Source organism: Mustela nivalis (assembly GCF_964662115.1).
Source record: "Mustela nivalis genome assembly, chromosome: 10".
Lineage (NCBI taxonomy): Eukaryota > Metazoa > Chordata > Mammalia > Carnivora > Mustelidae > Mustela > Mustela nivalis.
Genome location: NC_139029.1, coordinates 90,866,767 through 91,010,945, shown reverse-complemented (window position 1 = coordinate 91,010,945; position 144,179 = coordinate 90,866,767).

The following is a 144,179-nucleotide window of genomic DNA, read 5'->3' as shown; positions in this document are numbered from 1 at the left end:
TAAATAATTTTGTCAGTCATGTTAAAAACATGATCCAGGGCATTCAAGAAAAGAAACCTCTGTAGGTCTTTGAATTGTTGAATTATAGACACAAAAACTTTTTTTCAGGGGACATAGAACCTTACCCATGACCACAATTAAAAATTATTAGTAGTAGTCTTTGCCCTTCCTCTCCACCTCCCCCTCTTCCTCCTCTTCCTCCTCATCCCACTATTGGTGATGATGTAATGCTGTCAATACATAAATTACACAACCTTCCTGGAGGGCACTTGCTTAGTAGAAACTGAAGCTTTAACAGTATGACTGTGACCTAACCACTCATACATACAAAGTCTACCTCTAAAAATGTATTACTAAGAAAGTATAAGAATATCATAAAAATGTATTCAAGAATAGGATAACTCATGGCCAAGATTGAGGAAATATATCAATTAAGTTACACTTAGGTGTGAGTAACCAGTGAAAAGTTCCTGAATTCATAGAGTGACTTATTTCAAATTAAATATATTAAAATGGGCAGATTCGGCATCAGTTAATTCAGTGGCTTATACATATCATTAAAAAAGTTGGCTTCATTTCTCGTGTTGGTCTGTGCTATTTGTCTATAAATAAACTGGCAATAATTATGCTATTATAGTAATTATTAGACTAAACAAGACTGAGACTAATTTCTGAAAAAGTTGTCGAGATTATGCTGATAATTAGCATGGTGGTCACGCTTGCCACTGGAGTTGATTTATTAAAGTTTTGGAATTTTGTATGACCATACAGGAATGGATCTCACAAAGGTCTAAATCTAGCACACACTGACCTTTGTTTTGGGGTGACTAACATTAACTTTATTGAATCTCAAAGAGAGTTCATAATAGTTGGTTTGTGCTTAGGACCTAGTGTAATAGGGGCTCAGGTTATGATCTCAGGGTCCAGGGATCAAGCCCTGTTTTGGACTCCCTGCTCAGCAGAGAGTCAGCTTCTTCCTCTACCTTTGCTCCCCACCACTGCTTGTGCTCTCTCTCTTTCTCTCTCTCTTAAATAAAATCTCTAAAAAATAAAAAATAATAAAATTTTACTACTTGAAACAATTGTGGATGGACCCAAAGGTATCAGGTTAAGTGAAATAAACAGAGAAAGACAAGTAATGTATGCTCTCCACGTGTATGCAGTACCTTAAAACATCAAGAAAAAGAGATCAGAGCCCTGTTACCAAAGAGAGGGTAGAGACAGGGGCAATTGGAGGAAGAAGGGCAAAAGGTATCAACTTCAGTTATGAGATAAATAAGTACTGGGAAGTAATGTACAGCATGATGATTACAGCTAACACTGATGTACAATATGTAGGAAAGTTTTTTTAAAAAAATATTTTATTTATTTATTTGACAGAGAGAGAGAGAAAGAGAGAGAGAGAGAGAGAGATCACAAGTAGGCAGAGAGGCAGGCAGAGAGAGAGGGGGAAGCAGGCTCCCCGCTGAGCAGAGAGCCCCATGCGGGGCTTGATCCCAGGACCCTGAGATCATGAACCGAGCCGAAGGCAGAGGCTTAACCCACTGAGCCACCCAGGCACCCCATGTAGGAAAGTTTTTATGAGTAAATTCTAAAAGATCTAATCACAAGGAGAATTTTTTCCCTTTCCTCTTTTATTTTATCCATAGGAGAAGATGGATGTTAACTGAACTTACGGCAATCATCTCATAATTCATGTAAATCAAATCATTGTGCTATATGCTTTAAATTTATATAGTGATGTATGTCAATTCTTAATAAAACTGGAAAAAGGTTTAATAATATTGATGCATCATTAAAGGTGGACATAAGAACAATGATTTATTTGGAAAATATAAAGATAGAGGCTAGGAAAATTATTATTGAGATTTAGGTACATATATTATTTATCTTGTTATTGGAAATTCAGAATTTGAAAAACGTTGTTCTAGGTTCTGGAACAAAAACAAACAAACAAGGAACAACAACAACAAAAAAGTCTTCCTATGTGGAACTTACATTCTAAACAAAAGAATTTTTTAAAAGAAAAATGTATAAAAACATAGCATGTCAGATGTCTTTAAGTGCCTCAAGAAAACACAATATTGATAAAAGGGTAAGTAGTTAATGCACATTACGGAGGGACTTCTTTCATATTGGGTGGTTGGGAACACCTGACTTTTTAATTAGGTAAAATTTAATCAAACATAAATAAAGGCAATCCATTGAATTTTTTTTAACCACTGAAAGTGAAGCTTACTGTATATATAATTAAAATAAAGTTTTAAAAAGTAGAAAATGAGACAGTCAGGTTCAAAAATATACCTGATAACTTGAACATAAAATAATATAGCAAAAATGTAGGCATATGTTGGATTTTTCTCTTCAGGATAATCAAGGACCCCAGTGTACTGAGTAAGAGTGAATAAAGAAAAAGTAGTAAAAATGAAGACAAAGAAGTCATAGGAAGACCAATCATGCAAGGTTAATGTAGGTAATTGAAAGGAATTTTCATTTTACTCAGACTTGTGTAGAAAATCTTTGGTAATTTTGAACTAAGGGATGATATTATTTGAACTATTTTTTATTTAAAAAAATTTTTAATTTAAATTCCAGTTAGTTAATGTAGTATTGGTTTCAGGAATAGAATTTAATAATGCACCACTTAAATATAATACCCAGTGTTTATTCCAACAAGTACCCCTCCTTAATGCTCATCATCTTCCTAGCCCATCCCCCACACAACATCCCCCCATCAACCTCCAGTTTGTTCTCTGTATGGTTTGCTTCTTTCTCTTTATTTTTCCTTCACCTATCTTCATCTGTTTTATTTCTTCAATTCCACATATTAGTGAAATCATAGGATATTTGTCTTTCTCTGACTGACTTCAAATTCACTTAGCATATAATACACTCAAGCTCCAAATAGCCATCATCTCATGAATGGATAAAGAAGATGTGGGATATATATTACACACACACACACACACACACACACACACACACAAATTAAATTGTGCCATTTGCAAAAACATGAATGGAGCTTGAGTTATGTTTTAAAACGTTCACCTTGGTCACAAAGTTGTATATAGATCAAAGAGAAGAGCAAGGCCAGAAGAACCAAGATAACTGAGTAATTAATTAGATCAGGTAAATAAAAATAGACCTGGGGTTTGGCATTGGAGGTAGCATGACAAGGTCAGATTGAAGATGTACTTTGAAGACAGAGCCAAGAGGACCATCTGAGGGAATGGATTTGGGGTGTGAGAAGAGGAGAGCAACTAAGGATTCCAACATTTTTGGCATACACAGCTTAAAAGACAGTTGTTATTACCTGTAATGTTAATGGAAAAGATAGAGTGAGTTTGAAGAGAAAGATGAAATTTTTTTATTTTGGGTATATGGATTTGAGTCTTCTGTTGGACCCCCAAGATATGGTTAATTGATCAAGTATGCAAGTCAGTGAATGATTCTGGCTAAAAAGAGGTAATATAGTTTCTCTGGGGTGATGTAAGAGTCTCATATCCCTGTTATAGTGGTGATATGACTCTTTTTTTTTTTTTAAGAAAGATCTCCCACATTTTTATTTACTTATTTATTTGACACAGAGAGAGAGCGATCACAAGTAGGCAGAGAGGCAGGTAGAGAGACAGAGGGAAGCAGGCTTCCCGCTGAGCAGAAAGCTGATGCAGGGCTTGATCCCAGGACCCCAAGATCCTAACCTGAGCTGAAGGCAGAGGCTTAACCCACTGAGCCACCCAGGCGCCCCAATATGACTCTTTATATAGGATAAAATATCACAGCATTATGTGACATTCAAAACAAAGAATGTTTTGGTTGAGTGCATTTAAAACTGATGAAACCCCAATAAGACCAGTAGTTTTGTTAATAGGATTGCTGTCAGTGAAAAACCCTGGTTTTGTGAATCATACTCCATACAGACAACATTATTGGGGAAACTAGTTTTGTACCTGCTAATAGTTTTGTACCTATACTAATTTTGTACCTGCTAAGTGAGTCTAAAGTAATTTCACAATAAAAAACCTGAAAATATAAAGTAAGATGAGAATGGACAATGGAGTCTGAGTTCTAGCAGCACACCAGCTTTCCAGGGGCTGCTTGGATGGAGAGGCTCTTTCAGCGCCTCAATGACAAGTGAAGATGTATAGTGGTTCTAGAGGGAAAGCCCTGCTCAAACCAGTTTGAGAAAAACTGAGGATGAATACTGGAAAAAACTAAGTAAACATAAGAAATTTCAGGAATTTTGCTATGCAGGGAAAATGAGTGTGAAATGAAGAATTAAGGATCAGGTCACTTTTTTAATCTAGAAAAAATTATATAGTCCTATATACTCATGGGAATGATTCAGTAGAAGGTCTAGAAACTTAGATTCAGGAGAGAGAGCACAATTGCTGGGACTTTATCTTTAAGGAGGAGAGAAGGAATGCGATCTAATGCACAGGTGTTGGCTTAGGCTTCCGGTAGATCACAGGCAAATGTATCTCTAGTATCTATCTTTTTTTGGGGGGGAGGGGAGTAAGAGTTGAAAAAGTGAGTTATCTTGTTGTAGAATTGTAGGAGACCATTAAGTTCTCACCTGAAACTAGCGACCGTGAATTTTCAGAGCAGTAGTTCTTCTTAGTTGTTACTTCCTGTCGTCATTCAGTTGTGAGAATTTACTATGACTGAGGTTTTCCTCAAGGAGCTCATAAAAACAGGAATGGGTGAGGTAGTTAAGGGTATTTTTCCAGAGTGAATCTGATGACAGATGTTGGAGTCAAGCTGGACAGAAGGAAATTAAGGACTTTTGGGCAACTCTTACACGATAAAGCTTTGTCACTGTTTGCATTGTGGTGTCTTTTCTACTAGATGTGTGTGGGTGTGTATGTGTGCACATGTGCACACGTGTGTGTGTGTGTGTGCACACGTGTATTTGTCACATTCAGAACTTTGAAAAAATAAAATACTTTGTTGTATATGTAAACCAATAGTCTTATAAACAGCACTTTTTACTGCCTCCATGGCAAGTGAAAATTTCTGATGGTACAAGAGTAATTTGTACTTGGTATGAATCCATACCCTGCAGAAGAACACACTAATTTTTAGATATGTATGAGCAATGCTAGATACATTTTTTATTATTTAAAATATATGAGCATTTTTTTCTTATTGGAATTATGTTCTCAACTGCTTTATTTCATATGGTTCCAGTGATTTTTCTTTAAGCTTTGTTAATCGGTCAAGAGGAATTTATTGTGTCTATTACATGTTCCAGCAACATATTTATATACTGGAAAGAAAATAGAGCTAATAGCAAATAACATTTATTTAACACTTATTAATAATTTCAGAGGCACATATTTGGTACTTTTTAAAAGATTTTATTTATTTATTTGACAGAGAGAGAGAGATCACAAGTAGGCAGAGAAGCAGGAAGAGGGGGAAGGGGGAAGTAGCTTCCCTGCTCAGCAGAGAGCCTTATGTGGGGCTCGATCCCAGGACCCTGGGATCATGACCTGAGCTGAAGGCAGAGGCTTAACCCACTGAGCCACCCAGGCGTCCTACATATTTGGTACATTATGAATCTCTAGTAGTATAAAAGATAGTCAGATCATATACATTAATATCTTTCTTTTTGTGGCTTTTTGGAGGTTTAGTGGAAAGCAAACTGTCTGTACCCAGACCTCCACTTCAGAGAGAAACCTCAGACTGCTCTCCTCTGGATGGTCCAGAACACACAGACTCCCTCTGCAAACTCCAGTGAACACCACAGCCTCCCACAGGCGGTGCGCACCCCCAGCCACCATCACAGAGGTCACCTGAGGTTCCCACTGTCTCTGCACCCCCTATGCCACTAAAGCCATGAGCGATAATTGGCCCAGGCAAGCCTGAACCTGGGTGACTACGGCTGCCAGAACTGCTGTCTGTGGTCCACGCCCATGCCTGTGCGCTCACATCCTGTGGTGGCACAGGTGGTGGAAGGCTACAGGCCACGCCTGAGCGTGGCTACCCACGCCTGAGCCAGGTTCTCTCAGGCGCCAGGCTAGGTGGGCTCACACCCGGCGGCAGTGCAGGTGGTGCAAGGCTGTGGTCCTAGAGACCCCCAGCAGGCGCCCACACTAAGCTCCCCCAGGTGAGGGTGGAAGTGCGCCCAGCCCCAGCGGTGGTGCAAGCAGAGGAAAGTCTAGGGCTCAGGGATCATGGCCTGGAGCCCCACTAGGTTCTCTCTGCCACAGATGGTCGCCAGTGGTAACTGTCCTGGGGCCTTGGTCTTACACCCATGCCCATCTGATTCTACCAGTTGCCCCTTAAGATCTTTTGCTCTTTTGGAATGCTTTTAACTGGTCTCCAATATAATGCTGGTCCCCGGTCACAGGGCACTTTCATATTGATATATTACTTTCAAATGGGTCACTTCTGGTTGTCCCCTCCCCCTTCTGTTTATCCTCAGATATCAGTCTGAGGGATCCCACTCTGTGTTACCTCTCCACTGATGTCTTCAACCCCCATAGAGATCCAGAAGTGTATAATCTTACATCTCAGTCTGATTTCATGGGTGTTCAGAGTGTTCTGGTAGATATTCAGCTCACTTTAGGGGACCAGTTGAAACAGGGTCTCCTACTTCTCTGCCATCTTGCCCTTCCCTCCAGTTTCAGTATCTTTCTTTTTAATTAGAGTTTGTTTCATGGAACCAAAGATAATTGCTTTCCTTATTGATCAAATAAAGCTTAAGTGTCAAAATCACCTCAGCAGTTTCTTTGTGCATTGTCATGTGTTACACATTTACTTTCCACTGACCAACTGCTGCCTTAGAATTTGCATCCTGACCAAAAAGAGTCTAAACATAGGCATCAAGTTTGTGCTTGCCATATCATCATGTCTGCAAATTCCATGTATGCTGTTGAAGTTTAGTGATGATATGGTATTTGCTACCTCACTAGAGACCAAAGAGCAATCCTTATCTGAAAAGCACAGTAAATCATGTTTTGATATAGTAGCTCTTAATACAGTCAGGTCTCTAATTATTGTCTGCCAATCTGCCTACCTACAGAGACAACTTTTATCTAGGTCAGTATGAATTATTTTTAGTAGAAGATAAAACTGCAATGCAAAAATAACCAAGAGAAAAGAAATAAAAAAACAAAAACAAAAATAACAAAGACAGCTTACATCTCAAAATTCAAGCTCAGAGAAGAATTTTTTTTTCTTAGAAAACTTCCCTAACTTGGGGGCACCAGGAAATGGCCCATTATCAAAATAAGTGGTTTGGCTAATTATACTTTCAATGAAAGAAAAATGATACAGTCAAATGGATGTCTTGAATTTAAATCCAAGCCCTTCATGTCTTACTACAACTCTGGGAACACTGGCCATGGATTCCTAGCACACCAAAAAAAAAAAAAAAAAAAAAAATTAACATTTCCAGAAAAGGCATTCCCTATTTCTTCACACCATTTATATCTGAGGCTGGGACACAGATTTGACACTCAGGCTATGTGATCTTGACTGGTTACTTGATTTCTCTGAACCTGATTTTACCCAGTTATGGGAGTAAGGCATGTTAACAAATACTAAGATGTGCTAACTCCTTGAAAATATGCATATTAGGACCAATGGATTAATAATCATCACAGCTAACACCTAACATATTGCTCCCATGTGCCCCAGACTCTTAGGAGTGCTCTACACATGTTTACTTACTTAATCCTTGGAACAACCATACAAACAGGTCCGGTTTTCAGATAAGAAAACTGAGTTCTAGAAAGAAAAAATAACTTGCCTGAGATCATTAGCAGAGTTGACTTTCAAGCCTGTGTTCATCTGGCTTCAGAATTGCAGAAATTAATTTATACATCACAAAGATCTAGGCAAACACTAATTATTTTTTAATTGCATAACATCACAACAATTGTTATTTTGACCAAAATTATATCAACCACAAAGACCACCGTTCTGAGTCACTAAAAGAAATTAGACTTAAGAGAGGATTGTGGAATGATGCTGCAACAGTATTCTGATATTCTTGTGGCATCAAGCAAGTGACGGGGGAAAGATCTGTATTCTAGGTCATCTGATGCCTTGAACAATTTTGCAAGCAGGAAATTTTTGACAAAAACTGAACTCAAATTGCCCCAACAATTTTTACCCATAGTCATGTAAAGTGTATGTATTTCTAGGGAACTAAAATCTCCACTTGTCTAATTCAACTTGTCAAAATGTTTCTAACGGCTCTGTGCTATTGTAGAATATTTATGATTCTTTGAGAAAATGAAAATGTGTTGACTATAAGAACTAAAATGACATAAGTTGGTTTAAATGCCATTTTATAGAAAATCTTTATCTTTTGCAACTCAGTCTGGCATCTTAAATTAGTTATGTTTCATTCTTCAGACATTTACTGAATAAGAACTATGCTATCAACAATGGCCATTATTTATGGAATGCTGATTATGGATACATACTAAGATGAATTGTAAGATTCTGAAGCCCCTGATTCAGAATATTCTCTGATTCACAAGTCTTGTAGATGACCTCGACTTGTCTAGAGTCAAAAAATTAGCTAGAAATTTTTCACCTAAAAGTGTGAGAATCTAATACAAGTTGATGTTAGCTAAATAGAAAATGTAATGGTTCCTATAAATGAAAAGGCCAGTGATTTATCACATCTGGTCAGCTGGCTCAAGGGACTGAGAGCAATTTTGATTATCAAATATTTCTCATCTCTTTGCTCTCCTTCCTTCTTTATTGTTTTTGTTTATTTTTTATTGCATAGTCTCTATTTTGGCAGCAGCTAGGTTATATTCTAACAGCTTTCAAGCACCTAGGAAAAATGGCTTCTGTTGTTAGTAGTTTCAGCAAAGGTTGGTTGTTACATTTTGACCTGGTTTGGAGGGTAACCTCGTTCCATGACTCCATCTTACTGGAACTATAGAAGAAGAAAATCAGTACTTACTAAAGGGTTTGAAAGCTGTTAGTCTATTGCATAAGTCTGTTTGGGAAGTTCTTGGGATGTGTTTATACTGAAAAAAATCATTATTTATGTGAAATTATAATTTCAATAGATATTCTATAATTTATTTGCTAAATCTGGCAGCTTTACTCAAGGGATTTTTAACCCCTCTGCTAAATTAATCTTTCCAAATGTGATAATATGCATGTCCTAAAGGCACACTCATAAGCAAAATGATAATGGACCAATAAATCAAACAATACATATCAAGAATGACATTTTTCTGGTGTCAAGAATTATACATAACTCTTTTCTATTCAATAACTCATGTAGTCTTATAAAAAAACTCTGTGAGATAATTTAATTATTCTTGTTTTATAGATAAAGAAATTAGTTCACAACAATGTTAAATATCCTGAATGTGAAGCAGTCAGAGGTGCTGAGAGCCAGTGTTGTGTGGCACCAGAGATGTCTTACAGGTAATCTTTTCAATAGTTTCATGGGCAGGATTAACAGGCTACTCTGGTAAGAATCAAACTTTCCTTTTTCTGTTGATCTCTTCATAGTCACCTTCCTTGGGCTACATTTGCAAAGAATGTAAACTGTTTCATATACTTGAATTCCAAATGCACTATTATTACTTGGTAAATTAAGAGACCCATTTGCCCTATTAGACTGATATCCAGTTATCTATCATATTCCCAAGTAATCTGCTGAAAGAGAGAAACCAAGCTTCACATCTAGAGAAGTTGTCTTACTAAACTGCACAGCATTTTCTTCTTGCTGTCACCCTATGTCCTATGAAGAGCAGTCCTTAGCCATGGGGTTGATGATGTTTTCTGCTCTTACATGGCCAACTGTTGTGGCTCTGTGTTCATACACAGAACTCAGTGCTTGCACAAGACCGTTCAAATGAGCCATGGGTTCTCCAGGCTTGGGACCTCAAACCTCAGTATCCAAATATCATTATACACTTGGAAAACAGAACAATCCCCAGTGCAACCTTCCACCTTATGGACCAGAATTCCCTTAATCCCTTTAATTCATTCAGGAGGAAAGAGAAGAAAACATAAAGTCTGGCAACCCTTTTCGGTTGATCAACCCAATATATAAATTAGGCTTTCTTCCTGCCATTCTTCCAAATCTAATATCCTATAAATGTTTCAGGTGAGAATTTTTCAAGTAAATTTCACTGTAACAACTAGATTCCAATTCTCAGCTCTCAGAGGAACCTATTCAACCAAAGCTGCTGAAGGTTAATTGTCAACACTATTCGAGTTAGAGGTTTGAAACCAGATTTATAAAGATATCAAATTTCCCAAATAGAGGTTGACTTTTATTTTGAATGCTTAAATCCTACCAAAATAAGCATAACTTCATGACTGCCAGCCTGTCTACTGAAAAATAAGTCATTTTAACATAATTCTATGGTTAAAATTATCTGGTTAAGACGTGCAAACTAGGGAGTTTTTAAGGATCAGTTTAGATGCCAGTTCCGTACACATGTATACAAAAACAAAGGTACTTTTTAAATCCATTTAAAAATTTTTATTTGTATTACTTAGCCAAAAAAATGGAGAAAAATTCATTTACTGCAATATGTCATGTATCTTCAATTTCCCTGCTTTTTGCTAGACATCAATACTACTTTCCCAATACAGAGAGCAAATACTTTTTTGTTACATGGGAACACTTCTGTGTTCAGGGTAAGCATAAGGCATTGTGCCTGACACAACAGGCAAAGTTTTAAAATAAATTTGCCACCAGCCTGAGAAGCAAGAAAGACCCATGGAGCTGGGTCTCAGTGCCATTCGTTCTGTTCCTTTCTTACCACTTCAGCCACCTCTAGGGTCAGATAGGATTTGTCTCAGGATAGAACAGCTTGAATTTTCCTCAACAAGGAAAAGTCAAGATAGGGAACTGAGCTGATACAGAAATAAACTGAAGAAAATCTTCAAGCATATGTTTCTTAAAGTGAGCTCCTAACTCCATGCATTATAACACGACGTTTCTTTGCTGAAAATATTTATTCTTGGGCACCTGGGTGGCTCAGTGGGTTAAGCCGCTGCCTTCGGCTCAGGTCATGATCTCAGGGTGCTGGGATCGAGTCCTGCATCGGGCTCTCTGCTCAGTGGGGATCCTGCTTCCTCCTCTCTCTGTCTGCCTCTCTGCCTACTTGTGATCTCTCTCTGTCAAATAAATAAATAAAATCTTTAAAAAAAATATTTATTCTTTGAGACCACACTGGATCAACTATTCCAGATTCCTCTGGATGGGGCAGAGGGATCAATAATTTCAAGATTATGGCAAGCTTCTAAAAATGAGATAATTATATATGTCTTTTATGGCAGTGACCTCAAGAGTCTGGAAAACTCTAGTATAAAGTTGGCACATTATTCTGAAGAGGGATGCTTAAGAGCATATGGCCTCCAATAGACTGGGTTCAAGTCCTGACCTGTCATGGAGAGTTTTACTTAATCTCTTGGAGTATCTTTGCTGAATTCAGAAAACTAGATAGGAAGATAGGCATGAAGCATTTACACAGCATCTGGCATTTACTGAGCACTCAATAAATAATAGCATTATTATAAAAAAGCACGTCAAATAAATGTGAATTTCTGTTACAAAACAAGAGATTTTCCAGAAATGTTTTATTTGAAGCTGGTCCTTTCAGACTGTGTTTCTGTCTGCTCTGCCTGTATTCAGACTTCCTTGAAAGGTTTAGGAAGCTCTGATCTGAGGAAAGAATGCCTTTTTTTTTTTTTCTTTAAGGCATTGCTATTAACTAGCCCTTTCTTTGTAATCTTGCTGTTATTAGTGTTTACTATTATCTAGCAAACTTTCTTTAAAGACTTTCTTGGAAGACATGCTATTGTAAAGATCCAAGACTGACTGTAGCTGAGAAAATGCCTAATGCTAACTAAAATATACTTTAGACTGAGGTACCAGAATGCTAAATCACTAATTTTTAACTAAAAAAAAAAAAAAAAAAAGTGGAAGGGATTTTCAATACCATATTGGCATGATCAGCATATTCTTTCTCTTAGTCGAGCTATACAGAACCCACATATATTAAAAGGTAACATTTTGGGGGAGGAGTCAAGATGGCAGAGAAGTAGCAGGCTGAGATGACATCAGGTAGCAGGAGATCAGCCAGATAGCTTACTAAACCATTCCAGACACCTACAAATCCAACAGCAGATCAAAGAGAAGAAGAACAGCAATTCTAGAAACAAAAAATCAAACACTTGCTGAAAGGTAGGACAGCAGAAGGGTGAATCCAAAGCAATGGGAAGATAGACCTCGGGGGGAGGGGACAGCTCCTGGCAAGTGGCAGAGCAATGGAGCACAAAATCAGGACTTTTAAAAGTCTGCTCCACTGAGGGACTCTAGAGGCTAAACCAGGGTGAAGCCCACACGGGGACAGCGTGGTCTCAGGTCCCGCGGGGTTACAGAAGGATCTGGGGTGTCTGAGTGTCACAGAGCTTGCAGGTATTAGAGCCGGGAAGCCAGCTATAGAGACAAAGCTGAGGAGTGAGTTCTCAGCTTGGGGTCACCTTTCAAGGAAGTCTGAATACAGGCAGAGCAGACAGAAACACAGTCTGAAAGGACCAGCTTCAAATAAAACATTTCTGGAAAATCTCTTGTTCTGCAACAGAAATTCACATTTATTTGACGTGCTTTTTTATAATAATGCTATTATTTATTGAGTGCTCAGTAAATGCCAGATGCTGTGTAAATGCTTCATGCCTATCTTCCTATCTAGTTTTCTGAAAACACAACAAAACAAACAAACAAACAAACAAAAAATAAAAAAAAAAACATAATCCGTGGCACAGGCCACTTCTCTGTGAGTGGGGGTCCCCACAAGATATGGGGAGACCCCCCTGGAAGAGCTCAGGGATCTGTGGGGTTCAGAAACTCCAGGCACAGCTGTGTGCCAGAGACAGAGACACTTGGTCACGGGCTGGGTGAGCTTGGAGCACAGCCAGAGGCCAGGGAGATGGGAGTGATTGAGTGCTTTTTTCCAAGCTTGGCCAGAGACCATGGAAATGGGAGTGATTGAGCACTTTTCTCTGAGGGTGCACTGAGGAGTGGGGCCCTGAGCTCTCGGCCCCTCCGGGCAGAGACTGGGAGGCCACCATTTTCATTCCCGTCCTCCAGAACTCTACAGAAAGTGTTCAGGGAACAAAAAGCTCCTGAAAGCAAGCAGATTACTTAGCCTGGCCCCTGGCAAGGGTGGTGTAATTCTGTCTTGGGCAAAGACACTTGAGAAGCACTACAACAGGCCCCTCCCCCGGAAGATCAACAAGAAATCCAGCCAAGACCAAGTTCACTTACCGAGGAGAACAGCTGAGTTCCAGAGGAGGAGAAAATAAAGCCTGGTATTCATGGCCGCCTCCCCATGATTTTTTAGTCTTGCAAAGTTAATTAATTTTTAAAATTTTTTTTTCTGCTGCTAAATTTTTTTTAAACTTTTACCCTTTCCTTTTTAACCTTTTTAACGTTTTTAATGCTTTTTACATTTTTTAACAATACCTTTCATTAAAAAAATATTTTTTGAAACTTTATTATTATAGTCATATTTATCTTTCATTCTATCTAACTTTATTTTTTATACACACATAGGGTTTTTTCTTCTAAAAATTTTGGGATACACCTCCTTCTAATAGATCAAAATACATCCTAAATCTACCACTCGGCTTTTTCGAGTGTCCAGCCTGAGCTAATTCTCTCCACTTTCTTTTTCTTGATTCTCCAAACCAACTTATCAATTCCTTTTTTAGAAATTAAAAAAATTTTTTTTTCATATTTATAGTCATATTCTATCCCTTTGTTGTGTTTACCTTTATATATATTTTTCATTCTTTAAAATTTTTGGAGGTAGTTTCTTCTAAGAGACCAAAACACTCACAAAATTAAGTGGGTGACCCTCTTCTAGTCACCAGTCTGATATATATATATATATATATATATATATATATATATATATATTTCTTTTTTATATTTTTTCTTTATTTGTTTTCTTTTTTTATTTTTTTTTCTGAACTTCTTTTCACCCCCATTCTCCCGCCCACAATTTGGGGTCTCATCTGATTTGGTTAAAAGCACATTTTCCTGGGGACTTTGCCACTCTTAGTATTTTATTTGCTCCTTCATATGTTCTTATCTGGACAAAATGACAAGGTGGAAAAACTCAAGACAAAAAAAGAACAAGAGGCAGTACCAAAGGGTAAGGACCTAATCAATATAGGCATTGGTAATATGTCAGATCTAGAGTTCAGAATGATGATTCTCAAGGTTCTAGCTAGGCTCAAAAAAAGCATGGAAGCTATTAGAGAACCCTGTCCAGAAAATAAGAGCCCTTTATGGAGTAAATAAAAGAACTCAAGTTGAAATTAAAAAAGCTATTAATGAGGTGTAATAAAAAATGAGGCTCTTACTGCTAGGATAAATGAGGCAGAAGAAAGAATTAGTGATATAGAAGACCAAATGATAGAGAATAAAGAAGCTGAGCAAAAGAGAGACAAACCAATACTGAACCACAAGGGAAGAATTTGAGAGATAAGTGATAACATAAGATGAAACAACATTAGAATAATTGGGATTCCAGAAGAAGAAGAAAGAGAGAGGGCAGCAGAAAGTATATTGGAGGGAATTATTGTAGAGAATATCCCTAATATCGCAAAGGGAACAAGCATCAAAATCCAGGAGGTGCAGAGAACCCCCCTCAATATCACCAAGAATATGTCCACACCCCGTCATCTAATAGTTAAATTTACAAGTCTTAGTGACAAAGAGAAAATCCTGAAAGCAGCCCAAGATAGGAAGTCTGTAACATACAATGGTAAAAATGTCAGATTGGCAGTGGGCTTATCCACAGAGACCTAGCAGGCCAGAAAGAATTGGCATGATATATTCAGAGCACTAACTGAGAAAAACATGCAGCCAAGAATACTATATCCAGCTAGGCTATCATTGAAAATAGAAGGAGAGATAAAAAGCTTCCAGGACAAACAAAAACCAAAAGAATTTGCAAACACCAAACCAGCTCTACAGGGAATATTGAAAGGGGTCCTCTAAGCAAATAAAGACCCTAAGAGTAGTAGATCAGAAAGAAACAGAGACAATATACAGTAACAGTCACCTTACAGACAATAACAATGGCACTAAATTCATATCTCTTGATAGTTACCCTGAATGTTAATGGGCTAAATGCCACAATCAAGGACACAGGGTACCAGAATGGATAAAAAAACAAAACCCATCAATATGTTGCCTACAAGAAACTCATTTTAGACCTGAAGACACCTCCAGATTTAGAGTGTGTGTGGGGGGGGACAATTTACCATGCTAATAGACATCAGAAGAAGGCTGGGGTGGCAATTCTTACATCAGATCAATTAGATTTTAAGTGAAAGACTATAATAAGAGATGAGAAAGGACACTATATCATACTCAAAGGGTAAGTCCAAAAGAAGATCTAACAATTTTAAATATCTATGCCCCTAACATGGGAGTAGCCAACTATATAAACCAGTTAATAACAAAATCAAAGAAACACATTGACAATGATACAATAATAGTAGGAGACTTTAACACTCCCCTCATTGAAATGGACAGATCATCCAAGCAAAAGGTCAACAAGGAAAAAAGGCCTTAAATGACACACTGGACCAGATGGACATCACAGATATATTCAGAACATTTCATCCCAAAGCAACAGAGTACACATTCTTCTCTAGTGCACATGGAACATTCTCCAGAATAGATCACAGCCTGGGTCATAAATCAGGTGTCAAAAGACTGAGATCATTCCCTGCATATTCTCAGACCACAATGCTCTGAAGCTAGAACTCAATCACAAGAGGAAATTTGGAAAGAACCCAAATACATGGAGACTAAACAGCATCCTTCTAAAGAATGAATGGGTCAACCAGGAAAATAAAGAAGAATTGAAAAAATTCATGGGAACAAATGATAATGAAAACACAACAGTTCAAAATCTGTGGGACACAGCAAAAGCAGTCCCAAGAGGAAAATATATAGTGATACAAGCCTTTCTCAAGAAACAAGAACGGTCTCAAATACAAACCTATCACTACATCTAAAGGAGCTTGAGAGAGAACAACAAAAAAAGCCTAAACCCAGCAGGAGAAGAGAAATAATAAATATTAGAGCAGAAATCAATGAAATAGAAACAAACAAACAAAAAAAAATAGAACAAATCAATGAAACTCAGAGCTGCTTCTTTGAAAGAATTAATAAGGGGCGCCTGGGTGGCTCAGTGGTTTGGGCTGCTGCCTTTGGCTCGGGTCATGGTCTCGGGGTCCTGGGGTCGAGCCCCGCATCGGGCTCCCTGCTCCGCAGGAAGCCTGCTTCCCTCTCTCTCTCTCTCTGCCTGCCTCTCTGCCTACTTGTGATCTCCGTCTTTCAAATAAATAAATAAAATTAAAAAAAAAAAAGAAAAGAAAGAATTAATAAGATTGATAACCCCTGGCCAGACTTATCAAAAATAAAAGAGAAAGGACCCAAATAAATAAAATCATGAATGAAAGAGAAGAGATCACAACCAACACCAAAGATATACAAACAATTATAAGAACAGATTATTAGCAACTCTATGCCAATAATTGATAATCTGGAAGAAATGGATGCATTCCTAGAGACATATAAACTACCACACCTGAACCAGGAAGAGACATATAAACTACCACAGCTGAACCAGGAAGAAATAGAAAACCTGAACAGACCCATAACCAGTAAGGAGTTTGAAACAGTCATCAAAAATCTCCAAACAAACAAAAGCCCATGGCTTCCCAGGGAAATTCTACCAAACATTTAAAGAAGAATTAATTCCTATTCTCATGAAACTGTTCCAAAAAATAGAAATGGAAGGAAAACTTCCAAACTCATTTTATGAGGCCAGCATCACCTTGATCCCAAAACCAGACAAGGATCCCATCAAAAAAGAGAATTACAGAGACCAATATCCTTGATGAACACAGATGCAAAAATTCTCACCAAAATCCTAGCCAATAGGATTCAACAGTACATTAAAAGGATTATTCACCACAACCAAGTGGGATTTATTCCAGGGCTGCAAGTTTGGTTCAACATCCACAAATCAAACAATGTGATAGAATATATTAATAAAAGAAAGAACAAGAACCATATGATACTCTCAATAGATGCTGAAAAAGCATTTGACAAAGTATAGCATCCCTTCCTGATCAAAACTCTTCAAAGTGTAGGGACAGAGGGCACATGCCTCAATATTATCAAAGGCATCTATGAAAAACCCACCGCAATTATCTTTCTCAATGGAGAAAAACTGAAAGCTTTTCCACTAAGGTCAGGAACACGGCAGGGATGTCCATTATAACCACTGCTCTTCAACATAGTACTAGAAGTCCTAGTCTCAGCAATCAGACAACAAGAAGAAATTAAAGGCATCCAAATCGGCAAAGAAGAAGTCAAACTATCACTTTTTGCTGATGATATGATACTATATGTGGAAAACCCAAAAGACTCCACTCCAAATCTGCTAGAACTTGTACAGGAATTCAGTAAAGTGTCAGGATATAAAATCAATGCACAGAAATCAGTTTTATTTCTATATACCAACAACAAGACAGAAGAAATAGAAATTAAGTAGTCAATCCCATTTACAATTACACTAAAAGAGTAAGATACCTTGGAATAAATCTAACCAAAAAGGCAAATAATCTGTACTCAGAAAACTATAAAGTTTTCATGAAAGAAATTGAGGAAGACACAAAGAAGTGGAAAAATGTTCCATGCTCATGGATTGGAAAAACAAATATTGGCAAAATGTCTATGCTACTTCAAGCAATCTACACATTTAATGCAATCCCTATCAAAATCCCATCCATTTTTTTTTCAAAGAAATGGAACAAATAATCCTAAAATTTATAAGGAACCAGAAAAGACCTCGGATAACCAGAGGAATATTGAAAAAGAAAGCCAAAGTTGGTGGCATCACAATTCCGGACTTCAAGCTCTATTACAAAGCTGTCATCATCAAGACAGCATGGTACTGGCACAAAAACAGACACAGGGATCAATGGAACAGAATAGAGAGCCCAGAAATAGACCCTCAACTCTATGGTCAACTAATCTTTGACAAAGCAGGAAAGAATGTCCAATGGAAAAAAGACAGCCTCTTCAACAAATGGTGTTGGGAAAATTGGACAGTCACATGCAGAAAAATGAAATTGGATCATTTCCTTACACCACACATGAAAAAAGACTCAAAATTGATAAAGGACCTCAATGTGAAAAAGGAATCCATCAAAATACTTGAGGAGAACACAGGCAGCAACCTCTTCGACCTCTGCCGCAGCAATGTCTTCCTAGGAACATCGCCAAAGGCAAGGGAAGCAAGGGCAAAAATGAACTACTGGGACTTCATCAAGATCAAAAGCTTTTGTGCAGCAAAGGAAACAGTTAACAAAACCAAATGACAACTGACAGAATGGGAATAGATATTTGCAAACAGCATTTCAGATAAAGGGCTAGTATCCAAAATCTATAAAGAGTTTAGCAAACTCAACAGCCAAAGGACAAATAATCCCATTAAGAAGTGGGCAGAGGACATGAGCAGACTTTTCTGCAAAGAAGACATCCAGATGGCCAACAGACACATGTAAAAGTGCTCCACATAACTTGGCATCAGGGAAATACAAATCAAAACCACAATGAGATACCACCTCACACCAGTAAGAATGGCTAAAATTAACAAGTCAGGAAATGACAGATGCTGGCAAGGATGCAGAGAAAGAGGAACACTCCTACACTGTCGGTGGGAATGCAAGCTGGTGCAACCACTCTGGAAAACAGCATGGAGGGTCCTCAAAAAGTTGAGAATAGAACTACCCTCTGACCCAGCAATTGCACTACTGCATATTTAGCCTAAAGATACAAACGTAGTGATCCGAAGGGACACATGCACCCGAATGTTTATAGAAGCAGTGTTTATAATAGCCAAACTATGGAAATAACCTAGATGTCCATCAACAGATGAATGAATAAAGAAGATGTATATATCTACAATGGAATACTATGCAGCCATAAAAAGAAATGAAATCTTGCCATTTGCAATGACATGGATGGAACTAGAGGGTATGCTTAGTGAAATAAGTCAATTGGAGAAAGACAACTATCATATGATCTCCCTGATATGAGAAAGTGGAGATACAACGTGGGGGTTTTGGGGGGCAGGAAGGGAGGTAGACAAACCATAAGAGCTCTTAATCTCACAAAACAAACTGAGGGTGGCTGGGGGGAGGAGGGTAGGGAGAGGGTGGTGGGATTATGGACAGTGGGGAGGGTATGTTCTATGGTGAATGCTGTGAAGTGTGTAAGCCTGACGATTCACAGACCTGTTCCCTTGGAACTAATAATACATTATATGTTTATTTAAAAAAAAAAAAACCCACAGGGGCAATCCTGGAAATACTGTCTTGAACATCTATGGGAGGAGGGGTCATATACCAATAAAGTCTTGATATAAATGCCAAAAAAAAAAGGCACAATGAGATACCACATCACACCAGTCAGCATGGCTAAAATTAAAAGTCAGGAAATGACAGATGCTGACAAGGATGCGGAGAAAGGGGAACCCTCCTACACTGTTGGTGGGAATGCAAGCTGGTGCAATCACTCTGGAAAACAGCATGGAGGTTCCTCAAAAAGTTGAAAATAGAACTACCTTATGACCCAGGGGTGCCTGGGTGGCTCAGTGGTTTAAGCCGCTGCCTTTGCCTCAGGTCATGATCTCAGGGTCCTGGGATAGAGTCCCACATCGGGCTCTCTGCTCAGCAGGGAGCCTGCTTCCCTCTCTCTCTCTGCCTGCCTCTCCATCTACTTGTGATTTCTCTCTGTCAAATAAATAAAACCTTAAAAAAAAAAAAAAAAAGAACTACCTTATGACCCAGCAATTGCACTACTGGGTATTTACCCTAAAGATACAAACACAGTGATCCAAAGGGGCACGTGCACCTGAATGTTTATAGCAGCAATGTCCATGATGAATGGATAAAGAAGATATGGTATATACATATATACAATGGAATACTATGCAGCCATCAAGAGAAATGAAATCTTGCCATTTGCAATGATGTGGATGGGACTAGAGGGTATTATGCTTAGCAAAATAAGTCAATTGGAGAAAGACAACTACCATATGATCTCCCTGATATGAGGAAGTGGAGCTGCAACATGTGGGGTTTTGGGGGTCGGAAAAGAATAAGTGAAACAAGATGGGATTGGGAGGCAGACAAACCATAAGAGACTCTTAATCTCACAAAATAAACTGAGGGTGGCCGGGGGAGTGGGGTAGCGAGAGAGTGGTGGGGTTATGGACAGTGGGGAGGGTATGTGCTATGGTGAATGCTGTGAAGTGTATAAACCTGGCGATTCACAGACCTGTTCCCCTGGGGCTAATGTTTTATGTTTATTAAAAAATAAAAAATAATTTTTAAGTGAAAAAAAAGGTAATATATTTTTAAAGTGAAAAATTGTATTCACAGAAATAAAGTAAGTGCCAGAAGTTGGAGTCTGTCCTATAATCTGCATGCATAGGCATCAGAAGGTCACTAAAAAAACTGACTCACAACAAAAGGACTTCTGTAAATCAAATGTCCATGGCAATAGATTATGGTATAATTTTGCTGCAAGTTATGGAATCTTCCCAGTCCCTTGTATAAAATTGCCTACAGCCATCTCCACATGGGATTTATGTTTGTCATCAACACTGGCAAATTCAAAATCCATTAGCGAAGATTTCCTTTCCTGTGAACACCAAACTTAAGATCACCTCCAAAGTTGTCTTCTCTAGTGGTGTTTCTTTTCCCTGTCTTTTCTGTTAAGGCTACAGTGTACTTTTTATAGCTTTAACAATAGTTACTTTCTAGTTATGTTAATTCTTTAAAGTATAAAAACCATAACCTGTTGATGAGTCTTTCTATATCTGAAAAAATATTACACTTATATTTATCAGGTATCTGCCTCTCCATCCTTCTAGCCATCCTAATTCTGTTCAAAAATAAATAAATAAATAAATAAGGACAGTCCAGTACCTGTTCCTAAAACTGTGAATTATGAAATGCTACAACAACTGGTACATTTGAAATTGTACCTGACTGATTCCAGGACTGGAATAAGAAATGTTCAGGGTGAGTCTGTGATATTTGTATAAGAAAGCAAAGAAATAATAAAATCTTGATAGTTTTAAATCCAAAGGACTTTGAAATCAAAACAAAGGAACTCCCAGTGAACAAGATGGGGAAACTCATGCAACAAAAATAAGATCAGATTCTATTCATTAATATGAATGGAATATATATTTTAAAAGTGATTTAAGGGAGTTGAGGGAAATTGGAAGGGGAGGTGAACCATGAGAGACTATAAACTCTGAAAAACATTTTGAGAGTTTTGAAGGGGTGGGGGGCGGGAGGTTGGGGGAACCAGGTGGTGGGAATTGGAGAGGGCACGGATTGCATGGAGCACTGGGTGTGGTGCAAAAACAATGAATACTGTTACGCTGAAAAGAAATACATTTTTTTAAGTGAGTTAATAAGGATACTTAAAGAGAAGATTTAGTCAAACAACAACAACAACAAGATAGAACACAAACTGAAACTATTGATTACCACCTGGGTATTTAGAACACTACTTTCTTACTCTAGAATTGGCAATTAAAGGAAAATTTAATATCTTCCTTCCATATCTCTATTAATTGTATTTTAGTGTAATCAAATACTATTAGCTAATGATGAAAAGGGTTTTTTTTTTTTTTTAGAGAAGACTTTAGTAAGTGAGGAAGAAAAAATCAGAACTAGAACATTCCCATTTTACACTTTTTAATAAAATAATTGTTTTAGGCAAAGGAGTAAACAACAAAATAAAAAAAAAATGATGGGGAACTTTATAGAGGAGGAATTGGGCTATTACCACCAGAACATCAATGATCAATCTTACAATTATTGAAAGTGAGACAGCCAGGTATTTTATACCTCTTAGAAGCATTATTCTTAAAGTTGAACCTGAATTTATGCAGACTTTTAGATAATAGTTCCAATTTTTAAGGAAAAATAACTCCTCCAACAATTTAAATAACATCAAAGAAAGGAGACAGATCAATCAAGAATGTAGTTCGTGCCATTGGACAATTTACATGGCTTTTGCAATGTGACAACATTGTGAAACAAGAAAAAGGATTTGAATAAAAGAAATTCTAGGTTAACAAAGACCTCAGAAACAGCAACAAATCCAATGTATGTAATTTGAACAGACTACTTTAAAATACATATTTTGAGACAAACTATAACCTACCACATGAAATGGTATTAGATACAAAAGAATTGACACATTTTTAGATCTGATAATGGGATTTTGCTAAAGAAAAAAAATCCACAATTTTGTGAGATGTACACATCATTATATAGTCCCCCACCTTACTCTTTTAACTTTATTCTTGATATTTTTTTTCCTTGCCCTGAAGTTGGCTTCATCTGAAGTTAATATAGCTATTCCATTTTCTTTTGATTAGTGTTAGCCTGGTATTTGTAGCCTTCTTTAGAGAGAGCCAAGTTTCTGAACTATATAATTTTCCTTTAGCCACCCCACCCCCCGCCAAAAAAGGAAGTGCTTTAAGCTTTTGTTTCTGCAGGGAAGGACTGCTTGAAAAGTATTTCCTCACATTTTGCTTGTCTGAGATTTCTTAATCTCTTTCACTGTTTTTTTGCCTCATTTTTAAAAAATTCCAGTGTAGTTAACACACAGTGTTATATTAATTTCGAGTGTGCAATATAGTGACTCACCATGTCTGTGCATTACTTGGCGCTCATCACAATAATCTACTTTTAATCCCCATCACCTATTTCACCTGTCCTTCCACCCTCCTGCCCTCAGTTTGTTCTCTATAGTGAAGAGTCTGTTTCTTGGTTTGTTTCCCTCTCTTATCTCTCTCTCTTTTTTCCCCTTTGCTCATTTGTTTTGTTTCTTAAATTCCACATGTGAGTGAAATTATATGATATTTGTCTGACTGGCTTATTTTGCTTAGCATTAGACTCTCTAGATCCATCCATGCTGTTACAAATGGGAGGATTTCATTCTTTTTATAGCTAATACTTCATTGTGTATGGATATCACACCTTCTTTATCCACTCCTCTATCAGTGGGCATTTGGGCTGCTTCCCTTGTTTGGCTATTGTAAATAATGCAGTAAACTTTGGGGTGTATATATCCTTTCAAATTTGTGTTTTCATATTCTTGGGTAAACAGCTAGCAGCATGCTTACTGGATCATAGGGTAGTTTTACTTTTAACTTTTTGAGGAACCTCCATATTGTTTTTCACAGTGGCTGCACTACTTTTCATTCCCTCCAACAGTGTAGGAGGGTTTGTTTTTTACCTGTATCCTTTCCAGCACCTGTTCTTGAGTTTTTGATCTTAGCCATTCCAATAAGTATGAGTTGATATATCACTGTAGTTTCTATTTGCATTTCCCTGATGATGAGTGATGTTGAGCATCTTCTAATGTGTCTGTTGATCATCTGTATGTCTTTGGAGAAACATCTGTTCATGTCTTCTGTTGATTTTTTAATTGGATTATTTGTCTTTTGGTGTTGAGTGGTGTAAGTTCTTTTTTTTAAAGATTTTATTTTAATTCCAGTTGGTTAATATACAGAATTATATTAACTTCAGGTATAAAATATAGTGATTCAACAGTTCAAAATACTACCCTGTGCTCATTACAGCAAGGATACTCCTTAATCCCCATCATCTCTTTAACAAATTTCCAAACCCCCTTCCCCTCTGGTAACCATCAGATTGTTCACTATGACGAAGAATCAATGTCTTACTTTTTCTCTCTCTCACTCTCTGTGTCTCTTATTTTTTCCCTTTGCTTGTTTGCTTTGTTTCTTAAGTTCCACATACGAGTGAAATCATATGGTATTTGTCTTTCATGAATTAACTTCTCTTAGCATTATACTTTCCAGCTCAATCCATGTCATTGCAAATGGCAAGATGTCATTCTTTTTTATGGCTGAATAATATTCCACCCCCATTTCTTTATCCATTCATCAATTGATAAACACTTGGGTTGCTTCCATATTTTTTAAATTTTCTTTCAAACTTTTATTTAAATTCTAATTAGTTAACATACAGTCTAATACTGGTTTTATATAATTCTATATAAATAGAATTAATTGATCCATCACCTATATACATCACCCAGTGCTTATCACAAGTGCCTTCTTTAATAACCATCACCCATTTATCCCATCCCCCACCCATCTCCCATCCATCAATACCCTCAGTTTGTTCTCTCAGTGAAGAGTGTCTTATGGTTTTTTTCCCTCTCTACCCCCACCCCTTCCCTATATTCATCTGTTTTGTTTATTAAATTCCACATACAAATGATCATATGGTGTTCGTCTTTCTCTGACTTACTTCATTTGGTATAATACTCTCTAGCTCCATCCATGTTGCTGGAGATGACAAGACTTCAGTCTTTTTGAAGGCTGAGTAATATTCCATTGTATTGTATGTATGTATGTGTGACTATACCACATCGTCATCATTCATTAGTCAATGGACATTTGGGCTCTTTCCATAATTTGTTGATAATGCTTCTGTAAATATCAGGTTGCATATATCCCTTAAAATCATTGTTTTTGTATCCTTTGGGTAAATACCTAGTTTACATGCCAGTACTACCACATTGTTTTGATTACTACAGCCTTGTGATAAAACTTGAAGTTTGGAATTGTGATACCTCCAGCTTTGTTTTTGTTTTTGTTTTTTTCAAGATTGCTTTGACTATTCAACATCTTTTGTAGTTCCAAATTTTAAGATTCTTGTCATGTGGAAAATGCTGTTGGTATTTTAATGGGGATTCCATTAAACCTTTAGATTGTTTTGGGTTTGTATAGACATTTAAAACAATATTTGTTCTTCCAATCCATGAATATGAAATGTCTTTCCATTTCTTTATTTCATGTTTAATTTCTTTCATGATTATTTTATAGTTTTCAGATTATAGTTCTTTCATCTCTTTTGTTAAGTTTTTTTTCCCTGGGTATTTTATTACTTTTGATGCAATTATAAATGGGATTGTTTTCTAAACTTCTCCTGCTGCTTCTTCATTATTAATGTAGACAAGTGCAATGGATTCCTGTACATTGATTTTGTACCCTGTGACTTTACTGAATTCATTTTATCAGTTCTAGTAGGTTTTGTTGATGGAACCTTTTGGGTTTATTATATATAGTATCATGTCATCTGCAAATAATGAAAATTTTATTTCTTCCTTACCAATTTGGATGGGTTTTATTTCTTTTTGTTGTCTCATTACTGTGGCTAGGACTTTCAGTGCTATTTTGAATAAAAATGGTAAGAGTGAATATCCTTATCTTGTTCCTGATTTAAGGTGGACCAGGGCGATGTGCCACCCCGAGCATTGCTCCTCTCTGCTACCACCTCCCAGTCCTGGTCCTCTCATGGCCCCACGTGGGGTGGGGAACGCAGGACAGCCGCTGCCAAGAATGTGAGGGCAGGCGGGGCATCTCTTGGCAGCCCAGGGACTCGGAGCAGCACAGTGCAGTCAGGGGTCTGTGGCCATCTCACCTGGGCTGAGCTTTCGGGCAAGGCACTTGGCCAGCCTGCGTCCCTCAGCCAGTTGCCCTCGCAAGCCCTGCCCTTGGGAATGTTCAGCGCCATCATGGATGAGGAGGGCTTCCAGGTGCTGAATGAGCAGCTGGGAAACCTCTTCCCCTTCCCGCAGCTTCTTATATAAGCGGGTCAGTTCTTTCGCCTGATCTTGCATCAGCAGATGACATACCCTAAGTTGGGAGAACACAGAGAATGTTCTAAAATGCAAAGGTGTGAACAATAGATAAGAGCTTTCATAGAGATTTCTAGCAGAATTTCCCAATGAGCCCTCAAAGCTGGATTCTGGCCTGTGTGGTGACGTGTCTGTGGCAGAGAAAGTAGAAGGTTAATCCAGCCTTCCTCTGGATCAGAGTGTGCTCCTGTTCATGCCCTGGACATCCCGTGTATCTTTCCTCCTGACCTCCAGAGCTCGCTTCAGAGACATGCCCCTTCAGCTGCTCACTCGGGGCACACGCATTTCCCTGGAAAACTCCCTAGGGGGCAGCGTGCCGTGAATGGACACAGTGCCAGACCCAGAAGCGTGGACAGTTTGGCTGGTGTTAACTGGTGTGCCAGGAGAATGGCAGCGTCCAAAAGACAGCATTTGTGGGAAGAGAGGATGGCAGGCTGTCGTCAGCCAGGGCTGACCATGTGAAAGGTAAAGCAAGTGTTGGTCTCGTAAGATTGTTCATGTGCTCGCTGTGCCAAAGGTCACAATGGTCCCTTGCCCCTTGAATTTGGTGATGTTGATATCCTTTTTTAAAAAGTTTTTAATTTTTAATTTATTCTTTAGCCTAACAGTCTTCATTATTTTTTCACCACACCCAGTGCTCCATGCAATCCGTGCCCTCTTTAATACCCACCACCTGGTACCGCAACCTCCCACCCCTTCGCCACTTCAATCCCCTCAGATTGAATTCCTTTTTTAAAAAAAGAGAGAATGAGGCTCTGAGTCACTGGAGTCCATCGTTTACCAATCACTGTGGTCTAAATCGTCTTAGATATGTCTGTATAATGTGCCTGCCATGACGGTTTCTGCCCTTCTCTGGGCCCAGACTTGTTGCTGCCACCAGTCAGAGGGGCCCACGGCATCCCTCCAGCCTCCCACACAGGGCCCTCCTTACCTGAGCTTCTCAGGCAACGTGTCTGCCCGCTTGCCTTTCTCACACAGCACCTTCTCCCCCAGCACGGATTTGATGAGGTCGCTCGACTTTTCACGCTCTGAGAAACAGAGATGCCTGCCTCAGTGGAAAGCTGGACATGCTGCTATGCCCGCTGCTTTCAAGGGAGGAGGCAGGCTGCACCCTAGGACAAATAGAACCTGGCAACCGGGCCGTGTGCTGGGAGCTCCACGCCTCATTGCGGAGTGTCCCAACTGCTAGACACTGGATCGCTCCCCGTTTTTGAGGCCAGGAAAGAGCAGTCCCGAGATAGAGAGAGGAGCTCCACTCCATGATTAACTGGTATTTGGCAGAGTCAGAATTCGTATCCCCCGACAAGCCGCAATCTTGGCCACACTAGCAAGCCTCGCTGCCTCTTCATTGAACACTAAGGAGGGACCTTAAGTAAAGCCCCCAGGATGCCAGGACCAACAGGCATCCCCTGAGCTGGGATTTCTATACTGCACAAGTGTCTCAATGGTAAAGCGTCAGCCAGATACACCAGTGTACACTAGAAGGCAGGAACCCAGAGAGACGTGAAAGGAACTTGGCCAAATCCTAATCACATTTATGGAAGTAGAAGCAGTAGAATTATGAACAGAGTTTACATGCTTCCAGGCTTTGCTATGAGTGCTGTACGAGAATTTCCTCAGTATTCATTGTGACTGAGAGAAGTAGACCGCAGGACGGTAGTAGTCTAAGAGACAGGGAAACTGAGGCACAGGAGGATTAGGCAGCAGGGATTTGAGTCCAGGCGGACTGACCCAGAGCCCATGCTCTTCATCCCTCTGCTGAGTTACCTCCACCCCAAGCCCTTGGGTGGTAACTGTTTTCATCATCTTCACAACTGGCTTCCCTCAGTTAGGTTATCAGTTAGGTTTATCAGGAAAGTTGTAGACAAAACTTGGCTTGTCTTTCCATGAAAGGTCATCATCTCTTCACTTTCCTAAAGAGCAGGTTTCAATTCATTCTTTTTGCCGCCTCAGTTGTTTTCAATTCCCTTCTGTATGGAAGGCAAAGTGTGAGCAAATGGCAAAAATTCAGTCTCAGGACTCCTTCCCGTCATTGGGTTGTGCGCGTGCCCCGATCTCTGGGTTCCTTCTGTCTCTGAAGCCCCGTTCTCATGAACAGGCAGCTGAGCTCCCCAATTCAGCCTGCCTGTGGGAGAGGGCCCTAGCGCACCCAGTGGCTTGGGCGGTGTCTGGGGCTGGTGTCCCCCTCTCACCCTCATTCTCACTTGGCCAAGCATCTGGTGGCCTCGGCCTGGGCCTGCTGACTTTGGCGCGTCACTGAAGGTTCTCCAGCTCAGGGGTAGAGAGAGGAGGTCGCACAGATTGTCTTATGTTCCCCCAAATGCTGCCAGCCTTACCACCGGGCTTCAGATGTCCTGCGTGGGCTTGGAAGGGAAAAGCATAAGCACGGGTTCCCTCTCACCTGGGGAGTCCCTGTGTGGATGGCGTCCCTCATGGATACCGCAGTTTCGGGGAAGGCAGGCCCCACTTCCTTCTCCTTGACAGCACGTAGTGTCACCCGCTGTAGTCCTCCCTCCTCCCCACGACCCCGGTGCCGCCTTGACCATCAGCATATTTCCTCAGTGCAGCCAGCTCGGTGCTTTGCCGGTGGGACACCCGAGAGCCGAGACCTGATGGAGTTCCTTAGTCCTACGGCAACTGAGATGAAGGACTGCTACAGGACAGACAGGGTCCTCACAAGACCAGTCATCTCTGGGTCTGCCCCAGTAGTCAAGAACTGGGATGGAAACTCTAAGCCACCCTATAGGTCACTGCTAACATGGGGAGGATGCTAACATACTTGTCTTTGGTTTTCCCATCCTCAGCTAACAGAGGGCAAATTCCCACTTCACCTTTCACGGACTGTGGTCAGAATGAAATTTGTGTTGTCACTGGAAATGGGGGAGAGAGCATCTGGAGAGGCTTTGCATTTCTCAGAAGGAGAACACAGAGCTATGGCTTTGGGGACCAAGATTGGCAGGACTTACTGTATTTCCGCAGTTGGTTGGCCAGGGAGTAGGCCGTCGCTTCGGATACAAGGAATTTTTCCTTGAGGTCTAGGAAGTCCTGGGTGGATTTTTCCAGCTGTGACCGAAGCTGCCAGTTGACTTCCTGGAGGCTGCTTTCTGCCCCTGCCTCGGACAGAGGGCCAGGATGGGCTGCCATGGCGACCCGTGGCAGTAGAGATAGAACTGGGGACCAAAAAGCAGAAACCCAGACTCACGGTGGGTTAAAAACCAGTGACGCCAAGTTGGTTTAATCAGGACTGAGGGGTGAGGTTACAGGAATCCTTTACTTACTGTTGGGAACAATTGGAGCAACAGCCCACAGTACTTGAGAGACAACCAAGGTTCAAGATGCCAGAGGTGGGAGCCAAAGGCACTGCTCGTATCTCCGACTCCAACCGGAAGGACCGAGGGAGCACCCAGAATGCCAGCTACTGGTCTGCACCAGCACTAACTGAATAGAATGTCCAGGGTGTCAGTGGAACCTGGGGAGCCCCTGCCTTCCAGTTGCCGAGGGGCCATGCTGATACACAAGGCTGCCTGGTCTCCCGTGAAGGTGACCGCTGATGGGGCCCACCCCTCAGTGGTCACTGTCAGTCGTTGTCTACCCTTGTGCTGATTCCACAGTTTCCCTCTCTTTCCAAAACAGTGTCTCAGCATAGTGCTCATTATTCGTTCCCTTATGTGTGTAGAATAATGTCAGGCAGAAATAGCGTCCCACCGAGTTTTCTTTGTTCTTTTTCTTTCTCTTTAATTCTTGGAGAGAGAAGGGGGGCATGGGTAGAGGGAGAGTATGTGATAAGGGGCTCGGTGTCAGAACCCGTGAGACCTTGACCCGATCCTAAACCAAGAGTCAGATGCTCAACCAAAGGAACTACTCAGGCGCCCTTCGCAACAGGTGTTCTTAGGGGCTCTCCTGAACTCATCCCACTTCTCAACAGCGGTTCAACAGATCTTAAGGCTTTTCTAGTGAGGGAAAGGTCTAAAGTCAAAGCCTATCTGGATGTTCTTCTCCAGGTCTTCTCTGGGTTTTTTTCTCTAGCCATTAAAATACAAGAGAAACATGCTAGCAGTTTAGCCATCTTTAGTTGCTTTGTATTTGAAAAGGTTTTCAAAGTATTCGGCCTTCCTCCATTTACAATACTTTCTTAGCATGTATGTAGTAAATAAAGCTTTTTTTTACAGCAAAAACTAAACAAAAGAAAGCAGAAAACAACGATGAAAGAGCCCCAGACAGATGAAAATAAAAAGCCCCCAGGAAAACAGCAAACAGAACCCAGACTTAGTGTATGCAATGAATCTTGCAAACTGTTTCTGGGGCCCCTGGGGGCTCATCTGGTTAAGCGACTGCCTTTGGCTCTGGTGGTGATCCCAGAGGCCCGGGACCAAGTGAGGCATCAGGCTCCCAGCTCCATGGGGAGTCCGCTTCTCCCTCTGGCCTTCTCCCCTCTCGTGCTCTTTCTCACTGTCTGTGGCACGCTCCGCTCCCCTCCAATACATAAATAGATAAAGTCTTACAAAAGGAGGAAAAGAAAGGGAAGAAAACGGTTTCCTGTCCCAAGTCTGTCAGTATTCTTCTTACTGCAAGTCTGTGTTAGGTAGACTTGTTTTCCCATTAGGTGCACATTTCATTTCCGTTTCCTTAGCTATTTACCTAAGATTGGGATTGCTGCGTCATACGGGACCCTGTGTTTAACTTTTTGAGCAACTGCCAGCCTCTTTTCCAAAGCAGAACAGGGACACCCTTTTACATTCCCACCAGGAATATGTAAGAATTCCATTTCTCTACAAGCTTCCCGACACATGTATTGATTGTCTCTTTGCTTGAAGTCATGGTAGTGGGGCTGACGTGGGATCTCACTGTGCTTTAGATGTGTATTTCCCTAGGGACTAATGAAATTGAGCATCTTTTCATGTGTTCATTGTTGCAATGGTATTGTCCTTTTGAGAAAGTCTACTCAAGCTCCGTTCCCCATTCCTATATTGGCTGTCTTTTTACCAACTGCTTAGTTATAGGAGGGTTCTTTACATGCATTGTAGATAGCAGACCCCACTTTTCACTTCACTTCCTCGATAGTGACCCTTGCAACAAAAAGCTTTTAAGATGATGAATTCTAGTTTATCTGTTTATTTTTGGGTTGCTGGTGTGGTTTTGCAACCAGCTTCCAACCCCAAATCATGAAGATGTAGAAGTCTGTGTTCCTCAAAACATGGCTTTTGAAAGAGAGCTTGCTTGCATTTTAGTAGTTGCTGGACATTATTTAGTAATGCCTGTTGAGTGTTGATTGATATTTCTCTCAATGGATAGTCTTGCGCCTGTTTTCCCACCTGTGGAGCGTGCCAAGGCCTGTAACAGAGATTTTGGAAATGATATCTGTGAACATCCTGGCTTAGATTCAGGGGTGAATCCTGGTTCTGCAGTGGAGCTGGTCTTAAACTCAAGCACATTTGTACAAATTGCTCAGGCCGTTTCGAGCTGAGTCGTTGTTGATCTTTCTGAGGAACACTTGTGTGCTAGTCCAGATCGTGTAGGGCCAGAGTGGACTTTCTCAGTGGCCTCCACACGGAGAAGACTGCCAGGATTGGACCTCGTCAAGACTTTCATCTCGGGTCTACTGGAATGGAGAGTAGACCTGCTTCAGGGTTTTGGGAACGTTGTTCCATGCAAGTTGGTTCCTCTCCTTTTTTTTTTTTTTTCTTTAATGTGTACATGATTTCTTTCTGGAAAAGGGGAAAGGATATTTATTTCCAAACAGCCTGTCTGTTCTTTGTCAGTGGTCTGTCTGTGCTTTTGAAAACGTGTCAAGGAGAATTCCAGGTCAACTATCTTCTATGCAAAAAGTATAGTTCCTGTACAGTATCAGGTGATCATACTTAATATTAGGAACTATCTTGTAACTCAGATGGTATCGTTTCCGGATGAGAAAAAAAAATACAAAGAACACCAAGCTTCCCAAGATCTTTGTCACAGGTCCCAGGTCACAGCTGTAGTGAAGTGAGGAGCGAGCATTCGAAACCTTTTCTGGAGGCACCTGTTTGGCTCAGACAGATCAGCATGCAAGTCTTAATCCCTGTTCAAGTCTGGATTTCAGGACTGGAACCCCATGTTGGGTCCTGCTTAAAAAAAAAAAAAAAAAAAGAAAAAAAGAAAAAGAAAAGAAAAGAAAAAAGAAACCAGTGTAGCCGGTATCCCATTGGGTTTTCCTATGCTTATGAAGCAATTACCATATGCTATGGTATCTCGTTGTATACTGATTTCTTTCCCTCACGGCTAAAGAGTTGTGTCTCTTCGTGGGCTAGTATTAGAACCAGTGGTACGTCTTGTTTTGTGAAGTTTCATTTCGAGTCTTTTGGCCATTTCTTTTATTCTTTTGATGATCTTCTCAGACTAGATGATACCCAATTCTGGAAAAAAGTCCTTTGTCAGAGAGAAACATGCTTCTATACTGGGCCTTCCATTTATATTCTCTTGAGGTTGAGATGAAGATAAATAAATTCATTTTCGTATCCCCAGAAATGATGCATTGCCTCTTTTGAGCTTGCAAATCATATGGTTGATTTTGGGGGGAAATATCAAAACCACTTATTGAGTTTCAGGGTATGAAAGGTTGTTTTTGTATTTTAAAGTGTTTCTACAGGGACGCTGAGATATAATTTCCATGCAGTAAAGTGTATGTAATTAAAGTCCTACGTCTATTAAGGTTGAGCATATATATGCATCACCCCGGTAGTGGAGGCATCTATCGCCCCCACAAGTTTCCTTGTCCTTCTAGCATTTCCTCCCTCCCATTTGCACATCAGGAAAGCATTGATTGGCTTTCTGTTACAGTAGAATTATTTGCAATTTCTAAGGTTTTCTCTTAACGCCATCGTATGCTATGTAAATTATTTTGTTTTGATGTTTTCTGGCTCTGAGGTATTATCAGAGCAAAAGAACATGTCTTCCCATAGTATTATGTAAGCGACGAGATTACTCTGCGAAACCGCATAGTATTCCATGAGCTGGATATGTCACAATATGTGGTGGTCATTCCTCTGTGGATGGAGATGAATGACAATTAGAAATAGTCAGTAGCGAGGGGAGGAGTCAAGATGGCGGAGAAGTAGCAAGCTGAGACTGCTTCAGCTAGCCGGAGATCAGCTAGGTAGCTTATCTAAAGATTGCAAACACCTGAAAATCCATCGGCAGATCGAAGAGAAGAAGAACAGCAATTCTGGAAACAGAAAAACAACCACTTTCTGAAAGGTAGGACCAGCGGAGAAGTGAATCCAAAGCGACGGGAAGATAGACCCCGGGGGGAGGGGCCGGCTCCGGCAAGCAGCGGAGCAACCGCGCACAAAATCAGGACTTTTAAAAGTCTGTTCCGCTGAGGGACAATGCTCCAGAGGCTAAACCGGAGCGAAGCCCACGCGGGGTCAGCGTGGCCTCAGGTCCCGCAGGGTCACAGAAGGATCGGGGGTGTCTGAGTGTCGCAGAGCTTGCAGGTATTCGAACGGGAAAGCCGGCTGCAGAGACAGAGCCGACAGTAAGCTCACAGCTCGGGGTGACCTTGAACCGGTCGCAGGCTCGGAGCGCGGCTGGAGGTCAGGCAGACGGGAGTGACTGGGCGCTGTTCTCTGAGGGCGCCCTGAGGAGTGCGGCCCTGGGCTCTCGGCTCCTCCAGGCCGGAGACCAGGAGGCTGCCATTTGTATTCCTGTCCTTTGGAACTCTACGGAAAGCGCTCAGGGAACAAAAGCTCCTGAAAGCAAACCCGAGCGGATTACTCACCCCGGCCCCGGGTAAGGGCGGTGTAATTCCGCCTGGGGCAAAGACACTTGAGAATCACTACAACAGGCCCCTCCCCCAGAAGATCAACAAGAAATCCAGCCAAGACCAAGTTCACCTACCAAGGAGTGCGGTTTCAATACCAAGGAGAGCAGCAGAATTCCAGAGGAGGAGAAAGCCAAGCATGGAACTCATGGCTTTTTTCCTGTGATTTTTTTTAGTCTTGCAGTTAATTTAATTTTTTCTTTTTCATTTTTTTTTTTTTTTCTTCTCGCCTTCGGGTAAATTTTTTTATTTTTATTTTTTTTTAACTGTTACCTTTTTCTTTTTTAACGATTTTTTACTAGTTTATCTAATATATATATTTTTTCTTTTTTACATTTTTCTCAGGTGTTTTCTTTTTTAAAAAATTTTTTTTCTTTTCTTTTTTTTTTTTTCTTTTCTTTGTTCTTTTTTTTTTCTTTCTTCCTTTTTGAACCTTTTTTTATCTCCTTTCTCCCCACTCACGATTTTGGATCTCTTCTAATTTGGTTAAAGCATATTTTCCTGGGGTTGTTGCCACCCTTTTAGTATTTTACTTGCCCCTTCATTTACTCTTATCTGGCCAAAATGTCAAGACGTAAAAATTCAACACAAAAAAAAGAACAACAGGCAGTACCGAAGGCTAGGGACCTAATCAATACAGACATCGGTAATATGTCAGATCTAGAGTTCAGAATGACAATTCTCAAGGTTCTAGCCGGGCTCGAAAAAGGCATGGAAGATATTAGAGAAACCCTCTCGAGAGATATAAAAGCCCTTTCTGGAGAAATAAAAGAACTAAAACCTAACCAAGTTGAAATCAAAAAAGCTATTAATGAGGTGCAATAAAAAATGGAGGCTCTCACTGCTAGGATAAATGAGGCAGAAGAAAGAATTAGTGATATAGAAGACCAAATGACAGAGAATAAAGAAGCTGAGCAAAAGAGGGACAAACAGCTACTGGACCACGAGGGGAGAATTCGAGAGATAAGTGACACCATAAGACGAAAAAACATTAGAATAATTGGGATTCCAGAAGAAGAAGAAAGAGAGAGGGGAGCAGAAGGTATACTGGAGAGAATTATTGGGGAGAATTTCCCCAATATGGCAAAGGGAATGAGCATCAAAATTCAGGAGGTTCAGAGAACGCCCCTCAAAATCAATAAGAATAGGCCCACACCCCGTCACCTAATAGTAAAATTTACAAGTCTCAGTGACAAAGAGAAAATCCTGAAAGCAGCCCGGGAAAAGAAGTCTGTAACATACAATGGTAAAAATATTAGATTGGCAGCTGACTTATCCACAGAGACCTGGCAGGCCAGAAAGAGCTGGCATGATATTTTTAGAGCACTAAACGAGAAAAACATGCAGCCCAGAATACTATATCCAGCTAGGCTATCATTGAAAATAGAAGGAGAGATTAAAAGCTTCCAGGACAAACAACAACTGAAAGAATTTGCAAATACCAAACCAGCTCTACAGGAAATATTGAAAGGGGTCCTCTAAGCAAAGAGAGAGCCTACAAGTGGTAGATCAGAAAGGAACAGAGACCATATACAGTAACAGTCACCTTACAGGCAATACAATGGCACTAAATTCATATCTCTCAATAGTTACCCTGAATGTGAATGGGCTAAATGCCTCTGTCAAAAGACACAGGGTATCAGAATGGATAAAAAAACAAAACCCATCTATATGTTGCCTCCAAGAAACTCATTTTAAGCCCGAAGACACCTCCAGATTTAAAGTGAGGGGGTGGAAAAGAATTTACCATGCTAATGGACATCAGAAGAAAGCAGGAGTGGCAATCCTTATATCAGATCAATTAGATTTTAAGCCAAAGACTATAATAAGAGATGAGGAAGGACACTATATCATACTCAAAGGGTCTGTCCAACAAGAAGATCTAACAATTTTAAATATCTATGCCCCCAACATGGGAGCAGCCAACTATATAAACCAATTAATAACAAAATCAAAGAAACACATCAACAATAATACAATAATAGTAGGGGACTTTAACACTGCCCTCACTGAAATGGACAGATCATCCAAGCAAAAGATCAGCAAGGAAATAAAGGCCTTAAACGACACACTGGACCAGATGGACATCACAGATATATTCAGAATATTTCATCCCAAAGCAACAGAATACACATTCTTCTCTAGTGCACATGGAACATTCTCCAGAATAGATCACATCCTCGGTCCTAAATCAGGACTCAACCGGTATCAAAAGATTGGGATCATTCCCTGCATATTTTCAGACCACAATGCTCTAAAGCTAGAACTCAACCACAAAAGGAAGTTTGGAAAGAACCCAAATACATGGAGACTAAACAGTATCCTTCTAAAGAATGAATGGGTCAACCGGGAAATTAAAGAAGAATTGAAAAAAATCATGGAAACAAATGATAATGAAAATACAACGGTTCAAAATCTGTGGGACACAACAAAGGCAGTCCTGAGAGGAAAATATATAGCGGTACAAGCCTTTCTCAAGAAACAAGAAAGGTCTCAGGTACACAACCTAACCCTACACCTAAAGGAGCTGGAGAAAGAACAAGAAAGAAACCCTAAGCCCAGCAGGAGAAGAGAAATCATAAAGATCAGAGCAGAAATCAATGAAATAGAAACCAAAAAAACAATAGAACAAATCAACAAAACTAGGAGCTGGTGCTTTGAAAGAATTAATAAAATTGATAAACCCCTGGCCCGACTTATCAAAAAGAAAAGAGAAAGGACCCAAATAAATAAAATCATGAATGAAAGAGGAGAGATCACAACTAACACCAAAGAAATACAAACTATTATAAGAACATACTATGAGCAACTTTACGCCAATAAATTTGACAATCTGGAAGAAATGGATGCATTCCTAGAAACATATAAACTACCACAACTGAACCAGGCAGAAATAGAAAGCCTGAACAGACCCATAACCAGTAAGGAGATTGAAACAGTCATTAAAAATCTCCAAACAAACAAAAGCCCAGGGCCAGACGGCTTCCCGGGGGAATTCTACCAAACATTTAAAGAAGAACTAATTCCTATTCTCTTGAAACTGTTCCAAAAAATAGAAATGGAAGGAAAACTTCCGAACTCATTTTATGAGGCCAGCATCACCTTGATCCCAAAACCAGACAAGGATCCCACCAAAAAAGAGAGCTATAGACTGATATCCTTGATGAACACAGATGCGAAAATACTCAACAAAATACTAGCCAATAGGATTCAACAGTACATTAAAAAGATTATTCACCACGACCAAGTGGGATTTATTCCAGGGCTGCAAGGTTGGTTCAACATCCGCAAATCAGTCAATGTGATAGAACACATCAATAAAAGAAAGAACAAGAACCATATGATACTCTCAATAGATGCTGAAAAAGCATTTGACAAAGTACAGCATCCCTTACTGATCAAAACTCTTCAAAGTGTAGGGATAGAGGGCACATACCTCAATATCATCAAAGCCATCTATGAAAAACCCACCGCAAATATCATTCTCAATGGAGAAAAACTGAAAGCTTTTCCACTAAGGTCAGGAACACGGCAGGGATGTCCATTATCACCACTGCTATTCAACATAGTACTAGAGGTCCTAGCCTCAGCAATCAGACAACAAAAGGAAATTAAAGGCATCCAAATCGGCAAAGAAGAAGTCAAATTATCACTCTTCGCAGATGATATGATACTATATATGGAAAACCCAAAAGACTCCACTCCAAAACTGCTAGAACTTATACAGAAATTCAGTAAAGTGTCAGGATATAAAATCAATGCACAGAAATCAGTTGCATTTCTCTACACCAACAGCAAGACAGAAGAAAGAGATATTAAGGAGTCAATCCCATTTACAATTGCATCCAAAACCATAAGATACCTAGGAATAAACCTAACCAAAGAGACACAGAATCTATACTCAGAAAACTATAAAGTACTCATGAAAGAAATTGAGGAAGACACAAAGAAATGGAAAAATGTTCCATGCTCCTGGATTGGAAGAATAAATATTGTGAAAATGTCTATGCTACCTAAAGCAATCTACACATTTAATGCAATTCCTATCAAAGTACATCCATCTTTTTCAAAGAAATGGAACAAATAATGCTAAAATTTATATGGAACCAGAAAAGACCTCGAATAGCCAAAGGGATATTGAAAAAGAAAGCCAACGTTAGTGGCATCACAATTCCGGACTTCAAGCTCTATTACAAAGCTGTCATCATCAAGACAGCATGGTACTGGCACAAAAACAGACACATAGATCAATGGAACAGAATAGAGACCCCAGAAATAGACCCTCAAATCTATGGTCAACTCATCTTCGACAAAGCAGGAAAGAATGTCCAATGGAAAAAAGACAGCCTCTTCAATAAATGGTGCTCGGAAAACTGGACAGCCACATGTAGAAAAATGAAATTGGACCATTTCCTTACAGCACACACAAAAATAGACTCAAAATGGATGAAGGACCTCAATGTGCGAAAGGAATCCATCAAAATCCTTGAGGAGAACACAGGCAGCAACCTCTTCGACCTCTGCCGCAGCAACATCTTCCTAGGAACAACGCAAAAGGCAAGGGAAGCAAGGGAAAAAATGAACTATTGGGATTTCATCAAGATCAAAAGCTTTTGCACAGCAAAGGAAACAGTTAACAAAATCAAAAGACAACTGACAGAATGGGAGAAGATATTTGCAAATGACATATCAGATAAAGGACTAGTGTCCAGAATCTATAAAGAACTTAGCAAACTCAACACCCAAAGAACAAATAATCCAATCAAGAAATGGGCAGAGGACATGAACAGACATTTCTGTAAAGAAGACATCCAGATGGCCAACAGACACATGAAAAAGTGCTCCATATCACTCGGCATCAGGGAAATACAAATCAAAACCACAATGAGATATCACCTCACACCAGTCAGAATGGCTAAAATCAACAAGTCAGGAAATGACAGATGCTGGCGAGGATGTGGAGAAAGGGGAACCCTCCTTCATTGTTGGTGGGAATGCAAGCTGGTTCAGCCACTCTGGAAAACAGCATGGAGGTTCCTCAGAATGTTGAAAATAGAACTGCCCTATGACCCAGCAATTGCACTATTGGGTATTTACCCTAAAGATACAAATGTAGTGATCCAAAGGGGCACATGCACCCGAATGTTTATAGCAGCAATGTCCACAATAGCCAAACTATGGAAAGAACCTAGATGTCCATCAACAGATGAATGGATCAAGAAGATGTGGTATATATACACAATGGAATACTATGCAGCCATCAAAAGAAATGAAATCTTGCCATTTGCGACAACATGGATGGAACTAGAACGAATCATGCTTAGCGAAATAAGTCAAGCGGAGAAAGACAACTATCATATGATCTCCCTGATATGAGGAAGTGGTGATGCAACATGGAGGCTTAAGTGGGTAGGAGAAGAATCAATGAAACAAGATGGGATTGGGAGGGAGACAAACCATAAGTGACTCTTAATCTCACAAAACAAACTGAGGGTTGCTGGGGGGAGGGGGTTTGGGAGAAGAGGGTGGGATTATGGACATTGGGGAGGGTATGTGCTTTGGTGAGTGCTGTGAAGTGTGTAAACCTGGTGATTCACAGACCTGTACCCCTGGGGATAAAAATATATGTTTATAAAAAATAAAAATTAAAAAAAAAAAAAGAAATAGTCAGTAGCTTTTTGGGAATGTACCGATTCTTTTTTCATTTGAGTGGAATGGGGGTGGTCTATGGTAGGTGTAGGTTTAATATTTTGAAGAATTTCTGGACTGTTAGGGTGCCTGGGTGACTGAGTGAGTTAAGCATCTGACATTGATTCTGGCTCAAGTCATGATCTTATTGGTGGCGAGACAGAGCCCCAGGTAGGGCTCTATGGTCAGTGGGAGTCTACTTGAGCTTCTGTGCCTCTCCCTCTCTCTCTGCCCTCCCTCCACTCACTTTTAGTTGCTCAGTCTTTAGTAAATCAAAGATACAAAAAAATAAGAATTTCCAAACTATTTCTGCAGTGGTTGTAGAATTTAAAATTCCCATGCGCAGTGTATGAGAAATCATAGCAAGGAGGTGACTTTGCTCCTTGCTATGACTCCTTGCTATGGCTCAGAATGGAGATTCCCTTCATTTTTGCCATTTTCATTGACAGATAGTGGTTTAAATTTCCATTTTCCTAATAACTAATGATGTAGGTCGTGCGCTATTCTTCCATTTCTTCCATGTGTATTCTTTGCTAAAGTGTTTTTACAAATCTTTGAATCCATTTTAGTGTATGTCCTTTTTGAAAGGTTTTATTTATTTATTTGCAAGAGAGGGAAGGGGAGCAAGAGCAGGGCTGTTGGGTAGGGTGAGGAGGCCAGAGGGAGAGGAGAAGCACACACCCTGCTCAGCGGGAAGAGTGATGGAGGGGTCGGGGGTTAGACCCCACGACCCTGAGATGGTGACCTGAGCCAGAGGCAGCCACTTCACCAACTGAGGCACCCAGGCCCTTTTCTTTGACCCGTTTAAAATTGGATTGTTTGTCTTCTTCCTATTGACTTTCTTTTAAAAAAAAAATTAATTAATTTATTTTCAGCATAACCGTATTCATTATTTTTTCACCACACCCAGTGCTCCATGCTATCCGTGCCCTCTGTAATACCCACCATCTTGTACCCCGACCTCCCACGCCCCCTGCCCCTTTAAACCCCTCAGATTGTTTTTTAGAGTCCATAGTCTCTCATGATTCACCTTCCCTTCCAATTTACCCCAACTCCCTTCTCCTCTCTAACTCCCCATGTCCTCCATGCTTTTTGTTATGCTCCACAAATAAGTGAAAAACCATATGATAATTGACTCTCTTTGCTTGACTTTTTTCACTCAGACTTTTGAGCGTTCATTCAGTGTTCTCTTAGGAGACCTTCTGCAGGTATGGAAATTACACCTAGTTTCTCTCTATGTGTGACATGGCTTGGGTTCTCTCACCAATGTCTTCTGAAACACCAATGTTTTAAATTGTGATACAGTCCAGTTGATCAATTTGTTCTTTCATTAGTGAGAAAGAAAGAAAGAAAGAAAGAAAGAAAGAAAGAAAGAAAGAAAGAAAGAAAGAATGGGGAAGCTTGGTCCTTGCAGTTCAAGAGCCATTCTGAGCCTGTGGGGAATCCTAATTATTGGTCTGCATTTCCCAAGAGAAACCCAGAGACCCTACCATTTTAGTATTTGCTGGGTTTTCCATGTGCACTCAGAAGTGCACTGGCTGAATAAAGTTGGCACACTAAGAACAGAAGGAGACCAAGAAACAGAATGTTCCCTGGATGCACCACATTATTGTCTGCCCTCACTGCAGTCTCACTGGAAATGGGAAAGGGCAATTGAAATCCCTGGTATTCAACACAGGTTTGGAAAAAAAAAATGGAAGGTTTGGGTTCACAGTTTAAATTACTGTATTCTCAGTTTGAATCTGAAGGCAAGTGGAAACCCTGTTGAACATTTTCTGACTTCTGTGGTGGAGATAAGGGCTAACACAGAAAACAGCTCTACACATCAGAGTAACTTTGGTAACTTAGTATCTTTCCATTGACATGGTTTTCTTTCAATCTTCTGATCCCATGGTCTCCTGCTTGAGTCTACACATATTTGTGCAACGAAGATGATGTCAATACCATACGTAAAATCTGTACCCCCGAATGTCACAGTGCTCATACCTAATGGTACATCGGGTCCATTTCTAAGTGCCTGTAGCTACGTTATGGCTGACTCCAAAGGCAGCCCATTGTACCATGTGTAGACTTCTCTCTGGCCCCACCTCCAGGGTCAGCAGTACTTCAGAGCTGTCTCCATTCCTGCGGAAGGATGTAGGTCAGGTAGAGAAATGGAGGGTGGTCTAGGCAACAGGAACAGGAAAGTAGGCCCCTAAGCTGGTTGATTCCAGAGAGGACAATGCATTGTTGTTGGTTTTGTTTAGAAGTTTTTATTTATTTTTTCATTTCCTTTCAGTTTTGCAAAATTCATTGTTTATGTACCACACCCGGTGCTTCATGCAATACGTAGCCTCCATAATACCCACCGCCAGGCTCACCCAGTGTTTTTAAAAAGCATGTAATTTCCTTATTTGAGAGAGAGTGCTTGAGAGAGCAGGAGTGGTGGCCAGGGGGAGGGTGAGAAGGACAAGAACTATTTAAGGAACCAAATTTAGAATCCATTGATTAATACGGCCGCATTTCCTAGAAGTGGTCACATCAGCTGTGCAAGCATGGCCATGGGAAATCACCCCCAAAGAGCTTCATGGTGTGCACCTGGGTGGCTCAGTGGTTAAGTGTCTGCTTTGGGTTCAGGTCAGGATCTCAGGGTCCTGGGATCGAGCCCCACATCAGCCTCCCTGCTTAGTGGAATGCCTGCTTCTCCTTCTGCCATGCCTCCTGCTTGTGTTCCCTCTCTCGCTGTGTGTCTTTTTCTGTCAAAAAAATAAACAAAAGTTAAAAGAAGAAAACTCAGAGATAATACATTCTTGTCTGGGTCAGAGCGTGTCATCCTGTGGGAAGCAGGTTCCTGCAGTTAGTGTTGCCGGGATCTCAGGTGCTTTGCTGGTACCTCAGAATTTGACCCTTGAAAATGTGAGTAAACTTGATATTGCGTATGATTTATGATTTGGGGGACCGGTTTAGGAATACACCCCTTTATGTCATTCCCATATTTGTTGGATGTGTTCTTATGGAATGCTCTGAAGTTCTTGCAGTAATTTGCATCGGCCACAGTTAAAGCAGGATAATGTGTGCACAGAGTGACTGGTGGATCATGGATTTTGGGGCCGTGATGGCCAAATCTGTTGCTGAGGTAGCTTCCAAAACCATGTATCATGCCTTTGCATGTGCCTATTTGCAACTCGAAAAGCCCCAAGGCATATTGGCCTGCTCCTTTGTGGACCTTGCCATCAATTCCCTGGAGGTTCAGGAGCATAAGAGCTCTCAATCTCTTCTTTAAGTTTTGATTTATGTAGTTGAGAGTGACCGAGAGAGAGAGAATTGAAGGAGGGGAGCAGCAAGGGAGAGGGAGAAGCAGGCTCCGTGCTGAGCAGGGAGCACAATGCAGGGCTCGATCCCAGGACCCAGGGGTCATGATGTCAGCTGAGGCCAGACGCTTAACTGACTGAGCCGCACAGGCACCCCCTCAGCTCTTACTAAATCCCAAACCTCATCTTTCGTAACTCAGTATCTTGTTTGGTACAATTTCCACAGGCAGGGTCTGCAACTCAGGGGCACTTCTTGGAAAGCAGCAGAGGGAACAGGGTCTGGTGCTCTCACAGGAGAAATGACTCCTAATCAGCAGACAGATCTGTCACCTGAAAATAAGGCAGAGCGCGCACAGATGTGAGAACCACCAGATAAGGAGATGAAACCATTTATTTTAATAGTTTTCCATCACTTGAAAATGAAAAATAGATCAATGGAAAATATGAACAAGGCCCTATGTATCTTTAAGAGAGGAAAACGACGATGTGTGAAAGGCAGTGTACTGCAAGCGATTGACAGCATTAGAAGATGCAGAGTAAGACTATTGATAGGACCGTATTGACTCTGTAGGTCTCTCTGTAGTATTGCAGTAGGAACTACAGTAAATCATCCATACATGCACACAGGGGCTTTTCCCATGAGGTCTTTACTCGCCTACAGCAGTGTTTTATACTTTTCAGCAAACAAGTCTTACTTCTCCTACAAGGAACTGATGCCTGAATATTTTACTATTTTAGGTGCTATTGTAAGTGGCATTGCTTTCTTAATTTCCTGCTCAGTTTGTTCCGTGGTTGTGCATAGAAGCACAAGTGATTTTTGTATAGCTGCTACCCTGCAACCTTATGGAATGTGTGTATGGACTCTAATATGCTTGTGTGTGGATGCTTTGAAAATTTTCTGTATTTAAGCATGTCCTTTGTAAGTAGAGATGCAGGTTGACCCTTGAAGGATTGCAGGGTTAAGGGTGCTGACCCTCAAAGAGAAAAGCTCTGTGTTTAAGTTTTGACATGCCATGACTGAGGTAGTAAGAGTCACCTCTTACTACCTTACTGAAGACGTAAGGAGATGATTACGTGCTCTTGTGCAAGTCTGTGGACTCTAGACTGTATCCATCAAACAAAGTAAGCAAGAGGAAAGAAATGTTATAAGGACAATCATAAGGAAGAGAACACATTTTTAGAGTAGTATGCTTAGTTGAAAAAAAATGCACCTGTACGTGCACCTGTACTTGCGGTTCCAACCTGCGGTGTAAAAGGTCAACTGTGGTTTTGTTCCTTCCTTCCCACAAGTCTTTTTTCTCACTTTCCATTTTGAAAGATATTCTGGCCGAGTCTTGAATTCTGTCCCTCTGCCTGGGGACACGCCTGCATTTTGCCCGCAGGGAAGAGCAGCGACAGATGCGAGGTCCCCTCAGGCCTGGAGTCTTGGATCAGCACTCATAGGGATAGAAAGAGTAGCGGGAGCCCTTGCTCTTTGCACACCGACTCCTACTGGAAGGAACGCAGTGTCCCCAGAGGCCCCTGTACAGAATGCTCAGGGCTTTGGAGCTGCCCCAAGCAAGAGGCCAGAGGCCATCTCTCCCTCTCACTTTCCCAACTTCTCTTCTCTCTTGCCTTCCACACTCCATGTTGCCAAATCATCCCCCCCATCCTCCTGCTCCTTGTCAGCATTCCAAGGACATGCCTCTCCCTGCCACCAGCATCCCAGGCTGAGGCTGTGGAGCTCTTCTGGGTGGGGAGCTCAGTGCTGTTCCAAGACTTGCCCTCTCGCTGTTTCTCCCATGCTTGCTTGAATCTAAATCAGCTGCCTGTCCCAGACTTCTAAACGTTTTTGCCAACAAGAAAATAGTGGATGGGCATCTGGGTGGCTCAGTGGGTTAAGCCTCTGCCTTCGGCTCAGGTCATGATGTCCGGGTCCTGGGATCGAGTACCACATCAGGCTCTGTGCTCGGCAGGGAGCCTACTTCCTCCTCTCTCTCTCTCTCTCTCTCTCTGCCTGCCTCTCTGCCTACTTGTGATCTCTGTCTCTCAAATAAACAAATAAAATCTTTTAAAAAAAGAAGAGTAAAAAGAAAATAGTGGAGGTTGTGTGTGTGCTTGTGCGTGTGTCTGCGTGTTGCCTTGGAAATCATAAGGTGCTGGATCAGGAATCTGGAGTTCCTCCCTCAGGAATGGATAGGGGAATGATCTTGGTCCTTGCAGATCAAGAGCTATTCTGAGCCCTGAGAGAATTCTAAATGTTGGCTGACACTTCCCAAGATCAACCCAGACGGCCTATACTTTGGGCATTTGTTGGGGTTTCTGTGTGTGGTCAGAAGTCCCCTGGCCAACAAAAGGTGGCACACTAAGTACAGAAGTAGACCAAGAAGGAGAATATTCCCTGGAAGACCACATTACTCTCCTCCCTTACGGCAGTCTCTCTCTGAAAATGGGAAGGGGCACTCAAAAGACCTTGCATTCAGTAGAGGATGGGGAGAAAAAAGTGTATCGTTGGGGTAACAGTTCAAGTTACTGTATCCTTAGACTCTATGTGAGGCCATGTGGAAACGCTACTGAACAGTTTCGTGGGCTATGCCCAAGGGTAGGAGGGGTTAATGGAGACTGCGATTACACAACTCAGTGTAATTGAGCACCGTAATATCTTTTCCTCTTCACATGGTTTTTCTTCCATTTTGTCTGAGGCCAGGCATGAATCTAAACATATGTGTAAGAAGTTCATAGCAGAAAAGGTGTACAAAGCCCACAAGCCTTAATTGGGCGGTACTATATCCTCATGGTGCTCTAGGCGGTCTTCAGACTGTACGTAGCCACATCATGGCTGACTGTGAATGCAGTCCCTTTCTGGGTATGTGTGTTCTTGGTGTAGGCTCTCCCCTGCCCCAGCCCACAGGTTAAGCAGTCCCTCTGAGCTGGGTGTGTCTCTGGGGGAAGCATGTTGTTCCAGTAGGTAAGAAGGAGAAATGGGGGGATGGGGATCCAGCAACAAGAAAGCATGCTCATAAGTGGGTGGGTTGTAGAAAGGAGCATGCTATTTCCTCTAACAATATGCATAGCTCTCTGTCAGAAATCTGGCCCTGATGAAAGAGCAATGCTGGGAGAAACCGGTGTACCCTTTGTCAGGAAATACTTGAATTCCTGCTGATCTATTCGCTGTGCCTAAAAACTCCCCCTAGACAACTTGGGGAAGAGAGGAGAAACTGTGTTCCTTTTAGGTGTTATGATTTCCCTTCAGCGGGGTTGGCCAGGGAAAGAAATCTATTCAGGGTGAGAATCTGGGAGAAGATACTTTCAAACGATATATCCGATGAAGGGCTAGTATCCATAATCTAGAAAGAACTTATCAAACTCAACAGCCAAAGGACAAATAATCCCATCAAGGAATGGGCAGAGGATGTGAACAGACTTTTCTCAAAGTGGACATCCAGATGGCCATCAGGCACATGCTTAAGGGCTCCGCGTCACTCAGCATCAGGGAAACTCAAATCCAAGCCAGAATGTGATCCACCTCACACCAGTCAGAATGGCTAAAAAAGAAACAAGTCAGGAAATGATGGATGCTGGCCAGGATGTGGAGAACGGGGCACCCTCCCACGGGTTTGGTGAGAATGCAATCTGGTGCAGCCACTCTGGAAAACAGCATGGAGGTTCTTCAAAAAGTTGAAAATAGAGCTACCCTGTGACCTAGCAATCACACTCCTGGGTATTCACCCTAAAGATAAAAATGTCGTGATCTCAAGGGGCATGTGCACCTGAATGTTTATAGCAGCAGTCCTCACAATAGTGAAACTAGGAAAGAACCTTGATGCCCATCAACAGATGAATGGAAGAGGAAGAGTTGGTATTTGTATGTATATTTGTGTATACACACACACACAGATACACACACACACACACACACACACACACACACATACACATACCCGCACCATGGAATACTATGCAGCCATCAAAAGAAATGAAATCTTGCCATTTGCCAGGACATGGATGGAACTAGACGGTATTATTTTGAGCAAAATAAGTCAGTCAGAGAACGACAGTTATTATATGATCTCCCTGATAGAAGGTTCTTGAGAGGCAGTGTGGGTGGGTTTGGGGAGTAGGGAAGGAAAGAATGAAACAAGATGGGATCAGGAGGGAGTCCAACCATAAGAGACTCTTAATCTCACAAAAGAAACTGAGGGTTGCAGGGATGAGGGTTGCGGGGAGAGGGTGGTTGGGTGATGGACATAGGGGAGGGCATGTGCCATAGTGAGTGCTGTGAAGTCTGTAAACCTGGCGATCAGAGACCTGTACCTCTGGGACTAATACTACATTGTATGTTAAAAAAAAATAAAAAATAAAAAATAAATATTAAAAATGGATAAAGGACCTGAATGGATATCTTTCCACAGGATCATGGAAATGCAAGTCAAAACCACAGTGAAATATTATTATGTCACAGTTAATATTGCTACTATAGGAGAGAAAAAAGAAAACCAGTGTTGGCAAGGTTATGGGGACCATGGAACCCTTGTGCACTGGTAGAAAGGTAAACTGATACAGCCATTTTTTTTTTCTCAAAAAAGGATGAAACTATAATTACCCTGTGATGCAGCAATCCCAGTTTGGGGTGTATATCCAAAGGAAATGAAACAGGATTTCAAAGAGACATCTGCACCCCATGTTCACTTCAGCATTGTGCACTGTTGCCAAGACACTGAAACAACCTAAGTGTTGCATGGGTGAAGATTATGTGGGTCATGGACATGAAAAGTCTAGCGAAAAGAATATAGTCAATGATATTGTAATACCACGGTATAGTGAGAGATGATGATTACACTTACTGTGTAATACTGAGTAGTGTATGTAATTGTCAAAAAACTGTGCCGTACACCTGAAACTAATATAAGATTGTATGTGCATTATACTTTAATGTTAGAGAAAATGTGAATGTTATTTGGTTATGGAAAAGAAGGAAATTCTGCTATTTGTGTCAACATGGATGTAACTGCAGGACATTATATTCAGTGAAAAAAGTCAGAAAGGGAAAGACAAATACTGAGTGCTATCATCTATCCATGGACTTAATAGAAATAAAGAAGTCAACTCACAGAAACAAATAGTAGGATGATGGTTACCAGTGGCTGGGACGTGGGGCACATGTAGAGATATTGGTGTAAGGAGAAGAACATTCAGTTATAAAATGAATAAGTTATGAGGGTCTAAGGTATAGCACGGTGACTGTAGTTATAATACTGTATTATGCTCTCGAAACTTGCTAAGGAAATAGATCTTAAGCTTGCTTACCAAAAAAAAAAAAAAAAAAAAAAAAAAAAAGGAAGGGAAGAAAGAAAAATGTTCAGGTGATTGTGAGGTGATGTGCTCATTAATTTGCTTGCAGTAATCATTTTATAAGGAATATGTACTATAAGTCATCAGATTGTACACTTTCAATATATGTAGTTTTATGTGCTTATTATACCTGAAAAAATCTGGGAAAAATATTTGCAATGGTAAATACGAGGTTATGAGAATTTTGCCACCCTTCACTATAACTAATAAAAGTAATGCTTCTAGTTGGTAAAGCATGCAAGCAACCGACCAGACAGGTGCAATAGGCGGAGCCCTCCCTTGTTACCTTTTCCCTTCTCCAAGCCCTCCTCCAGGCCCACAGCTTGCCCCGCCCATCGCACCCTCCTGGCCAATAGCCAGCCGGCGGCCAGGCCGGAAGTGATGTGGACAGCCGCCAAGGTTTGGGCCTCCTGTGGCTTCTGAGGCCTCACTGGGAGCGGGGCGTGGAAAACTAGCTCTAGAAAATGAAAGCTGTAATAGTAGGAAGAAGAACAACGACCGAAAGCCTGGTGGAATAACGCGAAGGGTAGAAGCTGGGAATCAGAGCCCAAATTGTAAGAGAACAAATGGAGAAGACAGATAGCGCCCGAAGGTGTGTGTGGTAGGTCCAGGTGTGAGGAAGACGGTTTGCAACGGCACAAGAGATGGGATGCAGGTGTCCCGCTCAGCAGGGGGACGGCGTGGGGACCAGCATCCCACGGGGTCGTGGGAAGAGGGAGGGAGCGAAGGGAGGGCCTGAAAGGAGACCCCAAGAGCCCGCGGAGTCCTGGATGCCTTGGCGGCGCCAGGCGCCATGAACCCTGGGAGCTCGGCCTTTGGCCCCGATTCCTGAGGAATGCAGTGGGGGCCCCATACAGTTCAATAGGGCGGGGTGGTGAGCTCTTGAGACTGACTGATCCCTGAAGCAAATACAGCGTTTCCTTCTGCAGCCTGTCCTCTTGCCGCCCACTCAAGCTCCCGGTTCTATGATAGCACGTGGCTGTCGTTTGCCTGATTTGATTTTTGAGCTCAGTGTCTGCTGAGCTGATGCACTTAGACAAGGAGGAGGAGTCCAGCGTGGCAGCTTGGGGCTAGAGACGGCAGAGAGCACCAGTGCCTGCCTCTGGTTGGGTCATCAGAGAGCTCACTCTTCTTTTATGGGGAGGGCTGGAGCTCTCAGCCCAGCTGGGAGCTAATCCCAGGCCTTCTTAAGCTATACTGTGCTACACGTTCTCTCTTAGCTAGCTTCTTTCCTAACTTATCCTCAGTGGCTATTTTGTTTTTATTCTTCTGTCATGTTTAAAAGATTTTCTTCATTTACTTGAGGCAGAGAGCAAGACGGAGCCCCAGAGCAAGCCTGCAAACAGCGGGCATAGGCCAAGGGCAAGGGCAAGGGAGAGAATCTGAAGAGGTCCTTTCACTGGGCCCTGTGGGGACCCCGAGATCATGACCTGAACAGAACCATGAGTAGGAGGCTTAACTGGATCAGCCTGCAGGGGCTGCATATTTTTAAACATTTTGTCAAGATTTTACGTTGAAGTGATCTCTGTACCCAACGTGTGGCTCCAGCTCTCAACCCTGAGATCCAGAGCAGTCTCTGTGTCAGCCAGGGCTGGGGAAATCTGCCCGAACACCGAGGTTCATGTTCGTTACTAATGGCATGGGTAGAAAGGGTCTTTTTATTATTTCATTTTATTTAAATGTATATTATATTATTTATTTTATTTTATCTCAATTTTATTACTTTTATTTTATTTCAGTTTTAATTTGTTTCTGTTTTAGGATTAAAACAACTTCTGTGTTTCCAGAGCCTGGGCATCCCATAGACAGTATCACCTTTATTGCTGATGCTGGGTTTTGAGAGCTGTTCATTCCTGGGACGTGGGTGTTCATTCCTTTCTGTTGAATTTCCAGGAACACATTTCTCATTGACCTCGCTAGCTTTTTTATTCCTTGCGGACAGAAAGTGACACACCCAGTGTGTACACACTCAGAGGCCGTTTCCTAGGATCTGGAGTTTGGGGAGGTGATGTGGGGGGAGCCTGGAAAAGAGGCGGGGTTTGATCTCTACTGAACACTATTAGCACTGGCAATTCTATGATTGTAGTCAAGACGTCGTAGTCATTTTCCTAGGAAGAGAGACGGTGTTTGGTTTGTGGGTTGCGTTGTGACCTTGTTTTTGTCTGTCCTGAGCAATATTGTCAGATGGCCTTGTTTTGTCTTGTTTTATCAAGGTCTCCAAGCAGCTTTGTCGGAGGTTGATATTCTGCAAGCATGATTATTTACTTACAAGCATGAGAAAATACAGAAAATACAGGCTGGGAGTGTCCGTTGCGGTGTGAGAGGCTGGCCTTGTTCGTTGTCTCTAGAAATCCCTAAAGCAGAAGAAAAAAAGAGAGAGCTCGGATCTTAACAGTTGTAGCTGTAGCTGCAAACCTGATGGGAAAGTATGACTTTGGCTGTGTCTTGAGATTCCTGTGTCTCAGTTTCTCGATTCACAATGGCTCAAAGGGACTTGTTCCTGCATGGGTTGTCCCAGGTGTGAAATCGACAGGGGAGGAAGGTTGATAAGAGCCAGAGGCCCGGATGGTGGTACACAGCGCTTTCGTGGATTCCCACCCCTCCGGGGCTATCGGGTCAAGAACGGCAGGCACAGGCATGTGCTCTCCTGTCCAGCCTGGGTCCTCCAATCACCTATGGCTTCGTTATATTTACATGGTGGTTTCAGTCCCCCAGTGGGGTCAGATTGCAATGACAGGTCCAGGAAGAACTGGGTTAGGGCCCGGCCTGCCCTTACTGACCAGTAGGTTGAGTTCCTTAGATGACTGGAGACAACGTCAGCTGAGACCACCTTAGCTATGACCCATACTCTGTGAGACAGGAAAAGAAAAGACACTGCTCAGCCCGATGCATTTGCCATCTCGAGGCCTTCCTGCTCTCCCATCTTGAGGGTGTACTTACTGTAGATCACCCGGATTGTAAGCCAACTGAGTATAACCTGTAGGGGTGTAGAATTGTGACAAAAGCATATTCCAGGGGAAATTCCTTCTGGCCATTTTTGTTTTAAGGGTGGAATCTCGATTGACCAGTGTCCCCTGATATTCAGAGGTGGGTTTCTGGAAGGGGAGTGAGGAGCCTGGACAGGGGAGTTTGCAGCCAAGGCCTGGCTGGGGGCTCTGCTGCTGTCAGCTGGTGGGGGAAATTCTCCTAATTTCTGTGGGCCTCAGTTTCCCCATGTGTAAATTACAGTTGGTATTCAAATTCTCCCAAGTCCCTTCCTGCTCCAGTGTCTGCACGTGCACGAGGGACTGAGGTGCCTGTTATGGAGTCCTGGGGACTGGAGCCGGGACCTGACTTGGTCCCTTCTCTGTGTGTCTCCCACAGGAGCCTGGGCTGAGTCCACACTGAAGACAGAGAATGGAGAGAGGAGCTGGAAGACAGGATATCAGCAAGTCTGGAAGACGAGAATATCACAAAGAAGAACAAGGCCATGGTGGTGCAGGTGGTTGCCCGAGGAGGGAAGAATAAGCCCAGGCGGAGTCCAGAAAACTGAAGGGAAACCGAGGAATGCATGAGGCAGCATGAGCTGAGGGGGATGACTCGGAGAGTCCCACAGTCCACAGTGAGCCCGTGCCCCTGGGGCGGGGCCCCACAGGATGGATCGGGATTCGCTTGTACTGCTGGAGAACTGTACCAGTTCCCAGAGGAGGAGGAGGTGCCCACGAGCTTCAACCTTGGAGCCGCCCTTACAGTGGATGTTTCCAGGTAAGTGTGGGCCTAGGGGGATCAGGGGCATTTGAATTAGAGTTGCAGAGGTCCACCTTTCCTGCAGACTATTGTTGTAAGGTCAGAAACGACCACAGTAGGGGGCTCTTGCCTCTGAGACAGTGATACCAATAATATTCTTTGGAATGTATTGTGGTAAAGGGCTTTATGCACTATATATTTTGTCTATATATATGTTCAGGGTCTCATTTTTCCTTAGTCTTAGTCCTTAGTGTTAAGAGCGTGGAATTCTGACATCAAGAGGATTTCACTGGGGAGGTCAAGCAGTGAGTGGGAGAATGCAAACAAGATCTTGTAGCATGTGGGTGTCTCAGTTCCTTGAGAGTCTGCCTTCTGCTCATGTCCTAATCCCAGGTCCCCGGGATCAAGTCTCATGGTGAGGGGGCGGGACAGGGGGCTCCCTGCTCAGCAAAAGGGCGCAGGGGTAGGCCAAGCACTCGAATCCTAATGACAGGGTGGGCCTTTGAGAAGACTCCAAGAGGGCAGTCCCTTCTTCATCAGAGCGCACCGCAAGGGCATGTCACGGGACATCGAGCGTGTTGCGGCTCCTCTTTAAGGAAGGGGATTTGTTGCCTTCTGGGAGAAAGCAGAGAGCATTCCTGCAGGACATTCGGTCTAGGACTGCAGTTGAGATTCGAGATTTTCGACCACTTCTGTTGGATCGGGGAAGGGATCTTTCTGAGAGCTTCCGCAGTGCTTGGCTTGGTCCTTGGAGCCGTGAATACAGAGGTCAATACAACATCATTGCAACTGTCACAGGGCTTTCTGTCGAGTAAGCAGAAGTGATGAGAAGCGGGGGTGGGGTGAGTTCCTGGGAGGAAGTGGCCAGTGCTGTCTGGGGCATGATGTCAGTGGTTGTTCCAGTCTCTCACGGTGTTTTTGACCTACCTTGGCCCAGGGACCCTAGACTGGGACCAGATTTCCGCTCCTTGGGATACTGCCTGCCAACACCTGGGTTCCAAGGTGGCCCAAAGCAGCCGACACTTCCCAGGTCTCCGGAGGAAACTGCTGGTATCAGTACCTCCCGCCTCTGACTTGGCCAGCTGGAGAAATCGAGGCAAGTTCACAAAGTCTAAGAGGGGTGTCCTTGTCCTAACGATCAGTGATGTTGTGCCTTTGTGTCTGAGAACTTCCGTGCTTTCCAGACTTCAGTATTCTCTCTCCATATAAAAATCCTGTAAATAGGGGCGCCCGGGTGGCTCAGTCGTTGAGCCTCTGCCTTCAGTTCAGGTCTTGATCCCAGGTTCCTGGGATGGAACCCCACCTCGGGCTCCCTCCTCAGTGGGGAGCCTGCTTCCCCCTCACCCACTGGCCGGGCTTGTGTTCCCTCTGTCACTGTGTCTCTCTCTGACAAATAATGTATTTGAAGGCTTCCAGAAATGTGCATAGTGGCCATATTGTAGATCAAGTAACTAAAAACAACAGAGAGGCCTGGAAACGATTGCTGGGGTAAATTAAAGGCAATCTAAATGAATAGAAAGACATCTATCCCATGCATAGATTAGGAGACTCCAGGTGATTGGAATACCAAATGAGTTTCATTCGGACTCACATGGGAGAAGACACATTGGGGGCAAATGTGCAAGCTAATTCTAAAAATGTATATGCACATCGAGGTACTGAGACTAGCAAGATGGCCATGAAGCCTTAAACTGGAGAAATCCACTCCATGTCAAAGCTCATCATGAAGCTATGGTCATTAAAGCACTACGTTATGGTATAAGTAATCACAATGTATATATATATATATATGAACAAGAGGGACTATTGAGTACAAAATTTCCCCATACACATATACAATGTTTAAACGTTTTTTTGGATTATTTCTAAGTCATCTCTACATCCAACATGGGGTGCAAACCCACAACTCTGCAGACAAAGGTCGCTTGCTGCACCTATTGAGCCACCCAGGAACCCTGGGTGTTTGTTTTAATTTTTTTTAAAATTATTTATTTATTTTCAGAAAAACAGTATTCATTATTTTTTCACCACACCCAGTGCTCCATGCAATCCGAGCCCTCTATAATACCCACCACCTGGTACCCCCACGCCCCCGCCACTTCAAACCCCTCAGATTGTTTTTCAGAGTCCATAGTCTCTCATGATTCACCTCCCCTTCCAGTTTAGCCCAACTCCCTTCTCCTCTCTAACACCCCTTGTCCTCCATGATATTTGTTATGCTTCACAAATAAGTGAAACCATATGATAATTGACTCTCTCTGCTTGCCTTATTTCACTCAGCATAATCTCTTCCAGTCCCGTCCATGTTGCTACAAAAGTTGGGTATTCATCCTTTCTGAAGGCAGCCTAATACTCCATAGTTTATATGGACCCCATCTGCCTTATACATTCGTCCGCCGGAGGGCATCTTGGTTCTTTCCATAGTTTGGCCACCGTGGCCATTGCTGCTATAAACATTGTGGTACAGATGGCCCTTCTTTTCACGACATCTGTATCTTTGGGGTAAATACCCAGGAGTGCAATGGCAGGGTCATAGGGAAGTTCTATTTTTAATTTCTTGAGGAATCTCCACACTGTTCTCCAAGGAGGCTGCACCAACTTGCATTCCCACCAACAGTGGAAGAGGGTTCCCCTTTCTCCACATCCCCTCCAACACATGTTGTTTCCTGTTTTGTTAATTTTGGCCATTCTAACTGGTGTAAGGTGATATCTCAATGTGGTTTTAACTTGAATCTCCCTGAGGGCTAGTGATGATGAACATTTTTTCATGAGTCTGATAGCCATTTGTATGTTTTGATTGGAGAAGTGTCTGTTCATATCTTCTGCCCATTTTTTGATATGTTTGCCTGTTTCGTGTGTGTTGAGTTTGAGGAGTTCATTATAGATCCTAGATATCAACCTTTTGTCTGTACTGTCATTTGCAAATATCGTCTCCCATTCCGTGGGTTGCCTCTTTGATTTTTTGACTGTTTCCTTTGCTGTGCAGAAGCTTTTGATTTTTTTTAAAATAAAGTCATTGGTACACTTGATGAGGATAACCAAAGACTTTTACTAAAAGTAACTGGAATGAATGAACATCTACTTAATACTATGTTAACATTAAAACCTACTTAGCACTATATATCGATGGTAGTTGAAGAAGTAAAAGTAAATGTTTTTTTTGTTAAAGATTTTATTATTTATTTGTTGGAGATAAAGAGAGAGAGCAAGCAATCACAGGCAGGGAGAGATGCAGGCAGAGGGAGAAGCAGGCTTCCCCACTGAGCGGGGAGCCCGATATGTGACTCGATCCCAGGACCCTGGGCTCATGACCAGAGGCCACGTCAGATACCCAACTGCCTGAGCCACCCAGGTGCCCCAAAGTATAATTTTCAAGCACAGGGTCTCACGTCAGTAGCCAGTGTTGACAACATGATGCTCTTAGCCCGTTGTGATGGAATTTTTCCCGGAGGTTTCGGGCAGGAATGAGGTCTAGGTAAAGGAAGCACCTTTGCAGAAAGGTATAGGCACGAATTGGCAAATGGGGGCGTGGGGTTTGGCGTAGAAGAGGACTCTCCCTGAGACCTGCCTCCAGCCCCCATAACAAGGGGTTCCGGGGCCAGTCACAGGGGAACTGGGTCCTCCGTGTGCCTTTGTTTCTTCATTTGTGAACCAGGAAAAAGGAAAGCTCCCATGAACAAGTGGACTGTGAAGACTAGAAGTGCTAATATGTAGGAAATCATGCGTCTCAAGAACTCTAAGGGACGTCCATGATCTCAGGGAGTTTCCAAACTGACTAAACACCGGACTTTAATAAGAAGATTCCAGACCCCACGTCAGCCCACTGAATCAGAATTGCTAGAAACCAAAAGGACGAGGTTGCATTTGTACTAACTCTCCGAGGCTGTTCTGATACAGTGATGAGTATATGAGTAGGGAACACTGAGTCGTATAACGTTCCTCTAAAACAGCAAAGTGGGAATAGCAGAACGCGGATCTTTTCTGTCGAGTCTCTCCGCCAGAGGAGTAAAGGAGGAGGACTCTGCAATGGAAGGAGACCTGGCCCACCTGACCCCATTTAATCTTCGCGCAGTTTCCATGTTTGATTAGAAAGAGGCCGCCAGGTGAATGGCACGAGGTCAAGTCAAAGGAATCTATCAAGCAGTGCTCCATCTTCTGAAACTTGTTTGTACCTTTCTGAAACTTGAATTTCAGTATAGTTATCTTACAGTGTTAACATAAGTTTCAAGAGTAGAATGTGGTGATTGAACATTTCCATACATTGCTCAGTGCTCATTCGCACAAGTGCACTTGTTGACGCCCTCTGCATTCCCCGATTCCCTGGTCCCCCTCCCCTCTGGCTACCACCAGTTTGTTCTCTCTAGTTAAGAGTCTGTTTCTTGGTTTGTCTGGCGCCCTTTTCTTTTGCTCTGCTTATATATTTTGTTTCTTACGTTCCACATACGAGTGGAATCCTTTGGTATTGAGCTATCTCGGACAGACTTAATTGACTTAGTACAATATACTCTAGATGCCCCTGTCTCATTTCAAATGGCAAGATTTTATTCTTTTCTATGGCTGAGTAATATTCCGTGGTATAAATATACCGCATTGTCTTCACCGGTCATCTATGGACGGACATCTGGGCTCTTTCCAGAATTTGGTTATGCATGTATTCGTGCTTACTAGTGCTTATGTATTTCTGAGAGTAAATATCCCGTAGTAGGACTGTTGGATCGTAGGGGGGTTCTGTTGTTACGTTCTTGAGGAACCTCCATACCATCGTCCACAATGGCTCCCCCGGTTTGTGTGCCCAGCACTAGGGCAAGAGGGTTCCCTTTTCTCCGCAGCCTTGCCCACACTTGTTGTTTCTTATGTTTTGGGTTTTAGCCATTCTGACGGGGGTGAGTGCATATCTCATTGGTTCTTTCTGTTGCTTGTTTTTTGTTTGTTTGTTTAAGATTTTACCTGCTTCTTTGAGATAGAGAGTATAAATGGGGAGGAGTCGAAGAAGGGGTAGCAAGCTCCCCACTGAGCAGGGAGTCTGATGTGGGACTCGATGCCAGTGAAACGTGGTCCCTATGACATATTCAGAAGAGCAAGGAAAGCAACGTACACATAGAGGGGTCATCTAGGAGTCAGGGATGTTAAGTTCTTGAGGAACCTCCGTACTGTTTTCTAGAGTGGCTGCACCAGTTTGCATGGGCACCGAGAGTGTCAGAGGGTTCCCCTTTCGCTGTACTCTTGCCACAATCTGTTGTTTCCTGAGTTGTTACCTGTAGGCATTCTGACTGATGTGAGGTGGTATCTCACCGTGGTGTGGTTTGTATTTCCCTGGTATGGCACTCTTACTTTCAACAGTCCGTAAAACTGGTGGTGCAAGTACTTTCTATTCAGTGAGGATGTCCTCGTATGCAGGCAGTAGAGAAAGAGTATTGAATATGCAACCCTCACGGAGTCCTCATTCCCTCCCTAGGAGTCCTTTGAAGTGAACTTCCCCGGATGAGAGATGACAGAGGAGGCTTTGGCTTTCAAACAGCTGGTCACTGTTGAATAGACTTACTGGCATTTGTACGACACAACTCTGGGAGTGGAGTAGGTGGGAAAAATAGGATGTAAATAACATCTGTTTCACTGGGCGGGAACAGTAGAATACCAGGTCAGGTTGATACAGAAGGAAAGGGAAAATACAATAATGTCAAAAGTTTGAGGTCGAGAGATCCCTTCACACTGACAAACTGAAGGGGAGAAGTTTGGCAAGCTCATAGGGAACCAAACATGTCCACGGACTTTCGGTGTAATGCTCAGCCCTACGTATACGACCTTCCTAAACGGCAGACAGGCCTATAGGCGCACAGGTGCACATGCAGAAAAGAAAAGAAATACCACAGAGAGCTAAACACAGAAACATGTCCTCCCGGTAGGGTACGTAGAGCCTAAAGGTGATGGAGACTCAGTATAACTGTGACGATGAGAACCAAGCACATGTCCATGAGCATGTGTCCCGATCCTCCAAATCACCATGATAGGGAGAGCTTAGAGCATCCAGTGTCAATAACCCACAAGTTCATAGTGGTTGTCCGAACCAAAAACTTTAATGACATAGAAGGGGGACAGAATGTTCTTTTCCACAGTGCAGTGCCGTCCAATACACATTGTATAGATATCCAAACATCAGAATTCTTCCAATGTACAAACAGAGATAGGGTTAGGAGATACCACAGGGAGCAGTAAAAGATGGCAACATGTTAGAGAAAGTGGTTAAGAGGAGAGGCTCGTCACCCATCCTCAGGGTCCACCACGTACCAGATTCCCAATTTCAGAAAGCAAAGCATGTGTCTTGCTGTGAACAGATCAATCTGATAGGTACTCTATAGCAATGCAACCAAAGCTGCTCTCACAGGAGTGGTGATGGGCACACTGGACCTTCTTGGTCTCCGGGTAGGCTAGCCGGGACACATGCAGCATTAACCATGGAGTGTCCTGGCCCAAGGCACAGGCTGAATTTAATCAGGAGGAACTGATCAGACAACTTCAGAATGTAGGCCATTAAGCTAGACATGTGGCCTGTCCCCTACAAACAAGGAAATGTCACCACCACCGGAGACAGCCACCTAACGGTGAGGAGATATTTTGGGTTCTGAAGGAGTAAGAAAATACAGCAACACATTCTTGTCGTCCTTTGGAACCCAACCTATCTCTCCTCCATGTTGCCGTCTCTTATTTGTGGTGACAGGGATTTGTGAAGACAGACAGACCGGTCATCTGGTTCAATGGTCCACATCCTGAAGGTGTCTGATAACTCCCTCGTGCTCAAATTCAGGCTGAACGTCTCCAGGAAGAACACAGTGTAGTCAAGGCTGTGTGCTTCTGGCATAGCCCAGTTGGTGGCCCAAAATGTTCAGTGTGACATGTGGCCTCTTCCCGTGGTGCTGCTGACTCTGGTTCTCTGCAGGATGGAATTGAGAGCAGCAAGACTGAAGGTCTCTGGAAACGGGGGTGTGATGTAGGCAGGCATTGGTCTCCTGAGGGGTTTATCACAACTGGAGCTGAAGGGCAAGAAACTCTCTCCTCCAATGGGTCTCTTGCAGTAAAAATCATCGAGAATGGCTTGGGATTGTGATGTGGATTCTCAGCAAAGTGTCTCTCCCGTGCTCTCTTTGGGCTTTAACTTGATGTGCTGCTTTAGATTTCCTTTCATCCAGTGGAAAAAGAAGGGGTTTTAGGATGAAGTTTCAGGATGGGGTTTTCATTCACAGAGGCCTCTCTTTTCTTAGTTTCTGCAGTCTTTGGCATCTGAGAGAGGAAGAGTGAGAGAAATCAAATGTGAGTCTTGGTCAGATGCTACTGGTGGCTGAGCCTGGAGGGGTGGTGGCCAGGTGACAGAGGGCAGGAGCAAGCTGAAGGCCTCTCCAGAGGAGCAGCTGCAGGGGGAGCTGCACCCAGGCAGAGGGGGAGTTGAGAGCCCCAAGTCAGAAGTCATACCTTCACGAAACCGATAGGCAGCCTGTGTTGGAGGATGCAGGGGCCCCTGGGCTCCCCCAGCAGGGGGCTAGTGATGTCCCAGCTCAAAGCTGCTGTGAGCTTTTGCCAGATCCCAACTACCTCCTCCTCTGCAGCCACTTCCCCCTTGAGCCCCTCCATCAGAAGCCGAGTGATGGCTTGCCGACGCCTCCCGGGGAGGTGGGCACCTAGCACGCACCACGCGCGTTCTGAGACAGGCTGCTGCAGGAAGCAGGGGACCCGTGGCAGCCAAACACATCCCCTTTTCACCCTTGTCCCAGTCTTCTGAAAAGGAGGCCAGGCTTTGGAATGAGTCCTAGATTGGGAGAGCCCACAGGGGCCTATGAGTATCTCCAACTTCTTTTCTGCCCTGTGCAGAGGAGGAGCTGTGGCCCCAGGGGCTAAGGACCCCCGAAAGCCATGTGACCTGTGACTGAAAAGCCTGGGCTGAAAGCCAGGCTCAGGCCCTGTGCAAACCTGTGGTGGGGAGGGAGAGGACAGCCCCTGATCTGCAGGTGTGGGCAGGCAGTAGATACTGATGGTCACTTTTGGCCTCCCAGGAACAAGCCCAAAGGTGCTGAGGGAAGAGCCCGGGGAGGAGAAACCCCAAGGGGAATTCACAAAGGACAGCCTGGGTGTTATCAGGGACACTTCATTTTCCCTCAGGGACAACAAGGGTCTCTGAATGTTATCTCACACAGGATAGACCTTGGGGCATTTGTAGGAATAGTCTGAGTAGGTATAAGCTTCAGCAAAGTGTAAAGGGCACATGGAGAAGGATTCATGTTTGCTTTCTAGATTCTCATCCCTTCTTTCCCCAACTTTCCATAAGCGTAGAGCCTCTCATGGATTCCAGGGGTGTTCTGATGGGCCTGCAAATGGATAGATAGGAGAAGGAGTCCTGAGATTGTTTCCTGAGATGTTGTATAATGACACCATAGGATTCTTTTCTTTCAATCTGTCGTGGACCTGTCGGGGAGCTGGCAAGTCCTCGTAGTGACTTTGTGAACCATGGTTTTGATTGCCACAGGAAGCAAGAAACCTGAAATTCCTCAACCTCGATCAGGGAAGGGATCATGTTTTAGACACTGGGTTTCCAGGCAATATTCCTTCCTCATTGTATCGTGTATGATAGGGGCTGAGGAGAAGCTTGACCCACCAGCTGGGTCCCAGGTGAGGGTTCTGTGTCCACCTAGCTCAGATTTCCTGAACGTCCCAAGAGGAGAGTGCATGTGGCAGTGACTCATTGAGACCTCGGACCTGGGAGGAGGAGGCTTGGAATTGGAGAAGCAGGGAAGGAGGGCAAGGAAGCCAAGAAAGCGTGTGGTTTCTGGCAGAGCTCTAAGTGTTTGATGGGTGTAATAATGCTGCTCTGCTGAGGAGGGCCATGGGGCCTGCTTCGCCATGGGCGTGGAGAGAGGGGAGAGGGAATCCCAGGACAGCCCCGGCAGGAACACAGCAGAGTTGAGCTGCATCCCGGTGATGGAGACCAAGGGCCGGCAGGGTGGCAGCCCCCATGCGAAACCGGGGAAGCACCAGCTGTGGGAATGGCCGAAGGAGGGAGAGCAAGTGAAGAGACAGTGTGTGTTTGGTCGGGGGTGTTGGGGGGGTGGAGCTCTAATCAGCAGGAGAACAGTAGGAGTCCATGCCCCAAGCGCTAAAGGCATGATTACCTCTGGGCCCTAAGCTTGAAGACCAGGGAATCTGCATGCCAGTCTCCACTGGCCAAACTGCAGTATTCTCTTGGGAATCTTCTGTTTCATGACACGGAGGGCTTTCATGTGGCCATGGATTTGACAGCCATGCTGTCTGTCCCTCGAGTCCTCACCAGCATCACGCTCCAGCTTGGGAGGGTTCTTCATGCACATGGAAGCATCCAAAGCCAGTTCTGCAAGGAAAAGCACATCGACAGGATCCGCTGTGATTCATGATCTTTCTGGACCTCCACCTCCATTGATGTCAAAGAAGGACAGTGGCCAGAATGAAAAAGGCCGTCTGACAGATCACAGGCCCGTGGACACAGTTTGATTACTTCCGGTTTTGGCTCTCTCTCTCATACTCAAGTAAGGCTCACTGGGCCAGGAGGCCAACAGGTTCCCAATGGACAAAAGTGAAAGCACGAGAAACGATCGGTAAAAAGAAACAGTTCTGGGAAAGAGAAGTTTCCACACACAAGGAAATTGTGCTGGAAAGAGGCTGTACTCTTGTCGAGAAGAGACTGTAGAGCGCAGCAAAGTCTAGGTTGCAGGGAAGCCTTTCGGGGTCAACCAGGGAAGAGCACACTGGGGAATGCATACAACATGCATCAACATGGCCAGCTTTTCATACCTGTGCACTACGTATAATATATACACCGAATAGACAACATGTGTGTGACCTAAGATAGAAATGTCTGTGTCTGTATGTATATATGTATGTATAAGGGAGTCAGTGATTAATGAGGGATTTGCAGACAGGCCCAGAGCATTCTACCCCCGCTCTGCTCAGCTGCATCGAGTAAAAGAAAAGACACGGAATCCAAAAGAACGAGAAAAGCAGTGGTGAGAAACAGGTGACCATGGACATGTTCCATGGGGGAGTCGGTGGGAACAAGTCAGAGTAAAAGCATCTGCCCCAGCGTGTAATTGTGTATTCACCCCCAGCTGATAGGATGAAACCTAATCCCCCAGTGTGATGGTATGATGGGGTGAGCCTTTGGGAGGCAGCTCCTCCCCTAGAAGGGATTCGCGCCCTATAAAAGAGACCTCACAGGGTTCCGTCGCCTCTCTGCACTGTGAGGACAGAGCCAGAAGGCAGCCACCTCTGAGCCAGGAAGGCAGTGTCACCAGGCCCCGAATGTGTCCCTGTTTGATGGTGGTTCTGGCGCGCCTCCGGAACGGTGAGATACCGATTTCTGTTGTTAAGAAGTCAGCCTGTCTGAGGCATTTTTGTTATTATAAGCAGAGCGGACCAAGGAGCTGGCATGGAGCTTTTTTTCTTGCTCAGGCCTCCATGGGACGTGAGTCACAGAGAGAGGGAGGGGGCCAGCGGGTCGGGGCAGGACGGTGGGCGCCAAGGAGAAGTGACAGGCCGCAGGGAGAAGACAGTAAGGAGGGTGAGTGCTAAGGCCCTGGTCCGCGCTGGGCTTCCCCGAGCACTCACTGAGCTCTTTCTCCAGGGCCCTCCCTGGTGCCACAGTGCTGCTACTGATGTGGCCTCCCCCTGGGAACGGCATCTCCTCAATTCTCAGGGAGGTCAGCTCCTGACCGAGGAGCCCCAAGGCACCCCAGGCTCTAGGAAGGGACTCTGAGTGCTGGTGGGGAAGGAAGACAGGATGCAGAGGAGGGTGGAAACGCTCAGTCTTCAGGACATCTGAGCAGAGGTGGATCCTGAGGAGCAGGAGGCTGGGCATGAAGCCCCGGAGATGAAGGGAGCAGATGGACTAGATGGAGGACCCGAAGAGAGAGTGACCTGTATACTTCATGGGGTAAAGTGGACCCTTCTTAGCTTAGAAAAGGAAAAAACAAAAATCAATAGTACGCGGTGTTGCGAGGCCAGTATTTCTACAGTGTCTGTGAGCACCGAACAGGGCAGATGGGCTTGACGATGCTGAAGGAGAGAAAACTGGGCGCATGAGCCTTTCTGAGAAAGGCAGGCAGGATGGGGTCCGGTGATAGTAGATCTGCCTAAAACTGCTCTTCCCCACATGAAACAATGCCCTGACACCATTTCCAAGAGTTGAAACCCCACAGGCATCTGAGGATTCCATGTGACAAATTCATACATATTGTCATGCAATTTTGTTGCATCAGGGCCCCTATGAATTGTATTTCATGTTCCCAAGAACAATGAGACGGAGACCCCATTTTTTGTGGTTTTCAGTAAGCGGACTGAAGGGAAAATGCATGAGAAGAGGCGGAAGTTGGCCAGTTATACAGCCAGGAAGTGGCAAGGCCAGTACCTGGTTCAGAGCTGATACTGAATACCAGGCTCTTGCTCACCTTGCTGTATTGCAGCATCGTGGGGGCTCAACCTCATCCCATTGCTACCTGTAGCCACAAGTCTGTGATGACCAACACAGGGTCTAGAGCTTCCTAGTCACCTTCCCTCTCACCTCGGAGCAGTGGTAGTTGGTCCCCAGAACCCATGTTGGTGCGCAGGCTCCAGATGGCAGAGGAGAGGCTGAGCCTGGCTCTGTTGTCACCACGGTCCAAATGCTGGTCCAGCTGCAGTTGCAGGGAATCAGCCACCGGGGTGCTTGGCTGTGTCTGTGCCCCGGAACTTTGCACCTGTGCTCTTGGGAAAGTCAAGTGTCCACTGGATGGCCCTTGGTGACAGGGAGACTGCATCGGAGCTGAAGCGAGAAGAGATTTCAATGGGATCCATCCCAGGGCTCCTTAGCTGAGTGCTCTCAGAACACCCATGTCTGATGCCCCCGCCCCTCTGTGAGACCACCCTGGGAGCAGGTACAAAGGCAGGCATCATGGCTATGAAGGAGATGTCCCCATTGTCTCTGAGCTTGTGGATGCTGTGTTGGCAGGTGACCAGGCTGCAGAGTCCCTGAGGTGAAAATCACCCCCTGACTCCGCAGGGCCTTCGGATGGGCCCAGTAGCTCATGCCTATCATTCTGTTCATAGTAACCTTGGTGTGAGAGCCTCGAGAGAAGTTCCTGGGGAGTTCTCAGGGCTTGGGAGAAGGAGTTGTCCATGTGTAGTGGCAACAAAGAACGGGGGAAGAAGTTCAGCCTCGAGGCTTCAGGTACCCCTAGAAGAGGGAGTTGCGGAAAGGTAGCACGGGCCAACTTATGGGGCCTTTTCCCAGCTCTGAAGCCTTTTGAAGCTTCTCATCTGCAATTTCTGTCTGCCCTTCCGTCCGTCCACTCATCTGGATTCTATTGCCCCTTGGAGAATGCTAAATAACCGTGTGTTTCATTTGTGCCTCCCAAATTGCTGTAATGCTGAGGATGCCTGGTCTCTTTGGCCCTCGGGGAGGACGGGGAAACTCGGGAGAAGGGAGTCCTAGGGCGGAAAGGCTGTTACTGTCCACGTAAGGTTGAGGGACAAAACATTTCTTAGGCAGTTTCACTGTACCATATTGATCCAATAAGGAACATCATGGACTCCTTGCTGGCCCTAGCACATGTTTTGTTCAGCAGAGAAAGTCTCCTAACAGGGCCAATTTTTCTCCCAGAAGGGAGGTCCAGAAAATAGCCTGAGCGGGAAGAGACGGGAAGTGGATTTTGGCCTGCGCCGCTGTGTGAGCGTGGCCGGAAGGGGGTCACACTCAGCAGGCTCCACGTTTCTGAAGATCCTGGAGAGGGAAACAACTCTTTGCTTTGCCCCTGAATGATGCCCGTAGCCACGTAAGGTGCACAGGCTGCTGCTCATTTAGAGGGCATTATGCCACCAAGAGTGGACACGTGACAGAAACCGTATCCAAGCTGGGAAAATATCACTGATGCTGCACAGAGGGTGAAAAGCCCACCATCCACGGGGGAGGAAAAGCGGGACTAGAGCTTTGGCTTCACTGAATCCATGGGACAGGGGACAGACAGGACTGGGTGCTCAGGATCTTCCATGTAAATGCTCCAGAGGAAGGCCAACACCCGGGGAGAATGAAATTTGAGCTCAGCAGAAACAGCACAGACGCTGCCCATAGGGAGCAGCCGCATAGCAGTGCGGAGACCAGAGAGCTTGCAAGAAGATACACAGGACGTACAAGTGGCCATAGAATTTCTTGGGTCTAAAAAGTCTCTTCTTGGAAATAAGAGGCCTGTTACCAAGATGCCTCCAGGTGAGAGAGCGGTGGCTGAGGTTTTGTCCCTTTCTCTCCATTTCTCCTCTCTCACCTTACTTGGTCCCAACAGCCTGCTGCTTGTGAGGGGGCAGGTGACACAGGAATAGTGTGGGACAGAAGGAAAGGAAACTTGTCTGACCCACATGATGCCTTTTCTTTTGAAGTAGGCTCCACATCCAGTGTGGATCAGAACGTGGGTCTTGAACTCAGAACCCTGAGAGGAGGACCTGAGCGCAGATCAAGAGCTGGAGGCTTAACCCCCGGGTGTCCCAGTGTTTTGAAAATAAAATCCAAGAGCATATTCAAACCAGTATGGGTCTACAGGGCCTGTTGGCAGGGATGCATCTCTCAGCCTATTTATGTTGCTGTATACAGAGAAGACAGGCTTCCTGTGACCCTCCCTTCCCAGGAAGTTTGTGCCCCTCACAATGGGGTTACTTACCATCTACATCCAGACCCTCGAAGGTTTCCTCCTTGTCACGTGTAGATGAGGCACTTGTACAAGGCCTCCAGGTGTCTGGCAGGTGATGGCCAATTGAAGAAGTCAAATGACATTCATCCAGAGAGTCCTGTGGGACGTCATTCTCTTCTACCACGGGCAGCTCCGTGCAGAGCCTCGAGTTACAGGGAGGACTGGAGATGCAACAGGAAGGCTGAGTCAACATGGAGTCCCAGTGGTTTAGGGCAGCGGGGAGGACGGTGTGGTCACAGAGAACAAACGGGAAGTCCCCATCAGGGGAGAGGAGCCATTCTGCCTCCCTCTGGGGAAGGGTGTGGATGAAGCAGGGATAGATCAGGGAAGGAGAGAGGGAACAAGAGCAAGAGGTGGTCAGAGCATGGCCAAAATGGGAGTTTAAAGGAAGAGAGTCTGAACCTCCCCAGTGCACCACCGTCCCAAAACAAACAGCACACTCAGAAAACAAGAAAAGCAGCACCAGCACTTTGGCCTACGTCTTGTTGAAATTTGCAGAAAGGAGCAAGACCACCCCAGGCTATGGCAGCATTGGAGATTCCTAGAATGCTTGTGTGTCCCACGAATTTTATTTTTTTTCTAAACAGTTGTCTTGCCATGAATTCCTACCCACGTCATAATGCAAAAGCAGCAGAGGTAGATGGCATCTTTGGCCTGATTTGGATCAAAGCGTGACCGTGAGAAGGCAAGAAGTCCAGTGTGCTTAATATACTTGCATCAGGGGACTGCAGACTCCAGGCTTGGGAGGGATTGAGAAAGGGGCTTATAGTAGTGCCCCAGAAAAGCAGAAACCATTGCTAATGGCCCGTTTTGTGCATGTGAGAATGGGTGAGAGAGGCATATTTAGCAATTTCTAGATTTGCCTAGATCACCAGATGTCACCATTGAATTAAAGCCCATGAATCTTCAGAGTTACCTGGGGCATATCGGGTCTTGGTCTTCTACCTCCAACAGATCATTGTGATTTTCTACAACTAAAGAGAGACAGGGCCAGTCACATTAAACGGAATGGCATCGGTATGTTAAAATAAAATATCCGCTGCAGCTAACACTCGGGCATAATTTTCCTTAATGGGGCAGAGGGTAGTGTGAGAGAAACCCTCCAGGAGGCCTCCGGGAGTGCCTTGGTAATGTGTCACGGTTTGCTTTCCTTAGGCCTCGGGCACGAGCTCCCTGATGTGGTGGGGCCACATGGAAAGAGTCTGTGTAGAGTGAAACGTGTGTTTTACCATGGATTCTGGGGGAGAGCTTGTCTGAGTTTTAAAAACGTAGTGTGTCCTTCTCACCTTACCTTATCTCATGAGATGCTCTAGGTGTGATGGTTGAAAGGCATTTAGAGATAGAGACCAGACTGATGGATTGAATCTGAAGACCCTCAAATCAAGAGGAATCTTGTGTGTACAATTCCTTCGAGTACACAGACGTGGGAGCCATGCATGGGGAGGGGGAATGGCCGGGCTCAGCCTTGCTCAGGGAACCATTCAAGCAAGCTGATGGCAGAGGTGTGGATGTCCTGATACGGCTGTGATGACTCACTGAATCAGAGCAGTCAAACCAGGGAAACGACAAAGCCAAAGATGCAGGTAAAGCTGACAGCATCTTTGAAAAGGGACAAAGAAAACAAGGTCCATTGTATGGGTATAAAAACGAGAGCCCTGGAGATGAGGAGAGACAGTTAATGGAAATCAGGAACAAAGACACCTGCAGCGTTGCATCACAAATGAGTGTGGGTTGTGACATCTACCTTGACTCCAATGTCCTAACGTATATCAGAAGACATAAGCAGAGCCTGGGATGAGGAATGAAGGGCGGGTCTGTGCCTCACGTGATATCTGTGCTGTAAAGACTGGCCTAGAGCCTGAATGGGATCCCTATATCTACCCAACTCCTACACAGCAATGGCACATCTCAGCGTAAGCAGAGGTTGGAATAGCAAACATAAGGGGTCAGCGAGGGAGTCGAGTTGGAGCTTTCTCAGCTTGACAACAGAGGACTCACTAGCTACTTCCAGAGCAGAAGAACTGTCCATATCATCGAAGGAGTTCTGTCAGCCCTCGTAGAGGTCCCATGCAGGTCAGCCAGGTCACGAAAGGCTGAGTGAGTCAAATAGCATTGATCCAGGGAGTCGCATGGGGGATCCTGCTCTTCCTCCTCTGTCAGACACAGACTGGGCCTGGGAGGGTGGGGAGATCAGAACATGAAAACAAGAAAAGGAGACACCCCATAAAACTACGCTTTCAGATGGGAGGCCGAGAAGTAGAGTCATAAGAAAGGAGCACAGCCACTACTCACCGCAGAAACTACCCTGCTGTTTCAGGGACAGAGTATGGCTGCTAGGGGGAAGTACAGATAGCCAGAGAACAGAAGGATCTCAGGGTAGAGGTGACAGATCTAAGCTTCTGAGCATCAAACTCTGAACCATGGTGGAATAGAAGTCGAGGCTCAGAGTATACATCGACCATTTTAAACGTGGCTTCGACACTTTTGCATAAATTCTGTGGCTGTTACGTTTAGGGACCTAGTGAACACAGGATGCCTTTTCAAAGGCATCCTCAGCCTGGAGCGATCTCGTGTTCTCAGTGCCTCTTTCTCTAAGTACGGTGACGTGATATGACGTGACGTGACATGTTTCCTAGGTATTCTTTTTCTACAGTGTATCCTTAATGCGGTAAGACCGCGGAGGGAGACACAGCTCTGCCTCTCTCTGTGGATTTAGTGAAAGAAGAGAAGAGGGCAATGCTGAGAATCCCACCGACTAGTCAATTCATGCAGGTCAAGTGACTGCAGGTGACTGAAATGGAGGAGTCCAAAAGGAAAGGAGAGGTGTAACACAGGGAAGACACACATCATGGTTCAAGGAGAGGGTTTGTGTTTGGAGAAGGGATGAAAGTGATAGGTTTGTCAGTTTTTATTTGTTCCTTAAAATAGTCCTTTAATTCACCACTGAAGGAAGGCAAGGTTCTTCAGAATTACCTGGGGCCTAGGGGGTCTTGGTCCTCTTCCTCAATAAGATCATTAGGACTTCCTAGAAATGCAGACAGACAGGGCCAGTCACTTTGCACAGATCACCACTTGTACATTCGAACCAAGCATCTACTACAACTACCATATGGGGAGAATAATCCTTAGCGGGGCAGAGGAAGGCATGGAAGAAGTCCTCCAGGAGGCCTCAGGGAGTGTCTTGGGAATTTGCCACAGCGTGCTTTCCGCAGCCTTCGGGCCCGAGCTCCCCGTAGTGGTCAGGCCACAGACAAAGGGTCTCTGTACAGAGTGACACATGTGATTTCCTACAGGTACTGGGGAGCAGCCTCCCTCTGATTCTAAAACCTTATTGCAAACTTCTCTCATTACCTCACCCCATGAGATACTCTAGGTGTGATGGTTTAAGGACATTTAGACAGAGACCAGACTGACGGATCAAATCTGCAAACCCACAAGCCGAACGGAATCTTTTGTGTACAATCCTTTGCGCTCCACAGACATAGGAGCCGTGCACGGGGAGAGGCAAAGCCCAGGCTCCGCTTTACTCGCGGGAAGCATCTAAGCCAGCTGATGGCAGAGGTGTTGATGGCCTCATACAGCAACGTTGACTCCATGAAGACAGCCAACACAGAGCACACAGACAGTGGGGATGAGAGCAGTCAAACCAGGGAAAGGACAAATCCCCAGACCTAGGAAAGGCTGATGGCATCTCTGGACGGGCACGACAATTCAAGGGACATTGTATGGGAATGAAAAGGAGAGCATGGCAGATGAGGAGAGACATTTAAAGGAAATGAGGAACGAAGACAGACACCTCAGCTTACGCAGCCGAAGGGAGTGTGAGTTGTCACATCTGCCTTGATTGCAATGTCCTAACTTCTGTCAGAAGCCCTAAGCAGGGCCTGGGATGAGGATCAAAGGGCAGGTGCATTTCTCAGCTGAGGTCTTTGCTGAAAAGGGTATCCCAGAGCCTGACTCTGATCCCCATGTCTACCGGGCTCCTACACAGCGGTGACACCTGTCAGCATAAGCGGAGGCTGGGATAGAAAACCTAGTGGGTCGGCCTGGTGGTCGATTTGGGGCTTTGTCAGCTGCACCATGGTGGACTCACTAGCTACTGCCAGAGCAGAAGAGTTGTCAATGTCATCAAATGAGTTTATGCCAGCCCTCGTAGAGGTCCCTTGCAGGTCAGCCAGGTCAGGAAGGGCCGAGTAAGTCAGATAGCCTCCATCCAGTGAGTCTCCTTGGGCGTCCTGCTCTTCCACCTCTGGAAGCTTTCTGCTGGGCCTGGGAGGGTTGGAAGATCTGACCGTGAAATCAAGGAAAGGAGACACCCCAGTATCCTACCGCTGTTAATGGGAGGCCGAGTAGTAGAGTCGTGAGAAAGGAACGCCTCCCCGCAGAAACTACCCTCCTGTTTCAGGGGCAGGGTATGACTGCTAGGGGGATGTACATATAGCCAGACAACAGAAGGGTCTCAGGGTAGAGGCTACAGATCTAAGCTTCTGAGTAACAAACTGAAGGATGGTAGAATAGAAGTCGTGGCTCAGAGTATGCATCGAGGGTTTGAAAGGTGGCTTCGACACTTTTGCATAAATTTTGTGGCTGTTACCTTCAGGGACCTAGTGAACCCAGGATGCCTTTTCAAATGCATCCTCAGCCTCGAGCGATCTCGTGACCTCAGTGCCTCTTTCTCTAACTACTGTGACGTGACGTGACGTGACGTGATATGTTTCCTAGGTATTCTTTTTCTACAGTGTATCCTCAATGTGGTAAGACTGAGGAGGGAGACACAGCTCTGCCTCTCTCTGTGGATTTAGTAAAAGAAGAGAAGAGGGCAATGCTGAGAATCCCACTGACTAGTCAATTCATGCAGGTCAAATGACTGCAGGTGTCTGAAATGGAGGAGTCCATTAATGAACGGAGATGTTTAACACAGGGAAGACACACATCGTGGTTCAACGAGATGATTTGTGATTGGAGGAGGGATGAAAGAGATAGGTTTGTCCGTTTCTAATTGTTCCTTGAAATACAGTCCTTCAATTCACCCCTAAAAGAAGCCAAGTTTCTTCAGAGTTACCTGCGGCATAGTGGGTCTTGGCCTTCTTCCTCCTCATGATTCAGTTGATATTCTGGAAAGAAATACAGTCAGCACCAGTGAGTAATAAGATCCCCTCTTTCCATTAGTAATCCAGTGTCTGATGCAATCCAGGTATTCAGGTATGCATAATGTGGGGACAGATTTAGTGAAAGTAATATTGGAAGGTGCCCTCCCGCATTCCCTTGTGGTTACTGCCTGGATTTCGGAGACTGAGCCATTGTGTACGAGATCATCATGACAGTGTCCCCCGTCAGAAATCGGTGTACACACTTTAACTTCTCTGTCCTCACAGATTCTGGGAAGTAAGCCTCCCTCTGTGCTACAAGGAGTACTGCAGTATTCAGCCTCTCTCATCAGAGGCCGAGTTGCGGAAGCCTTCGTGGCACTTTTACACTGAGCCTGAAGAGATGGAAGGCAACTACAAACCCTCAACTTCATGTGAGTCTTTGGGGCTGCACAGAATGTTGCCCCAGTTCATGTGGGGTTGGGGGGAATGCTAAGGCTCAGCTGTGCTTCTGGAAACACACGAACAAGGTATCAGTGGAAGTGCTTGTGGTGGGTTTTTGGAGAGCTGTTTTGGAAGGCAAGCCATCCTAAAGGACTAGAGAATGGGGCTGAGAAGAGCAAAACCAGTTAACCTTGGACAAGAATGGCAATTGACTGCTTCAGGCTTGGGTTCCTCAAGGACCTGGCTCAGAGATGAAATGGACAGGTTATTAAAGGTGAGAAAAGAAATTTCATCCAAATGAGGTCTGACAGATACCTTCTCTTGTCCTCTTGCTGAGGTGAATTGAGTGTGTGGTGCCTGACGTGGGCCCCGGGACCTGATGGAGAAGCCAGGGAGACATGGGCATGCCCTGGGAGTAGGAAGAGAGCAACGTCCCCAGACCCACCTGATGTCTGGGCTTAAAACTCAGTTCTAGAGCCCAGCTAAGGGCAATATGTCTCTCCCAGGCCTGCCCACAGGGATGACCTCTCTGGGCACAGCAGAGGTCCGGGGTACAAAGAATAGGTGATCTGTGTGGGAGTCGTGTTCAGTTGGAGCTTTATCACCTTGACAATGGAGTACTCACTGGCCACTTGCAGAGAGGAACAGACTTGTGGGTTCTCCGGTGAGAAGATGGCGGAGCTCCTGTAAGGCCAGTAGGAGTCAGACATGTCGGGAAGCACTGAGTATGTCAGGTAGCGTTCATCCGGAGTGTCCCGTGAGGTGTCCTGCTCTAGCAGCTGTGTGGTGAGCCTGCAGGGTGGGGAAAACTGAACATTAACCTCAGAGGGATCTGAATGCTATGTCCTGTCTGGCTTTGACAGAAAGCAGAAGGGAGTGGTCCGGAAAGCAGAGAGGTTGAGCCATGAAAGAGAGAGAGAGAAATTTTCTTGTGTTTGTGCGACAAGGTGTGATTGTCACAGGGGTAGCAGATAGGAAGGACAATAAGTGCTCGCTATACAAGCCACCAAACTTGTGAAGAGACTGAATGATCTCTGTGCCGTCCAGCCATGACTCACTACGTACAGAGTCCCAGCATGGCGGCTTTCCCAACCCTTCATTCAAATGGCTTTGAGTTCGGCACGTAGTGGCCAAGCGGCGGCTGCTCCGGGGGTTAGGAGGCCGTCCCCGGGACCTCGGGCCGCAAAGGCCTCTTTCTCTCAATATTGTGGCGCGATAGAGGATGTTGTCTCGTGGCTATGATATTTTCATGCTATGCACACATGTCAGCATGCTAAATCGAACAGGCAGAAAGTAGACATGCAGGTCTGTCTAGAGCACAAAGTGGAGAATGAGTGAGGACAGTGAACCCTCTGACGTATTAGTTCTGACTTCGGGTTCCTCAACTAGAGAAGTACTTCAGAAACTGGGAGCAATCCAAGTAACACAATGAAGACCGAAAACGTGGTGAAAACGGATCATTTCTCATTGACCCAATGGGTAAGAGAGCTCTCTCTATCGAGCACTTTCTGCTTTTCCCTGGTTGCCACTTTGGAATTCATAGCCCCTAAGTATTCAGAATTACCTAGGGGCAACGGAGTCCTGGCCTTTCAGCCCCTCCTGATCCATTTGGTTGTCTGCAAATAAACAGAGAGGAGTTACAGTTAGAAGATTCCCCTTCACAGATGCCCACTCCTATGTCCCATGTAGCTCAGGGCAGAGCGACAAGCAGCGTAATTACAGGCAAGTGTGAGACAAATCATCCCACAGAGCTTAGGTAGGGCCCTGTCACTGGGATTGCTCTCTTGAGTCATTCGACAAATGTCCCTGACGTGCCAGGCCATCCTCACAGCATCCTGTCTTGAGTCTGTGCAAACAACAAACTGATTCTTCTTCCCTGAGATTGTGGGGGAAGCAGTCCCTGGCTGCTTCCTAGAGGGTTGTTGCGGTATTTAGGCTTTTTCCACCTGAAATGCTGTAGGTCAGTGGTTTAACGGAATCAGCCATTGAGATTAAAGGAATGAATGAAATCTATCCAGCATCAAACCAGAATAATCTTCCAAGCTGCAAAGAAACGGGCTGTGTATGGGGTAGGGAAGTTTCAGGATCCTGCCTTGCTTCAGAGAAACATACACTGTACGATACTCAGTGTTGTTTCTTCTTCTCCTGCTTCTTCTTCTTCGTCATCGTTGTCGTCGTCGTCCCCATCGTGGTCATAATTTTCTGTAAAGAAATCCAGAATTGTCCCTTCAGCTATTTCCCACATCACTGCTCTAAGCCCTGCGGCTCCAATAGCCCGAGAGACAGAAGTGACTTTGCACAACTAGAGAGTCTTCTGAGTTGAGGGCAGTGTCATTAGGAATTGCTGTGACCTGGGTTTCTGATCCATCAGAAAGGTGTCTCTGATTTGGAGGATCAGCACCACTGAACCTGGGCAACTATTTCTACGGTCTCTTGTTGTCCATATCAGGGGATGCTCGTCCAGGGTCAATCTTGACTTCGGCAAATCGTGTCGTGCAGCATGCCCCCAGTCCACCGCACGCACAGACTCTGTGCATTCACGGCTGTCACACGGAGCCTCTTCCTTGTCTTCATGACAGGACCACCCCCTGTCCCCCATCCCTCCACCGGGGATTTCATGGATAGCCATGTGGGCTTTGGTGTCTTCAAGGGGACTCTGTCTATGAAAAGTGTTCCGGTCTCAACTGGGTTCCCACCTCCAAGTCCTACTGCATCCAGTACCTCATCCAACTCCACACTGTCAGGGCCTTTCTTTTAGGTGTGAAGTGCGTTCAGTAATTTTCCCATCTGGTGACTACAGTGGCAACAAGTTTGTTTGAAGTACATACCAGATGAGGGAAGAGCTATGGAGAAAGGAAAACTCACTCTCTCTCTCCCCTAGGCTTAATACAGACCGGGCTGAGTCTGGGAAGCTCCCACTTCTGCAGGGATCCTTGCACGCTAACAAGGATCCCTCCTGTCACATTCCCCTTTCCAGGCTCTAACACTGGCCGATGCTTCCTCCTACCCGAAAGGCTGTGTCCCCTCAGGGAGGCAGCAGACAGGTGGACCAGGGCGACGAGCCCCCCCCCCCACCCCGAGCATTGCTCCTCTCTGCTACCACCTCCCAGTCCTGGTCCTCTCAGTGCCCCACGTGCGATGGGGTACCCAGGACAGCCGCTGCCAAGAGTGTGAGGGCAGGCGGGGCGTCTCTTGGCAGCCCAGGGACTCGGAGCAGCACAGTGCAGTCAGGGGTCTGTGGCCATCTCACCTGGGCTGAGCTTTCGGGCAAGGCACTTGGCCAGCCTGCGTCCCTCAGCCAGTTGCCCTCGCAAGCCCTGCCCTTGGGAATGTTCAGCGTCATCATGGATGAGGAGGGCTTCCAGGTGCTGAATGAGCAGCTGGGAAACCTCTTCCCCTTCCCGCAGCTTCTTATATAAGCGGGTCAGTTCTTTCGCCTGATCTTGCATCAGCAGATGACGTACCCTAAGTTGGGAGAACACAGAGAATGTTCTAAAATGCAAAGGTGTGAACAATAGATAAGTGCTTTCATAGAGATTTCTAGCAGAATTTCCCAATGAGCCCTCAAAGCTGGATTCTGGCCTGTGTGGTGACGTGTCTGTGGCAGAGAAAGTAGAAGGTTAATCCAGCCTTCCTCTGGATCAGAGTGTGCTCCTGTTCATGCCCTGGACATCCCGTGTATCTTTCCTCCTGACCTCCAGAGCTCGCTTCAGAGACATGCCCCTTCAGCTGCTCACTCGGGGCACACGCATTTCCCTGGAAAACTCCCTAGGGGGCAGCGTGCCGTGAATGGACACAGTGCCAGACCCAGAAGCGTGGACAGTTTGGCTGGTGTTAACTGGTGTGCCAGGAGAATGGCAGCGTCCAAAAGACAGCATTTGTGGGAAGAGAGGATGGCAGGCTGTCGTCAGCCAGGGCTGACCATGTGAAAGGTAAAGCAAGTGTTGGTCTCGTAAGCTTGTTCATGTGCTCGCTGTGCCAAAGGTCACAAATGGTCCCTTGCCCCTTGAATTTGGTGATGTTGATATCCTTTTTTAAAAAGTTTTTAATTTTTAATTTATTCTTTAGCCTAACAGTCTTCATTATTTTTTCACCACACCCAGTGCTCCATGCAATCCGTGCCCTCTTTAATACCCACCACCTGGTACCGCAACCTCCCACCCCTTCGCCACTTCAATCCCCTCAGATTGAATTCCTTTTTTAAAAAAAGAGAGAATGAGGCTCTGAGTCACTGGAGTCCATCGTTTACCAATCACTGTGGTCTAAATCGTCTTAGATATGTCTGTATAATGTGCCTGCCATGACGGTTTCTGCCCTTCTCTGGGCCCAGACTTGTTGCTGCCACCAGTCAGAGGGGCCCACGGCATCCCTCCAGCCTCCCACACAGGGCCCTCCTTACCTGAGCTTCTCAGTCAACGTGTCTGCCCGCTTGCCTTTCTCACACAGCACCTTCTCCCCCAGCACGGATTTGATGAGGTCGCTCGACTTTTCACACTCTGAGAAACAGAGATGCCTGCCTCAGTGGAAAGCTGGACATGCTGCTATGCCCGCTGCTTTCAAGGGAGGAGGCAGGCTGCACCCTAGGACAAATAGAACCTGGCAACCGGGCCGTGTGCTGGGAGCTCCACGCCTCATTGCGGAGTGTCCCAACTGCTAGACACTGGATCGCTCCCCGTTTTTGAGGCCAGGAAAGAGCAGTCCCGAGATAGAGAGAGGAGCTCCACTCCATGATTAACTGGTATTTGGCAGAGTCAGAATTCGTATCCCCCGACAAGCCGCAATCTTGGCCACACTAGCAAGCCTCGCTGCCTCTTCATTGAACACTAAGGAGGGACCTTAAGTAAAGCCCCCAGGATGCCAGGACCAACGGGCATCCCCTGAGCTGGGATTTCTATACTGCACAAGTGTCTCAATGGTAAAGCGTCAGCCAGATACACCAGTGTACCCTAGAAGGCAGGAACCCAGAGAGACGTGAAAGGAACATGGCCAAATCCTAATCACATTTATGGAAGTAGAAGCAGTAGAATTATGAACAGAGTTTACATGCTTCCAGGCTTTGCTATGAGTGCTGTACGAGAATTTCCTCAGTATTCATTGTGACTGAGAGAAGTAGACCGCAGGACGGTAGTAGTCTAAGAGACAGGGAAACTGAGGCACAGGAAGATTAGGCAGCAGGGATTTGAGTCCAGGCGGACTGACCCAGAGCCCATGCTCTTCATCCCTCTGCTGAGTTACCTCCACCCCAAGCCCTTGGGTGGTAACTGTTTTCATCATCTTCACAACTGGCTTCCCTCAGTTAGGTTATCAGTTAGGTTTATCAGGAAAGTTGTAGACAAAACTTGGCTTGTCTTTCCATGAAAGTTCATCATCTCTTCACTTTCCTAAAGAGCAGGTTTCAATTCATTCTTTTTGCCGCCTCAGTTGTTTTCAATTCCCTTCTGTATGGAAGGCAAAGGGTGAGCAAATGGCAAAAATTCAGTCTCAGGACTCCTTCCCGTCATTGGGTTGTGCGCGTGCCCCGATCTCTGGGTTCCTTCTGTCTCTGAAGCCCCGTCCTCATGAACAGGCAGCTGAGCTCCCCAATTCAGCCTGCCTGTGGGAGAGGGCCTAGCGCACCCAGTGGCTTGGGCGGTGTCTGGGGCTGGTGTCCCCCTCTCACCCTCATTCTCACTTGGCCAAGCATCTGGTGGCCTCGGCCTGGGCCTGCTGACTTTGGCGCGTCACTGAAGGTTCTCCAGCTCAGGGGTAGAGAGAGGAGGTCGCACAGATTGTCTTATGTTCCCCCAAATGCTGCCAGCCTTACCACCGGGCTTCAGATGTCCTGCGTGGGCTTGGAAGGGAAAAGCATAAGCACGGGTTCCCTCTCACCTGGGGAGTCCCTGTGTGGATGGCATCCCTCATGGATACCGCAGTTTCGGGGAAGGCAGGCCCCACTTCCTTCTCCTTGACAGCACGTAGTGTCACCCGCTGTAGTCCTCCCTCCTCCCCACGACCCCGGTGCCGCCTTGACCATCAGCATATTTCCTCAGTGCAGCCAGCTCGGTGCTTTGCCGGTGGGACACCCGAGAGCCGAGACCTGATGGAGTTCCTTAGTCCTACGGCAACTGAGATGAAGGACTGCTACAGGACAGACAGGGTCCTCACAAGACCAGTCATCTCTGGGTCTGCCCCAGGAGTCAAGAACTGGGATGGAAACTCTAAGCCACCCTATAGGTCACTGCTAACATGGGGAGGATGCTAACATACTTGTCTTTGGTTTTCCCATCCTCAGCTAACAGAGGGCAAATTCCCACTTCACCTTTCACGGACTGTGGTCAGAATGAAATTTGTGTTGTCACTGGAAATGGGGGAGAGAGCATCTGGAGAGGCTTTGCATTTCTCAGAAGGAGAACACAGAGCTATGGCTTTGGGGACCAAGACTTGGCAGGACTTACTGTATTTCCGCAGTTGGTTGGCCAGGGAGTAGGCCGTCGCTTCGGATACAAGGAATTTTTCCTTGAGGTCTAGGAAGTCCTGGGTGGATTTTTCCAGCTGTGACCAAAGCTGCCAGTTGACTTCCTGGAGGCTGCTTTCTGCCCCTGCCTCGGACAGAGGGCCCGGATGGGCTGCCATGGCAGTAGAGATAGACCCGTGGCAGTAGAGATAGAACTGGGGACCAAAAAGCAGAAACCCAGACTCACGGTGGGTTAAAAACCAGTGACGCCAAGTTGGTTTAATCAGGACTGAGGGGTGAGGTTACAGGAATCCTTTACTTACTGTTGGGAACAATTGGAGCAACAGCCCACAGTACTTGAGAGACAACCAAGGTTCAAGATGCCAGAGGTGGGAGCCAAAGGCACTGCTCGTATCTCCGACTCCAACCGGAAGGACCGAGGGAGCACCCAGAATGCCAGCTACTGGTCTGCACCAGCACTAACTGAATAGAATGTCCAGGGTGTCAGTGGAACCTGGGGAGCCCCTGCCTTCCAGTTGCCGAGGGGCCATGCTGATACACAAGGCTGCCTGGTCTCCCGTGAAGGTGACCGCTGATGGGGCCCACCCCTCAGTGGTCACTGTCAGTCGTTGTCTACCCTTGTGCTGATTCCACAGTTTCCCTCTCTTTTCAAAACAGTGTCTCAGCATAGTGCTCATTATTCGTTCCCTTATGTGTGTAGAATAACGTCAGGCAGAAATAGCGTCCCACGGAGTTTTCTTTGTTCTTTTTCTTTCTCTTTAATTCTTGGAGAGAGAAGGGGGGCATGGGTAGAGGGAGAGTATGTGATAAGGGGCTCGGTGTCAGAACCCGTGAGACCTTGACCCGATCCTAAACCAAGAGTCAGATGCTCAACCAAAGGAACTACTCAGGCGCCCTTCGCAACAGGTGTTCTTAGGGGCTCTCCTGAACTCATCCCACTTCTCAACAGCGGTTCAACAGATCTTAAGGCTTTTCTAGTGAGGGAAAGGTCTAAAGTCAAAGCCTATCTGGATGTTCTTCTCCAGGTCTTCTCTGGGTTTTTTTCTCTAGCCATTAAAATACAAGAGAAACATGCTAGCAGTTTAGCCATCTTTAGTTGCTTTGTATTTGAAAAGGTTTTCAAAGTATTCGGCCTTCCTCCATTTACAATACTTTCTTAGCATGTATGTAGTAAATAAAGCTTTTTTTTACAGCAAAAACTAAACAAAAGAAAGCAGAAAACAACGATGAAAGAGCCCCAGACAGATGAAAATAAAAAGCCCCCAGGAAAACAGCAAACAGAACCCAGACTTAGTGTATGCAATGAATCTTGCAAACTGTTTCTGGGGCCCCTGGGGGCTCATCTGTTTAAGCGACTGCCTTTGGCTCTGGTGGTGATCCCAGAGGCCCGGGACCAAGTGAGGCATCAGGCTCCCAGCTCCATGGGGAGTCCGCTTCTCCCTCTGGCCTTCTCCCCTCTCGTGCTCTTTCTCACTGTCTGTGGCACGCTCCGCTCCCCTCCAATACATAAATAGATAAAGTCTTACAAAAGGAGGAAAAGAAAGGGAAGAAAACGGTTTCCTGTCCCAAGTCTGTCAGTATTCTTCTTACTGCAAGTCTGTGTTAGGTAGACTTGTTTTCCCATTAGGTGCACATTTCATTTCCGTTTCCTTAGCTATTTACCTAAGAGTGGGATTGCTGCGTCATACGGGACCCTGTGTTTAACTTTTTGAGCAACTGCCAGCCTCTTTTCCAAAGCAGAACAGGGACACCCTTTTACATTCCCACCAGGAATATGTAAGAATTCCATGCTCAGTTTGCACAGAGTCTGCTTGAGATTCTCTCCCTCTGCCCCTCCTGCTCATGCTTTCTCTCTCTTTCTAAAATAAATAAATCTTAAAAACAAACAGGGTCACCTGGGTGGCTCGGTGGGTTAAGTGGGTTAAGCCTCTGCCTTCAGCTCAGGTCATGATCTCAGGGTCCTGGGATCGAGCCCCGCATTGGGCTGTCTGTTCAGTGGGGAGCCTGCTTCCTCCTCTCTCTCTCTGCCTGCCTCTCTGCCTACTTGTGATCTCTGTCAAATAAATAAATAAACAAAATCTTTAAAACAAACAAACAAAACCACAGGCCAACATCCCTATATGTAGTATCCTAATATGACTTTGGCAGTGTAATGCTGGCCTCATAAAATGAAGTTTAGTTTAGGGGGTACCTGGGTGGCTCTGTCGGTTAAGCATCTGCCATTGGCTCAAGTCATGATCCCAGAGTTCTGGGATCGAGCCCTGCATCGGGCCTCCTGGTCAGCAGGAAGCCTTTTTCTCCCTCTCCCACTCCCCCTGCTTGTGTTCCCTCTCTCATAGTCTCTCTGTCAAATTAAAAAAAAAAAAAAGTTTAGTTTAGAAGTGTTCCCTCCTCTTCTGTTTTTAAGAAGAGTGTGAGAAGAACTGGTGTTAATTTTTTTTAAATGTTTGGTAGAATTCACCAGTGAAATCATCTGGTCCTGGTGATTCCTGCTAGGTATAATGTCTACTTTTTCAGTCTTCTTTGTTTAGTTTAGCTAAGGGATTGTCAACTTCCTTATATTTTAAAAAATGCAACTTTTAGTTATAATATTTTCCATTATTGTCTTTTTAACCTCCATATATTTTTGCTCTGATCTTTGTCGTGTTTTTTTCTTCTACTAACATTGGGCTTAAATTCTTCTTTTTCTAGTTCCTTGAGGTGTACATGTAGATTGCTTATTCGAGAGCTTTCTTTTAAGGTAGACATTAACTTCCCTTTTAGAACTGTTGCTGCTGCAGCACGTAAATTTTGGCATATTATGTTTCCATTTTTGTTTGTTTCAAGTTTTTGTGACTTCTATTTTTATTTCTTTGATGCATTGTCAGTTTGGGAGCATGTTTAATTTCCACACACTTTTGAATTTTTTTTCTGTTACTGATTTCACTTTTCGTAGCATTGTGGTCAGAAAAGATACTTGGTATAATTTCAGTTCTCTTACATTTGCCACCATGTATTTTGTGACTTAAGATAAGACATATCCTAGAAAAAGGTCTATGAATGCTTGAAAAGAATGTATATTTTGGTGATGTTGCTTGAAGTTATCGGAATATGTGTTTAGGTCCATTTGGTGTAGTTCAAGTCCAGTGTTTCCTTATTGATTTTCTGTTTGGGTAATATATCCATTGTTTAAAGTGGGGTTTTCAAGTCCTTTATTATCATTGCATTAAGTTTCTCTATAGTGATAATATTAGTAGTTGCTTAGTACATTTACATGCTGCAGTATTGGATGAATATTTATTTATAGTTATTACAGCCTATCAGTAAACTGACCTGTGTATTGTAAAATGACTTTTTTTGTTACAATTTTTGACTTAATGTCTATTTTTTGTTCCTTTTACAAGTACATCTATCCCTGCTTTTTTTTTTTTTTGGTTTTCATTTGCATGGAATGTCTTTCTCCCTGTTTTCACTTTGAGCCTGTTTGTGTCCTTAAAGCAGAGACAAGTCACTTGGAGGCAGCATACAATTTATTTTATTTATTTTTTAAATATTTTATTTATTTATTTGACAGACAGAGATCACAAGTAGGCAGAGAGGCAGGCAGAGAGAGAGGAGGAAGCAGGCTCCCTGCTGAGCAGAGAGCCCGATGCGGGGCTTGATCCCAGGACCCTGGGATCATGACCTGAGCTGAAGGCAGAGGCTTTAACCCACTGAGCCACCCAGGCGCCCCAGCATACAATTTATTTTTTAATCCATTTAGCCACTGTGTCTTTTGATTGGAGAGTTTAGTTCATTTACCTTTTTAAAAAATATTTATTTGAAAGAGCATTTGTGAGAGCAGGAGGGAGGGGCAGAGGGAGAGGGAGAATACTCAAGCAGACTCCCCACTGAACAGGGAGACCAATGCTCACTTAACCAAGTGAGCCACTCTTATGCCTCTAGTCCATTTACATTTAAGGTAACTTTTAATTGGTAAAGACTCACTAATGTCATCTTATTCTTTTTCTGGTTGGAGTCTTGCCAGTGGAAGTCACATTGGGAGCATGGCATGTGCCCACATCCCCTAGAACCTACAGGAAGTGACCTAGGATAATGGGCATAAGCCTGGTGTTGGGATAGGTTGGCTCTGGTGTCTGCCCTGAAATTGGACACTGACTTTACCACCCTTTGCCCATGGGAGAGCATCTCTCTCACTCTTTCTGTCTTTGATCAGCTTCCTAGACATGGGGGATGTGTGATGTGGGATATGTGAGTCTGTCCTGTTACCAGTCCCAAATTTGACTGCCCCTTCCCCAAGAGGCCAGTAGTGAAGAGATGAGTTTTTGTTGGAAGGAATTTGAGTTTTATTCAGGAGGCTGGGGAGAAGGTGGACTCTTGTCCAAAAGCCAACTCCAAGGTTTCTACCTTGCCCAAGTGTTTTTAAAGGGTTTAGGGCAGTAAATCAGAGAAGGAAGTGTAGTGGCCTCTAGCATTTCTTGATTATGTGGAGACTTGATGGTGCCAACTCCAAACATGATCTCAGTGGGAGGGGTTGTTCCAATGGGCTCTTGTTCTTATGATGTTCAGGGGTACTCTGTTCTTTCTGCAAAGGAGGGCACGGTCTACAGATCCATAAAGGAAGATTAGTAAGATCATTTATGTGACCTAAACAAAGAAAAACATTTTCCTAAAAACATGCTGGGCTAATCAGAGAGCTGAGGTAGCTTCAAACAGACTTGTTGGCCTCCGTGGGTAAGAAGAAATCTGATACTTCATTCCTCAAAGGGCAGTAGTCTGCAGATATCAAACAAAGTAAATTTGTTCTGTTACAGATCAAGGGTCTTAATTCAACAGGTAAGGAGTGTGTTGTTAGAAAGCAACTAAACCGGGGCACCTGGGTGGCTCATTGGGTTAAAGCCTCTGCCTTCAGCTCAGGTCATGATCCCACATGGGGCTTTCTGGTCAGCAGGGAGCCTGCTTTCCCCTCTCTCTCTCTGCCTACTTGTGATCTCTGTCTGTCAAATAAATAAATAAATAAAATCTTAAAAAAAAAAAGAAAGAAAGCAATTCAATCCTTCAGACCAACTGGAGTGGTGTGATACTGTCTTCCTCAGCGCATCTTCTTAAATTTCTGTGTTCTACCTATATGCTATAATCCCTGACCCGAATCTTTGGTTCTGTGTGCAAAATAGTTGTTCCAATCAATGTATGTGTATGTGGTGGTGTGGAAGCAGATTGCTATACCAGTATTTTGTCTAGTGGTTCATTTTAAGTTTAACATAAAATGTACATGTTCCATAGTCAGATAATCATCTTTAATGTCATGTTGGACCATATTAAACAGTATTCATTTGGGGCACCTGGGTGGCTCAGTCAGTTAAGCATCCAACTCTTGATTTCAGCTGAAGTCATGATCTCAGGGTCCTGAGATTGAGCCTTATCCTGAGAGGAGGATTTTCTTGGGATTCTCTGTCTCTCTCTCCTTCTGCCTCTTCCCCCACTCTTGATTTCTCTCTAAAATAAATAAGTCCTTTAAAATTATTTATTTAAACTTCTTATGGAACTGTATGAATTAGTTATTTAGTATCTAGTACTCACATTTAAGTCACTACTCCATGCATTTATTTACATTTATATAGGCTAATTTTTTTAACTTTTGCCATTTTGATTTACAATTGAGAGAAATTCTGAGAACTGACTCAATTTTAAAGAATTATTTTTTCATTCCAAATCATCTGATGAAATATAATACCTGTAATTTGGTTACAAGTTCTGAGAATTGGCACCAATATGTCTTGTTCAAAGTAAACTGCTTAAGTAATTGCAAATAGTCAGTTTTTCATGTATTTGTTTACTGTAATTTGAATTGATTATTTTCCCAGTTGGTGACAGTGGTAATTAAACCAAAATGTAATTCACTTTGTAGGTGTCCATGAGAGATGTTATATGAATGTATTGAATATACATCCATTCTTTAAAGATATTGTTATATACACAAGATATTGTTCTTTAGGATTTTCAATGAATAAGAAATCTAACTATATTTATAATACACATAAATATAATAATGGTCAATAGGTGAGTTTGTATAAGTAAATCTAAAGACATATTTTAATGGTTTCTAAACATTTTTCATTAAAAGTAACCATGTAGTTCTTAAATACATTTTTAAGCCTGATTGACAATTATTAAATTATGTTTTTGTGATTGCACCTTGTAAACCTTTGTGGGGCTTTTTATGAGAAATTCAGTTATCCAATAGAATAGCTTCAAAACTGTGAGATTATCTGTTTTTAGAACTGATTATCAGTTGTATAATAAATATTACTGGGGCAGGAATGCAATTTAGACTGAAAACAGAAATACTAATTCTCCCCATACTTATAATCTTCTACTCAAAGGTCATTGAATTGGTACACATGTTAGAAGACAGGTACAGATATAGGTTTTATATTCTCAATATAAGTGACAAATCCATTCTTTCAGGTGTTCTCATTTATTGTTTTTTTTTTAAAGATTTTATTTATTTATTTGACAGAGAGAGATCACAAGAGGCAGAGAGAGAGGAAGGGAAGCAGGCTCCCTGCTGAGCAGAGACCCCCCCCCACCCCGATGCGGGACTCGATCCCAGGACCCTGAGATCATGACCTGAGCCAAAGGCAGCAGCTTAACCCATTGAGCCACCCAGGCGCCTTTATTGTTTTTTTTCTTAAATAGACTGTTTTTAGAGCAATTTTACATCAACGGCCAAAGAGAGCTGAAGGTACAGAGATTTTCTGTATACTTCTTGCCCTCACTTTTATAAAGCCTTTCCTATTATCAGAATCAGAATCCATTCTTGCCTCCTTTGTCATAGATTAATTGATTAATTGACTATATGATATGTTTTTTTTTTCTAGGTTCTCTATTCTCTTCCATTACTCTATGTGTCTATCTTTGTGTCAGTACCATACTGATTTGATCACTACAGTTTCCTGGTATATTATGAAATCTGAATGTGATATCCCAGCTTTGTTTTTCCTTCTCAGGATTGCTTTGACTATTGGGGTTTTTTGGTTGTTGTTTGTTTGTATTTTTTTTTTTTTTTTGGAGTTCCATAATAAAAAATTTTACTATTTCTTCTACTTCTGTGAAAAATTCTGTTTTTTTTTTAAAGATTTTATTTATTTATTTGAGAGAGCAAAGGAGAGAAAGAGCAAGAGCAGGGGGAGAGAGAGAGGGAGTAGCAGACATCTCCGCTGAGCAGGCAGTCTGATGCAGGACTAGATCCCAGGACCCTGGGATCATGACCTGAGCTGCAGGAAGACAGCCACCCAGGTACCCCTTTTGGTATTGTGATAGGGATTACATTGAATCTGTAGGTTTCCTGGGCATTATGGACATGTTAACAATACTGATTAATCCAATCCATGAACCTGAAATAATTTTATATTTGTATTCTCTTTAATATTTTATTGTTTTTATTACAACTGTATATGGAATTGGTTTCTTAATTTCTCTTTCTTCTACTTTGTGTAAAAAAAATAATGAATACTGTTATGCTGAAAATAAAAAATAAATTTAAAAAAAGAAACTCAAACTCATTTTCTGTGTATTAGCTTAAATCCTGCATCTTCACTGAATTTGTTTATTACTTCTAATAATGTTTTGATATAGTCTTTAGAGTTTTTATGTATAATATCATGTTACCTGCAAACACTGACAGTTTCATTTCTTCCTTACCAGTATGGGTGCCCATTATTTCTTTGATTGCTAGAGCTAGGAATTACAGTACTATATTAAATGTAAGTGGTGAAAGTGATCATCTCTGTCTTGTTCCTGATTTTAGAGAAAAAACTCTCAGTTTTTCACCAATGAGTATGATGTTCACTGTGGGTTTTCATCTGTGGTCTTTATTGTGTTGAGGTATATTCCCTCTAAACCTGTTTAGCTGATAGTTATTTATAAATGGGTGTGTGCTTCATCAAATGCTTTATCTGCATCTATTGAAGGTTTTATTTTAGAGAGAGAGAGAGAATGCAAGTGGGGGAGGGACAAAGGGAGAGAGATCCAGAGCCTGAGGTGGGGCTTGATCCCACCATGATCCTGAGATCATGACCTGAGCTGGAATCAAGAGTTGGATGTTGAATCGACTGAGCCACCCAGGTGTCCCTGCGTCTATTGAAATAATCAAGTAACTTAAAAAAAAAAAAAAGATTTTATTTATGTATCTGACACAGAGAGAGAGAGAGAGATTACAAGAAGGGGGAACAGCAGAGGGAGAGGAGAAAGCAGGCTCCCTGCTGAGCAGGGAGCCGATCCCTGGACCTGGGATCCTGACCTGAGCCAGAGGCAAATGCTTAGCTGACTGAGCCACCCAGGTGCGCAAATCATCAAAGTACTTTCATCTTCCATTTTGTTAATGTGGCTTATCACATGATGGACTTGTAAATTTTGAACCACCCTTACATCCCAGAATACATCCCACTTGATTTTGGTGAAAGACCTTTTTAAAGTATTGTTGAAATTTTTTTACTAGCCTGTTGAGGAATTTTGCATTTATATTCATCATGGATATTGGCCTGCAGGTTTTCCTTTTGCAGCATTTTTTAGTTTGGTGTCAGGTAATGCTGACCTCATAGAATGAATTTGGGAACTTTCCTTCTTAGATTTTTTGGAGTGGTCCAAAGAGAGTAGGTATTCACTGTTCTTTAAATGTTTTGTTGAATTTACCTATGAATCCATCTGGTTCTGAACTTTGTAATGATGGGAGGTTTTTTTTCATTTTTTATTTATTTTTTTATGAACATTTAATATATTTTTATCCCCAGGGGTATACGTCTGTGAATCGCCAGGTTTACACACTTCACAGCACTCACCATAGCACATACCCTCCCCAATGTCCATAACCCCACCCCCGTTCTCCCAACCCCCCCTCCCCCCAGCAACCCTCAGCCCACAAAACATAATGATGGGAGTTTTTGATTACTGATTGAATTATGTTACTAGTAATTAGCATGTTCGAATATTCTACTTCTTTCTGATTTAATTTTGGAAGACCGTATATTTCTAGGTGTTTACCCATTTCTTCTAGGTTGTCTAATAAATTGGCATATAATTTTTCACTGTAGTCTCATTATCCTTTGTAGTTCTGCAGTATTGGTTGTTACTGTTCTTTCAGTTCTCATTTAATTTGTGTCCTCTCTCTCTCCATGAGTCTGGTTAAACATTTGTAAATTCTTCTTTTCAAAGAACCAGTTGTGGGTTTCATTGATTTTTTTCTTTTTTTCTCTGGACTTGATTATCTCCTTCTGTCTACTAGGGCTTTGTTTTCCATTTCCTAGTTCCTTTATGTGTAACATTAGATTTCTTTCATCATTATTATTTTTTTTTTTTTTTGAGATTTCTCTTGTTTCTTGAGGCAGCCCTATATCTCTATAAATTTCCCTCTTAGAACTTCTTTCACTGAGTTCCAGATTTTGGACTGTTGTTTTTTTACATTTTTCATTTGTATCCATAGATTTCTTTTATTTCCTCTTTATTTGTTGATCCGTTGGTTGCTTAGTAGCATTTTGTTTAGGCTCCACATGCTTGTTTTTTTCCCCCCATTTTTTCCCTTGTAATTATTTTCTAGTTCTATGCTATTATTATTGCAAAATTTGGGTGATATAATTTTAACCTTTTAAGTTTATTGAGACTGTTTTGGGGTCTAAGATGTGACCTATTCTGGAAAATATTTCAACTTTTTATCAGGCAGATTGCATATAGTGCTTTTTCTGAGATTTTTTTCTTGTTCTTTCATTGGCATATATTCTTCTATTTCCTCATTTTGCTTCACTTTCTGCATTTGTTTCTATGAATTAGGTGGCACAGCTACTTCTCCTAAATTTGAAGTCATGATCTTGTGTGTGGTCATTCCCTGTGTAGACTCTGTATGCCTGGTGACTTTAGCTGACTAGTTGGAGTAATGTTGTGGGATCTCAGGACACTTGTGCAGGTGCCTTGATAGGGTGGCAGAGCTCAAGGGTTCATGGGCTGTAGTGGTCCCAGGACTCCCTGTACAGAGGGTCCTGTGGCAAGACCAGGACCATTGAAGATACAGGGGAAGTCTGTGTGTCCTGGGGCTCTCTGTGCAGAGAGTACCCTAGTGACATTAATGGAGCTGTGCCAGGATGTGGGCAAGGGGGCCTGGGGTATTCTGTACAGGAGACACCTTAGCAGGGCAGCTGGAGCCAAAGTGGGTACAGGCCAGCATCCTGGGGCACTCCAAACAGAGGTTGCTATGGCAGGACAGCTGCAGCTGAAGTGGGCATAGGCTGGGGTAGGCCTAGGGCTCTCCACAGAGAGGGTGCCCTGGCAGAACAGCTGAAGCTCAAGTGAAGCATGCTAGGGTATGGTGGGGTGCTCGGCACAAGGGTTCTCCTGGCGGGGAGGCTGGAGTCAAGGTAGGCACAGGCTAGCAGTTCCCAGGGCACTCTATACAGGGGGTACTCTGAGAGTTTTGGCTATTGCAGAAGAAGGTATGAGCCAGAAGGTCACAGAGTTCTCTGTCTACATCAAGAATACCCTACCAAGCTGTGTGGAGCCAAAGCAATATGGGCCTGGAGTTCTCTGTGGCACTCAGTTGGTGGTGGTTGGCCCAGTGGCTAGAGCTGTAGTGAGTGCTACTCAGGAGTGGGAGCTCCACAGTGGGGCTGTCTTGATGGGTTGGTTAGGGTGGGTATGGTTTAGGGGCCCAGGACTCTCTGAGGCTGCAGGCCAGACCTTGCTCCTGTCTGACTATTGAGGTAGATAAGGAATGTCAGCAGTGGCACTTTCCAGACCCTCAGACTCAGAGAAAGTTCTTGAAGCTCCCTTGCCATTTGGAGGTCCTACGGCTAGGTCCTTTATTTTCTAGTCGTTCTTTTTAAATTACAGCTTTTTATAGCCAGGATATTCATGGCTCATGTGGGCTAGGACCTAGGAGGCACACTGAAGCTGCAGGCTGCCTATGGCATATGGAAGCCTGTCCCTAGCTACTCTCTCAGGATGGAGGGAGAAAGTCAACAGTGGTTTTCATCAGTCCCTTCAACCCAGAGAACTTTTCAGCACTTGGAAAGTAACTGGATCTTTCATATAGAAGTTGCTCTTTAAAATGGCAGCTTTTGGGGCACCTGGCTGGCTCAGTTGGTTAAGCATCTTACTTTGGATTTCAGCTCAGGTCATGAGACCGGGCCTTGCCTCTAGAGGGCTCCTCATTCAGTGGGGAATCTGCTTAAGATTTTCTCTCTCTCCCTCTTGCTCCCCACTCTCTGTCTAAAAATTTAAAATAAAATGGCAGCTTTTTTTTCTCTGCCCCAGGACAGACAAATCTGTTCCTAGTCCCTTAGTACTATTTTTCCATGTTGCAATCTGCATTGTCAGGGGAGGGGGTTACCTGTGTTGCCAAGTCTCTCTTACTGTTTTCTATGTGGCCTGTTTTTTGTTGCACAGTGGTTGTTCAGTTATGCCCTCTGCTTTTCTGCAGGAGGAACTGTTCTATATATAAATAGTGTAAATTTGGGATGTCTATGGAGATGAGTTCAGGGTCTTCCTTCTTTGCTAGATGGGACCAGAATTCTAAAAGACTACCTTTACTTGCTTTTATAGTATAGATCTGGTACATCAGTTCTCTCAGGTTGTAGCTGAAAAAAAATTCTTTTACCTTCAGTTTTATAAGAGTTTTCTCTAATTCATCAAATTTGTGCTTAATTTTTTGTTCAGTACTTCTAAGATGTTGATCAATTGTTTTCTCTCTTGCTTTGATGTAACAAAAAAATCACTTTCATCCTTACTATTGTTTCTCTGTACATATACTTTTCCTCAGGATGTCTTTAAATATTTATAACCAGTAAACCAATATTTATTTTGAGCCATGTAATCAAGAAAGTCCTTGGTAGAATTTTCCTTGTGTTATTAGGGCTCAACATTCTTTGAACATCCTAAATACCTGGGTTTAGTTTTTATCAAACTGGGAAATTGTTGGGTAATTATTTATTCAAATATTTTTGATCCGTCTCTTTCAGGGACTCTGATTTTAAGTATAATGACTGCTTGAAGTTGTATCACAAATCACATTGTTTTCCTCCCATTCTTACTATGCTTTCTGTTTTAAAGTTACTGTGAAGTATCCATGTTTATGAATTTTTTTTCTGCAATATCTTACAGCAATTACATCCAATGTATTTATTTTATGCTAAACATAATTTTTGCTACAATAAGGTCAAATTAATTCTTTTCCTATCTTTCTCCTTAAAATGTTGAACCTGTCATTTAGCTTGTTGAATATATAAACAATAGCTTTAATTACTGATGTGCTATGTTTAGTATCTGTGTCACTACTGTGTCTGGTTTCTTTCATTTCTTTTCCTCATTCTAGGTATGTTTTCCTCCTTCTTTGCACACTTGGTAATTTTTGAATGGTGAAAAGATACTGTGACTTTTAATTTTTTAGAGGTTAGGAAGTTCACAGGATAAAAAATTTCTAAGTTTCTTGAGCTTGATGCTAGGACATATTTAAGCTACTTGAAGACAGTTTAGTTGATTGAATCTGTATTTTAAGATTTTTTTAAGGCAACAACAGAATGATGTTTATTCTAAGGCTAATTATACCAACCACTAAGGGAAAACCGTTTCAGGTTCTCTGCCATTGGTTTGTGAATTATTAGATCTTCCACTCTGGCTTGCAGACAGGCAATAGCACAGCCCCATGAGAGCAACAGATACTGTTGTTCTAGCCCCTTTCATTTGTCCTTTTTCAGCTGTCAGGTAGGTTCTTCACCTGTGTGTGTGTCAGTTCAGATGCCATAATTATTCTAGAGCTACTCTCTGCATATATCAGTGACTTGTCTTCTCTCTTTGATCTGTAGACTCTCTTCTTTCATTTTTATTTGTTTAAATTTTAATTTCAGTGTAGTGAACTAATGGTGTTGTAGTATTTTCAGGTGTACAATGTAGTGATTCAACAATCATATACATTATTCAGTGCTCTTTATCATAAGTATACTTGTAATCCACTTCACCGATTTTACTTATCATCCACCCAATTCCCCTTCAGGCACCATCTGTGTATTCTCTACAGTTAAGAGTATACTTTTTTGGGTTGTCTTGTTTTTCTTTGTTTATTGTTTTGTTCCGTAACTCCACAGATGAGTACAATTACATGGTATTTACCTTTCTATGAATAACTTATTTCACTTAACATTATCCTCTCTAGATCCATCCATGTTGTTGCACATTGCAAGATTTCATTCTTTTTTTTTAATGGCTGGTTAATATTCATATGTGTGTACAGACACACACACACACACACACACATCTGAATCTATCAGTGGCCACTTGGGCGGCTTCCGTAATTTGGCTATTGTCATAATGCTGCAATAAACTTAGGGGTACATAATTTTTTCAAAGTAGTGTTTTTGTATTCTTTGGGTAAAGAAAGATATTCCATGCTCCTGGATTGGAAAATAAATATTGTTAAAATGTACGTACTACCAAAAACAATCTAAAGATTTAAAGCAGACCCTATCAATACCAGCAGCATTTTTCACTGAACTAGAACAAGCAATCTGAAAATTTGTATGGAACCAAGAAAGAAACCCGAAAAGCCAAAGAAATCTTGAAACAGGAGAACAAAGCTAGAGGTATTACAAATCTGGACTTAAAGTTAATTTACAAAGCTGCAGTGATCAAAAAAGTATGGCACTGGCACCAAAAAAAGACAAAAAGATCAAGGGAACAGAATAGAAAGCCCAGAAATCACCCCACAAATATGTGGCCAATTAACTTTTGACAAAGGAGGCAAGAAAATACAGTGGGAAAAAAGCCACTCTCTTCAACAAATGGTGTTCGGGAAAACTAGATAGCAAGACTATGAACCATTTAGACCATACACAAAAATAAACTCAAAATTGATTATGAACCTAAATGTGAGACCTGAAACCATAAAAACCTTAGAAGAGAGCACAGGATTTAATGTCTCTGGTATGATTTGTAGCAACATTTTTCTAAATATGTCTGCTAGGACAATGGAAGTAGAAGCCAAAATTAAGTATGGGATCTACACCAAAATGAAATGCTTCTGTACCACAAAGGAAACTATCGACAAAACTAAAAGGCAACCTAGGGAGTGGGAGAAGATATTTTCAAATGACATATCTGTTAAAGGGTTAGTATCCAAAATCTGTAAAGAACTTATACAACTCAACACCTCCCAAAATAAATCATTTAGTTAAAAAATGGACATGGGCATGAACAGACATGTCTCCAAAGAAAATGTACAGATGGCCAACAGATACATGAAAAGATGCTCTACATCAGGGAAATGCAAATCAAAACTATGCTGAGCTACTCTCTGCATATATCAGTGACTATTTTCCTTTTTTGTAGGATTTCTAGTTTCTTTCTTTTTTTAAAAAAATTTTTATTTCTCACACCTCACACCTGTCAGAATGGCTAGAATCAAAAATACAAGAAACAAGTGTTGGTGAAGAAGTGAAGAAAAACCAACACTTTCTTTTTTTAAAAAAATTTTTATTTCTCATCACCTCACACCTGTCAGAATGGCTAGAATCAAAAATACAAGAAACAAGTGTTGGTGAAGAAGCGAAGAAAAACCAACACTCATACAGTGTTGGTGGGAACGTAAACTGGTTCAGCCACCGTGGAAATGAAAGACCCTGGAGCCGCACCCAAGAATCAAACAGCACGCCTCCACTGGATGCAAATTGCAAGAGGTTTATTGGTTACACAGGCGGCTGTGGATGCAACAGCCTTTGTGGGCTGAGCGCGCCGGGCGCGCCTCTTTGTTTTCTTGACTGTTTCCTTTACTGTGCAGAAGCTTTTGATCTTGATAAGTCCCAAAGTTCATTTTGGATTTTGTTTCCTTTGCCTTTGGAGACATATCTTGAAAGAAGTTGCTGTGGCTGATATCGAAGAGATTACTGCCTATGTTCTCCTCTAGGATTCTGATGGATGTTTGTCTCATGTTGAGGTCTTTTATCCATTTTGAGTTTATCTTTGTGTACGGTGTAAGAGAATGGTCTAGTTTCATTCTTCTACATATAGCTGTCCAGTTTTCCCAGCACCATTTATTGAAGAGACTGTCTTCTTTCCACTGTGTATTTTTTCCTGTTTTGTTGAAGATTAATTGACCATATAGTTTAGGGTCCATATCTGGGCTCTCTACTCTGCTCCACTGGTCTATGTGTCTGTTTTTATGCCAGTACCATGCTGTCTTGGTGATCACAGCTTTGTAGTAAAGCTTGAAATCAGGTAACGTGATGCCCCCAGCTTTGTTTTTTTTTTTTCTCAACATTTCCTTAGAGAAATGTTGAGAAACAAAAATAAAACTGGGAGCATCACATTACCTCACTCAGGTAGTCCTTTCATTTCAGGTCCAAGTTGTTAAAGTGTCATAATTTGGCACTCTTTGTCTACAGTAAGGAAATCTGGACAATCTGAAAATAAAAAACTTTCTTAGAACTGTCAGAAAACTCAGAGCAGAAGGCAAACAGTTATCCTCAGTTGTGGAGAGGCAGGAGCAGCAGCAGCCGGAAGCCATTGATGATAGTAAGACTTGCTGAAAAGACTTTTATTAGCATCCTAAGACAACTCCATGGAAATATAGTTGCTATCAGTGGTATCCAGGGTTGTCATTTTTAATTTCCTGTCTACAGAAGTTTTAGAAATGGAGTCTAAGTAAAAGCATTTGTGCACAGAAGAGAGTAACAATGAGTTAAAATAGTTCAGGTCAGTGAAATATTCTGCAAGGTTCAGGAGAGTGTGTGTGTTTATCACTGACAGACATTTTATGTTTGTTCTATGGGTACAAAGTGAAAAACAAACATTGATCACTTCAAAGCTATTTCAGCTAAAAAAGTGCTAATACATTCTTAGCTTTTGAGCCACAGTGAACTCTGTCAGGTCTTGGAGGGATAATTGTGGACTTTTTCAAAAAATAAGCTATGGTTATCAATATTCCCAAATCCTGACAATTGCTCATTTTTTTCCTTTCATCCCAAAAATAAGATAATCAGTTCTTGTGTCCTATTTACCCTGACTTGTTTTATTTCTGTCTTGCACTGCGGTTTCATTATTTTTAGTGCTAGAGGCATGTAACCTATCTAAAATACCTGATTTGCATGTTGAATAATTCAGTTGATTCTCTGCATCCATGAGCATGGATGGAACAAAAAACTAATGTTTCATCCAAATAGGACCCAAAAGTATTGGATAATTGCCAAAATAAGAATATAGGAATGTAGTCAAAATATTTGCAGTTGTCATTCTATGAACAACAACAAAAAAAGATTTTAAAACAGCTTTCAGAAAGTATGTTGGACAATAAGTCAGAAAATTAAGGGAGAACTGGGGGGGAAAGGCTAATGGAGAAGTTAAAAATACTAATAGGTAAAGGAGATAGCAAAGTTTACCACACTGAAAGAGAATTAAATGAAGGAATATGTCTTAGAATAATATGAAAATGGTACTAAAATATAGTAGAAAGTTTCTTTTTAGTTAAAAGTAAGGTTTTTTTTTTTAATCATCAGCAACTATAGTGAAAAGAAAGGTAGTGAACATTCTGTTACTGTTTAATCATTACAAAAAGAAGGGACTTCTGCTTCTCATAATGGAGTAATGGGGAATAGACTTATGTTTCTATTTAAAACAATGGCTTTCAAGAAACTGGAAATCCCAAAAGGTTGATATCCAGGATCTATAAAGAACTCCTCAAACTCAACACACACAAAACAGATAATCATGTCAAAAAATGGACAGAAGATATGAACAGACACTTCTCAAATGAAGACATACAAATGGCTATCAGACACATGAAAAAAATGTTCATCATCACTAGCCCTCATGGAGTTTCAAATTAAAACCACATTGAGATATTACCTTACACCAGTTAGGATGGCCAAAATTAGCAAGACAGGAAACAAGTGTTGGAGAGGATGTGGAGAAAGGGGAACCCTCTTCCACTGTTGGTGGGAATGCAAGTTGGTGCAGCCTCCTTGGAGAACAGTGTGGAGATTCCTCAAGAAATTAAAAATAGAGCTTCCCTATGACCCTGAAATTGCACTCCTGGGTATTTACCCCAAAGATACAGATGTTGTGAAAAGAAGGACCATCTGTATCCCAATGTTTATAGCAGCGATAGCCACGGTTGCCAAACTGTGGAAAGAACCAAGATTCCCTTCAGCAGACAAATGGATAAGGAAGATGTGGTCCATTTACACTATGGAGTATTATGCCTCCATCAGAAAGGATGAATACCCAACTTTTGTAGCAACATGGATGGGACTGGAAGAGATTATGCTGAGTGAAATAAGTCAAGCAGAGAGAGTCTATTATCTCATGGTTTCACTTATTTGTGGAGCATAACAAATAGCATCGAGGACAAGGGGAGATGGAGAGGAGAAGGGTGTGGGGGGAAATTGGAAGGGGAGGTGAACCATGAGAGACTATGGACTCTGAAAAACAATCTGAGGAATTTGAAGTGGGGGGGGGGTGGGAGCTTGGGGGAGCCAGGTGGTGGGTATTAGAGAGCATGGATTGCATGGAGCACTGGGTGTGGTGCAAAAATAATGAATACTGTTATGCTGAAAATAAATAAAAATGAATAAAAAGTACAAATGGCAAAAAAAAAAAAAGTCTAGAAGAATGTTATCAAATTCCTCTTGGGATTTTTCCTTTCAAAAATATACTGTGTAGGGGCACCGGAGTGGCTCAGTGGGTTAAATCCTCTGCCTTCATCTCAGGTCATGATCCCAGGGGCCTGGGATCGAGCCCCGCATCAGGCTCTCTGCTCAGCATGGAGCTTGCTTCCTCCTCTCTCTGCCTGCCTCTCTGCCTACTTGTAATCTCTGTCAAATAAGTAAGTAAAATCTTTAAAAGAAAATACTGTGTAGTGTGAACATTATTTCCTGTCGTATAAGCATCTACATCTAAGTATATATATTTATCATTCAATAAATATATATGTTTATCATTCATTCTTATAGATCTAGTGATAAAGAGTAACACATAGTCTCACACCTATAATCATTTTATGGAAATTGTAATGATAAAAATATGCACAGTATATTACGGATATCTACGTGAGAGTCAATAAAACTGAGAAGTTATCCTATGAATTATATTTGAACTGAAAAATTGGAATTAACCACATGTAGAAAAGAGAAGGAGGTTATGCATTTTATTATTTTTTAAAGATTTTATTTATTCATTAGAGAGCGCACAAGCAGGGGAAGAGGGAGGAGGGGAGGGAGAGGCAGACTCCCTGCTGAGCTGGGAGCACAAAGCCAGAGCCAGACACTCAGCCTCACTTATGCCTTCAACTCAACCCTCTGTCCCCTTTGACAGCTCTCCATGGACTCTTCAGATAAGTCCTGCCATGCCCCTAGTCACTAACACTAACCCTTGGATGGGTTCTGAGAGGACCTTCCCCAAGGGCCTTGCTTCAAATCCCCAGGGACTGGGGGCACCAGAGCAATACCAGATGACACAGTCTGTCAGCCAAAAGGACACCGTGCCATTTAGATCTTCAGAAAGGTTTCAGAACAGGAGAAATGTGCATGCCCAGCTCAGGCTACGCCCATATTTAGTGGACCTCTGGATACAAACTCAGAGAGAGCACTCACCCTGTCAGCCCTGGGAACACACCTAAAACACCTTTAGATTGGTCCTTCCATGCCCCTAGGTCCAACTCTAACCCTTTATTGTGTTCTGAGGGGTCCATCCCTAGTGTCCATGCTCTAAAGGGCAGGAGTTCAGGACACTTGGGCAACAGCAGAGGACTCAGCTGGCCTTGAAGGAAATTTTTCTCTTTGGAATTCTGGCAAAGATTCAGTACTGGAGAAATCTGCATGCCCATCTGAGGTCACCCCCACCTTCACTGGCCCCCTGGATACAAAGCTGGAGCTTGATGTTCTCTATCAACTCATCCCCCAGTAGAGGTTTAAACACCCTGGGAAGTTCATGCCTGATGTGCTCATAGGCCCTAACCTTAGCCCTAGGCTGGGTTTTCAGAATTCTGTCCCCAGACTCTGGCATGCATGCCTTACATGTTGGTGACACCAGAACAATACCAGAGGACTCTGCCTGCCACCCAGAAGGAATCCATGCCAATTGGAAATCTGATAAGGATTCAGAGTAGGAGAAATCTGCATGTCCACCTGAGGCCATGCCCACATTCAGTGGACCCCTGGACACAAATCTGGATCCTGACAGTCATCCTTCCCCATGCCCTCATCTCAGCCTCCTGGGAAGCTGCAATGCACCTTCACTTTGGTCCTGCCATGGCCTAGCACCTAACATTTACACTAGGTTGTGTTCTAAGAGGTTTATCCCTAAGGGTCTGCCTTTAATGCCCAAGGGAGTGTGGACAGCTGAGCAATATTGGAAGACTAAGCCTGAAACACAGAAGAACACTGCCATTTGGAACACCAGAAAGGTTTCTGGGCAGGAGAAATCTGAAGGCAAAACTGGGTGCATCCCAGCAATTCCCCACTTTCATCAACCCCCCGAACACAAACTCTGAGCCTGACCCTCACCTTATCCCTAAACTAACCCTAATCCTAAATCCTAAACTGTAACCTTATCTCCTGACCTCTAATGCCTAACCCTTACCCTAAGCAGCAGAAGAAACCTAGAGAATAATAAAAGACATTTCAGATGGTCAGGCAGGTGGACACAGTTGAAGTGGGTCTGTGGTCTTTTTTATAAGGTGGAACCTGTAAGGATCTCCTCATTTCAGGTCATGTGGTGGTTCTGCAGGACACTGTTCCTGTTTGGGGTTAAACACACTGAAGCATCCCATCTGAAGTGGCAAATGTGGTTAAGAAATGACAGTTAGGGAATCTGAGTGTGGAGATAAAGCACATTTGTGCTTCTGTAACAAGTTGACTGCACATTGAAATCACCACAGAAGAGATGACTCTTCCAAACATCCATGTTAGCACCACATCACAGAAGCAGAGAAGACATCAGACTTCGTTTGGGATGGAGACCAAGCCCTGCCAGATCCAGTTCACCCACTGTGGAGAGGCCACACTCCCTTGCAGGAGGCCGCATGCTAGCAAGGGACTCATGGGAGGATTAAATTAGGGGTGCCTGTGTCTTGGGTGGAGTAGAAGCAGTGGGATTTGGAATTACAATTCTCTACAACACTCCACAACAACCTGGTTAGAACTGTGGAAAGCATGAAGCGAAGCCTTAGTAAAGTGGACTGGGACGCCAGAAGTTGAGGCTAGAAGGGAGATCCTGCCACTCAGTGTCCACATGGCACCAAATATGACCATGACCCTGGCGCAGACCCACACTCTGACCTCAACTTACCCTCAAGCCTGGCTCTGTCCCCAATCTAAGACCCTAACCTAACCCCCCAACCCAAACAATGTTCACAAGAATCAAAAGGTAGAAAGTGCAAATATTCATATCAATGGCGAATGCATAAACAAAGTGTGGTGAAGGGTTTGAATGTGGGTTCAGGTTCAGGTTTCAGTCAGAGTTCTAGATCAGTGTTTAGGTTTAGGGTCAGGGTGCGGATTTACAGTGAGGGGCAAGGAAACAGAGTTAGAGATTAGGGCTTTCAGTTTATGATTTAGGGCTAAAGACTCAGGGATAATGGGATAAAGTTCAAGGTCAAATTTGGGGTTTGGGTTCATGCTTGGATTTGGGTTTAGGGTTCATTAACTCGGAGTTCTGGTTTAGGGTTTGGGTTCATGGTTCAGGACTTGGATCCAGGGCTCAGGTTTGGAGTCCAGGCTTTGGGTTCAATTTCTGGTTGGGATTCAGGGTTCCAGTTTGGGCTTTAAGTTAGTGTCAAAGTTTGGGGCTAAGGGGGGCACCTGTGTGGCTCAGTTGGTTAAGCAGCTGCCTTCCATTCAGGTCATGATCCCAGGGTCATGGGATTGACCCCTGCATTGGGCTTCCTGCTGAGTGGAAAGCCTGCTTTCTCCCCATCCCTCTACCTTCCACTCTACCTACTTGAGCTCTCTATCTCTGTGTGTCAAATAAATACATAAAATCTTTAAAAAAAAAGTTAAGGATAAAGGTTAGGTTTAGGGATGACACATTTTCTTGAGTTGTCATCGTGGACACAAAATTTCTATCTGGACTTTCTAAATCTGAAATGTATTTCGTCTGGGTGTCAGGAACTGGTTTGGAATTCAGGATCCCAGTAACTCCCTACTGACAGTATTCTGGTCCTAGAGTCTCCCAGGTACCCAGAAACAGCTTTTATCTTGGCCCAAACATACCCTCGACAGAGAAGGGTGAGCTGTTGCCAAAGCTGGCATGACTTCACAATGGTAGAGGTGTGAATCCAAATACAGGAGAAATGTTCATGGAAAATGAAACAGGAGACAAATAATTGGTCAACTCCTGATTCTGCCACAATAACAAAGACCAAGTTTCCAATAGTATCCGATAATGTTCCCTAGGAAGGCCTATGGTACTCATTTCATTACCAGTACTGAAAGAGGGCCCACTTCCATGCTTTAAACTAAGAATCACAGCAGGATACTTCCTACTTTGTGTCTAAAATAAAATTTTATAATTTTTTTCTTCCAGTGTATAATTTGTGGGAGCACTGACAGCGTTTTCTTTTCTCAAATTCTCATCACCACATGGGTCAAATGCAGGCAATGTTGTAATGCACTGCTCATTGGAATACCAAGTACAAGGAGGGCTATTAGAAGCAATAAAAAGATATCAAATATGAAACTCAGAAAAAGCACCCTTGATGGGCACTTAATGAGGATCCCTAACCATAATATCTAACATCTCATCCTATGGAATTCACCCATAAAAACTTCAATAACAATAGCACGCTGACCACTGTAACCACCTCACCATGGACCTCTAGGCTTGTACTCCCAACCTCTGGAGGCACACTTCTCAGCAGCAGAATGGGACTTGTCAACTCCCAGTGGACCAACTCTTACAGTGAAGCCAAAAAATCCCACTCCTTGGAAGTTCCAACCATTAGGACACAGTCACAGAAACCATACCCAGAACTCAATAAATGACAGACATCTCATGAAGCAGATGCTGCAGATCACCACCACTCCCACGAAGTAATTCTACAGTGGACTCCAGGTCTATCCCCTTCCCAGGATTACCCAGGGCACCACATTCTTCCAAGACTCCATCCTCAGAATGAAACTGTAAACTGTCCTCATCAGTCCTGTGTATAGGCTCACAGTGAGCCCTGCAAAAGCCAGACAGCTTCTTGAGAGCACTCAGCCTCTCATGCATATCCAAGCAGATGGAGGGTGCTGCTCTCCCCGACTTCTGTACCAACAAGAGAATACTTGGAACAAGCCTTTCCATACTCCATGCAAAAGGCATAGTCTCCATCTGCAAAATGACGGACGGTGAAACACCAGGATTCCTCACACCCTCTTGAACCTAAATAAGTTGGAGCTACATCTTGGGAGAGTGGTTCTAAATTCTCGTGTGGGCAAGGAAGGTTATTTTGATTCTTCCTGGATGTTATCTTGATATCTTTGTTAAAGGACTCAACCTTCCTAAGATAAAGGGGGATTAAAAATTGGTTTACCTATAGGGGTAGCATTGATTGGGGAACAGGGGTTACCTTGAAGTTTAACTCTATATGAATATTAGAAAATAAAAATAAAAAAAGAATAAATAAACTAAACTAAACTAAAATTTGAAAAAATTAAAAAAATAGAAAAGCAAAAGAAAAACATGGGTGTATGTATCAAAAAGTTCAGGTTAGAAGGTTATTATGGAATTTGATGTACTGGACATCTCACTGTGATGGTAAATAGGTTAAAAAATTATTGTAGTGAGTACGAACCTTTAATAAATAAAGTGTAATAAATAAATGAATAAATAAATAATATGTAGTAAGTACAAACCCCTACTAAATGAAAAACAGGAACAAATTGCAAACTAACCACATAGCAAGTAAGCCTAGACCATATGCGTGTAGTGATGATTAGCGCGGAGTAACAAGTTGTAAATATTTTTTTGTGCGAAATATCGTAGACCAAAACATGTTTACGACGTGTGTATGTTTTTGGTGTGTAAGCATAAGAAAAATAAGTGATGTAATATGTTTATGAAGGAGACTTAGCACAGTATATAAAGAGGCATCGGGTTGGACTGAGGTGAAGCAAGTTCCCTGTCGGGAGGACATCATCGCCGGTGTTACCGACGCCCCGACAGTTTTGTTGCCGACCACTCGCTGGTTCTCAGTCTCAACTTCTGCGGTGACCTCTCTGTCTAGATTGTGAGACGACGTCTCCTTCTCCGTGACAATGTCAGGGGACCGTGACCGGGCCATGATAGTGGTGCGGACCTCGTCCCAATAAAGATCAAGTGAGTTACATCATATCCATCTCTCTATCTCTTCTTTACACGTTGCAACCTCCTGGTGGGACGCAGGGGTTTTGCTCGCGACAATTATCTATAAAAAAAAATGAACCAGAATAGTGGGAAAGAGTTAAAAATAAAAGTTGTCTCTATTAAGTGGTGGTCATTCTCTTGTTGTCTTTTTTTTTTTTTTCTTTCCTGGTTTGTTTTCTGGGGGAGGGGCCTGCCACGTGGGTTTTCAGTCAATGATGTTCCCTGCTGTTAAGTCCTCCCGCCCTCCTCAAGGGGGTGGGCTCTGAGGAAACCGGTTTTTCAGGCTTTTGTTCTCTGGGGGTTTTTATGTTCGTTTTGTTTTTTTTTGTTTTCTCTCACCTTGTCAGCTTTTGATGGTTTTTGGAGGTTTAGAGGAAAGCAAACGGCACCCCAACCTCCCTCTCAAAGAGAAGCCTCAGTTTGCTCCCCTGTGGGTGCTGCGGAGCTGCTGGCAAAGCAGGTTCCAAGTCGGGGTCCCTGGGGATGTAGGATCTCCTGTTTGTATCCAAAACCATGGCAGCGGTGGCTGTCTGGGCAGCTCCAGACCGCCAGAGAGGTTCCAAGCAGCGATCACATACTGAGATTTTCCCATGTGGAGGCCAAGAAAAACAAGGCTGTACTCACCTCGAGTATAGCCCTGACATAAGTACAGCCATTTTGGCAAATCGGAGGCTGGCACCTTGCACCCCCTCTCCACCCGCTCCCCTCCCCTTGTAGTATGTGTGACTTTCCTCAGCCACCCCTGGCTCCCTGGGGGAAAAGCAAATAGTTAACTTGCAGAGATCACAATCCTGCAAGACAGGAGTCTCCCTCTGTTTATAAATGTCCTAGAGATTTACAGCAAAGAAGCTATCTTAACAATAGCACAATTTCCAGAGGCAAATATCTCAGTTCCTCAAGCCCTAAATAAAGTTAAATTTCTCCTAACCTAAATCTCACTAACAAGGACACTTGATAGGAGAAATGTGAAACTTTATCTCTAAACCTCCAAGATAGTGTCAGCGATCATTCCCAAGCATATGACCCACTGATATTGATGAGGGAGCAGGAGGCTGGCTGAGGACAAAGCAAAAGCTGGCACCTTGCACCCCCTCTCCATCCGCTCCCCTTGGTAATATGTGGAGCATTCCTCAGGCACCCCTGATGGCCATTAGAAACAAATAGTTAACTTGCAGAAATCACAATCCTATAAGACAGGAGTCTCCTTTGGCTTACAAATGTCCTAGAGATCTACAAACAAAGAAGTTACCTTATATATAGCACAATTTCCAGAGGCAAATAACTCAGTTCCTCAAGCCCTAAATAAAGTTAAATTTTTTCTAAACCCAAATCTCACTAACAAAGACACTTTATAGTAGAAATGTTAATGGCTTGCCAGGGGACAGCATTGATGAAGTCCTGGGGCCTCGGGTGTCCTGCCACCTTGTAGGCCCTCTTTGGCATGTTAAAGTTCCGTTGAGGCCTCCCTTCCCCTCACCTTCCCCCAACTGCAGGGTACATGGCCTGCCATCCCTCACAACCTGGGGCAGCAGCTCTTACTGCCCACAGTCCTGTCCCCATGCTTTAATAAACCACCATTTTGCATCAAAGATGTCTCAAGAATTCTTTCTCGGTCATCGGCTCCAGACCTCAGCCCACTAAACCTCACCTAGGTTCTAGAACTTCATCAATATACATCTAAAGGGTCTCACAAGAAGATTTTTATTATTGGTAATGAATATCCATTTCCCAGACAACAGCTAGCCCCTCAAGGTCCTGGAGACCTTGCTTCCAAAATTCCTTAGAGACTTACATCATCCATAACCCCCTTTGTCTTCACCAACCACCGAGTCCACCCCTACTCTGCCTTTAAAAACTCTGACTGTAATCTGGATCGGGGTCCAAGTCCCTACTCTGCTGCATTGGGTATACTTGGGCCCAAGCTTAAGCTTGTCAAATAAACCCTCGTGTGATTGCATCGGTGCTTGGCGATTTGGTGGTCTCTCGGACGTGAAAACTCGGGCATAACACCTGCTGGCCCGGGCTGAGAGTGCCTGGTCTTTCCAGGTCAGAGAGCACTGGGTTGGCACCCATGCGCTCCTCTCCCAGGGGAGGGTGTGGGGCACACGTGTCTCAGGCTCTGATAGCACTGCGCGGTGTTCTACCATCTGGCGAGGCTCCCAGCCCCTCAAAGGAGCTGGACCCCACACGTTCTCAGGCGTGCTGGCGGCTCAGGAACCTAGACCTGGTTTCTCCGCCACACTCTCTCTGGCTCAACACCAGGGGAGGCTTTCCTGGGTCCAGGGACTTAAGCCCCTGTCCCTAACCGCCCTGATTCCCACAATTTCCCCCCATGATCCTTTGCTCTTTTTGAGTGCTTTCAACCAGTCTCCAAGTTAATGCTGGTCCCCAGATGCAGGACCGTCTCATATTGGGGTATTACTTTCCAATTGGTCGCCTCTGGTGGCTCCCTCCCCCTTTTGTTTATCTTCCAATACCAGTCCGAGGTTCCCACTTCGCTTTACCTGCCCACTGGCGTCTTCTGCCCCTGTAGAGATCCAGACGTGTATAATTCTGATCTCAGGCTGATTTCATGGGTTATTGGAGTTCTTTGGTATGTAATCAGCTCACTTTAGGGTGCAGGTTGAAACGGTGCCTCCTCCTACTTCCCCACCATCTTGTCTCCCCTTTTTTGGAGCTACATCTTGGCCAGAGCACCTTATCTGCAACCCCCTACACACACAAACACATGCTTCCCTTGTGCACTCCAGACAAGTTTCCATCCACTTTGCTCATTCTCAGCCACTGTCTCTGCACAGTTACAGTAGTACTGAGGTGCTGGGACTGAGGTGTTAGGTGGTAATGATGAGGGAGCAGGAGGCTGGCTGAGGACAAAGCAAAAGCTGGCTTACAAATGTCCTAAATCTCACTAACAAAGACGATTGATAGCAGGATTGTGACACCCCACCAAAAAGTCTTCCAAGGATCTTAATGTTAATGGCTGGTCTAAAGACAACATTGATCCAGCAGCAAGGGCAAGGCCTCTGGCAGGCCTGGAACATCCTGGCACCTTGTAGGCCCTCTTTAGCATATGAAAACTCCACTAAAACCTCCTTTCCCCTCACCTTCCCCCAACAGCAGGATACATAACCTGCCATCCCTCACAACCCGGGGCAGCAGCTCTTCCTGCCCACTGGTCCTGTCCCCGTGCTTTAATAAACCACCATTTTGCACCAAAGATGTCTCAAGAATTCTTTCTTGGCCATCGGCTCTGGACCTCAGCCCACCAAACCTCACCTAGGTTCTAGAACTTAATCAGTAAGACAGCACCTTGGTCCCACTTACTATCAGAAATTAATATCTGTTATATTAACAGATGCATCTCAGAAGATCTGGCCACCATGGCCAATAGAAAAGTCATTATTACAACAGAGGTCATAACAACCTGTGCCAAACTCCATGGCTCCATTCCCTGGATCCAGGGATTATTTCTCCCATGGGAATGTTACCTGTTTCCAGCCAAGAAGTGGGAGGTACCTTGGATCTTAGCCTGCAGAACCAAGCATGGGGTGTAATACCCAGGCCAGGGTCTTTTCCATTACAACTGCAAAAGCAGCCTAGATCAGGCCTGTTCCAGTGCCATAGAGGGCCCAGGAATTCAGGTACTCCATAACATTGCAGATGGCTGAATCAGACTCGCCTGGAAGTACACACATGCTAGATCCTCTGCTAACTCAGGAGAACCCTAAATGTGTTCATGGTCTTGACCTAACAAGATGATCATCTGTGTGGTATATAACCTGCAAAATATACCCTCCAGGCCATGGGGATGACTCAGCCAGACAATACCTACATGGAATTCAACCACAGACAAATGTGTTATGGGAAGCTTGAGGCCTTCAGAGAAGGGTGGGGGTTGAGGGGGGAGAATTCCTGAGGCTGTAATTGTTGGCCAATCTCATTATCATGTTGTTTTCCTTTCAAGTGCAGGGGCTGCGGTCAAGCAGGATACATTCCAGTGTTTTCCCACTCTGCCACTGGAAAAGAAGAGCCCTCTCCCCCACCATCCATCATGTTGCATATCTGGGGTGTGGGAAACTACCACCCATGGGCCAAATGGGACCTTTCCCCATATTCTTTCAATCAAGTGGGTCTGGACCACTAGTTATGGATGGTCTGTGACTGCTATCAAGCCACAATGTAAGAGCAGAGTAATTGTCAGAGACACCACATGGACTGCAACACATGACAGAAAGTCTTTAAAGAAGACTTTCCAGAAAAGTCTGTGCCGATGCCCTGGTATCAAAGATCCAAAGATCATGTCCCTTCTTTGAGTGGAACATAGCGCCTTATGGGTCAAATCTAAATTCTTCACCTCCAGAGGCAAGGACTTCCATCCTTTTAGCCTGAACGCCATCTCCATCCTCCTCTACTGACACCTTGAATGGCAGTTTATAGGTCTGCAGCCCAATGGGAATTCCCTGTCATTTCCATGGTAGTGATGCTCAGAAACGGAGGTGTAAGTGTCAGCTTGTGAGGGTGAGCGTGTGTTTCCTCTTTGGTAGCCACGGTGTGCAAGGAGGATACAATAGAGCAGCATGCTTTCTGTCCTACAGGAATGGCCATGCAATGTGGTTGCATAGTGATGTCAGAGGGAAGCCACCTTCACAGAACAAAATTCATCTGGGTGGACTCCCAAGTCTCTTGTCCTGGACACTAGGTTCCACCGAGGCTGGGGGCACACAGAGGAACAGAGACTCCCCCTGCCCATCGGGGTTTTATAGGATGCCTGCTGCTCCAGGACAAAAGATCCTGAAACCATTCATCCACTTGTCATCCAGCCAGGCATCTGTGAGAGAGATCTACTCCAAGCAGAAAGAACAGCCCAAGAGACAACAAATGATAGCCTTGTGTGACAAGTACCGTGACGGGGACACACAGAAGTACTGGGGGTGTGCAGTGTTGGCCAGACCTGGGGGTCAGGGGACCAGGAATGCTCCAGGAGGGCGATCATAGCTGTGTCACTATGGGGATGCTTGGGAGGACTGGGGGTGTGCAGGGTTTGTGAGACTGGGGGGCAGGAGGACCAGGGGTGCTCCAGGAGGATGTCACAGCTGTGCCCTTATGTGGCTACATGTGTCAGTGTGATTGGGCATTGGCCAGACCAGAAATGACAGCTCAGGCAAGGGGCGATGTTCCTAAACTGTCTTCTGCAAGGCAAAAGTTTGGCAACAAGATTACTTTCAATACGATTTCATTTCACTTGTGTCTGTGAGTCCCTAAAGCTGATTGTGTAGAACATGAAGTACGTAGTTCGCCATGGATTTCAAACCTGAGGTGCTGGCAGCAGAGCACACTTGATATTTCTTTTTGTTGCTTCCAGAGTAGGATGACTTTTCTCACCTTCATCTCCAACCCCAGGACAGGGAACAAAGGCAACACAACACTTCAAAATGTCAACACAAATCTGCAAACCTGAGTTCTCTCAGGAGCTAAAGGTTCAGGACCAGGGTGACAGAAAGGCGAGGCCAATAGCAAGGAACCAAAGGAACATGTCATGGGCATGTGAGCTGGCCCACTTCTCTACCTGTCTGAATCAAGCCATACCTGACAGGAGGGAGTCCCTCCTGTGACTGGTCTATCTTTTTGCTGCCCTTGAGCAGAGCAGAGGATTGCTGAGCTGAGTGTGGCTGTCAGGGGGAGATGGCCAGCTGGCCACAGATGCTACCTGCCAAGTACCTATAGGACCAGCTCCTAGCCCTCAGCTAAGAGGAAACAATAATTATATTTAGTGACCTGTTTCCAGGGACAGGTCGTGTGCTCAGTGCTTTGGTGACTATATCCTCTCCCATTATAGTTTTTAAAAACCGCTTAGGCAAGTAAGATTGGCCTACAAAAAGCTGTCCCTAGTTAATATATGTAACTTGACCCTGACCCTAACGCTAATATCTAGTTAAGAGATACATGATCTATAGCACTGCTCATAAGAGGATGGTTTTTAGGAGGTAAGGAATTCAGGGACCAACCTTCTTGGGTCTTATTCTCCCTTGAATCCAGTAAATTCAAACCCATTTGATCACGTGCTATCTGGAGAGTGGCCACACGGGGGCAACAGTGAGTAAACAGTGTCACAAACCCCACAGCAAAGTCCATTCTTCCTCTATCCTGTCAAATCCTGTTCATTCAATGTTTACAGATTATTGTACAGATGATGAAAAGTGTAACTCTGTAGAATTTCTTAACAACCAAACTAATTCTTTCAAGCTGTTAAGAATAGAAGATGTTTGGGGGGACAAGATGGCAGGGAAGTAGGAGGAGGCGCCTTTTCAACCTGTACCCTGAAGTGAGCTGATTACCTACCAAAGAACTCCGATCACCCATGAAATCAGCCTGAGATCAGAATTATACACATCTGGATCTCTACAGGGGCAGAAGACGCCAGTGGGCAGGTAAAGCGGAGTGGGAAAGCAGACTGATATCGGAAGATAAACAAAAGGGGGAGGGAGCCACCAGAGGTGAGCGGTTGGAAAGTAATACCCCTAATACGAGCGAGAGTGCACTGTGTCTGGGGGCCAGCATTAACTTGGAGACTGGTTGAAAGCACTCCAAAAGAGCAAAGGATGGGGGGGGGGGATTTGTGGGAATCGGGTGGCTATGGACAGGGCTTAAGTCCCCGGTCCCAGGACAGCCTCCCCGGCGCTGAGCCAGAGAGTGCAGCAGAGAAACCAGGTCTTGGTCCCTGAGCCGCCAGCGTGCCCGAGAATGCGTGGGTTCTGGCTCCTGTGAGGAAATGGGAGCCACGCGGATGGCAGAACACGCGAGCCCTGCTACAGAGCCTCAGATGCGCGCGCCCCTCATCTTCCCTTTAGAGAGGTACAAAGGCCCAGCTGGCGCTCTTTGATACGCGCCATTGTTTCAGAGCCTAAGATGCGCTCCCCAAACTCTCCCCCGAGAGAGGTGCGCGAAAGCCCAGCCTGGTGCTTTCGGACCTGCACCCTATTCGCAGAGCCTGAGACGCACGCAGGACCCACAGCCTCCCTTGAAAGAGGTGTGCGCAAGCTGGGCGTTCTTAGACCCAGAAAGACCAGGCACTCCCAGCCCGGGCCAGCGGGAAAATCTCAGTGTGTGATCGCTGCTTAGAACCTCTCTGGTGGTCTGGATCTTCCAGACAGCAGCCGCTGCCATGATTTTGGGTACAAGCAGAAGATCCTGCGTCCCCAGGGATCGCGACTCGGAAGCTGCTCTGCCAGCGGCCAAGGGGAAATTTATATGGGCTCTGCAAAACCCACAGAAGAACAGACTGAGGCTTCTCTCTGAGAGGGAGGTCAGGGTGCAGTTTGCTTTTCTCTAAACCTACAAAAACCATCAAAAGTGGTCAAGGTGACAGGGGGGGAAAAAAAGGTGAACAAACATTAAAAACCTCCAGAGAACAAAAGCCTGAAAAAACCGGTTTCCTCAGAGCCCACCCGCTTGAGCACCGCCCCTTTAGGGGGACTAGAGGACTTAACTCAGGGAACATCACTGACTGAAAACCCACGTGGCAGGCCCCTCCCCCAGAACGAATTTATTTTTAATTTGTTCCCACTATTCTGGCTCATTTTTTTAATATAGATAATTTTTTAACCTATTTACCATCACAGTGAGCTGTCCAGTACATCAAATTCCATAATAACCTTCTAACCTGAACGTTTTGATGCATACACCTTTGTTTTTCTTTTGCATTTCTATTTTTTTGAATTTTTTAAAATTTTAGCTTAGTTTAGTCTAGTTATTACTTTTTAATTTTTATTTTCTAATATTCATATAGTGTTAAACTTCAAATAATCCCCTTTCCCCATTCAATACTACCCCTATAGGTAAACCAATTTTTTTTTTAAAGATTTTTTTTAAAAATTTTATTTATTTGGCAGAGAAAAATCACAAGTAGATGGAGAGGCAGGCAGAGAGAGAGGGGGAAGCAGGCTCCCTGCTGAGCAGAGAGGCCGATGCGGGACTCGATCCCAGGACCCTGAGATCATGACCTGAGCCGAAGGCAGTGGCTTAACCCACTGAGCCACCCAGGCGCCCCGGTAAACCAATTTTTAATCCCCCTTTATCCTAGGAAAGTTGAGTCCTTTAACAAAGATATCAAGATACATCCAGGAAGGATCAAAACAACCTTCCTCACCCACACTGAGAATTTATAACCACTCTCCCATCTTTTTCTTCCACCAGTGTTTCTGTGTTTTTGTGTTTGTCCTGATAGTATATAAATCTTACACTTGGGGTTCTTTTCGACGAGGTTCTTCCTTTATTTGCATATATGTATATTATTTTTTCTCTTGTTATATACTTTTATCAGTCTTTTTGTTTGTCTGTTTTTGTTTGTATACCTCATAAATCTTACCTTGGGGCCCATTTCGGCTGAACCTTCTCTTTCATCTTCCTTTTCTTTCCTATCTCTCCCTTTTTTTTTTTTTTTCCTTTTCTTTTTTCTCTCATTTGGGTGGGGAATCCTAATTGATCAGAAGTGTTCCAGGGTGCACCCTGACTGCACCACAGTCGATATATCAAGCTACATCTGTTCAGTCATCTCTCACCAAAATGACTAGGAGGAGGAATGCCCAACAGAAGAAAAATACAGAGGATGGACCTTCTGCAACAGAGCTAATGGCTATCAACATAGACAATATGTCTGAAAGAGAATTCAGGCTAACAATTATCCAGGCAATAGCTAGGTTGGAGAAAGCCATGGATGACCAAACGGAATTGATTAGGGCCAAGCTGAAAGCGACCAGACAGGATGTTCACAATGTTAGGGCAGAGCTAAAAGCTACCAGGGCTGAGGTTCACAATGCTTTCAATGAGTTCCAATCTAATCTAAATTCTCTCAAAGCGAGGGTAACTGAGACAGAAGATAGAATTAGTGATCTGGAAAACAAAGAGATAGAGAGAAAGGATCAAGAGGAAGCCTGGAACAAACAGCTTAGAAATCACTAAAACAGAATCAGGGAAATAAAGATGCCACGAAGCTTTCCAACGTCAGAATTATTGGAATCCCTGAAGGGGAGGAGAAAGAAAGAAGTCGAGAAGATATAGTGGAACAAGTTCTTTATGAAAATTTTCCCAATCTAGTGAATGGAACCAGCGTTCATGTACTAGAGGCTGAATGGTCTCCACCCAGGATTATAGATTCCAGAAAAACATCAAGACACCTGATAGTCAAATTGAGGAATCATAATTGTAGGTATACTCTCTTGAAAGCTGCTAGACAAAGAGGCTCCTCCCTTACAGAGGAAAACCCATCAGAATAACGTCAGACTTGTCCACAGAGACCTGGCAAGCCATAAATGGCTGGCAAGATATATTCAGGGCACTAAGTGAGAAGAACATGCAGCCAAGAATACTTTATCCAGCAAGACTGACATTCAAAATGGATGGAGAGATAAAGAGTTTCCAAGACCGGCAAGGCTTAAAAGACTATGCAACCACCAAGCCAACACTTCAGGAAATTGTAAGGGGGGTTATATAAAAGAGGAAAAATCCCAAGAATAGCATTGAACAGAAATATAGAGACAATCTACAGTAAGAAAGACTTCAAAGGTAACACGATGTCAATAAAAACGTGTCTATCAATAATCACTCTCAATGTGAATGGCCTAAATGCACCCATAAAATGGCACAGGGTTGCAGATTGGATAAAACGACAGGATCCATCCAAATGTTGTCTACAAGAGACCCATTTTGAACCTAAAGATACACCCAGACTGAAAGTGAAGGGATGGAGAAGCATCTTTCATGCCAATGGGTCTCAAAAGAAGGCTGGGGTAGCGATTCTCATATCAGATAAATTAGATTTTAAACTAAATACTGTAGTCAGAGATACAGAAGGACACTACATAATCCTTAAAGGGACTATCCACCAAGATGATCTAACAATTGTAAATATCTATGCCCCCAATATGGGAGCAGTCTATTACATAAGAAAACTGTTAATCAAGATAAAGAGTCATATTGATATGAATACATTAATAGTAGGAGATTGTAACATGCCTCTCTCAGAAATAGACAGATCATCGAAGCAGAAAATCAATAAAGAAACAAGAGCATTGAATGACACATTGGACCTGATGGACCTCATAGATATATACAGAACATTCCACCCTAAAACAACAGAATACTCATTCTTCTCAAGTGCAAAAGGAACCTTCTCAAGAATAGACCACATACTGGGTCACAAATCAGGACTCAACCGATATCAAAAGACTGAGATTATTCCCTGCATATTCTCATATCACAATGCTTTGAAACTAGAGCTCAATCACAAGGAAAAGTTCGGAAGGAACTCAAACACCTGGAAGCTAAAGACCACCTTGCTTAAGAATGCTTGGATCAACCAGGAGATCAAAGAAGAGCTGAAACAATTAATGGAAACCAATGAGAATGACGACACTTTGGTCCAAAACCTATGGGATACAGCAAAGGCGGTCCTAAAGGGGAAATACATAGCCATCCAAGCCTCCCTCAAAAAAATTGAAAAATCTGGAACACACCAGCTGTCTCTATACCTTAAAGAAGTGGAGAATCAACAACAAATCAAACCAACTCCACACATAAGAAGGGAAATCATCAAGATTAGAGCTGAGATCAATGAGGTAGAAACCAGAGATACAGTAGAATGTATCAAAGGAACTAGAAGCTGGTTTTTTGAAAGAATCAATAAGATCGATAAACCATTGGGCACACTAATCCAAAAGAAAAGAGAGAAAGCCCAAACTCATAAAATTATGAATGAAAAGGGAGAGATCACAACGAACACCAAGGAAGCAGAAACAATCATCAGAAGTTATTATCAACAGTTATATGCCAATAAGCTTAGCAACCTAGATGAAATGGATACATTCCTGGAAAACTATAAACTCCCAAAGTTGAACCAGGAAGAAATTGACAACCTGAATAGACTGATATCTAGTAACGAGATTGAAGCAGTGATCAAAAACTTCCCAAAAAACAAGAGCCCAGGACCTGATGGATTCCCTGGGGAATTCTACCAAACCTTCAAAGAAGAAATAACACCTATTCTCCTGAAGCTGTTTCAAAAAATTGAAGCAGAAGGAAAACTTCCTGACTCTTTCTATAAAGCCAGCATCACCCTGATCCCCAAACCAGGCAAAGACCCTACCAAAAAGGAAAATTTCAGACCAATATCGCTGATGAATATGGATGCTAAGATTCTCAACAAGATCCTAGCAAACAGGATCCAACAGCACATTAAAAAGATTATCCACCATGAGCAATGGGATTCATCCCTGGGCTACAAGGATGGTTCAACATTCGCAAATCAATCAATGTGATAGAACAAATTAATCAGAGAAGAGAGAAGAACCACATGGTCCTCTCAATTGATGCAGAAAAAGCATTTACAAAATCCAGCATCTGTTCCTGATTAAAACGCTTCAAAGTATAGGGATAGAGGGAACATTCCTGAACTTCATCAAATCTATCTATGAAAGACCCACAGCAAATATCATCCTCAATGGGAAAAAGCTTGCAGCCTTCCCGTTGAGATCAGGAACACGACAAGGATGCCCACTCTCACCACTCTTGTTCAACATAGTATTAGAAGTCCTAGCAACAGCAATCAGACAACAAGGAGAAATAAAAGGTATCCAAATTGGTAACGAAGAAGTCAAACTCTCTCTCTTTGCAGATGACATGATTCTTTGTATGGAAAACCCAAAAGACTCCACCCCAAACTACTAGAACTCATACAGCAATTCAGCAACGTGGCAGGATACAAAGTCAATGTGCAGAAATCAGAGGCTTTCTTATACACTAACAATGAAAATACAGAAAGGGAAATTAGAGAATCGATTCCATTTACTATAGCACCAAGAACCATAAGATACCTGGGAATAAACCTAACCAAAGAAGTAAAGGATCTGTACTGGAGGAACTGCAGAACACTCATGAAAGAAATTAAAGAAGACACAAAAAGATGGAAGACCATTCCATGCTCTTGGATCAGAAGAATAAACATTGTTAAAATGCCTATACTGCCTAGAACAATCTATAATTTTAATGCCATTCTGATCAAAATTCCACCGGTACTCTTCAAAGAGCTGGAGCAAATAATCCAAAAATTTGTATGGAATCAGAAGAGACCCCGAATCGCTAAGGAAATGTTGAAAAACAAAAATAAAACTGGGGGCATCTTGTTACCTGATTTCAAGCTTTTCTACAAAGCTGTGATCACCAAGACAGCATGGTACTGGCATAAAAACAGACACATAGACCAGTGGAACAGAGTAGAGAGCCCAGATATGAAGCCTCAACTCTATGGTCAAATAATCTTCGACAAAACAGGAACAAATATACAGTGGAAAAAAGACAGTCTCTTCAATAAATGGTGCTGTGAAAACTGGGCAGCTATATGTAAATGAATGAAACTAGACCATTCTCTTACACCATACACAAAGATAAACTCAAAATGGGTAAAAGACCTCAATGTGAGACAGGAATCCATCAGAATCCTAGAGAAGAACATAGGCAGTAATCTTTTTGGTATCAGCCACAGCAACTTCTTTCAAGATATGTCTCCAAAGGCAAAGGAAACAAAAGCGAAGATGAACTTTTGGGACTTCATCAAAATCAAAAGCTTCTGCACAGTAAAGGAAACAGTCAAGAAAACAAGGAGGCAACCCACGGAATGGGAGAAGATATTTGCAAATGACAGCACAGACATAAGGTTTATATCTAGGATCTATAAAGAACTCCTGAAACTCAACACACACAAAACAGACAATCATGTCAAAAAAATGGGCAGAAGATATGGACAGACACTTCTCCAATGAAGACATACAAATGGCAATCAGACACATGAAAAAATGTTCATGACCACTAGACATCAGGGAGATTCAAATTAAAACCACATTGAGATATCACCTTACACCAGTTAGAATGGCCCAAATTAATAAGACAGGAAACAACATGTGTTGGAGGGGATGTGGAGAAAGGGGAACCCTCTTCCACTGTTGGTGGGAATGCAAGTTGGTGTAACCTCTTTGGAGAACAGTGTGGAGATTCCTCATGAAATTAAAAATAGAACTTCCCTATGACCCTGCCATTGCACTCCTGGGTATTTACCCCAAAGATACAGATGTTGTGAAAAGAAGGGCCATCTGTACCCCAATGTTTATAGCAGCAATGACCACAGTTGCCAAACTGTGGAAAGAACCAAGATGCCCTTCAATGGACGAATGGATAAGGAAAATGTGGCCCATATACACTATGGAGTATTATGCCTCCATCAGAAAGGATGAATACCCAACTTTTGTAGCAACATGGGACTGAAAGAGATTATGCTGAGTGAAATAAGTCAAGCAGAGAAAGTCAATTATCATATGGTTTCACTTATTTGTGGAGCATAACAAGTAGCATGGAGGACATGGGGAGTTAGAGAGGAGAAGGTAGTTGGGGGAAATTGGAAGGGGAGGTGAACCATGAGTGACTATGGACTCTGAAAAACAATCTGAGGGTTTTGAAGGGGTGGGGAGTGGGAGGTCGGGCTACCAGGTGGTGGGTATTATAGAGGGCACGGACTGCATGGAGCACTGGGTGTGGTGCAAAAATAATGAATACTCTTTTTCTGAAAATAAAATATAAATTAAAAAATAAGGATAGGTATTGTTAAGATGTATTAGTTAAAAATGTTAAAAGAGGAAAGAGTAAAAGTTAAAAAATTAGAATAAGGAAAAAATAAAATTAAAAGTATTTAACTAATTTTGTAAGATTAAAGAATCATGCAGAGAACGCCATGAATTCCATGCTTCACTTTCCCCTCCTCTGGAATTCCACTGTTTTTGATCAGTGAGCTTGGTCTTGGCTGGTTGTTCCTGCTGATCTTCTGGGGGAGGGGCCTGTTGTGGTGATTCTCAAGTGTCTTTGCCCGAGGCGGAATTGCACCACCCTAGCCAGGGGTCAGGCTAAGTAATCTGCTCCTGTTCACTCTTGGGAGCTTTTGTTCCCTGAATGCTTTCCGTAGAGCTCTGGAGGACGGGAAAGAAAATGGTGGCCTTCCAGTCTCTGGCCTGAAGTTGCTGAGAGCTCAGGGGCCCCACTCCTCAGTGCATCCTCAGAGAAAAGCGCTAAATCACTCCCATCTCCCTGGTCTCTGGCCACCCTCTAAGCTCATCAAGCCTGTGACTGAGCATTTCTGTCTCTGTCACACAGCCCTGTTTGGAGTCTCCAAGCCCAGCAGATCCCTGCCGCTCTTCCAGAGGGGGTCTCCCTGGATCTGTCACTTGTGGGGTCCCTGCTCAAAGAGCAGTGGTCTCACTGTGCCACGGATTACAGTTTAAGGTAACCCCAAGCTGAGAGCTCACTCCTCTTCTATGTCTCTGTAGCCAGCTTCCCCACTTTAATACCTGTGAGGTCTCCTGCACTCAGGTCTCCTGATCCTTCTGTGACCTTCTGTGAACCCGTGGGGCCTGAGACCATCTGTCCCTGCAAGGGCTTCACTCGCACTTAGCCTCTGGAGCAATGTCCCTCAGTGTAGCAGACTTTTAAAAGTTCTGATTTTCGGGGTACCTGTGTACCCCCAGTGGGTTAAAGTCTCTGCCTTCAGCTCAGGTTACAATCCCAGAGTCCTGGGATCAAGCCCTGCATTGGGCTCTCTGCTTAGCAGGGAGCCTGCTTCCCATCCCCCTGCCTGCCTCTCTGCCCTCTTGTGATCTCTCTGTCAAATAAATAAATAAAATCTTTTTAAAAAAATCTGATTTTGTGCTCCATTGCTCTGCTGCTTGCTGGGATCCAGCCACCCCCTCCCACCCCACGTGGTCTATCTTCACTTCTCCGCAGATCCTTCCTTTCAGAATGTGGTCAATTTTCTGTTTCTAGAATTGCTGCTCTTCTTCTCTTTGATCTCCTGTTAGATATGTAAGTGTTCAGAATTGTTTGATAACTATCTAGCTGAACTCCTGCTACCTGATGTCATCTCAACCTGCTACTCCTCCACCATCTTGACTCCCTTGAACCTTTTTATATAAATTATAAAGATGATCTAAACTTCTTTTTGATGCTTATATCAGAGCACCCACCACAAAATCAAAGTTTTCTCCAAACACATAAGTTTTACTATTTCTACAAGATGATGTCTAGACAAGCATGCAGATAAGTCAACCAGACATCTAAGCTCTAGTCTCCTGTTTTGAATTCTGTGAAACATTTAACAATTGCCAGGTAAAGGTGCTGTCATTGCCAGTAAAGGCTGATGTTATAGGCTGTTTTGCTCAGATGGTAGCAATGTAGTATTTGCTGCCACTTTTATGTTAATAGTTAAGAATCTCACATATTGGGGTGCCTGGGTGGCTCAGTGGGTTAAAACGTCTGCCTTCAGCTCAGGTCATGATCCCAGGTTTCTGTGATTGAGCCCCACATCAGGCTCTCTGCTCAGCAGGAGCCTGCTTCCCTCCCCTTTCTCTGCCTGCTTCTCTGCCTACTTGTGATCTCTGTCAAATAAGTAAGTAAAATCCTAAAAAAACAAAAAAAAACAACAAAAAAAAAACCTCACATACTGCTGAATTCGGTCATCACACTAATAAGCCTAGTTTAGGCAAAGCCAATGCCACACTGATCTTCTAGTTCAGAGAAGAGATATATTGTCTCCAAAATAATAGGTAGAATCAGTGGCCCTTCTCTCTTCCTCTCTTCAGCACCAGAGAGCATCTGGTCTGTTTTTCTCTTGTTGTTTGAATAACATTGATTCTAGCCTGAACAGATACTTGAGTCTTCATTGACATTTGCTGCTGTTCTGAAGAAGACATTTGGCAGCAATTTGAAAAATTACAGTGGGGTTTTTTTAGAAGACCTCATGTCCCATGGCATTTTTGGATCATGCTGTCTTTTCCTGGTAGGTGTGTGGAAGCACCAGTAGGACAGGATGCTACATAACCTGTGTGCCCTGAGATCAACTAGCTTGCCTGGGCCTTATGCTATCATCTGTAAATTGGGCTACACAGAAGAGAAATGGCACAACTGTCCTAATCATATGAATTATGGAACATTCTATTTTGGCAGAATTTCATCTTGAGAGATACATTTCAAACTGTAATTTATTTCATTGAGATTAATCTCAAAAAGATGGTAAACATGTATTAGAATCAGAGGAGGGATTTTGTTATCATTATGTGACACCAATAACATGCTGGAAAGCATTATCGTTAAATCACTGGGAATGCAAGAATGCTGAGGAAGTCAAAGTTGCCTGAAAGACTTATTTCAATTTGGGACACATGCACATTGCTGTGGCCACTTGCAGCCAATCTATGCTAGGTGATGGGAAAGTGAAAGAACCTAATACTGGAGTCAAATCCTTCCCTTAAGTACTAGATGCTGTTAGCTGTGGCCAGATTGCTTATCCTCTAACTTAAAATCAGTAAAACTCTCAGTCATTTATTTACTCCCAAAGAGGGCTTAAAAACAAAAGAGGCCAAATTTGAATGTCCAGGATAAGAAATATGGCTATGCTTAAATAGTTCTGGACTTGAAGAAATCTGATTAGAAGCAAGAAGCAGACTGCTGGTCAGCAAATAATAGAGAAGGAAAAGAACGATTTCCATGTTTTGTTTTGCATTGCTTTATTTATTTATTTATTTATTTATTTATATTTTTAATCTTTTACCTTTTATTTATTTATTTCCTTAACATCTTAATTTATTTTTTTCAGCGTTCTCAGACTCACTGTTTATGTACCACACCCAGTGCTCCATGCAATATGTGCCTTCCTTAATACCTACCACCTTTGGTCTTGTACTGAGAGAGATTTTCATTTTTTTTTAAAAGATTTTATTTATTTGACAGAGAGAGATCACAAGTGGGCAGAGAGGCAAGCAGAGAGAGAGAGGGGAGGAAGCAGGGTCCCCACGGAGCAGAGAGCCCGATGTGGAACTCAATCCCAGGACCCTGAGATCATGACCTGAGCTGAAGGCAGAGGCTTAACCCACTGAGCCACCCAGGTGCCCCCTGAGAGAGATTTTCATCTAATATCTCTGCTGTCATCCTAGTAATTCATGATACAAGCAACATCTCTCCTTGCTTGGCTCCTAAAAATATATTAATGTCATCATGACAAAGGCAAGAACAAATGGGAGAAATAAAACTCTATCAACACAATCAGTATAGCGGGGACTACAAACCAGAGCAGAGAAGAGCATTCCTCCTATTTGCAAAGCCTTCCCCTTTTTTGTCTGATTGCATCCATCTCCTGCATATTAAACACACTTGGAATCCCAGTGAATACTCTGCAAAGAGTTCAGCAGAAATCATTGATTACAGTGCCATTGTTGTGTGAGTTACAGTTTTTTTTTTTTTTTTTCCTGCCTAAGTGCCTAGAAAATCTCAGCTAAGCATGGATTCTTTACACTGATTTTGATTTTGTTACTTTTCTCGGAGCAATTAAAATCTTGGGAAACATTTCTTCACAGGCCAATGGAATAGGGACACAATTAGTGGATTTCCCCATTTCCCTGAATTAAAATACACCCTAAAGCATTTCAACAAGAAATTATAATGCTAAATTTTCAAAAAGGAACCGAAAATACTAGCAATGAAACAAAGAGTTGCTAGCATTTATTTATCTCTTCTGAAGCCTGAAATGACAGTATCATAATGACACCTGAGAACAATCTGGAAATATTCTGAGTACTCCAACAATGTGCAATACTCACTTCTTGCCTACACAAGTACATCATTCTAGCGATGTATCCCTCTTCCTTCTGCATATTTTATTTTTCCTACTCTACTGGTTTATCACCATCAGCAAATGCTTCCATTTCAAATCCATTTCTGACTTGACCTTTGCTTCAAGTCTCTGCCCATTCCCCTGTTGTACATCTCACTGAGAGTGTTAACTATAGTTTTTGCCTATACTGCCTCCTCTATTTCTCATTAACCCTCTCTAATTAGATTTTCACCCATGATAACACTATAACTTTTTTGTCAGAGTATCCAGTCAACCTCCATGTTACTTAATCCAATATCAAGGGTACTTGGGTGCTTCAATCAGTTAAGCATCTGCCTTCCATTCAGGTCATGATCCCAGGACCCTGGGATCAAGCCCTGAGTTAGGCTCCCTGCTGAGCAGGGATTCTGCTTCACAGTTTTCCTCTCCCTCTTCCCTGGCTTCTACACTCGCTCTCGTGCTCTCTCTCTCTCTCATGCATGTGCATGAAAATAAATAAATAAATAAATAAATAAATAAATAAATAAATACAAATATTTAAAAAATCCAGATCTCAGCCATACTCTTAATATGGAATTTAGGGAATATTTAGAAACTGGTTCTGAGACTCAAGAGACAATTGCTCTTCAGCCACTATGCATGCTGTCCCCTGATCTTTAACCTTCATGAAAGCTGATGAACTTAGTGCTTTGTGAAGGCTATAGTGCTTTATGAGTTTGATTATCAATCAGAACCCAAGACCACTGCTGCTATTTAATCACTGTAGATCTTACAGGCTGGCATCTTGAAGAGGAAGAATTGACTTTCAGACCTACAATTCAATATGGCAAGGAGGAAGGAAGAGTGAGCTCAGGTTTCAATGCCGGGACAGTTGCTGACTCACTCTCAGAATGAAGCAGCAAAACTTCTGTAGTAGAGGTTTGTTTGTTTGTATGTTTGCTTATTATTTATGTGTGAAAAGATTTGACTCCTGTTGAGCTGACAAAATAAATTCATAAGGAAAGGACAATTGGGAGAAGGAGACCGAGAAGTTAAGTACTAACTGGGTTAGTACTTAATTGATTTTTAGTGTAAGTAGAATTGCTGAAAACAGAAGAAAAGAGTCAATCAAAGTAGGTAAAACAAACAACTGAAAAAAGTGTTATTGTACAAGGAAGTTTCTGTTGGGAATACTGTAATCATTTATGATCTTTTCAGCTATGGTCAATAGTCACTAGTCATACTCCCAGGCATATGACACAGGAGAGAGGGGACCACAGAAGCCTGTGAATATAGTTCAAAGGAGTGTGACATTTTGTTTGAAAATATTAGCAAGTCCCTGATAAATCTTCATTCTCTCAGATTTGTTAGTTAAATGATCAGGAGACTTACAATTTCATGGTAGACATCATTGAACAGAATGGACTAGTCTGGCTGAGTCCCAGCAGAACTCAACAGACAGAAAATTCTCCATAATTTAGATGTAATTGAATTGACGAATTTGGAATAAATGAAGTCATGAATTGAGCAAGTTTATGCTGAAAATTTTACCCCTTGATTGTCTTGCCTTCTTTATATAATGAAGTATCACTGAAGCCCTTAAAAGGTTAAATGTAAAGGTGAGATTGGTTTTATGTCTACAAGCAATCGCCCAGGCAAAATGATGTGCCTTCTGGTCCAAACAACCATATACCTTGTGATACAGGCAGTTCCAACCTCATGTTCAGAGGGCAATAAACCACATAGGAAACACCCTCTGGCTACCAAAGCTGCTATGTATTACTTTAGTAATGAGAAGCCATTCCAAAGAACAAAGAAGGCTATCAGAAACATAAAAATGATAATGAGAGAAATGAAAAAAAGTTGGTTTAGGTGAGTCAACTGTTGAGGTGGTGGATAAAGAACAGGATGAAAATCAGAATGAAATTGGCACTGTTGTTCTTAAATACTGTTGACACATAATTACCAGATCACAATGGTAATGAATCCCAGCTCAGGTGGCTGCTCTCTTCAAAGGCACCATAAATCCTTCCCCATTTAACCTAAGCTGGAGAAATAGAAGCCCCATGATGCTTAAGAAGAATGGAGTAGGAGGCACCCTGGTGGCTCAAGATTAAGCATGTGACTTAACCTTTTGGCTCTGGTCATGATCTCAGAGTCTTGGCGTGGAGACTCGAGTCAGCCTCCATACTCAGCTTGGAGTCTGTTTGGGATTCTCTCTAATTCTCTCCTCCTTCTAATCTCCCCACTTGTGTGCTCTCTCTCTCTCTTCCTTTCTAAATATATATATATAGAATCTTAAAGAGACGAAAAAGAATGGGGAGAAGAAATGAAAATGGTGTGATACATTAATGTAGGCTTTCAACTGCCAGCTTATGCTTGGATGTCAAGTAGTGCTCTTCTTTGCTACCTTTAATGGTCATGCCAAAAAGAAACCTTTTTAAAAAAAGTTTTATTGAGATATAATTTATATACTATATAATGTACTATACTTTAGATATAATTTACATACTATATAATTAACAGACTATATAATTTGGTCAAACCTCTCTTTGTAGTTAATATTTTTAAAAATTTATTTTTTATTTTCATCCTAACAATATTCATTATTTTTGCACCACACCCAGTGCTCCATGTAATCTGTGCCCTCTATAATACCTATCACGTGGTACCCCGATCCCCCCATCCCTTCAAAACCCTCAGATTGTAGTTAATATTAAGCAGTACCAAATGTCAAGATTTATGTCTTAATTCTATTTTGTATTACATAATCAAATGTCTCCCCCATTCATCTTTTATTCGGTTAATAAATATTTTTACATTCCTTTGATTTTAAAATTTTGAAAATATTGTACCTTAAATATATTTATTATATTCTGTATATGACAGGTTTTCTCTTTCATTCCATTTTAATAGTCTCTTCTTTGAAATAAATGATTTTAATATGCTTATATTTTATATTTTTCTATGAAAATTCCTTTTATAGTTATTTTTCCAATTTAAACTATAAATACCTCTTCCCAATTCCAAACTCTTCACTTATTTTCCCATCCTTTGAACATAACCAGTAAATTAGCATGTTTTATCTACCAACAGAAAACCATACACAGGGGCACCCAAGTGGCTCAGTTGATTAAGCAGCTGTCTCCTGCTCAGGTCATGATCCCAGGGTCCTGGGATGGAGCCCTGCTTTGGGCTCCCTGCTCAGCAGCAGGGCTGCTTCTCCTTCTCCCACTCCCTTGGCTTGTATTCCTTCTTTTGCTGTCTGTCTCTCTCTGCCCAATAAATAAAAAAACTCTTTAAAACAACAAACAAATACCCCCCCAAAACCACACACACACACAAATATATATATATACACACACATATATGTATATATATGTGTGTGTATATATATATTCTTTTTATTGTTGTTTAGAATTTTAGTGCCACTGAAAATATGAAGTTATTATATTAGTAAATATGCACCTGGACCAATAGTTCCTGTTTTCTTTCTTTTTTTTTCTTTTTTGTAATTTAGCACATTCTTTAAGACAAAAAAGATTGTTTTATGTTTGAATCTGCTGCATTTCAGTATTCAGTTTTAATAAAACAAATAAAACATTTTGGAAATTAACAAATTGAATAGTTTTCCTTTTCAGTGTGTATTTTGAGGACAACTTTTTCATCAAGTTTGTGGAAGTTAGAGAATTTATTAGTAGGCAATCCTTAGCTACACTGATGTTATTACTACTGATTGTATTGTGTCTGTTTTGAGGTGTTCCCCCTCCCCTAAGGTTTGGATGCTCCTGTTGAGATATTAAGGGCAAAGATTTTTGTCCTCAGCTGTGTCCAGTCTACTAACAAGCCCATTCATGGTGTTCTTCATTTCTATCACAGTCTGTTCTGTCTCTAACATTTCTTTTGGGTTCTTAGGGTTTCCATTTCTCCGCTCATATGGCCCATGTATTCTTGCATGCTATCTGTTCCATCCATTATAACCCTTAGAATATTAATTACAGCTGTTTTAGATTCCTGGTCTGGTCTGATAATTCCAATATCCTTACCATGTCTATTTCCAATGCTTTCTCTGTTTCTTCAAATTGTCTTCTTTGCCCTTCTGATATGCTCCCCCCCCCCCCCCATAGATAGAGATGATGTACTGTGTGAATGGACCAGGATAAGAAGAGTTTTGCAGGGTGCCTGGGTGGCTCAGTTGGTTAAGCAGCTGCCTTCAGCTCAGGTCATGATGCCAGGATCCTGGGTTCCAGCCCCACATGGGTCTCCCTGCTTCATGAGGAGCCTGCTTCTCCCTGACCCTCTGCTTGCTGCTCTGCCTGCTTGTATTCTCTCTCTGTGCCAAGTAAATAAATAAAATCTAAAAAAAAAAAAAAAATACCTTTGGTGTTGCGTATGAGGAGAGGGGAAGCATTCTATAGTCCTATGATTAAGCCTCATGATCTATTACAGAGTCTTAGTTAATGGATGTCTCTTCTGAACTATGAATTTCAGAAGCATTTCTCAGTTTTGTTTTGTTTGATTTTTCCTTTCCTTTAGGTGGTACAGGATGGATAGAATGATCTGTACTTGGCTGTTTCACTTTTTTCCCATAGAAAATTAGACTGGCTGGACTTGGTTATTTTTCTTTCAGCAGGTGAGGTGGATCTCCTAACACCCCAGCGCGTTAAACTACGGTTAAATAGTTTCCCTTGAGGGCAGGCTTTGTTAAGGGGAAAGCAGTTTGCTCTGGTTAGTCCTTTTTCTTTTCAAAAATTCTTTTTTAGCTTTCTATCATTGTTTTTATTACTGTGGAAAATTTCAAACATTCAGTAAAGTAGAAGGAATAGTATAATAACTTCCAAAATACCCAGCATTTCATCCTGAATAATTATCTACATTTACCAACTTCAAATTTTCCCCAGCCCCTGCCCGAAACACAAGTGGGGGAAGTTTTCCCCATTACGTATTGAGGAAACCTCGTCAAGCTCGCGGAGGTATATCTGGTGGCGGCATTTTATGACTCTTCTCCCCGAGTTTTTAACTGTCAGAGTACTTAGTGTTGAGCCTGTAGGAACAGAGGGACTACGCTTCGGCTTTCCTACCCTAGTTCTCCTTCAGTGGTGATTTCTGCTCGAGTCTGCGGTAAGTCGTCATTCCCGTGTCTTCCTGTGTTTTTATTTGTTATAGCTTAGCAAGAAATTCCAAGTTCTTTATATGTGGAGCTGAGACTGGAAATTAGGTTTTTTTTTTTATTAATAGATTATATTTTAGTCTAGTTTTGGGTTATAGAAAAACGAAGCAGAAACTGCGAATTTGCTATATATCCTTTTCCTCCACATATAGTTTCCCATGTTAGTAATTTGCTGCATTAGTGTGATACCTTTGTTAAAATTGAATTATTACTGATATGCTGTCATTTCCTGAGGTACATAGTTTATGTATATTCTGGAAGTTTTGATAAATGCATAATATCATGTATATGTTTCATTACAATGTGCTGCAGAATATTTTCACTGCCCTGTACTTTCCTGTACTCTGTCTACTTGTCTTTCACTCTTACCCCTAATACCCAGCAACCACTTGTCTTTTTACTATCTCCATATATTTGTCTCTTCAGAATGTCATTTAGTTGGAAGGATACCGTATGTAGTCTTTGTGGACAGCCTTCTCCATAGTAAATATTGAGGGTTTCTCCCTGTTTTTTCAAAACTTGATAGTTTCTTTATTGCTGAATAATTTTCTGTTGTTAGGATGTACCAATTTATCTGTTCACCTACTGTATGACATTTTGGTTGTTTCCCATATTTTACAATAATGAAGTGATAGGACCTTTATAGGCAGCTTTTGTGTGAATTTAAGTTTTCAACTCATGTGAGTAAGTATTTAGAAGACTAACTGATGGATCACGTGATAAGACTGTAACGAACATCGTAAAAAACCGTCCAAACTGTATTCTACATGTAAGCGGTTAGACCATTCTCTTTCGCGCAAGCAACGAGTGAGAGTTTCTCTTGCTCCACATTGTCATCAGTATTTTGGTGGTGTCAGTGTTTTGGGTTTTAATAATCCTAGATGCACAGTGGTATCTTGTTTTAATTTGCAATTCCCTAACGCCCTAAGACACCGGGCAGCTTCTTCTGTGCTTTCATTTGCCCTTTATTTTTTCTTCTAAACTTGTGTCCCTTTTTTGTACTTTTTTTTCTTACTATGTTAGCAAGGACTTCCAGTACAACGAGTAGTAAGGGGAGTGAAAGGTGATCTCCTTGCCTTATTGATAATCTTAGGGGGAAGGTATCTGGTTTCTCATCACTAAATAGGACATTAGTTTTAATTTAAATCAACTTGATTACTTTCCCCTCTATGTCTAGTTGGAAGTTTTTTTTTTTTAAATCATTAATGGTATTGCATTTTTCAAATAATTCTGTATCAATACAAATTTTCATGTCTAACATATTGTGATGGATTATAATAATTCATTTTAAAATTTTGATACAGCCTTATATTTAATTTTGGAAAACCTCAGATAATATTGGTATTGACAAGAGTTGGAGATCCGTGTGTGTGTGTGTGTGTGTATCTATCTATCTACGGAAAACATGAGAATGAGAGCCTTAAATGATTATTCCTTATGTGATTTACTGTGGTGGTTGTTGTTCAGTCTTTGTAATATCTTATTTTCAAAATACCACTCTGGTTCTTATTTTCTTAGCTATTAAAATATTATTTTGAGGTATAATTTGACTTTAGAACTATTGACTGACTGAACCAGCTATATGGTCTTAGATAAACTGTTTAATTTCTCTGGTAAGACTGAAACATGTTTCCTTGTTCCTGATTATGGGTAACGTGGTCTGTATTTCAGCATTAATTATGGTATCAGTCATAGATTTTGGTTTCAATTTTGTTTTTGAGATTTAATTTAGGAGGCTGAGAAAATTGACCATTATTTTAAATTTCTATTAAGCAATCTCAATACCCAATATGGGGTTTGAACTCAAATCATGAGTCACATGCTATACTCACCAAGCCAGCTAGGCATCCCTCCACTAATGTGGGTTTATGTCCTAGATTGGATTCCTTTTTCCTTTTTCTTTATTGCACTTAATGCTGTAAATCTAAGCACTGATTAGTTTATTAGACAACTTTTAATAAGTTGTGTTTTCCTCAATTATTTTTGATATTTTTAAATTTTTAGACCCATGATCCATTAGAAATAGATTGTATAATCTTCAAACATGTGGATATTTTCTAGATTTATACTACTTAGTGAAGTAGAATTAGATACTACTGTAGTACAGAACAAATTCTGTACAAATTCTCTTCTAACAAAATGTGACCTGTTTTATGGCTCAGCATATGGCCTTTATCACTGAGTATATCCAGTATATTTGAGAGAAATGTGTATTTTACCAATATTCAGTGTGATGTTATATAATATCAGTTAAGTCAAAATGGTATAGCTCTTCCAATCTGCTATATATTTACTGACTTCCTTTGCCTAACTAAAGCCTGGAGGAAGGATATTAATGAGGCCAACTACTAATTTAGGAAGAGGTTTTTTAGTTTTCTTTTTTTTTTGAGATTGTTGTATTTACCATATATTTATTCTTCCAGGCATTGTTATCTGTTCAGAATTAATTTTCTATATGGCATCTTTTCTCTTCAGTCTAAAGAAATTCTTTTAACAGACTTTAATTAGCAGGTCTACTGGAGATAAATTCTTCCACATATTGTCTGAAATGTATGTATTCATTGATCTTTATCTGCTATTTACAGTTATCTCGAAAGCCCCCCAAAATAAATCTTAATACCTAATGTGATTATTTTTTATCATAGCATTTCCATTCAGTGCTTTTGAAAATTTCCATCTTTTTATTGAAAAGCATTATTTATTCCCTCATGTTGCTTACTTCTCTTAATTAACACATTAATCATAATTATCTCAATCTATTTCTGATAATTCCAACATCTGGACATTTCTGGGTCTGATAGCATTATTATGATAGTAATATGTTTTCATATTTCTTAGTATTTTATTAAATGTGAGGGACTTTGTATAAAAAATGATAAAATTGTTTCCTATAAGAATGAGACTGTTTCATCTGCCAAGTTACTCATCTGGGATTGAAGGATAGAGTCCCTGATGCATTATGTAAGATTCAGCCACTTGTTAACTTTCTACTTTTCCTCTCCATTCATCCTTACTCTACCAGGCCCCTTGCTGTCCTTTGACAACAAGTGACCCTTAGTTCTCCTGCCTCAATACCAGGGATAGACAGTCATTTCCCATGTTTAAATTTCAGCTGTTTTCCTCTTAACAGCACTTAGGGAGGTTTCTTCTTCTCACTTCTCTTTTAAAGGTTAAATCCACCATGGATCTCATCTAGCAGAGGACTTGTTACTTTTATGTATTCAAAGGGTTCATATTCCCATGTCTATTTTCTGTATCAATACAAATTTTCATTTCTAACATATTGTGATGGATTATAATAATTTTATTAATTAACTATAATTTTGAGTATTACTTGTCTTGAAATCATTACTGGATTTTGTCATTCTTTAGTGATTCTTTACTAGCCTGGTACTATTTTAAAATGGCACTTGGAGATCTGGTCTTAAATTAGTTGTACTTGAAACTACTGTGAAAATCAGTATATCAGTACTTGTGCTAAAATACGCACTGTGGGTATTTTAGTCACTCCTAACTGCATCCTCAAATTAGAGTTTCCTTGAGCAAACTGTTGGGAATGGAAGAAGAAAAAGGAATAGACTGTTTAACATGTACACTGAGAAATACAGGTTTATGTTTTCTAAGGAAACAGGCAGTAAATCTTCCCAACTGAATCTCATAGACAATGAAAAAAAATACAGAGTTGATAGTTTGGGGCCACTCCATGTAAACATTTATTCCTGCTATTAGAGTAAAAATGAGAAGGAGTCATCTTATAGGTGGTCACTGAGTGGACAATTCTTTTATCTTGCCAAATACATATTAATGGAATTATTCTGATTATATACTATGCAAATCAAAAAAAGGGACAATCACCAAAAAACAACAATAAACATAAAGGACATTGGGTGTATCTGCTTGATAAGTAAAAAGACCTGTCAATCTGAAAAAGGGAGCCAGGCCATACTTTAGAAAAGATAGTTGATTAATAATCAGAAGACAACTTATTTTGGTGAAGTCCCATTGTTTTATTTTTACCTTTGTTTCCCTTGCATCAAGAGATATATCTAGAAGTTGTTACAGCCAATGTCAGAGTTTACTTCCTGAGTTCTCCTATAGTACTTCTATAGTTCTCCTATGTTTTTATGTCTCACAGTAAGGTCTTCAACCCATTTTGAATTAATTTTTGTGTATGATATAAGAAAATGGTCCACTTTCATTCTTTTGCATGTCATTATCAAGTACTTTGTCAAAATAAAAGCTTCTGCACCATGAAGGAAACAACAAATTAAAGGCAAATTACAGAATAAGATAAGATATTTGCAAGTGACATATTTGATAAAGGATTAGTATCCAAAATATATAAAGAACTTAAGAAACTCAAAACCCCCAAAATGAATAATTGAAATAAAAAATGGGCAGGATACATGAATAGCTCTTTTTCCAAAGAAGACATACAGATGGCCAACAGGCACATAAAAAGATACTCAACATCACTGATGACTAGGGATATACAAAACTATGATCAGCTATTAACACAAACCTGTCAGAATGACTAACCTCAAGAACAGATGAAATAATACTGTTGACTTATTTCACTCAGCATAATCTCTTCCTGTCCCGTCCATGTTGCTACAAAAGTTGGGTATTCGTCCTTTCTGATGGAGGCATAATACTCCATAGTGTCTATGGACCACATCTTCCTTATCCATTCGTCCGTTGAAGGGAATCTTGGTTCTTTCCACAGTTTGGCGACCGTGGCCATTGCTTCTATAAACATTGGGGTACAGATGGCCCTTATTTTCACTACATCTGTATCTTTGGAGTAAATACCCAGTAGTGCAATGGCAGGGTCATAGGGAAGTTCTATTTTTAATTTCTTGAGGAATCTCCACACTGTTCTCCAAGGAGGCTGCACCAACTTGCATTCCCACCAACAGTGGAAGAGGGTTCCCCTTTCTCCACATCCTCTCCAACACATGTTGTTTCCTGTCTTGCTAATTTTGGCCATTCTAACTGGTGTAAGGTGATATCTCAATGTAGTTTGTGCTGAGTGAAATAAGTCAAGCAGAGAGTCAGTTATCATATGGTTTCACTTATTTGTGGAGCATACCAATTAGCATGGAGGACATGGGGAGATAGGAGAAGGGAGTTGGGGGAAATTGGAAGGGGAGGTGAACCATGAGAGACTATGGACTCTGAAAAACAATCTGAGGGTTTTGAAGGGGCCGGGGGGGGTGGGAGGTCAGGGTACCAGGTGGTGGGTATTATAGAGGGCAAGGATTGCATGGAGCACTGGGTGTGGTGCAAAAATAATGAATACTGTTATGCTGAAAATAAAAAATAATTAAAAAAAATAATACTGTTGGCAAGGATTTGGAGAAAGGGAAACCCTCTTGCATTGCTGGTGGGAGTATAAAATGGTGAAGCCACACTGGAAAACAGTTTGGAGTTTTGTCAAAAAGTTAAAAAATAGAACTACCATATAATTCAACAATTTTACTACTAAGTGTTTACCCAAAGAATTGAAAAAACCCATGCAAAGGGATACGTGGAGCATTATCTACACGAGCCAAATTACAGAAACAGTCCAATTTTTTTGTCAGCTGATGAATCGATGAAGGGGTTGGGTGTGTGTGTAATTTCATTATTTTTATGGCTGAGTAATATACAGTGGGATATTACTCAGCCATAAAAAATGAAATTTTGCCATTTGCAGTGATGTGGATGGAGATAAGATACATAATGCTAAATGAAATAAGCCAGTAAGAATAAGACAAATACAGGGTCAAAAAGACAGCATTTGCTCCAGGAAGAGAGGTTGGCAGGCTGTTGTCAGCTAGGTCCTAACCATGTGAAAGGTAAAGGAAGTTGATCTCATAAGATTGTTCATGTGCTCACTGTGCCAAAGATCACAAATGGACCCTTGCCCCTTGAATTTGGTGACTGTGATATCCTTTTTTTTTTAAATGATTTTATTTATTTATTTGACAGACAGAGGTCACAAGTAGGCAGAGAGGCAGGCAGAGAGAGAGGGGGAAGCAGACCTCATCAGATATATACGATTAAAAATATTTCTCCCATTTTGTGGATAGTCTTTTCACTTCACTTCCTCGATAGTGACCCTTGAAACAAAAAGCTTTTAAGATGATGAATTCTAGTTTATCTGTTTATTCTTGGGTTGCTGGTGCGGTTTTGCAATCAGCTTCCAACCCCAAATCATGAAGATGTAGAAGTCTGTGTTCCTCAAAACATGGCTTTTGAAAGAGAGCTTGCCTGCATTTTAGTAGTTGCTGGACATTATTTAGTAATGCCTGTTGAGTGTTGATTGATATTTCTCTCAATGGATAGTCTTGCGCCTGTTTTCCCACCTGTGGAGCGTGCCAAGGCCTGTAACAGAGATTTTGGAAATGGTATCTGTGAACATCCTGGCTTAGATTCAGGGGTGAATCCTGGTTCTGCAGTGGAGCTAGTCTTAAACTCAAGCACATTTGCACAAATTGCTCAGGCAGTTTCGAGCTGAGTCGTTGTTGATCTTTCTGAGGAACACTTGTGTGCTAGTCCAGATCGTGTAGGGCCAGAGTGGACTTTCTCAGTGGCCTCCACACGGAGAAGACTGCCAGGATTGGACCTCGTGAAGACTTTCATCTCGGGTCTACTGGAATGGAAAGTAGACCTGCTTCAGGGTTTTGGGAACGTTGTTCCATGCAAGTTGGTTCCTCTCCTTTTTTTTTTTTTTTCTTTAATGTGTACATGATTTCTTTCTGGAAAAGGGGAAAGGATATTTATTTCCAAACAGCCTGTCTGTTCTTTGTCAGTGGTCTGTCTGTGCTTTTGAAAACGTGTCAAGGAGAATTCCAGGTCAACTATCTTCTATGCAAAAAGTATAGTTCCTGTACAGTATCAGGTGATCATACTTAATATTAGGAACTATCTTGTAACTCAGATGGTATCGTTTCCTGATGAGAAAAAAAAAATACAAAGAACACCAAGCTTCCCAAGATCTTTGTCACAGGTCCCAGGTCACAGCTGTAGTGAAGTGAGGAGCGAGCATTCGAAACCTTTTCTGGAGGCACCTGTTTGGCTCAGACAGATCAGCATGCAAGTCTTAATCCCTGTTCAAGTCTGGATTTCAGGACTGGAACCCCATGTTGGGTCCTGCTTAAAAAAAAAAAAAAAAAAAGAAAAAAAGAAAAAGAAAAGAAAAGAAAAAAGAAACCAGTGTAGCCGGTATCCCATTGGGTTTTCCTATGCTTATGAAGCAATTACCATATGCTATGGTATCTCATTGTATACTGATTTCTTTCCCTCACGGCTAAAGAGTTGTGTCTCTTCGTGGGCTAGTATTAGAACCAGTGGTACGTCTTGTTTTGTGAAGTTTCATTTCGAGTCTTTTGGCCATTTCTTTTATTCTTTTGATGATCTTCTCAGACTAGATGATACCCAATTCTGGAAAAAAGTCCTTTGTCAGAGAGAAACATGCTTCTATACTGGGCCTTCCATTTATATTCTCTTGAGGTTGAGATGAGGATAAATAAATTCATTTTCGTATCCCCAGAAATGATGCATTGCCTCTTTTGACCTTGCAAATCATATGGTTGATTTTGGGGGGAAATATCAAAACCACTTATTGAGTTTCAGGGTATGAAAGGTTGTTTTTGTATTTTAAAGTGTTTCTACAGGGACGCTGAGATATAATTTCCATGCAGTAAAGTGTATGTAATTAAAGTCCTACGTCTATTAAGTTTGAGCATATAGATGCATCACCCCGGTAGTGGAGGCATCTATCGCCCCCACAAGTTTCCTTGTCCTTCTAGCATTTCCTCCCTCCCATTTGCACGTCAGGAAAGCATTGATTGGCTTTCTGTTACAGTAGAATTATTTGTAATTTCTAAGGTTTTCTCTTAACACCATCGTATGCTATGTAAATTATTTTGTTTTGATGTTTTCTGGCTCTGAGGTATTATCAGAGCAAAATAACATGTCTTCCCATAGTGTTATGTAAGCGACGAGATTACTCTGCGAAACCGCATAGTATTCCATGAGCTGGATATGTCACAATTTGTGGTGGTCATTCCTCTGTGGATGGAGATGAATGACAATTAGAAATAGTCAGTAGCTTTTTGGGAATGTACCGTTTCTTTTTTCATTTGAGTGGAATGGGGGTGGTCTATGGTAGGTATAGGTTTAATATTTTGAAGAATTTCTGGACTGTTAGGGTGCCTGGGTGACTGAGTGAGTTAAGCATCTGACATGGATTCTGGCTCAAGTCATGATCTCATTGGTGGCGAGACAGAGCCCCAGGTAGGGCTCTATGGTCAGTGGGAGTCTACTTGAGCTTCTGTGCCTCTCCCTCTCTCTCTGCCCCTCCCTCCACTCACTTTTAGTCGCTCAGTCTTTAGTCAATCAAAGATACAAAAAAATAAGAATTTCCAAACTATTTCTGCAGTGGTTGTAGAATTTAAAATTCCCATGCGCAGTGTATGAGAAATCATAGCAAGGAGGTGACTTTGCTCCTTGCTATGACTCCTTGCTATGGCTCAGAATGGAGATTCCATTCATTTTTGCCATTTTCATTGAAAGATAGTGGTTTAAATTTCCATTTTCCTAATAACTAATGATGTAGGTCGTGCGCTATTCTTCCATTTCTTCCATGTGTATTCTTTGCTAAAGTGTTTTTACAAATCTTTGAATCCATTTTATTGTATGTCCGTTTTGAAAGGTTTTATTTATTTATTTGCAAGAGAGGGAAGGGGAGCAAGAGCAGGGCTGTTGTATAGGGTGAGGAGGCCAGAGGGAGAGGAGAATCACACACCCTGCTCAGCGGGAAGAGTGATGGAGGGGTCAGGGGTTAGACCCCACGACCCTGAGATGGTGACCTGAGCCAGAGGCAGCCACTTCACCAACTGAGGCACCCAGGCCCTTTTCTTTGACCCGTTTAAATTTGGATTGTTTGTCTTCTTCCTATTGACTTTCTTTTTTAAAAAAAATTAATTAATTTATTTTCAGCATAACCGTATTCATTATTTTTTCACCACACCCAGTGCTCCATGCTATCCGTGCCCTCTATAATACCCACCATCTTGTACCCCGACCTCCCACGCCCCCTGCCCCTTTAAACCCCTCCGATTGTTTTTTAGAGTCCGTAGTCTCTCATGATTCACCTTCCCTTCCAATTTACCCCAACTCCCTTCTCCTCTCTAACTCCCTATGTCCTCCATGCTTTTTGTTATGCTCCACAAAAAAGTGAAAAACCATATGATAATTGACTCTCTTTGCTTGACTTTTTTCACTCAGACTTTTGAGCGTTCATTCAGTGTTCTCTTAGGAGACCTTCAGCAGGTATGGAAATTACACCTAGTTTCTCTCTATGTGTGACATGGCTTGGGTTCTCTCACCAATGTCTTCTGAAACACCAATGTTTTAAATTGTGATACAGTCCAGTTGATCAATTTGTTCTTTCATTAGTGAGAATTTTGGTATCATATCTAAGAAAACAATGGCCAGGGCCTCCTGGGTGACTCAGTTGGTGAAGTGTCTGCCTTTGGCTCAGGACATGATTCCAGGGTCTGGGAACCAGCCCTGCATTGGGCTCCTTGTTCAGCAGGGAGCTTGCTCTTCCCTTTCCCAGTGCTTCTACCCTGTTTGTGCTCTCTCACTCTGCTCCATAAATAAATAAAATCTTAAAAAAAAAAAAGAAGAAAAAAGGAATAGAAATGCTTCTCAGCAACATCTGGCATTGTCTTTTGTACAGAATCACACTCATTCGTGCAAAATGGTCCCTGGTTTGGCATACATTGCCCTGCAGACTAGTCACATTGATGACCGTTTTATGGGCTTATGAAGCGTGCATGTGTCTTCTTTGGGAACATGTGTATCCGAGTCTTATGCTCGCTTTGTATTAGCAGCGTGTTCCTTCTGCCCATTCAGTGAGTTCAAAGTACCCTTATGTCTTGCGTATGGGAGTCCTCATTGGGTATTTATCTGCAAATATTGTCTCTTTATCAGTGTCTTCTCTGTTCCTTTTCTCAGTGGTAATGTTGGATGCAGCAAGGTTGTTCATCTTAAGTTTTCTTGTTACATATTTTACTCTTGCTCCAGTGACAGAACTCTTCACTAAATGCAAAGTCCTGACCATTTTCTGTTGCGTAATCATCTTGAATGATTGCTATGGCTCTTCTCCTTAAGTCTGTGGCCATTTTGAGTTCATGGCTGCGAAAGGGGTGGTTTTCAACAACCACTGTAGGGGAAGTTTGTCCTGATAGGGGCAAGAGAACCGTGAGGTAGCTTGTGGTCCTGAGTTAGTCTCACCCAGGCCAGGAAAGGGGATGTCACCCTCCTGTACCTCTTCATGGGCATCTGAGTGCCTTTGGGGAGGAGAGTTAGGTGGTCCTAGTGGTCATATTCGGCACTTACACCCCATTCTCTCAGACTGGGTAACTGGGTACAAAGTAGCTCCAGGAGCCCGGGGCGTCCTAATCAGAGGTGTCTTTAGGAGCACAGACACACTGAGAGCCAGAGAGGATTACATGGAAAGGATAAAAGAGAACCCCGGGGATGCGGTATGGTTTACTATAGGGTCTTCCTTCAGTGGGGTGGGAAATAGGACTCCCACACACCAGCAACTCAGGAAACATGCCCAGAGGAAGTAGGGCAGATGGAAGGCAATTCCCAGAGTTTGATCTATTTTTGCCAACATGAAAATCATGATATGTGCCTGGATATCAAATGTGTATGAAAGGACACGTGGCGGGCTCAACTCTTCACCTCAGAGACCTCACGTTGGTGATGGAGACTAGCTAAAAAACAAAAACAAAGACACACACAGAAAAATCAAAACACAAAAAAACAAATAAAAGAAATAAATAGGTGCGTGCATCAGGAATCCAGAAATACCCCCGTGCCCCCCTCCCCTCCCAGGAAGGAAAGGATGTGGTCAGGATGATGGGAGGCTCAGTTACTAAAGCGGCTGCCTTTAGCTCAGGTCATGATTGCAGGATCCTGGGATCAAGCCTCACATGGAGACCTTCCTTGGCAGAGAGCCTGCTTCTCTCTCTCTCCCTCGGCCTGACACTCTGCTTACTTGTGCTATCTGTCTGCCAAAAAAGTAAATAAAACCTTTTAAAAAATAAAGACAGGAAGGAAGGAAGGAAGGAAGAAAGACAGTCAGACAGACAGAAAGAAAGATCAAAAGAAAGAATGAAAGAACGAAAGAAAAAAGAAAGAAAGAAAGAAAGAAAGAAAGAAAGAAAGGGGAAGCTTGGTCCTTGCAGTTCAAGAGCCATTCTGAGCCTGTGGGGAATCCTAATTATTGGTCTGCATTTCCCAAGAGAAACCCAGAGACCCTACCATTTTAGTATTTGCTGGGTTTTCCATGTGCACTCAGAAGTGCACTGGCTGAATAAAGTTGGCACACTAAGAACAGAAGGAGACCAAGAAACAGAATGTTCCCTGGATGCACCACATTATTGTCTGCCCTCACTGCAGTCTCACTGGAAATGGGAAAGGGCAATTGAAATCCCTGGTATTCAACACAGGTTTGGAAAAAAAAAAATGGAAGGTTTGGGTTCACAGTTTAAATTACTGTATTCTCAGTTTGAATCTGAAGGCAAGTGCAAACCCTGTTGAACATTTTCTGACTTCTGTGGTGGAGAGAAGGGCTAACACAGAAAACAGCTCTACACATCAGAGTAACTTTGGTAACTTAGTATCTTTCCATTGACATGGTTTTCTTTCAATCTTCTGATCCCATGGTCTCCTGCTTGAGTCTACACATATTTGTGCAACGAAGATGATGTCAATACCATACGTAAAATCTGTACCCCCGAATGTCACAGTGCTCATACCTAATGGTACATCGGGTCCATTTCTAAGTGCCTGTAGCTACGTTATGGCTGACTCCAAAGGCAGCCCATTGTACCATGTGTAGACTTCTCTCTGGCCCCACCTCCAGGGTCAGCAGTACCTCAGAGCTGTCTCCATTCCTGCGGAAGGATGTAGGTCAGGTAGAGAAATGGAGGGTGGTCTAGGCAACAGGAACAGGAAAGTAGGCCCCTAAGCTGGTTGATTCCAGAGTGGACAATTGCATTGTTGTTGGTTTTGTTTAGAAGTTTTTATTTATTTTTTCATTTCCTTTCAGTGTTCCAAAATTCATTGTTTATGTACCACACCCGGTGCTTCATGCAATACGTAGCCTCCATAATACCCACCGCCAGGCTCACCCAGTGTTTTTAAAAAGCATGTAATTTCCTTATTTGAGAGAGAGTGCTTGAGAGAGCAGGAGTGGTGGCCAGGGGGAGGGTGGGTGAGAAGGACAAGCAGAGTCACCACTGAGCAGGGAGCTCGACATGGGACCTATCCGAGGACCCTGGGATCCTGACCTGAGCCAGAGATTGAACTTAAACAAATGAGCCTCCCAGGTATCACTTGAAATAATTAAAAAAAATTTGCTGCACTTAACATGCAGCATGTATTAGTTTCATGTCAAATGTTGGTGTTGATTTTTATGTCTTCTTTTTTAAGATCTTCTTTCCTCCTTTCTTTCTTTCTTTCTTTCTTTTTCTCTTTCTTTCTTTGCTTATTGTGTATAAGAAGGTTGCTGGGCATTGGGAGAGGGAGAAAGAAGGCAGATAGAAAGAAAGAGTAAGAGAAGGAAAGGAAGAAGGAAGGAAGGAGGGAAGGGAGGATGGAAGGAAAAAAAGAAAGGGAGAAAGAGAAGGGAGAGAGGGAGGAAGAGAGAAAATGAAAAGGTAAGAATGGAAGGAAGGAGGAAGGGAGAGGGGAAGTATGGTGGAAGGGAGAAACAGAAAGAAAAGGACAGAAAGAGAAAGAGAGAAAGAGAAAGAAAGAGAGAAAGAAGAAAGAGGAAGTACCCAGGTCAGTTTTCCTTGTGAACATCTAGTGAAGATCCTGTTCGGACAACCCGGAAGCTAGTGAGCCCTGGGAAGGCCCCTCTCTGGCATGCGCTCAAGAGGGTGTATCTGATGTGTGTAGAACTATTTAAGGAACCAAATTTAGAATCCATTGATTAATACGGCCGCATTTCCTAGAAGTGGTCACATCAGCTGGGCAAGCATGGCCATGGGAAATCACCCCCAAAGAGCTCCATGGTGTGCACCTGGGTGGCTCAGTGGTTAAGTGTCTGCTTTGGGTTCAGGTCAGGATCTCAGGGTCCTGGGATCGAGCCCCACATCAGCCTCCCTGCTTAGTGGAATGCCTGCTTCTCCTTCTGCCATGCCTCCTGCTTGTGTTCCCTCTCTCGCTGTGTGTCTTTTTCTGTCAAAAAAATAAACAAAAGTTAAAAGAAGAAAACTCAGAGATAATACATTCTTGTCTGGGTCAGAGCGTGTCATCCTGTGGGAAGCAGGTTCCTGCAGTTAGTGTTGCCGGGATCTCAGGTGCTTTGCTGGTACCTCAGAATTTGACCCTTGAAAATGTGAGTAAACTTGATATTGCGTATGATTTATGATTTGGGGGACCGGTTTAGGAATACACCCCTTTATGTCATTCCCATATTTGTTGGATGTGTTCTTATGGAATGCTCTGAAGTTCTTGCAGTAATTTGCATCGGCCACAGTTAAAGCAGGATAATGTGTGCACAGAGTGACTGGTGGATCATGGATTTTGGGGCCGTGATGGCCAAATCTGTTGCTGAGGTAGCTTCCAAAACCATGTATCATGCCTTTGCATGTGCCTATTTGCAACTCGAAAAGCCCCAAGGCATATTGGCCTGCTCCTTTGTGGGCCTTGCCATCAATTCCCTGGAGGTTCAGGAGCATAAGAGCTCTCAATCTCTTCTTTAAGTTTTGATTTATGTAGTTGACAGTGACAGAGAGAGAGAGAATTGAAGGAGGGGAGCAGCAAGGGAGAGGGAGAAGCAGGCTCCGTGCTGAGCAGGGAGCACAATGCAGGGCTCGATCCCAGGACCCAGGGGTCATGATGTCAGCTGAGGCCAGACGCTTAACTGACTGAGCCGCACAGGCACCCCCTCAGCTCTTACTAAATCCCAAACCTCATCTTTCGTAACTCAGTATCTTGTTTGGTACAATTTCCACAGGCAGGGTCTGCAACTCAGGGGCACTTCTTGGAAAGCAGCAGAGGGAACAGGGTCTGGTGCTCTCACAGGAGAAATGACTCCTAATCAGCAGACAGATCTGTCACCTGAAAATAAGGCAGAGCGCGCACAGATGTGAGAACCACCAGATAAGGAGATGAAACCATTTATTTTAATAGTTTTCCATCACTTGAAAATGAAAAATAGATCAATGGAAAATATGAACAAGGCCCTATGTATCTTTAAGAGAGGAAAACGACGATGTGTGAAAGGCAGTGTACTGCAAGCGATTGACAGCATTAGAAGATGCAGAGTAAGACTATTGATAGGACCGTATTGACTCTGTAGGTCTCTCTGTAGTATTGCAGTAGGAACTACAGTAAATCATCCATACATGCACACAGGGGCTTTTCCCATGAGGTCTTTACTCGCCTACAGCAGTGTTTTATACTTTTCAGCAAACAAGTCTTACTTCTCCTACAATGAACTGATGCCTGAATATTTTACTGTTTTTGGTGCTACTGTAAGTGGCATTGCTTTCTTAATTTCCTGCTCAGTTTGTTCCGTGGTTGTGCATAGAAACACAAGTGATTTTTGTATAGCTGCTACCCTGCAACCTTATGGAATGCGTGTATGGACTCTAATATGCTTTTGTGTCGATGCTTTGAAAATTTTCTGTATTTAAGCATGTCCTTTGTAAGTAGAGATGCAGGTTGACCCTTGAAGAATTGCAGGGTTAAGGGTGCTGACCCTCAAAGAGAAAAGCTCTGTGTTTAAGTTTTGACATGCCATGACTGAGGTAGTAAGAGTCACCTCTTACTACCTTACTGAAGACGTAAGGAGATGATTACGTGCTCTTGTGCAAGTCTGTGGACTCTAGACTGTATCCATCAAACAAAGTAAGCAAGAGGAAAGAAATGTTATAAGGACAATCATAAGGAAGAGAACACATTTTTAGAGTAGTATGCTTAGTTGAAAAAAAATGCACCTGTACTTGCGGTTCCAACCTGCGGTGTAAAAGGTCAACTGTGGTTTTGTTCCTTCCTTCCCACAAGTCTTTTTTCTCACTTTCCATTTTGAAAGATATTCTGGCCGAGTCTAGAATTCTGTCCCTCTGCCTGGGGACACGCCTGCATTTTGCCCGCCGGGAAGAGCAGCGACAGATGCGAGGTCCCCTCAGGCCTGGAGTCTTGGATCAGCACTCATAGGGATAGAAAGAGTAGCGGGAGCCCTTGCTCTTTGCACACCGACTCCTACTGGAAGGAACGCAGTGTCCCCAGAGGCCCCTGTACAGAATGCTCAGGGCTTTGGAGCTGCCCCAAGCAAGAGGCCAGAGGCCATCTCTCCCTCTCACTTTCCCAACTTCTCTTCTCTCTTGCCTTCCACACTCCATGTTGCCAACTCATCCCCCCCATTATCCTGCTCCTTGTCAGCATTCCAAGGACATGCCTCTCCCTGCCACCAGCATCCCAGGCTGAGGCTGTGGAGCTCTTCTGGGTGGGGAGCTCAGTGCTGTTCCAAGACTTGCCCTCTCGCTGTGTCTCCCATGCTTGCTTGAATCTAAATCAGCTGCCTGTCCCAGACTTCTAAACGTTTTTGCCAACAAGAAAATAGTGGATGGGCATCTGGGTGGCTCAGTGGGTTAAGCCTCTGCCTTCGGCTCAGGTCATGATGTCCGGGTCCTGGGATCGAGTACCACATCAGGCTCTGTGCTCGGCAGGGAGCCTACTTCCTCCTCCTCTCTCTCTCTCTCTCTGCCTGCCTCTCTGCCTACTTGTGATCTCTGTCTCTCAAATAAACAAATAAAATCTTTTAAAAAAAGAAGAGTAAAAAGAAAATAGTGGAGGTTGTGTGTGTGCTTGTGCGTGTGTCTGCGTGTTGCCTTGGAAATCATAAGGTGCTGGATCAGGAATCTGGAGTTCCTCCCTCAGGAATGGATAGGGGAATGATCTTGGTCCTTGCAGATCAAGAGCCATTCTGAGCCCTGAGAGAATTCTAAATGTTGGCTGACACTTCCCAAGATCAACCCAGACGGCCTATACTTTGGGCATTTGTTGGGGTTCCTGTGTGTGGTCAGAAGTCCCCTGGCCAACCAAAGGTGGCACACTAAGTACAGAAGTAGACCAAGAAGGAGAATATTCCCTGGAAGACCACATTACTCTCCTCCCTTACGGCAGTCTCTCTCTGAAAATGGGAAGGGGCACTCAAAAGACCTTGCATTCAGTAGAGGATGGGGAGAAAAAAGTGTATCGTTGGGGTAACAGTTCAAGTTACTGTATCCTTAGACTCTATGTGAGGCCATGTGGAAACGCTACTGAACAGTTTCGTGGGCTATGCCCAAGGGTAGGAGGGGTTAATGGAGACTGCGATTACACAACTCAGTGTAATTGAGCACCGTAATATCTTTTCCTCTTCACATGGTTTTTCTTCCATTTTGTCTGAGGCCAGGCATGAATCTAAACATATGTGTAAGAAGTTCATATCAGAAAAGGTGTACAAAGCCCACAAGCCTTAATTGGGCGGTACTATATCCTCATGGTGCTCTAGGTGGTCTTCAGACTGTACGTAGCCACATCATGGCTGACTGTGAATGCAGTCCCTTTCTGGGTATGTGTGTTCTTGGTGTAGGCTCTCCCCCGCCCCAGCCCACAGGTTAAGCGGTCCCTCTGAGCTGGGTGTGTCTCTGGGGGAAGCATGTTGTTCCAGTAGGTAAGAAGGGGAAATGGGGGGATGGGGATCCAGCAACAAGAAAGCATGCTCATAAGTGGGTGGGTTGTAGAAAGAAAGGAGCATGCTATTTCCTCTAACAATATGCATAGCTCTCTGTCAGAAATCTGGCCCTGATGAAAGAGCAATGCTGGGAGAAACCGGTGTACCCTTTGTCAGGAAATACTTGAATTCCTGCTGATCTATCCGCTGTGCCTAAAAACTCCCCCTAGACAACTTGGGGAAGAGAGGAGAAACTGTGTTCCTTTTAGGTGTTATGATTTCCCTTCAGCGGGGTTGGCCAGGGAAAGAAATCTATTCAGGGTGAGAATCTGGGAGAAGATACTTTCAAACGATATATCCGATGAAGGGCTAGTATCCATAATCTAGAAAGAACTTATCAAACTCAACAGCCAAAGGACAAATAATCCCATCAAGGAATGGGCAGAGGATGTGAACAGACTTTTCTCAAAGTGGACATCCAGATGGCCATCAGGCACATGCTTAAGGGCTCCACGTCACTCAGCATCAGGGAAACTCAAATCCAAGCCAGAATGTGATCCACCTCACACCAGTCAGAATGGCTAAAAAAGAAACAAGTCAGGAAATGATGGATGCTGGCCAGGATGTGGAGAACGGGGCACCCTCCCACGGGTTTGGTGAGAATGCAATCTGGTGCAGCCACTCTGGAAAACAGCATGGAGGTTCTTCAAAAAGTTGAAAATAGAGCTACCCTGTGACCTAGCAATCACACTCCTGGGTATTCACCCTAAAGATAAAAATGTCGTGATCTCAAGGGGCATGTGCACCTGAATGTTTATAGCAGCAGTCCTCACAATAGTGAAACTAGGAAAGAACCTTGATGCCCATCAACAGATGAATGGAAGAGGAAGAGTTGGTATTTGTATGTATATTTGTGTATACACACACAGATACACACACACACACACACATACACATACCCGCACCATGGAATACTATGCAGCCATCAAAAGAAATGAAATCTTGCCATTTGCCAGGACATGGATGGAACTAGACGGTATTATTTTGAGCAAAATAAGTCAGTCAGAGAACGACAGTTATTATATGATCTCCCTGATAGAAGGTTCTTGAGAGGCAGTGTGGGTGGGTTTGGGGAGTAGGGAAGGAAAGAATGAAACAAGATGGGATCAGGAGGGAGTCCAACCATAAGAGACTCTTAATCTCACAAAAGAAACTGAGGGTTGCAGGGATGAGGGTTGCAGGGAGAGGGTGGTTGGGTGATGGACATAGGGGAGGGCATGTGCCATAGTGAGTGCTGTGAAGTCTGTAAACCTGGCGATCAGAGACCTGTATCTCTGGGACTAATAGTACATTGTATGTTAAAAATAATAAAAAATAAAAAATAAAAAATAAATATTAAAAATGGATAAAGGACCTGAATGGATATCTTTCCACAGGATCATGGAAATGCAAGTCAAAACCACAGTGAAATATTATTATGTCACAGTTAATATTGCTACTATAGGAGAGAAAAAAGAAAACCAGTGTTGGCAAGGTTATGGGGACCATGGAACCCTTGTGCACTGGTAGAAAGGTAAACTGATACAGCCATTTTTTTTTTTCTCAAAAAAGAATGAAACTATAATTACCCTGTGATGCAGCAATCCCAGTTTGGGGTGTATATCCAAAGGAAATGAAACAGGATTTCAAAGAGACATCTGCACCCCATGTTCACTTCAGCATTGTGCACTGTTGCCAAGACACTGAAACAACCTAAGTGTTGCATGGGTGAAGATTATGTGGGTCATGGACATGAAAAGTCTAGCGAAAAGAATATAGTCAATGATATTGTCATACCACGGTATAGTGAGAGATGATGATTACACTTACTGTGTAATACTGAGTAGTGTATGTAATTGTCAAATAACTGTGCCGTACACCTGAAACTAATATAAGATTGTATGTGCATTATACTTTAATGTTAGAGAAAATGTGAATGTTATTTGGTTATGGAAAAGAAGGAAATTCTGCTATTTGTGTCAACATGGATGTAACTGCAGGACAATATATTCAGTGAAAAAAGTCAGAAAGAGAAAGACAAATACTGAGTGCTATCATCTATCCATGGACTTAATAAAAATAAAGAAGTCAACTCACAGAAACAAATAGTAGGATGATGGTTACCAGTGGCTGGGACGTGGGGCACATGGAGAGATATTGGTGTAAGGAGAAGAACATTCAGTTATAAGATGAATAAGTTATGAGGGTCTAAGGTATAGCATGGTGACTGTAGTTATAATACTGTATTATGCTCTCGAAACTTGCTAAGGAAATAGATCTTAAGCTTGCTTACCAAAAAAAAAAAAAAAAAAAAAAAAGGAAGGGAAGAAAGAAAAATGTTCAGGTGATTGTGAGGTGATGTGCTCATTAATTTGCTTGCAGTAATCATTTTATAAGGAATATGTACTATAAGTCATCAGATTGTACACTTTCAATATATGTAGTTTTATGTGCTTATTATACCTGAAAAAATCTGGGAAAAATATTTGCAATGGTAAATACGAGGTTATGAGAATTTTGCCACCCTTCACTATAACTAATAAAAGTAATGCTTCTAGTTGGTAAAGCATGCAAGCAACCGACCAGACAGGTGCAATAGGCGGAGCCCTCCCTTGTTACCTTTTCCCTTCTCCAAGCCCTCCTCCAGGCCCACAGCTTGCCCCGCCCATCGCACCCTCCTGGCCAATAGCCAGCCGGCGGCCAGGCCGGAAGTGATGTGGACAGCCGCCAAGGTTTGGGCCTCCTGTGGCTTCTGAGGCCTCACTGGGAGCGGGGCGTGGAAAACTAGCTCTAGAAAATGAAAGCTGTAATAGTAGGAAGAAGAACAACGACCGAAAGCCTGGTGGAATAACGCGAAGGGTAGAAGCTGGGAATCAGAGCCCAAATTGTAAGAGAACAAAGGGAGAAGACAGATAGCGCCCGAAGGTGTGTGTGGTAGGTCCAGGTGTGAGGAAGACGGTTTGCAGCGGCACAAGAGATGGGATGCAGGTGTCCCGCTCAGCAGGGGGACGGCGTGGGGACCAGCATCCCACGGGGTCGTGGGAAGAGGGAGGGAGCGAAGGGAGGGCCTGAAAGGAGACCCCATGAGCCCGCGGAGTCCTGGATGCCTTGGCGGCGCCAGGGGCCATGAACCCTGGGAGCTCGGCCTTTGGCCCCGATTCCTGAGGAATGCAGTGGGGGCCCCATACAGTTCAATAGGGCGGGGTGGTGAGCTCTTGAGACTGACTGATCCCTGAAGCAAATATAGCGTTTCCTTCTGCAGCCTGTCCTCTTGCCGCCCACTCAAGCTCCCGGTTGTATGATAGCACGTGGCTGTCGTTTGCCTGATTTGATTTTTGAGCTCAGTGTCTGCTGAGCTGATGCACTTAGACAAGGAGGAGGAGTCCAGCGTGGCAGCTTGGGGCTAGAGACGGCAGAGAGCACCAGTGCCTGCCTCTGGTTGGGTCATCAGAGAGCTCACTCTTCTTTTATGGGGAGGGCTGGAGCTCTCAGCCCAGCTGGGAGCTAATCCCAGGCCTTCTTAAGCTATACTGTGCTACACGTTCTCTCTTAGCTAGCTTATTTCCTAACTTATCCTCAGTGGCTATTTTGTTTTTATTCTTCTGTCATGTTTAAAAGATTTTCTTCATTTACTTGAGGCAGAGAGCGAGACGGAGCCCCAGAGCAAGCGTGCAAACAGCGGGCATAGGCCAAGGGCAAGGGCAAGGGAGAGAATCTGAAGAGGTCCTTTCACTGGGCCCTGTGGGGATCCCGAGATCATGACCTGAACGGAACCATGAGTAGGAGGCTTAACTGGATCAGCCTGCAGGGGCTGCATATTTTTAAACATTTTGTCAAGATTTTACGTTGAAGTGATCTCTGTACCC